The 121896-nt window shown below is 48.1% G+C and overlaps 3 protein-coding genes across 15 annotated transcripts; 2 read left to right on the top strand and 1 right to left on the bottom strand.

Moving 5' to 3' along the window:
• Nucleotides 1-448: 448 nt before the first annotated feature.
• On the bottom strand, nucleotides 449-51803 carry LOC108407303 (semaphorin-7A-like). 10 transcript variants are annotated; one of them, XR_012120797.1, is made up of 6 exons: nucleotides 50558-51803; nucleotides 46870-46992; nucleotides 23329-25249; nucleotides 11115-11310; nucleotides 9884-10032; nucleotides 1177-5369 (listed from the first exon to the last, which is right to left on the bottom strand). XR_012120797.1 is itself a non-coding variant. In XM_037010236.2 (4 exons), exons 1-4 carry the CDS (start codon nucleotides 50709-50711, stop codon nucleotides 5366-5368), a joined length of 414 nt encoding a protein of 137 aa, XP_036866131.2. In that variant the 5' UTR covers nucleotides 50712-51803; the 3' UTR covers nucleotides 1178-5365. The 10 variants fall into 10 exon arrangements, 3 of the variants coding, with proteins under 3 accessions (XP_036866131.2, XP_036866134.2, XP_036866133.2); XR_012120795.1 differs by having other exon boundaries at nucleotides 9900-10032; nucleotides 50558-51798; XR_012120794.1 differs by lacking the exon at nucleotides 9884-10032 and having other exon boundaries at nucleotides 50558-51798.
• A 9488-nt stretch (nucleotides 51804-61291) lies between these two features.
• Nucleotides 61292-74516, top strand: UBL7 (ubiquitin like 7). Of its 4 annotated transcripts, none has more exons than XM_017656516.3 (11): nucleotides 61292-61386; nucleotides 62701-62913; nucleotides 63908-64027; nucleotides 68248-68330; nucleotides 69088-69172; nucleotides 69725-69782; nucleotides 70497-70630; nucleotides 70869-70918; nucleotides 71165-71332; nucleotides 71881-72003; nucleotides 74268-74516. In XM_017656516.3, the coding sequence occupies exons 2-11, from the start codon at nucleotides 62730-62732 to the stop codon at nucleotides 74403-74405; spliced, it is 1143 nt and encodes a 380-aa protein (XP_017512005.2). In that variant the 5' UTR covers nucleotides 61292-61386; nucleotides 62701-62729; the 3' UTR covers nucleotides 74406-74516. The 4 variants fall into 4 exon arrangements, with proteins under 4 accessions (XP_017512005.2, XP_073068283.1, XP_017512007.2 ...); XM_017656518.3 differs by lacking the exon at nucleotides 61292-61386 and adding an exon at nucleotides 61417-61563; XM_017656519.3 differs by lacking the exon at nucleotides 61292-61386 and adding an exon at nucleotides 61822-61843.
• A 10326-nt stretch (nucleotides 74517-84842) lies between these two features.
• On the top strand, nucleotides 84843-108014 carry SEMA7A (semaphorin 7A (JohnMiltonHagen blood group)). Its single transcript, XM_037010144.2, has 14 exons — nucleotides 84843-85052; nucleotides 98268-98419; nucleotides 98929-98970; nucleotides 99290-99382; nucleotides 99595-99679; nucleotides 99799-99909; nucleotides 100544-100683; nucleotides 101202-101386; nucleotides 102325-102433; nucleotides 102511-102709; nucleotides 105263-105390; nucleotides 105595-105749; nucleotides 105970-106031; nucleotides 106346-108014. Exons 1-14 carry the CDS (start codon nucleotides 84890-84892, stop codon nucleotides 106705-106707), a joined length of 1986 nt encoding a protein of 661 aa, XP_036866039.2. The 5' UTR covers nucleotides 84843-84889; the 3' UTR covers nucleotides 106708-108014.
• The last annotated feature ends 13882 nt before the right edge of the window (nucleotides 108015-121896 follow it).

Here is a 121896-nt window from a genome sequence, read left to right as displayed (position 1 = left end):
ATCGGGCTTTTAGTGTTCGTGTTTTCCAACAGAGGGGGATATGTGCATTAGGCCAACTGGATCCTTTCTTTCATAGAACTGTTCATTTTTTAATCAGATAATTAATATTTGATGTCTGATGTCTTGAGTTATATGATGTGTCAGCTTTCAAAAGCCAGTCAACTCTGGGGAACTGCTAGCACCTGATTACTGAGGCCCAAAGCTGAACTTGGAGAATGTCTGCAAACTAATGAGCCATCCTGGTGTGGGTAGCCAGCATTCACCTGCAGGTAGCTGCTGTCTTGACACATACCCTTAGAGCTTGCTCTCACTGTGACGGTCCTTTCCAATCCTGTGACTGGAATTTGCCTACATTCTGATGAAATGCCTTGACTATGCTGTTCTTTCCCTCGTCTGGGAATAAAAGAGCTCAGACTTCTAAGGAGTAAGATGGGCAATCCTAAAGTGACTCACCTTTGAAAACACTGAAAGCCGTCTTAGTGAAGCTCCATCCAGATCTCTGTGGTGCCCCAGCACTCAGCAGTTCTACGGAGCAAAAGGGAGCAGAAGGCAGCTAAGGCATCTGGTTTCAGGTCTATGCCTCTGGCTGGGGCCCTTTGGGAGCCATCTGGCCCCCCATCCAACAGAGCTTTTAAATGGCAGACGCTGTCAAGTGCTGGTGAGACTATAAGCAGAGGGTGCCCACGCTGAAGTCGGCCTGGCAGTGAGCTGATTGGCTGGGAGAACTGTCAGGCCGAGCAATTGCTATAAGCTGCAGATACCTTATGCCCAGAAGCTTTACATCCATAAATCTTTTATTTCCAAGCACCCATACTGAATGTTCGGTTATCAAGGACATTATGCATTTTCTATTAAGGTTGACAAGTATTCTTGTCCTCTCTGAGTTAAAAAAGAAAAAAATCTGTCAATTTCAGGAGAAACACATAAAGAAGATATGGAGGGTCCCAGGCAAGTATTTTGGAAGCACAAGCTCAGAAGATGCAAAATATCTGGGGGAAACTTCAGTGGAAACGTTTCCCACTTGCTTTTGTTAGGTTTGAGGTGTTGGGGCCCTAGGCCCAATGTGTCTTTTGCCCCCCACCCCCCACCCCGCCACAGCAAGCACATACCATATGGCTATGTTCCTATTACAGGCTTAATGCTATTTTATCCCTGATTCTTAGCTAAAAGAAACTAGTATAGCATAACAGAAGTTCCTGGTATTTTTATTAGGGTGAAATAAATTCAATGCCAGAGAGGCTGGAAAAATTATTTGTATCCCAGACCTTCATTTACAACTTTGTAGCAAGAGCACATGTTAAATGCTTTAATTTAAACAAATCTTAATACAGGTTTTTAACCCTGCTGCAACTTCAGGGAGTAACAGATAACCTTACTTTGCTAATCTGATTCAGAAATTTTATCTTTAAAAACTGAGCTGGGTTTTCAGCCTCCCCAGTTAAAGTGAAAGTTTGATTTTGTAATGTTGAATCTGCACTGAGATTATGTTGGAAGAGAACAGAATGATTGTAAACTTAACTGATCTAATGATAATATCCCCCTGACCAATTCCCTTCTATGCCACCGCCCCACCCCCACCCCCCCAAAAAAAGGGCAAAATACTTAGCTTAACAGTGTGGTCATCAAGCAACCAGTCATTTCCTAATATGGACAGTTCAGCTCTCCAGTTTCACTTCTGGAATTCAAGTGCTAGGGGAATGGCATGTATATATACATTTTCTACAACTCCTTTCCTTCTCACTCCTCAAAGTGATGACACCTCTGTGTTGTTTGCTTTAACATTAATTATGGCATCTGCAATGACTGAATTTCCTGAACTTATATTGTAATATAGTACCAGCCCTGACCAAATTACAATCTAATCCTAATAGTTTGATATAAAATTCAAGTGAATAGTCACAAGATTTTTGGGCTCTTTCCTTATTAAAAATGGAAAATTGCCCAAAAAAGGGGGTTAAGGGGCACTATAATTTGCAATCACAATATAGGTAGGTCACGGGGAAGGCAATACAGCACAGAAGACAATTACGACTGTGTAACATCTTACTACATTGATACACAGTGACTGCATGGAGGGGGTGAGGACTTGATAATATGGGTGAATGTTGAAACCATTGTGTTGTTTATGTGAAACCATCATAAGATTGTATATCAATGATACTTTAATAAAAAATAAAATAAAAATGAATAGTTACCTAAAACATTGGTTATAGCCATTAAAAAAATGAAGTCAATATATTTCTACTGACGTGGGGAGATGTCAGTGGTAGAACTGAAAGAGACAGTAGCAAGTTACAGAAAAGTATAAAATAAATTATTTTGATAAAGAAAAAAATGATTTAACCTTCTGAAAAACAATTTCCTACCTTAATAATAAGATATTTATGATACAGGTCCTAACCTTAGGCTCAAGTTTAATTTCTGCTTTCTTTGGTAACTAGAAAATTATGTATTAAAGAAAAATCTACAGTACTTATTGACTGACAGTTATCATATGCTAAGCACTTCACTTACATTATCATTTAATCCTCACAATAACCTCCATTTTATAGGTGAGAAAACTAATGCTTATAGTATTTAAGTAATTTGCCCAAGGTTAAGTTGTATGTAATAGGATCTGAACCCAGAGTTGTCTGACTATAATTCATGCTGGTAACCACAATGCTCTATGCCTCCCATTAATGTAAATACTCGGCCTGTAACCATTTGAGTTTATTTTTCAGTACACATTTTGTTAAGAGTGGGTCAGACAGAGTCAGTGTGGTCGCATACTAGCTTTGTAATTTGGCTAGAAGAAGCTAAGTGAAGCTTATTCAGAGTAAAACTAGACCATGCTTGACACGAAGCTGACTTTGCATTTGCAGAGACCAGCTGAAAGAACTGGAACAAAGGTCACTAGCAAAAGATTAGAAATAGCCTAATGTCTGTCAGTAGGGTGGCTGGATATCTGGTAGTCCAACCAACCAAAATGTCGCTAGTTGAACATCATGTGGTACTTAAACTATCAAAAAGCAAAAAAGATAGAAAAGGAAAATGGGGACGTTTTTAATGTTCTGGTTTGGAACACTTTCCAAGACATTACATGAAAAAAGCAGGGTTCATTACAGGGCAGTTAGTATGTTACCATAATGGTAACATTATAATTATGTTTAAAAAGGATGTACACGTATAATCATTACGTTGAACAAGCATGATTCATGGGGTGTGTATCAGTTAATGTAGGCTACACGACTGCAACAAATAGATGTAAAACATGACTCAGCAACATAGCTTACTTCTTGCTCACCTAATAGTCCTGGACAGATATTCAGGTCAAAGAGGTGGCTCTCCTTCACTGCTGTAATCCAGGGCCCCAAGCTCCTTCCACCTTGTGGTCTACTACCCCCTAGGTCCAAAGTGGTACACATTCCATTGTTTGCATTCACATTACATTGGAGAAAATTTTGTCAAATGGTCACCCTCAAATTGAAAGGGAATAGGGGAAAGAGTCTCATTGTGTGCCTGAAGAGAATAATGGCTTTTGGTATACAGCAAGAGATCTCTGTTTCAGGCAGTCTCTATGGTCACCAACATATTCCCCATTCCCCCAAGGGAGATGAACAAAAAGTCCCGACCAGTTATGGCGCTCATACCAAAATCTGGATTGCAGTGGATTTCCTCATGGTCCAGCGACTATGAACTTTAAAGGCCAGTAGTTGCTGCTTCGTCACTACCCCCAGTAAGCCCACCCACTCAATATATAGGGATAGAACAGGGGCAGGAAAACTGCAGTAAATACTCCTATTTGGAAAAGGAAGAATGGGAATCATGAAATGGTCGCGTCCAAAGCAATTTCTGAAATCCTGCGAAACGTGCATTACTAAGACTCCCTTTCCTGGCAGTAAGGGAAGTTCCGAGCTTAGACCCAGTTTTGCTCTTTAGGAAAAATTCTTTCATCATTGTTCTCCTTCTACCCCGGTTCTGCCCTCTGCCATGTCCTCTCTCAGCCATGGTTCTCACTGGCTATACATGAAGTGGGGAGCACATCCTTCTTGGGGACCACACAGCTTGACAGCCTGCTTCCTGATGGTGCAAGTTTGGAGGTCCAAGTATTGTACTGTGGCTTTACTCAGTTATTCAGACGAGGCTTGTGGGCTTTTTGGCAACAACAGTTCACTCAGAAATTTCAGATCTCTTCACGTCTAAGCAGTTTCTTGTGCCAGAAACCATACCCAAAAGACTTGGATTTTCAAGATATAAATATCAACTTTCATTTACTTCTTCATTTCTTTACTCCACGTCTCTGTGTTCTGACGTATGGCTACTGCAGGGAGGTCATATGAAACAACAGGCTTAAGGGGGAAGAAAGTCTTTAAACTGTTCTTTGCAATAGTGCTGAAGTCCTCTGTTTAACTGCAATACCTTAGTGTATCATAGCTTCTCAAAGCCTCTTCAGTCTCTTTTCCTGCTGTTGGGGTTCAACAGCTTCTCCAGTCCTTCAAGGCTCCATTCTGGACTCCCTTTATTCTTTTTTCAGTTCTGCTTGCAAACCAGGATGTGTATGCCTGAGCTTACTATCTCTTACAACATCTTGTTAAACACAGCAAGGAATAACAATACCCTCCAACACTGTGACTCATGGTCCATGACTTTACAATACCATGGAAAAAATATTTTTAACCTCTTCAAGTATTCCTATTAAACAATGGATACCAAATAAATTAGTTTCTTGATGTCTTAGAAATTGCTGTCATTACATAGAGGCTCATACTAAAAAAATTAGAGAAAATGCTAACAAGCTGCTCTGTCTGAAGCCTTTAAACAGGGACTTCTTCAGAAAAAGGATGGATGAGCCTATAGAGAGGTTCAAGAATTCCATCACATATTGGCAAGACTGGTTGCAAGACCCATGAGGACAGTCTCCAATAGCACCAGACGCTGTCACAGAGGGAACAAAACTGGTCATGGTATTTGCTAAACACTGGTGGGGAAACTTCTGAGTCAGCAGAAGGTATGGCCAGTGCATGCCTCAGCTGTGAACAATATTACTTGGGAAAACTTATAAAATTGGGATATAGATTGGAAGTATGTCCTAAGGATCCTTGAAACATCTCTGAAGAGACCTCACACAATTACCTCCCTTTAAGAGTCATGAATATTTTATTGGTAATAGTGTGTTTTTTTCTGGATAAGTTGAAGCATCCTTCTGTCAAAAAGCCACAGCATTCAAATAGCTAAGAAGCTACTGGACTCTTTACTCCCTCTGTAGGATATTTTAACTTGGTGGTTTAATGATACAGAAACATAATTTACTGGGGCAATCATTCTTGAGCTATGTAAAGTATTGTCTCTAATATGGACGTCGCACTGTCCTTATCACTGTCAATCACCTAGAAAGGTAGAGAGAACAAAAGGAATATTAAAACTTAAATTAGCTAAATTATCAGACATACTTACTTCAGTTCCCATGGCCTTAAGTACTACCTTAGGTTCTTAAGATTCTGTGTTCTTCCCATTCAGGAACTCATAGGTTGTTTCCATACGAATCGGTCACTGGCAGGCAGGCCCATAAGACTAGGAATCTTTACACCTGTACTTGATTTTAACCTTTTATAGTCAGAGCTGGCTATATGTTCTAAAGGATTAACCCAGTACACTCAGTCTTATCACCAACAGGTACAGGCCACATTTCCTAGCCAGCCACGTAACTGGCTTCTAACCTTAGACCAGGTGACTGGGTGTTTTGGAAATACCTGAGAAACTTAAACCTTGTTTAAAAAGGGCCTTATCAACAGCAGTCAAACTCCAAAGGACTGATCTTTGGATTCATGTTCCTCAGCTAAAAGGACATTATCCACTACGCAACAATAAAAATTGGAAAATTGCACTTACTAAAATTTTAAACTGAGGTTTCTGGAGAGCTGCCAAAAAGCAGCTGATCTTTAGAAGCTGCTACTAAACACAAGAACCTTGCCATAGGCTGATGACTGTATGAGGCAGAAAGCCCCAATCCGAGAACCACTGACTGGACATGCCCTTCTTTTCATGCTTTCATTCTTTATTCTTCCAGCCATAATTTTTCACTCAATGTGTTCAAGATTATATAATTAAAAAGTTATATTTTATTAATTTCAGATTCATAGAAAGGTTGCAAATTTAGTACAAAGAACTCCCACAGACTCTGTCCCCAGATTCTGAGGATGTTAATATTTTACCACATTTGCTTTATCATTCTCTCTGTATCCACATTATTATAGTCTATGAACCATTTGAGAGTAATTTGCAGACACAATGTTCCTTTATGCCTAAATATTTTAGTGTGTACTTCATAAATACAAGTATATTCTCCTACATAATCATACTACAATTATCAAAATCTGGAAATTAACACTGATACAATACTATTATCTAATTTACATATCATATTTCTACTTTCCAAATGTCCCCAAATATCTTTTATATCAAAATTTTAGTTTCCTTTAAATCAATCATATACAGTCTTTGGCTTTTATGACTTTGACAGCTTTGAAAAGCACAAGGTGTTATTTTGTACAATGTCCTCCAGTTTGGGTTTAGCTGATTAGATTGAAGATAGGCATTTCTACACTACATTTCTACCACTACAGAGGAAGTGTCATTTTTTCTCAGTGCATCATATCAGGAGGCATATGATATCAGTTTTGTCACTACTGCTGATGTCAGCTTTGATCACTTCGTTAAGGTGGTATTTGCTGGTTTTCTCCACTATACAGTTATTATTTTTCTCTTTGTAATTAGCATTTTATATGGAGAGGCGCTGAAACTCTATAAATATACTGTTTCTCATCAAACTTTCCCACTGGATTTAGCATCCATTCATGATTCTTGCCTGAAACAGTCATTACTATGGTGGTTGCAAAAGGGTGATTTTTCTAATTCCGTAATTCTTTCTACATTTATTAGTTGGAATTCTACATAAGGAAGAGTCCTCCCTACCATGTATTTTTATTCATTTATTTACTTATGTAAATATAGACCCATAGATTATTTTATTCCATTATTGTAATTATTTAATTCTCAAAATGGCCCAGACTTGGTGAGCAGGAGCCTTTTCAAGTTGTCTTCCATGTTACTGTGACATGACTCCACCTCTCTTTGAGCACTTCCTTACTTTCTAGAAAAACAGATATCCTAGGCTCATCTTGTACTTTCCCTGGACTCAGCCATTTCTCCAAAAAGCCCTGGTTCCTTTAGTGAAGAATGGTATTTAGGAGAACAAGTCCTGGACGCTGGGTGTATGCATCATTAGTGGGGTGGCATTATGTTGCGGCTTGTAGATCCTCTCAACAGGCAGAGCTAGGGAATTACATGTATTATACAATTACTATAATTATACATTTAATTATTGTTAAATAGATATAAATTTATATGTATATATTCACACAAAAGTATGCCTATGCTATATATAGATATAAATTTATATATAAATTTCCCCCTCCCTATTAAAAACATGAATACAAATTGACGTCTCTACTTTTCAGTTCAACACCGCAGGGTTTATTTTCGCCTTCGGTTTTTTCGTATTTGTAACTCTCTTGCACAGTGAGAGACCTGGCTCTCATTCTTCACAATATATTTATTTATTTGCTCAGTCCTAGAATATGCAAAAAAGTTTCAGAATTGTTAACCTACCTACCACCGTGACAAACAAATCTACTAACTAGAGTTCAATATTTGCTTCCTTTTTTGTGTGGGTTTTTGGTCTTTAGCCTGAGGGTACATAGTCAACATACTGTGTTTAAGAGTCCTATGAGTTAGCTTTTCCTGTTTCCGTGTAGTTACTCATTTGAAAATGTAGGTGGGTCCATTTGGTGGGTCCCACCCCTAGTCTTGTCGAAATCTTTTTTGAGTATCTGAAATACTAACATGGGTCTAAAAGTCTGAGTTACACAAAAGGAATACTTAGAGAAGCTCCCCTGTCTCTATCCCATCTAATCTGTTTCCACCTCTCTTTCTTTCCAACCCATTATCACCACCTCCTGTAGGTCACCCATCTTACTGGGTTTATCCATCTTGTGCTTCTCTGCAAATGAGTATATGTATGTATATTTTCTTACTTCTGTCCCTTTTATTTCTCTCCCAGAATGTGGCATCCTGTAAGATCACATACTTTTAGTATGCTAAGGCTCTTGTCAACATGGGCCTTTTCATATTCCTGTTTCTGCTGTTAACACTCTTGCCTTTAGTGAACTCTGTATGCAACAAAAACTCAGCCACAGTTAGTCCACAGTCTAGCCAGATCAAGTTGATGGGTTACACTCACTTCCCTTTAGGTCACATAATTCCCTTAAATAAAATCAGTGATTCATAACCAATAAACTCTTCTATCACTGGCAATCACCATCACAAATAATGCCAAGCCTCCAGTAACATTTATGGTCATGCCTAGAATGAGACTTTTTTGCTTACACAAAAATCAAACTAAAGGGTCTAAGGTGGGGGGGCCTATTTGTCAGGTCAAGAAAGGAGTCTTTTCTGGTGGCATAATCTGTGAGAACTTAGATCATGATTGTGGTGCACTTTCCAGTCCTTCCTGGTTCTATTAGTTGTGTATTTGTTTATGTTACAATCATGCGCTGTCTAGTTGGTGTCTAGACTTTTAAACTCCACTGTGTGGTGGCTGTCTCATCGGACAATACTGATTCAAAACTAAAATGAAATCGTGATGAGTACCACCACCGCCATCTCACCCAGCAAGGAATACCATGGCTGTATCTAGTCTAGACAAACTAGATCTAGAGTTCTAGACCAGGATTCAGCAAAGTATGACTATGGGACAAAAACACCTATTTCTGCAAATAAGTTTTCTTGGAACATAGCTACACTTACTCATCTATAAATTGTCTATGATGCTTCTGGACTATGACAAGCAGAATTGAGTAACTACAACTGAGCCAGTGCGTTTAACCAAGCCTAAAATATTTACCTTCTGCCCTTGACAGACAAAAAAAAAAAAAAAAAAAAAGCCCGTCCCTGTTCTAGGTAATATTTAATGACCTCCTTCCATGACCTGTCAAAGAGGACCAAAAGGGAGATGAGAACGGAAAATTCCACTCTTGCCTGAAAATTCTACTCAGGCCTTCAGGTACTTAAACAGGAAACCGTTAAGACCAGTCTTGGGCTGAATTACCCACAGATACCGAACCCTGCTTCCACAGATGAGCTCTTGAAATCCATACAATCAATTAATAGCCTCCACTTCACTTTGAGCCAATCAAAGCCAATCTTTTATTTTTAACATAAACCCCACATTTTTAGTAGGCTGGAGGTGGGTGGTGAAGTAAAAGTGAAAACTTGGTTTTCTATAAAAATCACCACTGCAAATCCTGTGTCGGTGGATTTGCATCTTGCTTTGAATATGATCTTATAGTTCTGGGGTCCCAGCCAAACCTGAGACGAAGGGAGGTTCATTTAAACATCTCATGTATAATATATCTCTGGAAATATACATATGGAAAAGGAAATATTGGCTACTTTTGCTGGTGAATTCATTGGCTCAGGGAAGCCGTGAGAGAGATATTTTTTCACATATACTCTTTTGAACTGCCTTAATTTTAAACTACATGTATGTAGTACCTATCCAAGAAATTAAATGTACCTTATAAATATATTAAAGTACATTCATACAATAGAGTACTTTCCAACTCTTAAGAAGAATGAGCTAAATATTCTGATGCAGAAAAATCTCAAGGATGTTGTTAGTAAGAAAAAGATACAGAATATTTCAGAATATATTTATTTATATGTAATAAAATTATGCATGAATATATATTTAATATGTGAGTAACATTTCCAGAAAAAAGTTACTAGGATTGGTTAAGTCATGTTGCAGCAGCATAGAAAACTCAAAGTATCAGTTGCTTACCCCAGCAAAGGCTTACATTGCTGGGATGTGCACATGTCCAGTGTGAGACGGGCAACTCTGCAGGCAGCTATTCTCCAAGGTGTGACTCAGGGATGTAAGCTGTTTCCATCTTCTGTCTCCACCATCTAAGTGCATGGCCTCCACAACTTCTGCACAAGGGAAGGGGAATCTGCAGAGTCATACACTAGCACTAAATGTTTGGGCCCAGAAGTGCACACATCACTTATGTTCATAACTCTTGAGCCAGAACTAGTCTCATGGGCCTGGCCTCACTGAAAGGAATGGTAGGAAATATTGTCATCCTTCCAACCCGGAAGAGGAAAATGAAATGGGTTTCGGTATCATGTGACATTGTTTCTGCCACAGGACATGCAAAAAACAGGTAACAGAAGGAGGGAGTCAGGATCTGATATCAGAAGAAAACTTACTTTCTTCACTGTACTCACTATATTGTTTGGATTTGCTTGGCCATTGGGTCATGCATACTTTTTCAATTGGGAGAATTAGTAACTTTAGCATCAATAGATAGTAAAACTAGTAGATGATTAAAGTTTTAAGAGGAATAGGATATGTCTCAAAATATCTCCCCACAAGATACTTATTAATTACAAGTGGACAAAGAATAACTTTACAGTGGAAAACCTGGCAGATACCACCTTAATCAAGGGATCAAAGTTAATTAACATCATTACATCATGTGCCTCCTGATTTAGTGAACTGAGAACACCGCATCATTTTTGTAATATTCCTGCCCAAAATATGTAGTCTGAATTTAATTATGAGGAAAAACATAAATCTAAGCTGAAGGACTTTGTATGAAATAAATATCTGGCAGGTACTCTGCAAGTAACATGGTCATAGAGGGCAAAGAAAGACTGAGGAATTATTCCAGAGTGGAGAAAACTAAAGAGATTTATCAACTAAATGCAGTGTATGATCCTAGACTGAGTCCTAAAGCAGAAAGACACATTTTTCCCTCTTTGTTATAAAGGATATTAGTGAGAAAACTGATGATATCTGAATAAGATCTCTAGGTTTGATATTATTGTATTAATGCTATTTTTTAGATTTTATACTTGTGCTATTATTATATAAAAGAATGTCCTTGTGTTAGGAAAAAAAAAGGTCCTTGAAGTCATCAAAGGCCCAGGTTCTTTCAGGCAAATCTCTGTGCTCAGTGTATGGGGTTTGCCCTCAGGTCCCATAACACCTGAAGTAAGAAATGGGGTACCTCTTCCTAATCTCTTTGGCAGGAGCCTCTCACGTTTCCTTGGCCAGAATCGGGTCTCATGTCCATGGCAGCAGAAATGTGCAGCTGAGATTGCATTAGGCAGTCAGGATGCTTGTCCTGTAGCTTGGAGAGGGGTCATCTTCCCTCGAAGCACAGGGCTACGTGGAGGAGGGTGGATGTCTCCACACAATCAGGGCTTTGGTGGGAAAGAGAAGGAGTATTTGCTGTGGGTCCCATCATGCTGTTTCCAGAAGTGCTGATACAAATGCAAGGTAGTTGGTCAGCAACACCATGCAGCATGATGAGGATGCTGCACGGGTGGGAGTGATACTTGGAATAGCCGAAGACTGAAGTACAGAGAGGGGAGCACTGGGAGGACGTTGGGGGCTTGGCAGGGGTACAGTCATGTGCTTCACATTAGGCAGTTTGGGCTTTGCTCAGGAGGCCGATGAGAACCAGTGGTGTTACACAGTGTAATTTGGGTTTAGGTGAGCCACAAAAGAATATTTTTATTTCAATAGATAAATGCTTATTCTTATGTATATTTAAAAAGTAACTAGCAAGCAGAACACAAAAAGTACTAACTATAAGGAAAAGGATTGATAATTCAAATAATAAACTGAAGAACTATTGTTCATCAAAGACACCAATAAGAGAACTAAAAGGCAAGCCACAGAGAATCTATTTGCAATACATTTATCCAACAACAGACACTTATCAAAAATACACACACACATGCATGCATGGGAAGTGGGACAGGATGACCTGTGTGATTTGTGGCAAGCCCCAGAAACATCCCTGGGTTCTAGGGCAAGGCCATGCCATCTGCAGTGGAGAATTAAAGACCCTTTGGAAAATATATACACATATTACAAAACTAAGAAAAAAAACCAGACAACTCAATTAAAAAAGGGGCAAAAGACGTGAACAAGCACATGACACAGGAGGATATGCAATTGACTGATAAGCATAAAAAGCTTTTCAACCTCATTAGTCATCATGATACCAATGAGAATGGCTAAAATTAAAATGATTGATGTTATTAAGCTCTGTTGAGGTTGTGAAACAACTGGAACAGTCATTTGGGATTCCTGAGAGAGTAAATAGTACAGCCTATTGGAAAACTATGTGGCTGTACCGAGTAAGACTCAACATACATAACCTATGACTCAGCAATTTAACTCTTAGGTACAAACCCTCAGAAATGCACACGTAACTATACTAGAAGACATGAACAGGAATGCTCATAGCGGCACCATTCACAATAGCTAGAACTGGGCAATAACCTAAATGTCCATCAAGGGTAGAATGAATTAGCAAATTGGGGTGAGATCATACAAGGAATACTATATATTGGTAAGAAACAACGAACTATTATATGCAACAAAATGGATTTCACAAACATAGTGTTAAAGGAAAGAAATCAGCCACAGAAAAATACACATGGTATAATTTGTTCTATTTATATAAAGTTCAAAAGCAGGTAAATGAGCACCCTCATATTCACAGCATCAGCATCATTATTCACAATAGCCAAAGGGTTGAAGCAATCCAAGTGTCCACTGACAGAAGAATGGATAAACAAACGAACGTAAACACACGCAGTGGATTATCATCTAACCTTAAAAAGGAACAACATGGAACCTTGAGGGCATTATGCGAAGTGAAATAAACAGCCACAAAAAGACAGATACTGTATGATTCCATTTATATGAGCTACCTAGAGTAATCAAATTCATGGACAGAAAGTAGAAGGGTGATTATCAAAGAGAGGGGAGAGGGTAATGGAGAATTGTTTAATGGGTATAGAGGGTCAGTTGTTAAAAAAGAAGAGAGTTCTGGACATTGGTTTTACAATGTGAATGTGCTTAACACTACTGAACTTAACACTTAAAAATGGTTAAGAGGGTGAATTTTATGTTATGTGTCTCTTACCAGAGTTACAAAAATTTTTTAAAAGCAGATAAATGAGTCTATGGTGATAGAAAGTTACTTTGGGGGAGAGACACTGACTGAGAGGAGGGATAAATGGGACTTCTGTGGTGCTATTTTTGAGGTGGTGACAGTTACCTGGGAGAGCTCACCAACTATGCACTCAGGATTTATGCACTTTCATGTCACTGTGGGATATATGGTGATGTGTGGCCCAGACCCCCCTTCAAGGAAGGGGCTGCTGCCCATCTGCAGGGTAAGTGGTCAGTACAGTTCCTAGCCGTCAATTCCTTCGGAGCTTGCAGAGGACTGTCTTGCTAGAGGTCATGTCTTTCCTGGGGCAGCCTGCATGTGGTGGCTGAGCAAAGTAGATGGATAAAGGTCCAGCCACATAGATTTGATGTAGAGCAACTCCACTGGGACTTCTCACTCCAGTCACCTGCTCACTGGCTGGGACTGTGTTGAGCCTGCAACACGAGTTAACTTTCCCTCTGCCAACCCAGCTTTTGTGCCCTTCCCTTCACAGGTGTGGATCTCTAACGAGCATTTTACATCCCAAACTCTATCCTGACATCAACTTTTGACAGTTGGTACTAGAAGTGAATGAGAAAGCTGATGATAAGATGGGGTTTTGGAACTGGATTCACAGCCATCTAGAATGAGGGCATCAGATGCTTGAGATGTATAGAGGGAACAGTAGTTACAAGGATGATGGCTATACTGAAGCTCCATGGATGTGCAGGACAATGAACAACTTAGGGCCAGTAACAGGCAATTGAAATCCAGGTATAAAAACCAGGGGGCCTCTTTAGTTTGTACAAAGAAGCCCATATCTCCTGTAGCGGGGAAGCTGAGGACGAAGCCTAGGACTTAATAGTCTGGATAACTGATTTCAAAGACAGTTAAATGCCCAAATAGGCAGATCTCTTATATTAAAGTCAGGGTCGGGACTGGAAAAGCCTGGGATTCTGACACATGGGATGGAAATACCAGGGTGGATGCTCCTGAAGATTTTAACTCCACAAATTCCTCTGAATCTGCTGAGCCTGCAAGAGTAGCCCACTCTTCCTTAGTAAGAGCCAGCACTCCCTCTCCACCGGGAGACAAAGCAGATGCCTCCCCCTCATAAAGCTCCCTCCCCCTCAGAATCTACCCCCAGCTCTGGGTCTTGGCCAATGGGCCTATACTGGATAAGCTGCCGCATAACCCAGCTATGGGAGTGCTGGGCCTGCCAAGGGAGGAAAAGGACTATGCCCATCGGAGAGGCAAGGCTTCGCCAGCATACACTGTGGAAGCCAGAGGGGATACACAAGGGGTTGGACTCTGAGGGAGCCTGATGAAGGAAAAGGAACATAAAATTGGAAAGGGCAGCACTTACTGACTCTTGAATTACAGGATTCAGTATCCTGGCTAGGGCCAGGAGAGAGTGCAGACTCCAGACTAGGATGTATCCTAGAACTACGGAAAAACCAATGCTAAAAAAAAGCATGCCAAAGAAAGCTTAAATGTTAGAATTGCTATGGAAGATGATGGAGGTGGGATTAAAGGACTAGTAATGGATCTGCCAGAATGGACTAGTGATCACCAGAAAACCTGCCAGATGATGTTTCATGGAAAGAACACTATTCACCAAGACCATAAAGAATTTGCTGATGAGAGGCCCTCCAAGCACTCTAAAAAAGTTAGGTGGTGGCTGTCCTCTATAGACCATGGCTGACGATAGATTAGACGGTTATAGGACTTGGCTCACTGACAGCAATGGGGATGACTGGACCCTGAAACAAAAAAGACGAGGTGGCAAAGCTTAACTTCCATAAACTAGAGAATGCTAACGATCATAATGGCTGGTAAGGTTGGAGTTACAGCCAAGAGAACCTGACCCACAGTTGCAGAGACAGTTAACAGAGCAAAGCTCCTTGCCTTAGGATGTTGCTCATCCAGTCCCCTCAGTGGACAGATCTAGGGATGTTTTATATACATATGTATGTATATACTTACACACACACACTTACACATATATTGCCATCAAATTACATTAACTGAAAGTCATTCCAATTCTAATCCAACACTACAGGTTTCTTCTCCATTACTATATTTGTCCTTTCATTTTTGATAGTAAGAAATTTGGCTCCCATTATCTTCAAAATATTTACTTATTTGATCAATCCCTTGTATCTTCTGCATTTCCCCTGTCCTGCCCTCCCTGCCCCTCTCCTCACCCGGCTTGGACTCTGAGAGCTGGTGGCCTGCTGCCGCATCCCCATTCCCCTGTAGGAACCCGCTTGGGCTACAGCACCTCACTCTTGGCCGCCACCAGTGCCTCTCTGCCGCCATGGACTCCCTCCTTACTCAGCTTGAGTTTCGACACTCTGAATCCAGCCATGAAATGGGAATTTATAAGCAAAGGGATTAAGAGTGTGCACTATAAATTCTGACTGTGATGAAATCATGTCTTCATAGAGGAATGACAACAAAATGAACAATATTCTGAACTGAGGGTTCTAAAAATACCAATTACATTTCAGCACTTAATCTACAGTTGACCCTCCAACAATGTAAGGGTTAGGGGTGCTGGCCCCCTGTGCAGTCAGAAATCTGTGTATTAAGTTTTGACTCCCCAAAAACTTTACTAATAGCCTGTTAACTGGAAGCCTAACCAATAACATAAACTGTTGATTAACACATATTTTGTATGTTATGTGTATTATACACTATATTCTTATAATATAGTAAGCTAGAGAAAAGGTTTTTTCAAATTGTCTCACATCTCCAAAAAAATTTTCCAATATATTTATTGAAAAAAAGCCATGTATAAATGGACCCGCAAAGTTCAAACCCACATTGTTCAAGGGTCCAATGCATTTGGCATTTATTTTTGTAAATGGTATAAAATGGGGATCTAGTTTTTTTCTGGGTAGATAGTATCAGTACCATTTATTATGTAATCACCCTTTTGTCACTAAATTAAAGTTTCACCTTTCCTATGTTATATTCTTATAGACAGATAACTATGCCTGGATTTTCTGGCCTATTGCACTGGTTCATTTGTCTATTATACCAGTATCATATAGATTTTCTTACGGTACCTTAGTTCTGTCTTCTGATATCTGATAAACCTTAATGTACTTTTTTCTACATTTATTAGCTATTCACAGGTACTTTATTCTTTCTAAGTGAATTTTAAGATAATTTAATCCAGTTAAAAATCTATGGGGATTATTAATTACAATTTCATTAATTTAATATACATTTGTAGAGTTGACCTTTTGTGACATCAAGTCTTCATATCCAAGAATAAAACAATGAGGACCATATAATACCTTTTCATTGTTCAGATCTTGTTTCATTTATTTATCTAACAAATATTTTTTTAGTACCTGCGACAGGCTAGCACTGTTCTAGATGCTGGGGATAACAGTGAATATAACAAAGTTCCTGCCTTTTTGAAGTACACATTCTAATAGGAGAATACTCGTAATAGACAAATATATAGTACATATAACAAGTAAATACGTAACTGTCAGATGGTGTTAAATGCTATGGTGAGAAAAGAATCCAGTTGAGAGGGATATAGAATGGTGGGAGGAGGGCTGTTTTGTTAATCTGGGGTGACAAGGTGATATAGTAACATTCGAGTACAGCCTCAGAGGAGAAAAGCATGCATTCCAGCAAATGCAAGGGCGGGTGCACGCTTGGTGCGAAATACTGGTAGAGAAGGGCAAGCAGGCCCGGCATGGCTAGGATGGAGTAAGGGGTAGATGGGTAGGAGGGGTACTGAGGACTTTGGCTTTAACTGAGTGAGAAGGAAAGGTACTCCTGAATTTTGAACAGAGGAGTATTATGACCTGATGAAGATTTTAAAAGACCATTCTGGTGGACAGGAGAGGAAGGAAGGAAACTCATCAGGAATCTCTTGGGATAATTCTTGCCTGACTGAGGTCATGGCTTGCACTGGGTGGAGGTGCTAAGTGGAAGATTCTAATTGGTTTGGCTGAAGTGCCACCACAGTCCACCAGAGGGCAGTAAACACATGTCCTGGGGAGACTGAGCTGTGACCCTTTCTTTTAAAATTGAAATACTGTTGATACAAAATATATTGGCTCATGGTCCTTTCCTCAGCCTCCCATGATAGGTTGTGATATCTACCTATATAGCAGCTACCATTCCCACTTTGCAAACTAGGACTTAGATTTTGTTTGGGACTGTAGTGTGTCTAGCCTCAAGGGATGAATCACCCTGACAGAAGCAACATCTTCATCTCCATGATGGTGGAGTTATCATCAGCTAATGTTATAACCTTTCCATCCTTCTGAGACCCAGTCTCTCCATCAGCTTCTCATCCTCTACATGTGCGCACATCAACTAGTGTATTAATGTAGTCCGGGAAAACAGGTTTGAGTGTGACTAGGAACTCCTTTCTTTGCCATAATTTCTTCTGAGAATGCTGACTAATTTTTAAAGCTGTGGTGTTAAAAATAAAAAAGTGTTTTAAAAAACTTAATTCATGTACATATAAAAAAATTTTGAGATGTACAAAAGAGTTTATAGCAACATTGTCCAATAAAACTATAATAGGAGACCCATAGACCAATGGAACAGACTAGAGAGCCCAGATATAAACCCAAGCATATATGGTCAATTAATATATGATAAAGGAGCCATGGACATACAATGGGGAAATGACAGCCTCTTCAACAGCTGGTGTTGGCAAAACTGGACAGGCAAGCTACATGTAAGAGAATGAAACTGGATTCCTGTCTAACTCCATACACAACAGTAAACTCGAAATGGATCAAAGACCTGAATGTAAGTCATGAAACCATAAAAATCTTAGAAAAAAATATAGGCAAAAATCTCTTGAATATAAACATGAGCAACTTCTTCATAAACATATCTCCACAGGCAAGGTAAACAAAAGCAAAAATGAACAAGTGGGACTACATCAAGCTGAAAAGCTCCTGTACAGCAAAGGACACCATCAATAGAACAAAAAGGCATCCTACAGTATGGGAGAATATATTCATAAATGACAGATCCGATAAAGGGTTGACATCCAAAATATAGAAAGAGGTCATGCATCTCAACAAACAAAAAGCAAATAATCCAATTAAAAAATGGGCAGAGGAGCTGAACAGACACTTCTCCAAAGAAGAAATTCAGATGGCCAACAGACACATGAAAAGATGTTCCACATCGCTAATCAGAGAAATGCAAAGTAAAATCACAGTGAGATATCACCTCACACCAGTAAGGATGGCCAACATTCAAAAGACAAACAACAAATGTTGGTGAGGTTGTGGAGAAAGGGGAACCCTCCTACACTGCTGGTGGGAATGCAAATTAGTTCAACCATTGTGGAAAGCACTATGGAGGTTCCTCAAAAAGCTCAAAATAAACATACCATTTGACCCAGGAATTCCACTTCTAGGAATTTACCCTAAGAATAGAGCAGTCCAGTTTGAAAAAGACATATGCACCCCTATGTTTATCGCAGCACTATTTACAATAGCCAAGAAATGGAAGCAACCTAAGTGTCCATCAGTAGATGAATGGATAAAGAAGATGTGGTACATACACACAATGGAATATTATTCAGCCATAAGAAGAAAACAGATCCTACCATTTGCAACAACATGGATGGAGCTAGAGGGTATTATGCTCAGTGAAATAAGCCAGGCAGAGAAAGTCAAGTATCAAATGACTTCACTCATCTGCGGAGTATAAGAACAAAGCAAAAACTGAAGGAACAAAACAGCAGCAGAATCACAGAACCCAAGAATGGACTAACAGTTACCAAAGGGAAAGGGACTGGGGAGGATGGGTCAGAAGGAAGGGATAAGGGGGAAAAGGGGCATTACAATTAACACATATAATGTAGGGCAGGGGGACATGGGGAAGGCAGTATAACACAGAGAAGACAAGTAGTGATTCTATAGCATCTTACTACGCTGATGGACAGTGACTGTAATGGGGTATGTGGTGGGGACTTGATATCAGGGGGAGTCTAGTAACCACAATGTTGTTCATGTAATTGTACATTAATGATAGCAAAAAAAAAAAAACCTAAATAGAAGCCACATATATGATTTTTTTTCACATATACAATTTAAGTAACATATATAAGCAATTTTTTAAGTAAAAAGAAACAGGATAAAATTAACAATGTATTTTGTTTTATTAATATATAAAAAATATTTCAAAATGTAATCACTAAGGAGTACAATTAATGAGATATTTTTACATTCTCTTTTTTTCATACTGAGTCTTCAAAATCTTCAAAATTGTATTTTATGATTACAGCACATCTCAGTTTGGATTGGCCACACTTTCAAGTGCTCAGTATCTATGCGGTAGTGGCTGCTGTATTGGATGCTGCAGGTTTACAGTGGGGTAAGAACATCTTGTCATCCTCCCAGTACTCATTCTTCTCTTCCTTTCATTGTAGAACTCCCCAGCCCCATGGTCATGGTCAATGCACGTGAATGCCCAGCTGCAGACATCATTTCCCAACCTCCCAAAAAGGTGTGTACGGCCAGATGTGCTCCTTTACTACTTCTACTGCAATGTAACAAGCTACCACAAACCTAGCAGCTTAAAACAACAACCCCTTTTTAGCTCAAAGTTCTTCAGGTCAGAAGTCCCAGCTTGGCTACTTTGTGCTCAGGGTTTCATAAGGCCAAAATCAAGGTGCTTGCCAGGCAAGACCCTGGGGGAAGAACCTACCTCTAAACTCATTCAAGTTGTTGGCCAAGTCCAGTTCCTTTTGGCTATGGATCTGAGGTCCTGTTTCTGGGCTGGCGGCTGGGGCTGCTCTCTCTTCCTAGAGGCTGCCTGGCTTCCTTCTCATGTGGCCCCCCTCTATCTTTCAAGCAACATCAGGATAGCATGACCTTCTCATGCTTTGAGTCTCTCTGACTTACTCCATCAACTGGAAAAAAACTGTGCTTGTAAAGGGTTTGTAATTAGGCGCCCCTGGATAGTGTTCCTTTTGCCACATAACACAACAAATCACAGGAGTGAGATCATACCCACACTCACACTCAAAGGGGAAGGGATTATACAAAGGCAAGGGGCATGGGGGCATTCTTAGAATTCAGCCCACTATACCATGGGACTAAATTCTGGTCCATAGATAGTTAATGGTGTTGACAAAAAGATCAGTAAACTCTCGTTGAAATAAAGGCAGTTTTATTCGAGCCAAACTAAGGACTCAAGCCCAGAAAACATAATTCCTATGGGTAGGTAGGAGAAATGTTTCCAAAGGGCCCAAGTCATACAAAGGTTTTATAACCTCTAGAAACAGGTAAGAAAGGAGAAACTTCAAAGGGGTACATTTCACTTACATAAGATATGTGATGTAAAGAAAAGGGGGTGGGGGCAACACACATCCTGGCGCCAAAGGGAATAAAGAGCAAACATTCTTGCTTAAACATTAGCAGGAATCCAGATGCCACTGTTTAGCTTTCAACTTAATTAACAGATGATATTACAGGGTTAGAACGTTTAAAATTGTCACAGGTGGCCATTTTGAGATTCCTAGAATTAAAGAAATCTTCAACATTCAAGCCTTGGAAATTTTTTGGTGGTTGACGTTTCTTTTCTTCTTTTTTTAAGTTCACAATGGCAGCTCTATCCTTCTAGCTCCTCAGGCCAACATTTTGTGTGTCATGTTTATTCTCCTGCTTTTCCTCACACCTCACTGGTGTTACAAAACAATTGTCAAGTAGCTACTGAGTAAATTTTAAAGATCTTAATAGCTTTATGCAATGATTTATTTATGCATTTGGCAGGATCCTATCTAGCAGATGAAAAAGGGCTCCAAGGAGCTATCCAGAATGGAAGACTTTTATAGGCAGAAGGGAGTCAGAACAAGGAAGTTATACTAACAAAAAGTGGATTGGTGGTGGCAAGGTCAGTTTCCTTTAGGGATGGCAGGGATCTACCAGGCAGATGACCTCTCTAGTGTTGATCATTGGTTCCTGATTGACTAGTTTATAATTCCATTTCTGGGAGAGGCCAAAGCTATAGTTAAGGGTTGGTTTGGTGACTTGGGGGTTAGCATAAGTGACTCCATTTGGGGTCTATTTTCGTCATTTTAACACTGGTCAGTCAGCAAATTCTGTCATCCCACTTTCAAAATACATTCAGAATTCAACCACTTCTCATCACTTCCCACTGCCCTATTTGGGGCTGGCCATTATTTCTTACTGGGATTACTGCAGTAACCTTCTAACTGGCTTGGCCTTGCAATCTGATCTCAATACACCAACTGGGCAATCCTCGTCAAACTTATGCTAGACCACGACATTCCTCTGCTCAACGCCCTTCCATGGGTGCCCATCTGTGGGTAAAATTGTAATATTTTCAGAATACCTCCCCTGGCTTTAGTACATTTGCATATCCTCAGGGGTGGAGAGAAGTTCATCTCCATATCAATGGGTAATTACGGGGTAGCCGAAGGCGTGTCTGAACCTGAGAGGTTAAGGGGAGGGGCTGGCTTGCTTGCTTGCTGGCTTCTTCCAGAGCAGAGGAGAAAGATGGCCCAGGACTGCGGTTTGTGAGCAATAAATGGGTTTTAAACTTTATTTCTCCCTTTGACTGATTTCGGTTTTTAGAGGTATTTTGCCCCGGGATTTCCTCTCCCTGGATTTACACCATCTCAGAATAAAAGCAAAAACCCTTAATATGGACTGTAGTCCATATCCTAGTCCTTGTAAGGTCCTACTTTGGTCTCAGCTATGTCCTCAAACCCTACCACACACACACGCACGAAGATTTCATATTCTCCTACCTTGCTTTATTTTTTGCTCCTTAGTACTTTTTGCTACATAGTGTACTATATATTTTAAATTTGCATCTTGTTTATCTCCCCCTAAAATGTAAATCCATTAGAACAAGGATTCTACATCCCCATCCCCAGACTCTTCCTTCCTTCCTTCATTATTGTTAATCAACATGGCAAGGAGTAAGCAATCAAAATTGTTTGTGAAGGAATAACTTGAAAGGGAGATGATGGGAGTTACAACATTCCAAAGTCCTTATGTTATTTGGAAGGGAGAGAGAGTGATATTAATTTAGACTTTGCTAAGTAAAATGGACATGCTACACTTTTCAGGGTTACCACTAAGAGAAACAGAAGCATAACTTCAATGTTACTGGGAAGGGAAGGACAAAAGGGAAAATTTGATTAAGCCAATAAGAAGCAGGATGAAAGAAAAGGCAGCCAAGAAAAGCAGGTATAAACAGAAAGCACAAAGCTTCCTGATTCCTGCAAAACAATGGCAGACGACCCTCCCAGTCACGCAGACCAACAAGGAAAGCGAATCACATCAGCCCAGCTCTCAGAAGAGGAAAAGAAGAATACCTTTAAACTTTAATTTGCATGTAAATGGGGAGATAAATATCTGAAACCCACAGAGCCACCTCAGAAGCTCACAGCAAAATTGAGGGGTGGGCAGGGCAGGGGCGTGTGGAAGAGGGGACAGTGTGGCTGAGACAGAGGCCGAATTCCATCCGCCTCTGCTAGAATTCTCCCCGGAATGAGGGGAAACATTGACAGGCTGAGGCCTGGTGAATCAAGAGTACTGGCTACTGGGTAATCAAAATGAACTTTTGTGAAAATTGATGATGCATTCGGTCACAAAAGAAAATCTCAATAACATTAAAAAAAAAGCAATACTATGAGCAACGTTCTCTGATCACAATGCAATAAAATTATAAATTAGAACAAAAGCAAAAATGCCCTTCCACCTAGAAAGTTTAAAACTCTGTATTAAGCAACTCATGGGTCAATAGGGTAATGCAAACCAAAATTGTAGAATTTCATGAAATAGCAATAATGAAAACATAGCTTATCTGAATCTATGAGATACTGCAAAAGCAGTTAGAAGAAAATTTATTACATTAAATAACTATCAGTAAAATTAATCAGTTAAAAAGTTAAAAACAAAGAAAGGTAAACCAAAAGCAAGCAGAATGAAGGAACTATTAAATATAAGCAGAAATTAATGAGTTAGAACACTAAAATGAGTAAATAAATCTGACTGCTGGTTCTTAAATCAATCAGGTAACCCACTAGCTAACTTAATCAGGAATAAAAAGAATAATATGCAAGATAGGACATGAGGAAAAACTACTGAAAGAGTGAAAGAGAAAAAATTAAAATCTTGATACTACTTTTCACAAGTCTAACAAACACATATGAAAACCTAGATAAATAATTTCCTAGAAAAATATTTATCAAGGTTGAACCTAGTAAACATAAATTTAAACAAGGAATTACTCCTCAAAGGTCACAAGGTCCAGATGGATTCACAGGAGATCTGCCAAACCTTCGGTGGGGTAAGTTGCAGGATCACCAGCATCTCCCATCTGGCCTCACATTTACATATCAATAGGCATTTACTGAGGCAATGGGTAGAGAGATAATGGCCATTATTTCCTCGCCTCCATTCCTGGTATGTAATTGGTCTGACACCTGCCAGTCACCATGGACCCGCCAATAGAGCTCCTGCTGGAAGGGGCGGGCAGGAAGTAGAGAGCGCGCTGAGAGGGCAGAGCGAGAGTGGCGGTCCGAGGTGGCGCGTGGTGCACGCGTGGTCCGTGAATTCGAGCTACCCTGTGAGGAATAAAAACGGTTTCTCCCAACCTACCCTTCCCTTGACTTGTGAACTTTCTGGGGCTTGGGGTTGAAAAAAATGATAAGGATTTGCCGGCCAGGTACTTAAATTTTCATTTTTAGTGATATAATTCCCTCCAAAATAGTTAGGCTTCCAGTCTACTCGCCTGCTCTTCAATCCTAATTTTGAGTAACCCAGCCAAAGCTTCTATACCGCCATGGTCCTTCAACCTGAAAGCCCGCCTGTGCTACCTATTGACCTCTGTGCTCTGCGTGTCCCTCTGGACTTGCAACTTAATGTCCACTGATTTGAGACAATTGGAAACAAAAGGTTCTAGTGGGAAGCGAAACAATTTGCAGACCTCACTTCTGTTGGGTATGGTGATTCTTAAAGGATGCTGCTTAGGAAAGGCCCAGGACAGCAGTCTTTACCTTCTCTTAAGCCATTGCTTGGCAGCTACCACTCCTATTTAGAAAACAAGCAATGAGCTTTTGAGCCCTGAAAGCCTCCAAATTACGAGATGCTCCATCAAAGGAAATCTGCAGGCCCTAGAAAGAGTGTTTTCCTTAGTGAAGCGGTATTTCCTCCCCTTTTTCCTTCAGCCGGGATAACTCTAGTTTATTGGTTTCTTTGAGGACTTTGCTGAAAGTGAAACAAAATTACCAACATGTGACAATATTCTGAGTTATTCCAGCTATTTTTCCTAACACAACAGACTTGGTTGGCATGTATAGTATTTCCCATAGTAAACTGACCAAATGTTTCATTACTGCATAAGAAAGTCAAATTGGCATTCCAGTCCATAATGTCTGGACCCTAATGGCGCAAAGCGCCATCTCTACCATTCAGGCCATGTTTCAGATTATATTACTTGCAGCATCCTCACCTCAGTACTGAACTGTCTAAGGGATAGAATTGCATGTGGCTGCATTTGGCAGAAACCCAACAAAGTAGCTAAACCAACAAGGGGTTTATTCTCATGTTAGGGGGAGTCTGAGATAGGCAGTCTGGGAGTGGTGTAGCTGCTCAAGAAATCAGGGTTCTTCTGTCTTCTGCCATCCTTAGTGTGGGTCTTTTGGCTTCATGATCGCAAGTCACCTGTCACTCTTCTAGATAATGTGTCTGCTATGCAAGCAGGAAGAAGGAGGTGGGGGAAGGCAGAAGGCCCCTGCCACTTGAGTCTGCCCTCTTTTTCTTCAAAATCAGGAAATCAATCATCTTTCCGGAAGTACTACCTAGTGATTTTTCACTTGCATTTTATTGGCCACATTGCAACCCTTAACTCCAAGGGAGTATGGGGAGGTGAATATTTTCAAACTATGAATAAAATGGAAGTTCTGTAAGTAAGTCAACTAGGTCTGCCAAACCAATGCAAAGAGTTTACACAAGAAAAGGAGTATTTTGGCTCAAGTAACTGAAGAGTCCAGAGATTGTGCTTGCTTCATCCAACAGCTTAATGAAACCACCAGGAATCCAGTTTCTCTTCAGCTCTCCACTCTGCCTTCTTCTGAGAAGAACCTGAGGCTGAGTCACTCTGTGGTCCTCAGATGGCTTCTGGGGCTACAGCTCTCTCATTCATGCCCACTAGGAAACAGAGAATATCAGGGTCCCAGCATTTGCAGCTAACGTGCTCAACCCATCAATGGGGTCAGAGGATGGAACGTACCATTGGCTGGCCTACGTGACAAGCTCCAAACCTAGATCTAGGATGGAATATTCCAGGAACTACATGGATGAGATTCTTAAGTGGAAAATATAGTTTGTTGAAAAGGGGCCAGGGACCTCTGGGGAATGAGGTGAGTAAGTGGAGGATAGGAAGACAACTAACAAATGTCCTCCGGGATATCTAAAGAAAGAAGGAATCAATGAGAAGGGGGATTAGTTAACTGGAAACACTGAAAAAAAGGAGAGTCTCTGAAGTGACACTGGCCATGTTCACCCAAGCACTGGCAGGGGAGAGGGAGGTCTGACCCAAGGTCATCCTGTCCAGTTCCAGGAGCAGATCCATTTTTACTGTGAGGGTCTTAGAAGCACACACCTGTTATTCCTGGGCCCACTCTCCCATTTCAGTGCTCATTCCAGCTTATCAAGAAGCCTTTTGTTTATATGTGACTTTCCAAGTTGTTTTCTTATAGAGACAGAGTGTCGTCATCAAAGACTGGAATGCTTGGCAGTTCTGGTTCATAGCGTTAGGCAGGAAACTAAATATGAGCGGGCTGGAGAGAAAATAAGGCCAGTAAGCCCCACCAAAAGGGACTCAAAAAGTTAACTAGATAAAACTAGAGAGCCAGAAAAGACTCACAGAGTTAATGAGTTAATGAGTTATTCAGATGGAGCTCTTAAGGCCAGGAGTAATTTGGAATATCTGGATATTCTCCAGATAAAGAAAAGTATCTGAGCACAGCCCGTGTCTTCATTGTGTCAATTGGATCACGCCATTGTAAGATTTACTTTAGCCTGCTAAAAGGCCCAGCTAGTCTTTAACTTAACCTATATGTCTTTCCTCCTCCAGCCCCTAATCAAGTAATTTGCAACCTGGGCAGGCAACAAGCATCATGATTAATTTAGTAAACAAGCCCAGATATAAGCAGCATAGTAAAAAACAGGAAGATTCCATCTTAAAACTAAGATTGCATTTTAAAACCTAGGAAGTTAAGAAGATTTTTTTTTTTTTTGAGAGGACATCTCTCGTATTTATTGATCAGATGGTTGTTAACAACAATAAAATTCTGTATAGGGGACTCAATGCACAATCATTAATCAACCCCAAGCCTAATTCTCAACAGTCTCCAATCTTCTAAAAAACAAACAAGTTCTTACATGGTGAACAAGTTCTTACATAGTGAATAAGTTCTTACATGGTGAACAGTGCAAGGGCAGTCATATCACAGAAACTTTCGGTTTTGATCACGCATCATGAACTATAAACAATCAGGTCAAATATGATTATTCGTTTGATTTTTATACTTGATTTATATGTGAATCCCACATTTCTCCCTTATTATTATTATTATTATTTTTAATAAAATGCTGACGTGGTAGGTAGTTGCAAGATAAAGGTAGAAAACATAGTTTAGTGCTGTAAGAGGGCAAATGTAGATGATCAGGTGTGTGCCTGTAGACTAAGTATTAATCCAAGCTAGACAAGGGCAACAAAACATCCATGGATGCAGAAGATTTCTCTCAAAACAGGGGGGGTGAGGTTCTGAGCCTCACCTCTGTTGATCCCCAGTTTCTCACCTGATGGCCCCACTGCGACTGTGCCTGTCTTAGGTTGTTCCTCCCTTGAGGAATCTTACCCTTCTCTGGCTAACCAGTCATCTTCCGGGGCCATACAGGGAAATGTAAAGTTGGTAAGTGAGAGAGAAGCAATATTGTTTGAAAAGGTTAGCTTTTTACTTCTTTGCAGATTTATGCCCTGTGGCTTCTATGCCCGGCATTTGTCTTGAGGTATCTTTACCACTTGGAAGAATTATGATACTCAGTAATTTCGATATGAGGCACGAATTCTACTTAAGGGTTGTAATTAGGAAGGAGGAAGAAAAGCTATAGAAGTAGCAGATGGAAGAAAACATGGGAAGATTGAAGGAAGTAAGATTCTTAACATATTCTTTTGTAAACACAATAACTCAGCCCACCTTGCGGGCAGGGCAGGTGGTCTTGATTGATATGTTCCCAGAGGGAAGGAGCTATTCTGGGAAGGAACCCAGGATTGGTAAATTTCCTGTGTTAATTTTGCAGACTTACCTAGAGGGCTGATAATAGAAGAGAAGAGACTCAATGTCTCTCACCAAAGATAAACATCTTGAGACCACTTACCAAGTCTACACCCCCTAGCTCTTTTGTCATATCCCTGAAAAATCCTTAACCACCTATAAAATCCCAGACCCTAAACCCTTAGGGGTGCCTCTTCTCTGAGGTTGCCCACACTCCCCTTTCTCTGACTGTACACCTTTTTGCCTTAAATATACTTCTCACTGCTCAATTTATAACGTTTTGTCCTTGTGCTTTTCCAGTGGTAGGTGTCTTTGTTACTTTGCTATTTCATTCTAATCCTCCAGATTTAAGCTCAAATCTTCACTCTCTCTGTCCTATTTCAGGTAAGTAAGGAGGGACTGCTGAGAGCTCAGATCAGGGCTTGCAAAGTACTGTCTCCTGGGTGACCCAAACGGAACTGCAGTCATATGGTCCTGCTCTTCAGTGGCCTGCCTGAAGGTCTCCTTTCTTTGTCTCTAGGGAGTTCACAGAACATAATCTCACACCATCCTGTGCTCTGCGGCTCCCCCAAATCCCAGGGTGGGAGGGACCCAGTCCCCACGCCATGCAGATTCAAGCAGACACTGGATGCCAGATGACACTGGCTTAAGGAGTTAGCAGGGATGTGTCCCATGCAGAGTAGCAGTTCAGTGAGCTTCCATTATCATAGTTCTGTCATTCCCTGACACTCTCGCTTTAATGAATTCCTTCCTCACCTTGTACTCGGACTTCCTTGTGCCTCTGAACCGAATACTTCCCAACAGTTGTGTGAATTAATACACCAGCATTCTGGTTTTTACATTAATTCCTGACTTATTCTGTCTGCAAAAGCTCTTTTTGTAGCCTATGCCGCTGAGAACCAGATAATAAAATCCTGGTTTTTCCAAGATATCTGATGACTTGTGAGTCTAGGAACAACCAGCCAATGGGTTTCCCTTAAAGACCCCGCATTGCCATGTGTCTGACCCATCACCTACTTCTTGGGCATTGATTTGAGGCTTCGTAGTGTTCAGTGTCTTACACTGGAATCTTACTGTATCATTCCTGATGTCGATAAGCCTAGGTTCGAACTGATGCAAACTTCTTTTATAGCTTCAGGATTTCTTGCTGTGATTCTCATGACCTGCCTAGTTGTCCATCTCATCCTACAGTGTAAGAGTCTATGAGACACAAATTTGCATCTTACTTGAACAGACACTTCATAAAAGAAGATATTCAAGTGTTCTTATGAAAATGTACTCATGTTCATTAGTCATAAAGGATATGTAAATTAAGACCAAAATAGATATTACTATATACCCATCAGAATGACTAAAATTAAAAAGACTGATAACACCAAGTGTTGGCAAGGATTTGGAGAAAGGGGGACTCTTAAACATTTCTGCTGGGAATATAAATTAGTACAGCTACTTGGGAAGTCTTAGGCAATACGCATTAAGCTGAACATAACCTATCCTGTATCTCGGCAATTCTACTCCTGACAATGTATACAACAGAAATGCATACATATGCTCACCAAAAGACATGTAAGAATACTCGTTGCAGCATTATTTTTTTTTTTTTGAGAGGGCATCTCATATTTATTGATCAAATGGTTGTTAACAACAATAAAATTCAGTATAGGAGGGTCAACGCTCAATGTACAATCATTAATCCATCTCAAGCCTAATTCTCGTCAGTCTCCAATCTTCTGAAGCATAACGAACAAGTTCTTACATGGTGAACGAATTCTTACATAGTGAATAAATTCTTACATGGTGAACAGTACAAGGGCAGTCATCACAGAAACTTTCGGTTTTGATCACGCATTATGACCTATAAACAATCAGATCAAATATGAATATTCGTTTGATTTTTGTACTTGATTTATATGTTGATCCCACATTTCTCCTATTATTATTATTATCTTTATTTTTAATAAAATGCTGAAGTGGTAGGTAGATGCAAGATAAAGGTAGAAAACATAGTTTAGTGCTGTAAGAAGGCAAATGTAGATGATCAGATGATCAGGTGTGTGCCTGTGGACTAAGTATTAATCCAGGCTAGACAAGGGCAGCAAGACATCCACGGATGCAGAAGATTTCTCTCAAAGCAGGGGGGGTGAGGTTCTGAGCCTCACCTCTGTTGATCCCCAAATTCTCACCTGATGGCCCCCCTGCGACTGTGCCTGTCTTAGGTTGTTCCTCCCTTGAGGAATCTTACCCGTCTCTGGCTAACCAGTCATCTTCCGGGGCCATACAGGGAAATGTAAAGTTGGTAAGTGAGAGAGAAGCCATAATTGTTTGCAAAGGTTAGCTTTTTACTTCTTTGCAGATTTATGCCCTGTGGCTTCTATGCCCAGCACTTGTCTCGAGGTATCTTTACCACCTGGAGGTATTATGATACTCGGTAAATTTGATATGAGGCACGAATTCTATTTAAGGGTTGTAATTAGGAAGGAAGAAGAAAAGCTATAGATGCAGCATTATTTTTAATAGTTCTAACTAGGAAATAACCCACATATACACTAACAGAATAAACGATGTTACATCCATACTATGCTATACTATAAAGCAACAAAAATGAAGGAACTACAGCTATTCACAACAACCTGGAAGAATCTCATTAAATTAATGTTGAATGAAAGGAGCCAGACACAAAGACTGTCTATGGTATGATTCTATTTAGATGTTCAAGAGCCCACAGAAACTAATCTATGGTGTTTACATCAAGACAATGGTTATCTTTGGAGAAGGAGGAGGGTAATTATCGGGCAGGGCCATGTGAGGTGCTTCTGAAATGTAATTAAGGTTCTACTTTTTTATCTTGGTGGTGATTATACATACGTGTTCACTTTGTAAAAATTCACTGAGTTGTACAATTATAATTTGTACACTTTCTTGGCTGGGCTCACTCACATGTCTAAGGTTGTCTGACAGACAGCTAACCGAGGCTGGTTTCTGCTAGGGCAATTCAGGAGGCTCAGCTTTGCAATATGTGTGTCATTCTCCAGCAGGCTAGTCCAGACATGTTCTCAGGACGATGGCAGAGGTGCGAAGTACAGCTCTCAATGTCCAAGTCCATTTCAAGCCTCTGCTTTCATCACGTCTGCTGACATTCCACTGGTCAAAGCAATTCACATGGTAGAAGCTACACGCAAAGGCAGGTCACTATTGTGGGATTGATGGAGTTAATACATACATAATTCAAGTAAGGTAGAAATCAAATGTATAAGCACACATGACTTGATTGTTTTTCCCACACTCTGTTGATGTGTGATCAAGGACGGAGTGATGAGAACCAAAGCAATTCTCATGGACTGGAGCCACCTTCACAGTTTGGTATCCTTGAGAAGCATCACGACCTTGGACTAGACTCAAGGTCAGAGAATGATGCTTGAGCTCATTGTAAGTTCATTTGCTCAATAAATATGAAGAGTGCCTTTTCGGCATTGCTCTTGAGCTGTGACGCCTTGAGTCCCCTGGAGGGCCTTTCAGGTCTTCGAGATCTCATTGTGTCCCCTCCCTTATCTGCGGGTCAGAGGCAGGAAGGGAACCGACAAGTGGCGCCCGCACAGGGACGGTTGAAACTTAGAACCGAGACTGTTGAAGCTCAGAAGAGTGACATTTGAAACCCAGAGCGGGGGAGCTCCTTGAAGGAGCACAGCGTGCAGCTCCGAAGATCGTCGATCCGGTAAGACTCCTGAAAAATCGCGCGTAGGGATAGGATCCAGACGTCAGAGACACTATAATGGGCCAAAATGAAACCAAAGCAGCTAACCGGAGGATTATTTAAAATTGCTCTGTGCGCTCCTAAAAATATCAGGAGTGAAAACTTCTGAAAGAGATTTTGCTCAGCTTTATAAATATATTAAGAAACATTGTTATCGGTTGCCTCCACAGGAAACCCTCAGACAGATTGGGCTAATGTTATGAGAGATTTTTAAAAAAGGCTCACTGACAGGGAAACATTATCCCTGTGCCTTTTTGGGTAGATCAATAGCCCCTTAATAAAGAAAAACTGGCATCCTTACACACGTCAGTCTAAGAACAGCTTCAGCTAGATAGATTAGAACTTTCCACGAGCCCGTGGAATTTCCCTGTATTTGTTATAAAAAAAAGTCAGGAAATTGGAGACTCTTACATGACTTAAGACACATTAATGCAATTCTTAAACCTAAGGGACCTTTACAACAAGGCCTCCTTTCTCTGACTATGATTCCAAAAGACTGGAACATGGCTATAATTGATCTTAAAGATTGCTTTTTTTTACAATTCCTTTGGCCATAACACATAGGGGAAAATTTGCTTTTACTGTCCCTTCTTTAAACTTACAGGCCCTTTCAGAAGGATTTCAATGGAAACTGCTTCCTCAAGGAATGCTAAAGAACCCCACAATTTGCCAAAATTATATGCATAGGACTCTTCAGCCTATACGTGGGAAATGGCCCTCAGCTGATATCATTCATAATATGGATGATATTCTCATAACTCTACATAAACATCTATCTCTTACTACTATTCTCTGTACAATTTATTTCTAGTTTTATACCCTTGTGGTCTGAAAAGTTAGTCGGTAGAATTTCAATTGTTTGGAATTTACTGAGGCTCTTTTCGTGGCCTAGTATGTGGTCTATTCTGGAGAATGTTCCATGTGCACTTGAGAAGAATGTGTATCCTGCTGCTTTTGGGTGTAGAGTTCTGTAGATGTCTGTTAGGTCCATCTGTTCTAGTGTGTTGTTCAGTGCCTCTGTGTCCTTACTCATTTTCTGTCTGGTGGATCTGTCCTTTGGAGTGAGTGGTGTGTTGAAGTCTCCTAGAATGAATGCATTGCATTCTATTTCCTCCTTTAATTCTGTGAGTATTTGTTTCACATATGCTGGTTGCTCCTGTATTGGGTGCATATTTATTTAGAATGGTTATATCCTCTTGTTGGACTGAGCCCTTTATCATTATGTAATGTCCTTCTTTATCCCTTGTTACTTTCTTTGTTTTGAAGTCTATTTTGTCGGTTACTAGTAATGCAACACCTGCTCTTTTCTCCCTGTTGTTTGCGTGAAGTATCTTTTTCCATCCCTTGACTTTTAGTCTGTGTATGTCTTTGGGTTTGAGATGAGTCTCTTGTAAGCAGCATATAGATGGGTCTTGCTTTTTTTTGTTGTTGTTGTTATCATTAATCTACAATTACATGAAGAACATTATGTTTACTAGGCTCTCCCCTACCCCAAGTCCCCCCTACAAACCCCATTACAGTCACTGTCCATCAGCACAGTCAGATGTTGTAAAATCACTACTTGTCTTCTCTGTGCTGCACAGCCCTACCTGTGCCCCCCAACATTATACATGCTAATCGTAATATCGCCTTTTTTCTTTGCCTTATCCTTCCCTTCCCTCCCATTCTCCCCAGTCCCTTTCCCTTTGGTAACTATTAGTACATTCTTGGGTTCTGTGATTCTGCTGCTGTTTTGTTTCTTCAGTTTTTCTTTGTTCTTATACTCCACAGATGAGTGAAATCATTTGGTATTTGTCTTTCTCCACTTGGCTTATTTCACTGAGCATAATACCCTCTAGCTCCATCCATGTTGTTGCAAATGGTAGGATTTGTTTTCTTCTTATGGCTGAATAATATTCCATTGTGTGTATGTACCACATCTTCTTTATCCATTCATCTACTGATGGACACTTAGGTTGCTTCCATTTCTTGGCTATTGTAAATAGTGCTGCCATAAACATAGGGGTGCATCTGTCTTTTTCAAACTGGGCTGCTGCATTCTTAGGGTAAATTCCTAGAAGTGGAATTCCTGGGTCAAATGGTATGTCTATTTTAAGCATTTTGAGGAACTTCCAAACTGCTTTCCACAATGGTTGAACGGATTTGCATTCTCACCAGCAGTGTAGAGGGTTCCCCTTTCTCCATAACCTCGCCAACATTTGTTGTTGTTTGTCTTTTGGATGGTAGCCATCCTTACTGGTGTGAGGTGATATCTCATTGATAACTAATGATGTGGAGCATTTTTTCATGTGTCTGTTGGCCATCTGAATTTCTTCTTTGGAGAACTGTCTGCTCATCTCCTCTGCCCATTTTTTAATTGGATTATTTGCTTTTTGTTTGTTGAGGTGCGTGAGCTCTTTATATATTTTGGATGTCAAGCCTTTATCGGATCTGTCATTTATGAATATATTCTCCCATACTGTAGGATGCCTTTTTGTTCTGTTGATGGTGTCCTTTGCTGTACAGAAGCTTTTCAGCTTGATATAGTCCCACTTGTTCTTTTTTGCTTTTGTTTTCCTTGCCTGGGGAGATATGTTCAAGAAGAGGTCACTCATGTTCATGTCCAAGAGGTTTTGGCCTATGTTTTTTTCCAAGAGTTTAATGGTTTCATGACTTACATTCAGGTCTTTTGATCCATTTTGAGTTTACTTTTGTGTATGGGGTTAGACAGTGATCCAGTTTCATTCTCCTACATGTAGCTGTCCAGTTTTGCCAGCACCATCTGTTGAAGAGACTGTCATTTTGCCATTGTATGTCCATGGCTCCTTTATCAAATATTAATTGACCATATATGTTTGGGTTAATGTCTGGAGTTTCTATTCTGTTCCACTGGTCTGTGGGTCTGTTCTTGTGCCAGTACCAAATTGTCTTGATTACTGTGGCTTTGTAGTAGAGCTTGAAGTTGGGGAGCAAGATCCCCCCCCCCACTTTATTCTTCCTTCTCAGGATTGCTTTGGCTATTCGGGGTCTTTGGTGTTTCCATATGAATTTTTGAACTATTAGTTCCAGTTCATTGATGAATGTTGGTAATTTGATAGGGATTGCATCAAATCTGTATATTGCTTTTGGCAGGATGGCCATTTTGACGATATTAATTCTTCCTAGCCAAGAGCATGGGATGAGTTTCCCTTTGTAAGTGTCCTCCTTAATTTCTCTTAAGAGTGTCTTGTAGTTTTCAGGGTATAGGTCTTTCACTTCTTTGGTTAGGTTTACTCTTAGGTATTTTATTCTTTTTGATGCTATTGTGGATGGAATTGTTTTCCTGATTTCTCTTTCTATTGGTTCATTGTTAGTGTATAGTAAAGCCACAGATTTCTGTGTGTCAATTTTGTATCCTGCAACATTGCTGAATTCCGATATTAGCTCTAGTAGTTTCGGAGTGGAGTCCTTAGGGTTTTTTATGTACAATATCATGTCATCTGCAAATAGTGACAGTTTAACTTCTTCTTTACCAATCTGGATTGGTTGTATTTCTTTGTGTTGTCTAATGGCCACGGCTAGGACCTCCAGTACTATGTTGAATAACAGTGGGGAGAGTGGGAATCCCTGTCTTGTGCCTGATCTCAGAGAAAAAGCTTTCAGCTTCTTGCTGTTCTGTATGATGTTGGCTGTGGGTTTATCATATATGGCCTTTATCATGTTGAGGTACTTGCCCTCTATGCCCATTTTACTGAGAGTTTTTATCATGAATGGATGTTGAATTTTGTTGAATACTTTTTCAGCATCTATGGAGGTGATCATGTGGTTTTTGTCCTTCTTTTTGTTTATGTGGTGGATGATGATGGATTTTCGAATCTTGTACCATTCTTGCATCCCTGGGATGAATCCCACTTGGTTGTGGTGTATGATCCTTTTGATATATTTTTGAATTCAGTTTGCTTATATTTTGTTGAATATTTTTGCATCTACATTCATTAGGGATATGGGTCTGTAGTTTTCTTTTTTGGTGGGGTCTTTGCCTGGTTTTGGTCTTAGGGTGATGTTGGCTTCATAGAATGAGTTTGGGAGTATTCCCTCTTCTTCTATTTGGAAAACTTTAAGGAGAATGGGTATTATGTCTTCTCTGTATGTCTGATAAAATTTCGAGGTATATCCATCTGGCCCGGGGGTTTTGTTCTTGGGTAGTTTTTTGATTACTGCTTCAATTTCTTTGCTCATAATTGGTTTGTTTAAATTTTGTGTTTCTTCCTTGGTCAGTCTTGGAAGGTTGTATTTTTCTAGGAAGTTGTCCATTTCTTCTAGGTTTTCCAGCTTGTTGGCATATAGGTTTTCATAGTAGTCTTTAATAATTCTTTGTATTTCTGTGGAGTCTGTCATGATTTTTCCATTCTCATTTCTGATTGTGTTGATTTGTGTTGATTCTCTTTTTCTCTTAATAAGTTGGGCTAGAGGCTTATCTATTTTGTTTATTTTCTCAAAGAACCAGCTCTTGGTTTCATTGGTTTTTTTCTATTGTTTTATTCTTCTCAATTTTGTTTATTTCATCTCTGATTTTTATTATGTCCCTCCTTCTGCTGACTTTAGGCCTCATTTGTTCTTCTTTTTCCAATTTCGATAATTGTCATGTTCATTTGGGATTGTTCTTCCTTCTTTAAGTATGCCTGGATTGCTATATACTTTCCTCTTAAGACTACTTTCACTGTGTCCCACAGAAGTTGGGGCTTTGTGTTGTTGTTGTCATTTGTTTCCATATATTACTTGATCTCTATTTTAATTTGTTCATTGATCCACTGATTATTTAGGAGCTTGTTGTTAAGCCTCCATGTGTTTGTGAACCTTTTTGTTTTCTCTGTAGAATTTATTTCTAGTTTTATACCTTTGTGGTCTGAAAAGTTGGTTGGTAGAATTTCAATCTTTTGGAATTTACTGAGGCTCTTTTTGTGGCCTAGTATGTGGTCTATTCTGGAGAATGTTCCATGTGCACTTGAGAAGAATGTGTATCCTGTTGCTTTTGGATGTAGAGTTCTATAGATGTCTATTAGGTCCATCTGTTCTAGTGTGTTGTTCAGTGCCTCCGTGTCCTTACTTATTTTCTGTCTGGTGGGTCTGTCCTTTGGAGTGAGTGGTGTGTTGAAGTCTCCTAAAATAATTGCATTGCATTCTATTTCCTCCTTTAGTTCTGTTAGTGTTTGTTTCACATATGCTGGTGCTCCTGTGTTGGGTGCATATATATTTATAATGGTTATATCCTCTTGTGGACTGAGCCCTTTATCATTATGTAATGTCCTTCTTTATCTCTTGTTACTTTCTTTGTTTTCAAGTCTATTTTGTCTGATACTAGTATTGCAACACCTGCTTTTTTCTCCCTGTTGTTTGCATGGAATATCTTTTTCCATCCCTTAACTTTTAGTTTGTGTATGTCTTTGGGTTTGAGGTGAGTTTCTTGTAAGCAGCATATAGATGGTCTTGCTTTTTTATCCATTCTATTATTACTCTGTGTCTTTTGATTGGTGCATTCAGTCCATTTACATTCAGGGTGATTATTGAAAGATATGTACTTATTGCCATTGCAGGCTTTAGATTCATGGTTACCAATGGTTCAAGGTTAATTTCCTTACTATCTAAGAGTCTAACTTAACTCACTTAGTATGCTGTTATAAACACAATCTGAAGGTTCTTTTTCTTCCTCCTCCTTTTTCTTCCTCCTCTATTCTTTATATATTAGGTATCATTCTGTATTTTTTGTCTATTCCTTGATTGACTTTGGGGATAGTTATTCTAATTTTGCATTTGCTTAGTAATTAGCTGTTCTACTTTCTCTACTGTGGTTTTATTTCGTCTGGTGACAGCTATTAAACCTTAAGAACACTTCCATCTATAACAGTCCCTCCAAAATATACTGTAGAGATGGTTTGTGGGAGGTAAATTCTCTCAGCTTTTGCTTATCTGAAAATTGTTTAATCCCTCCTTCAAATTTAAATGATAATCTTGCCAGATAAAGTAATCTTGGTTCCAGGCCCTTCTGCTTCATTGCATTAAATACATCATGCCACTCCCTTCTGGCCTGTAAGGTTTCTGCTGAGAAGTCTGATGTTAGCCTGATGGGCTTTCCTTTGTATGTGATCTTTTTTCTCTCTCTGGCTGCTTTTAAAAGTCGGTTTTTATCCTTGGTCTTTGCCATTTTAATTATTATATGTCTTGGTGTTGCCTTCCTTGGGTCCCTTGTGTTAGGAGATCTGTGTACCTGCATGGCCTGAGAGACTATCTCCTTCCCCAGACTTGGGAAGTTTTCAGAAATTACATCCTCAAAGGCACTTTCTATCCCTTTCTCTCTCTCTTCTTCTTCTGGTATCCCTATAATGTGAATATTGTTCTGTTTGGATTGGTCACACAGTTCTCTCAATATTCTTTCATTCTTAGAGATCCTTTTCTCTCTCTGTGCCTCATCTTCTTTGTATCCCTCTTCTGTAGTTTCTTTTTCATTTATCATCTCCTCCACTGTATCCAACCTGCTTTTAATACCCTCCATTGTGCTCTTCAATGATTGGATCTTTGACCTGAATTCATTCCTGAGTTCTTGAATGTCTTTCCGTACCTCCATTAGCATGTTCATTATTTTTATTTTGAACTCCCTTTCAGGAAGAGTCACGAGGTCCATATCATTTAAATCTTTCTCGGGAGTTGTATTAACAATTTTACTCTGGGCCAGGTTCCTTTGGCGTTTCATGTTTGTATATGGCGCCCTCTAGTGTCCAGAAGCTCTACTCTGGAGCTGCTCAGCCCCTGAAGCAATGTCAGGGGTCGTAGGGGAGTGGTACTGGGGGTAGGAAAGAGCTCTTCCCCGCCTCCTGGCTCCTGTGCCTGTCTCCACTGCCTAAGCCAGTGGGCAAAGCACACAGATATAAGCTTTTTTCCCAGAGCAGCCGGATATGGATCCCTGCTTTCCACAAGCAGCTGGAATCTCAGTCTCTCCAGGAATTCTGCCTGTCTTAGCTTTCCAACCCCATAATCACACGAGTATCATGAAAGCACCATGAAATGTAGGTTTGTGCTCCCAGAGCAGATCTCTGGAGCTAGGTATTCAGCAGTCCCAGGCCTTCCACTCCCTCCCTTTTCCATTTCTCTTACTCCCGCAGGTGAGCTGGGTGGGGGACGGGCTTGGATCCCACCAGGCCATGGCTCTGGTACGTTACCCTGTTCTGTGAGGTCTGCTCTTTTCTCCAGATGTGTGCAGTCTGGTGCAGTCCTCTTTCCTGTTGCTCTCTCAGGATTAGTTGCACCAACTATACTTCCTAATTGTATATGGTTTTAGGAGGAAGCCTCTGTCTCTCCTCTCACGCCGCCATCTTTCTCTTACTATTATTCTCAATGAGACTGAATTAAAACAATGGGGCTTATAAATAGCTCCTGATAAAATACAAATACAATACCCAATGAATTATTTGGGGAATAAAATTCAAGAAAATTCAATAATCCCTCAGAAAATTCAGATAAGGAGAGATCATCTTAAAATTTTAAATGATTTTCAAAAACTATCAAGAGGTATCAGTTAGATTTGACCATTGCTAAATATTCCTACTTATAAACTGCAACATCTCTTCAATACTTTGAAAAGACCCTCAGATCTTAATAGTCCTAGAGATTTAACCTTAAAAGCTGAAGAAGAACTCACGGAGGTAGAAAAACACATTCAGAAAATTCAATTACCAAAAATTGACTTACACAAACCTTTACAAACTCCCCCTTTTTAGGGGCTCACCCGGAATAACCTCAGAGGTGAGTGTCAGCACCTAAGTCTGCCTTTTCCAGCACTGTCCTTATAGAAGGAAGCCGTCTATGGCACACAACTTGGGGTGCTTGTCAGCCACTTAAATGGGACTAGTCTGGCTGCCGATCTCAAAATCTCGAGCAACAGGCTCCTGTGTCTCCCTCAGTGGATCCCCGTCTCCCTTGGGAGCCGGGAATGTCAGCTGAGTGGAGGCCAGGATTCCCCTTTAGAGGCATCTCCCTGGATGCGAGGGACCAAGGAAGGCCATGGGCAACTGCGAGAGTCTAGGCTGAGGCTGCACTTCAGCAGCTTCTCAAAGGCCCGCGTGTCTGCAATCAAACCCCAACAGCCGCCTGGGTATCTGTGAGGAGCGCCTGCCTCTCTGTCTCTGTCTCCGACTTCCAGCCTGCTTCTTCAGGCCTCCCTGGCCTCTGAGTGAGGCAGGGCCATTCCTAACTCTCTTCTAACTTCATCAGTTTCACGGAACATGATGCTCATCCCCGCAAGGTAGGAGTCGACACTTCGCTCTTATTCCTGACTTAATGCTGCACTCTTTATCTCATAAAAATGTGTCTGGGCACCCATTAGCCACTTTAAAGACTACTAGCGTCAGCTACCAGACTTAAGTCTCAGGTGAGAGGTTTCCCGGTGTCTGCTGCTCCTTGATCCCCCGCCTCCAGACAGGCCGGGAATGTCAGGGAGTGGCTGAGCTGATTTCCTACTTTCCTATCCTAATCTGCGGACTCCAAGGGCGGACTGGATCAGTACACCAAGGTCCTGAGATCTCAGCTCCGGCTGATTGATCCCACGGGGCTGAGTGAACCTCCGGCTAGGCTGCTGCCTATGCGAAAGATGCAGATGATCCCCGATCTCTTATCTCACAGATCAGATTTCTTATAGTAGGTGACTAGCAGGATAATTCCCAAGCACTGAGAAAAACTGGTATTTAAGGGTATAAACCCCACCATAAATGTCCGTAGCAGCCTCTGAATTTTATCTCTGCCTTAGCAAAGGTTCCTCTGCTCGCTTTCAAAGTCCTTTTAGGCCTGCGCCACTTTTTCTTGTGTAATTTAATGTAAATGGAGTCTGTAAAGCCATCAAGCTGAAACGTCAAAACGACAGGTAAATAGCTCTATTCGATTAACTCCTTTCCTTAGAGGCAGTCGTCCTGGAGCTAAGCATTTCCTTGTCTGCAGCCCCAGGGAAACGAACAAGCCTGTGACTCAGATCAAGGCTCTAGCAGCGAAAAGTCACACAGTTCCTGCACTTATCAGACAGGCAGGGGCCTCTCAAGGAATGACTAGAGCTTGGGCAGAAAAAACTAGGAAAACTAACTGAGAGCAATTCGATCCCTAAACTCTAAAAAAGAAGTGTCTTATCTTCTGCACACAAACCTGGCCTCAATACAAACACTCTCATTAGAGAGGCTTGGCCCCTGAAAGAAGTGTGCAATATAATGTTATGCAGCTGAATACATTTTGCCACAAGGAAAGAAAATAGTCAAAAGTCCCGTGAACTACTACAATATGGAACTAGTTTTCTAAATTCTTTTAGTGAAAATCTATTCTACTTACTAAGTTCATCATTATCTTTGAAAATTTGGAAGCCTTAAACTAGACTCCCTGAGATAGAAGAAACTTATCTTTTACAATACAACCTGGCTTTAAATAACTGGTGCTAGGATTGTACTTGTATTTCATTTCCAGCCCCCTGGACACACAAAGTCCCTATCATTTCAGAGCCTTCATTGGCCCTGTTAGTCTGGGGCCATCTAAACCTTAACCCAGTTATGTAAACTGCTCGCCCTTAGAGTGTATTCTTGAAAACTGAAGTACTTTTAATCAAGTAAGCTAAAAAGAAAGAAGGCAATTGAATATTAGTAACTCAAATATTTACATCAGTTTGTCTGTGTAAATGTTTTTATATGAAAAGTGTTGCTAGCTGTAGTCATTATGTCTCAGTCTATATGTTTGTGTGTCTAAGTGTGTAAGTGAAAAATATTTCCTACCTCCGGATGGCATTAATAAAAATTGATTTAAAGACAAGCGCTTGTGAACATTGGGCATTCTAAAACTTCCAGAAAATCTGATAAAAAATATTAAGCATTAATGCTAATTTAAGTTTAAGTGAAACGGAGATGTCCTTATAGTTATCAGCTGCCAAAGTTTACTTAAAGTCATTTAAGTTAATGTTACCTGTTAAATATTTCAAGAAGATGCTTAAAGAAAAGCTTGACTTTGTCTAATGTTTGGTAAAAGTTTTATAAGTAATCTAACATGGTTGCTAAAAATAAGCAAACAAGTGTAGCAAATGAACATCTTAATAATAATACTTTATTAATGTATAACAGTGTGTATATCTGCAAACAGCCTGAGAGTTCTTGTGGTAACTAAAATTCTTGAAGTTTTGCTAAGTTACATAGACATATTTTGTACTTAATGAGAAATTGTGCTGTAAGGCACATTTCCAAAAATGATAAAATATGTTCATAAATGTATCAATCTGAAGGTTGCTGATGTAACAATTTACAATGGTCTGTTTTTCAGTGTTCACTGAAGGTTAAGGTACAAAATGGTTTTAAGTTCTAATTAAAACTACTTAATATAATAAGGAAAACATGCTAAAGAATGTATGTTTTAATAAGAGAAGGTATAAGGAATAAAAATGCATTGTGTTGAAAGTAAAAGAAGATAACTATTCAAAAGTACAGCTGTTTGTTCAAGAAAACACTGAATGTAAGAGAAAAGTTGTAAAAGGTTTATAAAAGATTGATACAGTCATGCTATGTGAAATTAAAGCAAAGAAATCTTGATATCAAGTACATAGCAAGACTAGAATTTTTGTTAAAAGAACAAGTTTATTAGTCTACCTTTAATGTTGAAAGATTGCAAAAAGTTTTCTAATTGTTTATTAAAGCAGTTTCTTATGCTTAAAGTCTTAATGAATTGTCTGAGTATTTAAGAAAATGAGATCTTAATATTAAAAAGACTAAGCTAAGTGTTGTTAACAACTATGTAACCTGCATTTGCTTTTAAACTTTCTTCCTATCATTCTGGTTAAATAATAAGTGTTATTTAATAACTATAATTCTATTTAGGCAAGTGCCTTAAAAACTTTTGACAACTTCCCAAGACCAAATTAAAAAAGTATTTTTACTTCTAATTAACTCTGATATTTTCCAGAGGGCCCCTGGAACATGTCAGAGGAATATTTTCTCCTCATCAAGGAAAATATTTGACTAATTTGGCTTATTTACCTGATATATATTTACCTGGAAAGCACTGTTAATGCTAAACTTTATTACTGAATGTTTTATATCACAGAAATATCACTCTGCCCCCTAAGACTCCTGATGCCCAATTAAATTTATCTGTTAGCACTACTATAATTACTGACCGTGTATGTATTGATTGTACTCATGTACCTTCTTACTATAATTCTACGATCAATGTAAAAATGGTCTTCTGGATATAGACTTCCAAATGGTTGGGTATTTTTGTGTAATGACAAAACATATCAAGCCCTTTCTTCACACTATCAAGGTGTTTGTGGGGGTGGGGACGCATTCTTCCTGCTCTAATAGACCATCTGGATATAAGCGAAAGAGACTTCTCCGAGCTCTGCCATCTGATTGCGACGACAACTTGAAACTCTGAGGTCCTGCCGCTGTTGCAGCTGCAGCTGCGTTTCTCCTGCCGGTTCCTGGACTTGTCGCTGGAGCGCAGAAAGCTATCCAAGCTGGCCTGCGCGTACAGTGAGGTGACAGACTTGACTGCTTCTATATTATCTTGAACTCAGCCAAGAACTGGGAGAAGTACGAGCCGCAGTGCCTCAGAATCGCGCTGCTGTAGACTATCCGCTGTTAAAAGAGCATGTAGGACGTGAACAGGTTTGTGTTGTTTCAATTTGTCTGATTTTTCTCAAACTATTCAAAATCAATTAGATGATATCCATCGTATTGTCAATAAGTTTTCACAAATGCCTGGGTTACCTGACTGATTTTCTTGGTTTCGTTAGATATGGCCAGTAATGGTAGGTCTGCTTTTACTGTGTATCTGTATTCCTGTTCTGTTAATGTGTGTAAGCAATTTAATTAGTAGCTTGTTAAAACCTATACATGTTTACGCTACTTTCCAAGAAATCATGTCAAAGAAATAATTAATCTTCTTATGTTTTCTTCCATCTGCTACTTCTATAGCCTTTTTCCTTCCTTTCAAAATACAGCTTTTTTTATTAGAATTTATGCCTTATACTCAAAATTGCTGTGCATCATAATCCTTTTTACTAGCAAAGATGTTTTAAAGCAAGTGCTGGACTTAGACCATGGGGCATAAATCTGTAAAGAAGTGGAAAACTAACCTTTTCAAAGAATATTGCTTCTCTCTCACCTACCAACTTTGTATCTCCCTGTATGGACCCGGAAGATGGCTGGTTAGTCAGAGACGGGTAAGATTCCTCAAAGAAGGAACAACCTAAGACAGGCACAGTCGCAGGGGGGCCAACAGAGGTGAGGCTTAAAACCTCACCCCCCCAATTTTGAGAGAAATCTTCTGCACCCGTGGATGTTTTGTTACCCTTGCCCAGCTCAGATCAGAACGCAGTCTATAGGCACAGACCTGCTCACCCTCACCTACCTTCTAATTGCACTACATTTATTTTCTATCTTTACTCTACTTTATGTAAGTTCAAAACATGGACTTTTATTTTATACTGTGGAATGTAAAGAACTATACTATGTCAAAAAACCTTCTATTAGAACTGGTGTACTTATTATACTCCTGTATCTATGTACTGCTTAAAAGAAAAGGGGGATATGTGGGATTGATGGGGTTAATACGTAATTCAAGTAAGGTAGAAATCAAATGTACAAGCACACACGACTTGATTGTTTTTCCCACACACTCCGTTGATGTGTGATCAAGGACGGAGTGATGAGAACCAAAGCAGTTCTCACGGCTTGGAGCCACCTTCACAGTTTGGTATCCTTGAGAAGCGTCGCGACCTTGGGCTAGACTCGAGGCCGGAGAATGATGTTTGAGTTCATTGTAAGTTCATTTACTCAATAAATATGAGGAGAGCCTTTTCGGCATTGCTCTTGAGCTGTGACACCTTGAGTCCCCTGGCGGGCCTTTCAGGTCTTCAATATCTCATTGCGTCTCCTCCCTTATCTGCGGGTCAGAGGCAGGGGAAGGGGACTGACAACTACACTCATGGTGGGCAGGTACCGCATAGTAAATGGTAAAGGCCATGGATACATGGAGGATGATGACTGGGGCCATCAACACAGTGTGAGAGAAAGGAAAATGACGTTAATAACACTGTGCAATACATACAATAGTTGAGAGGAGTACAGGGTGCTTTAAGGGCACAGAAAAGGCTACATTTCATAATTTTATCTGGTATTAAAATTGTTCATGGAAAAATTTGTGCACGGTCATATCCCCTTCAACACTATGAATTTCTTGCATATGCTTCATTTTCACATTTTCCACAGCCCCTGGCATAAAATAGGCAGTTTAACATTTGTGAAATAAATGCTCCATCATAAAGGTAGTCCATGTTTATTTCAGGTTCCAGAAGAAAGACACCCACATATGTGGCAAAATGTATCTTTACATGTTACAGTCATTTCAGTGAGCTCGTAATCTCCATTTAGAGTATAGTTTCCAGTCAGGTGAAAGTTTGGAAGAGTTCTAGCCTGTGATTAACGGCTGGATCATTTGAATTTTGATGTGTTCCTTTTTTGGGGATTGAGATGGAGTCTTACGTGTGTTTTATGAAATTGTGGTAAAATATACATAACATGAAATTTACCATCTTAGCTCATTTTAAGTGCACAGTTCAATGGCATTAAGTGAATTCCTCTTTTTGAGCAACCATCCCCGCCATCCATCTCTAGAACTTTTTACCTTTCCAAACTGAAAGTCTGTACCCATTAACCAACAACTCTCCATTCTCCAGGCCCCCTAGTCCCTGGCAACTACCAGTTTACTTTATCTCTATGAATTTCACGACTCTAGGCACCTCATGTAAGAGGAACCATACAGTCTTTCTGAGATTGGCTTAGTTCACTGCTTAGTGTCCATAAGGTTCATCCATGTTGCAGCATATGTCAGAATTTCCTTCCTTTTTAAGGCTGAACGATATTCCATTGTGCATATATATTACATTTTGCTTATCTATTTGTCTGCTGAACAATTGAGTTGCCTACCTTTTGGCTGCTGTGATGTGTTCCTTTTATGCGTAAAGCAACTTTTGCCCAGGTATGGAATTCTGGGGTGGAAAGGCCACAGCGCTCAACTTCAAAGTGAGATGAACAGCCACACAAAAACAATATAGCTAAGACTCCTGCCCTGATTACTTTCACCACAGATCATTTTTCAAACAGGAATCCTGTTAATGATACCAGAGAGAAAATAATAGTGATTTTTCTGAGGACAGCACATTTGGCTGGGAACTTAGGAACAGGAAGAGACATTGAGTCAAGCCTCATTATTAACCCCAGAAAAATAGCCAGAGAGTGGCAGGCACCATGATTTCAAAACTAGTCCTGTGGATGGAAGGTCATGGGTGGATGGACAGGTCATTTCTAAGGTTGATTTCCACCCTTGGTGTTTGTTTATATCTGGTTTCATTGATTCTGTGAGTTCTGTGGCACCATTGCAATATATTTCTTTTCTGCTGAAGTTAAGCAGAGCTACATTTCGTTGTTTGGAGACAAGAACACTGACCAGTAAACTACAGTGACATCTTTTTGCTTGTCACTATTTTAAAACAAAACATTAATTAATTCACTTTTTAAAGCTACCAAACAGGCATGGGTCAAAGAAAAATAAGACTGTTGGAAAGGGTGTGAACAATACGTGCTGATGGGTGTTGAACAAGGAACACTGTTTAAGATTGAAAGTTTGGAAAGAAGGATTCTGGGAAGATGACGGTGGTAACCCAGCTTTTCTTCCCCAATTTTTGTATTGTGATAAAATACACATAACACAAAATTCACATAATATTACAAAATAATAAAAATCTTAGAGCATTTTTAGGAGTCCGGTTAGGTAGTATTAAGTACACTCACATTACTGTACAACCATCACCACCATCCATCTCCAGAATTCTTTTCATCTTGCAAAACTGAAATTCTATGCCCATTAAACAATGATTCCCAATTCCTCTTTTCCCTTAAATACTGACAACCACAATTATACTCTATCTCTATAATTTTAACTACTCTAGAAACTTCATGTAAGTGGAATCATAAATATAATACCTATCTTTTTGTGATTGGCTTATTTCACTTAGCATAATGGTGACAGATTTTTAAATCTCTCTGGATCCCCACTTAAATTTCAAACAGAGCAAATGGGGAACAAAACCAAAATCAAAGGACAATGTTTGTAACACAACTAAGTTCTTTGGACTAAACTGTATCCCCCACAGATTCTTATGTTAAACGTAAAACACTAATAGGACTATCGTTGGACTCAGAGCTTTTAGGAGGTAATAAGGTTAATGAAGTCATGAGGGTCAGTCTCTGCTACACTGGGATAGGTCTTCAAAAGGGAGAGATTTCTCTCTTTCTCTGTCCATGAACACATGCCCTGCTGCTCCCCAGTTCAGTAACTGCCTGCTGCCCTCCATGGCAAGAACGACAACACCTCACCTCTACCTCAGGCTGGAACCAGGCCTGGTACAAATGTGCTCAATGCTCAGCCAACCTCATAGAATGAATGAATGACTCCTTGACCAAAACTGCCGTAAGTATCCCAGCCAGGCAGACAGCAGAGTCAGGCCGTGGTCACAGGGTTACAAGTGTGATAGAAGCCATGGGACACCTGCCCTTGCTGGGAGCATCCTCTCCTGTCACCCTGCCAGGCCCCAGCTGTCCGTCGAGGAAAGTGTGCCAAGTGCGAAGGCCCTTCAGAGAGCAGAAGAAAGCTCAGTATCCAACGTTAACTAGGAAGCTGCCCAACACAGGCGCGGGGAGACTGACCTGAAGGCTGGGCTGCCCGGAGGCCTGCAGGGCGTGCTGTAGGGCTTGGCTGAAGAGATCGTTGGTGATGAGCGTCCCAGACTGGACGCTGGAGGACATTGGTGAGGTCCCTGAGGAATGGCCCTAGAGACAAAGCAGTGGTCAGTGCCGCCCTCAGAGCATCGCAGTCTCCCCACACATCTGCACCCCCATCACATCACCCCATCGTGCCCCTACAGTGACCAACTTCCAACAGGGGCCTGCATGAGACAACCCCACAGAAGAGGGGCCTAAAAGCTCATGACGTGTGCAGGAGAGGTTCAGCTCTTTTCCACTCCAGGGAAATACAATCAAGCCCCTCACCTAGCCTAGGACCCCAGAGCTGGGAGAGGCGGCCCTGGAACCTGGGATGACTGCCAGCAGCAATGCTTCAGCCTGTGAGAAGGACACAGTGTGTGGGGGGAGGTGCTTCACAACTAAGAGGAGAACTCAGTCAGGACTGGCTCAATCCCAACTTCTGCACCCTAAGGCCAGTGAGGGGAAGGACGGGCTGCAGGTACAAACCCACCAGGGCTCCGGGCAGAGGTCAGCTCAAACCAGATCCAGCAGCAGGCTCAGCAAAGGGAAACCCTTCTGCTACTGGGGAGCTACTGCCTTGGGGGCCTGGCCTTGAGATTCCTGCCCTCCCTCCATACCTGGGTGCCAGGAGTTGGCTCTCTGGAGTGCTGGCCAGGACCAGGGTGGTGGCCAGCTCACTCTGGGTGACAGGCTGACCATGGGTCTCCGATTCTGCTGGGAAGAATCAGTCCTGACCCTCTCATGGCCCCGACCCTCCAACCACTGTGCCAGCAGCCAATGGGCTGGGCCAAGTCTGGACTGTGTCGGGTGGGTTTTCCAAGCAGGCATCCCTGGCAGACCACCATGCTTCCTCTCATTTTCTCTAGATGCTGTCCCCAACCGGCCCCTGTCATCTCCATATCCTCACCGCTTGTCAAAGACGAGGGCAGCCCAAGGGGAAGGTGGGGTGGAGGCCGGTATGGGCGAAGGGGTGTTGTCCCTGAAGGGAGCAACAAGGAATGGGACCCACATCTGGTCTGGGCAGGAACAGCCTTCCAAACTGACCCACTGACCCAAAAGACCTTGAATGCTAAGTAACCTCAAGGAGCCCTTTGAAAGTGGGCATTGAGGCAGGCTCTAAGCATGGCAGGAATGCAGGCACCCAGCAGGGAATGCCCGAGTCAGGCAGCCAGGGAGGCCAGGGCTTGGGGCAGCAGCCAGGCCAACCTCCAGTTGGGAACCAGCTACATCTGGCAGGAGCCTCCTTCCGTAGCTGCACCCCACCCTGCATCACGGGGCCACACACCTGGCAGAGGAAGAAGGAAGGTCCATGTGGGGCCCAGGAATTAGCCTCCAACCTCTCCACCTTTTGGAATCCACAGCCCACAGCCCACACCGCACAAGCCAAGGTGGAAGGGAAGAGATCTGAACAGTCACTGAGCTGAGCGAGCACGGAGGCCAGAGAGGCTGTACCACTGGCCCAAGGCACACAGCAAGGGAGGCAGAGGTGGGGCCAGGCTGAAGTTCAAGCTCTCTGGTACCCATCACCCCAGTCCAGCCCTCCAGGACCGCATCCTGGACTTCCTAGGCAGCCTCTGGATTGCAAACCTGTATCTCTCCTTCTCTCTACTTCCGTGTGTCACCTCGTGCTCTGCTTCCTTCCTGCCCTGGTCACTAGGTGAAGAGTCACTGACCTGCTGGCTGCAGGGAATCACCCACCCGCCTTCCAGGGCGTCCCAGATCTCCCAGGGGACTGGAGTGACCAAAGCCTTACACCCAAAGGGGTGACTAATGGTGGAACTGGGCACCGCATCGCAGGTGAAGGGAGACCTTTCCACTGGGGTGGGGGCGAAGAAACAATTGCTTCATGGATTCTGTCTCTGTGGATATGACCAGGGATGGGGCATGTCTGGCCTTATACTGAGAAGCCCAGCTTCCAGGATGGCACTCGCCCATGGTAAAGCTTTGAAAGTGGGTAAGAGGACTGAAAGCAGATTTAAATAGCCTCAGCGTGGGGACTAAGTGCCAGAGAGGGGAGGTAAGCATTAAGTGCTAAGAAGTGGGTGTGCATTAAGTATGGGGTAAGAGGTCTTGGGAAGGCTTAGGTAAGGACAAGCAGAGCCACATGGTTTGCTGCAGCGAGAGATTCCAGAACTCTCAGACATAGCCATTTGTCCCCTTCAGAGTGCCCAAATACTGTGCTCTCCAGGACAGCCAAGGGACTGAGACAAGGCTAAGGTGCTGGGAAGGCAGAGGAGGCCTGGGCTGGAGCTGGTGTGGCTGAGGGGGATGCAGGTGTCCCCCATGAGCAGAGGTCCAGCTGTCCTGCTCCACTCCCACGAGAAATACCTCTGGCTGGGTAACACAGCTGGCCTCCAGAGTCCCTCCTTCGTGGACAAAAAACTGCCTAAATCCTTCTCGCTTCCCTACCCAGAACTACCACTGGTCCTGTGCCAGATCAGAGCCCCCTGTCTGCACTGTGAGCTCACACGCTGCTGAGTGACCTTGGGCAAGTCACATTTCCTCTGCTGCAGCCGCAGTCCAGGCCACCCGTTTTGTGGGCTCCCCCGCCACCCTCCCCGCCTCTTTGCTAAGAATACCTGCCCCAGATAATGCTCAGGCCCTGGCAATCCCTGCAAACCGCCTGAGGCATTAAAAGGCTCCAGGCAGGGCCAGACCAGACAAGTCCCCCGACTCCATCTCGATCCACCACCCCACCACAGGGGGGCCGCAGCGCAGCGCCGCCAAATTTGGGGAGAGAGCATTTGTGTGCCATGCAGGCGAGGGGAACTCATTCCCTCGCGGCGGAAAGCCTCTGGGCCCACCTAGCCGGCTTTCTGACCCACTGTACAGGGGTCTAAACTGAGGCGCCCCGGGGGGAATCCGGTCTCTCAGGTTCACATATCCACCACGGCCTAAAAGCTGCACCCCCGTCCCACACCCGCCGCCTGGAGGGATCAAAACGGTCGCGCCCCGCCCAACCGGCACTGCCCCCCACGCTGGTGCCGATTCCTGGTGACAACCGCCACGTGCGGACAAGGGGGAGCGGCCGGTCCCGGCACTGCAGAGGCAGCGCCCAGGTGCCCCACGCCTCTGTGCCGCACCGCGTCCCGGCCCGCAACAGGGGGTCCACCCGTTTCCCGGCCCGCGCTCGGGGCCGGGGAGGGGGCGGGGGCAGGCAGCGGGGTCTTTGTTCCCGCAGTCTAAGCGCAGTGGCGGCGGCAAGGGGTCCGCGCCCCCCTTGCCGGCCCAGCCTGCGCCCCGCGCGACAGCGGAGCCCGCAGCTCGGGAAGGAGACCTGGGCGCGAGTCCCGGCAGGAGGGGGCGTCCTGAACAGAGCCCCGGGCGGCGGAGGACCGAGGGCGCCTCTGGGCCGAGAGAGGGACCCGTTCCCACCCCTGCGGCTCCCGGCCGCGGGCGGACTTGGGGCGACTCAGCCGGGGCTCCAGCCCCCACCGCTCGCTCGCCGCAGCGTTCCTGCCGGCTCGGCGTGCCAGCGGGCACACTCACGCTCACCCGGACCCACACGCGCCCTGCGGAGGCAGCCCGGGACCCAGCGCCGCGCGCACGCACCCCCTCGGGTACCGCACACCCCCGCCCCCGCCCCGCGCCGCGTCCCCCGCCGGGCCACGCTGGCCGCCGCTCCACCCACCTTTCCAGACAGCGGAGATGCGGGGTCCGTTCCTCGGGTGGCCTTGGCTGGCGGCAGCGGTCCAGAGCAGCAGCAGCAGCAGAGGCGCGGACCGAGCCAGCGGGCCGGGGACGCGGGCGCGCCAGGCGGCGAATCGGGGCGGAGACGCTGTCATCCCCCGAACCGCGCAACAGAGGCAGCCGCGGAGCCCGCGCTAGAAGGCGGGGTCAAAGCCTGGCCCCATCCGGCCCCGCCCCTCCCGGCGTCTGGGCTGCTGTAGGGGGAGCTCTGCCCGGGGCCGGAGGAACCACCTGCTCGCTGGCGAGTCCGCGGAGGGTAGCAGAGCCTGAAGGGCGGGACAGAATTGGGGTCATGCAGCGTTCCCTCCGTAGGCTCAGAAACACTCACCCCAACCCGTGAAAGGGGCGGCCTAGAAGTCCGGGAGAACCTCTCCGAAAGGGCCGGCAAAATCTAATACAAGGCAAACTTCCCGATGGCCATCCTAGAGGTTTGGATGGGAGGGCTGTGGTTCTCTGGGGTCGTGCTGGCTTCAGTGGCCATAGCTCCTCCCTCTGAGCCCACACGCAGAAGGTAGACGCTGCTCAGTGTAAGGGAGGTGGAGCAGAGGTTTGATGACCCTGGGGAGCACCCAGCCGCCCATCATGGCCCTGCTGTGAGTTTTCCTCTTGGCCTGGCGCTCTCCCCTCCCTTCTCCAGCAACCAGCTTTCTGGGTGGCCTTCTCCCAAGCCATCTGCTGTTTAAGCTCAGAAAACACACTCATTTCCACGTGAATGGAGGGAGATATAATTAAGAATGTTCCTTTTGTTTAGGTAATTCCTTCTAGTTTTAGTTCCTTGAGTGTTTTATCTTGAAAGGGTTATCTATATTGAAGTGCTGATGTGTTTTTTTTTCCTTCATTTTGATGTGGTATATTACGCTGATGGATTTTCATGTTAAAACCATCTTTGCTTTCCAGGAATAAATTCCACTTCTTCATGGTGTATACTCTTTTCAATATGATACTGAATTCTGTTTGCCAGTATTTTGTTGAAGATGTTTGCACTTATGTTCATAAGGTATATTGTGTGTACGGTTTTTTTTGTGTGTAATGTCTTTGTCTGACTTTGGTGTCAAAGTAAAGCTGCCCTTGTAGAATGAGTTAGGCCGTATTGCCTTCTCTTCAGTTTTTGAGAAAAGTTTGAGAAGTATTGATATTAATTATTTAAATGTCTGGTAGAATTCACCAGTGAAGCCATCAGTCAGGTCCAGGACTTTTTTTTGTTGGTATTTTTTTTTTCAAGCAAAGGTTTTGTTCAAAAGCTTCTCAGCACCATCAAGTTATCAGATATTGGTAGATGTTTGATTACTGATTCAGTTTCCTTCCTAGTTTATAGGTCTATTCATTTCTTCATGTTTTAGTCTTGGCAGGCTTTGTATTTCTAGGATTTGTTCATTTCATCTAGGTTATTCCACTTGTTGGCATATGTAGGTAAAATTGTATTTCCAGAATATCTTGCCTGGCTTTGGTGCATCTGCATATCAACAGGTGTTCAGAGTAGGAAAGAAGTATGGCTTTAGTGCATTTGCATCGTTTCTCAGGGTTGGAGAAGTTCATCTCCATACCAACCTGGGCAACTGGAGGGCTTATCAGTACCTGAGAAGTGGGGGGAAGGCCCTCTGCCAGTTTTGCTGCTGCTGGAGCAGGAGAGAGAGAAGGGCCTGACTGCAGCTTGCAAGCAGTAAATGGATTTAAACTTTATTTCTCCCTCTGATTTTGGTTTTTAGAGGTATTTTGCCCCGGGATTTCCTCTTCCTGGACTTACAACAATTTTTTATAGTACATTTTTATAACCCTTTATTTTCCTGTGGAAGTGGTAGTAATGTCCCCACTTTCATTTTTTATTTTAGTAATTTTTTTCTTAGTCCATCTACCTATAGGTTTATCAATTTTGTTGACCTTTACAAAGAAACAAATTTTGGTTTCATTGATTTTTCGGTTGTTTTTCTTTTCTCTATTTCATTTGTCTCTGTTTTAATCTTATTTATCTCCTTTCTTCTGCTAGCTTTGGGTTTAGTCTGTTCTTATCTTTCTAGGTTTTTAGATTGTAAAGTTAAGTTGCTGATTTGAGATCTTTCTTGTTTCTTAATATAAGCATTTATAGTTACAAATTTACTCTCTTAGCACTTTTGCTGTGCCTCGTAAGTTTTTGGTATGTTTTCATTTTCGTTCATCTCTATTTCCTGATTCCCCTTGTGATTTATTTGATTCATTGGTTTTTTTAAAGTGTGAGGGTTAGTTTCTGGAGTTTTGTGTATTTCCAGTTTTATATGATTCCTAAACTTCATCCTGTTGTGGTCAGAAATGATACAGTGATACAGAAGATACAGAGAAGAAAATGTGTATGTTAAACGTATGTCTATTAGATCTAGCTGATTTCATTCTGTTAAGTACTCTATTTCCTAACTTACGTTCTATCCATTAGTGAGAGTGGGGTACTGAAGTCTCCAACTATTATTGTAGAGCTATTTCTCCCTTTGATTTTGTTACTTTTTTTGCTTTATATACATTGATGGTCTGTCATTAGGTGCATAAATGTTTATAATAGTATCTTTTTGCTGTATTTAACATTGTATTACCATATAATATTCTTGTCTCTTGTAAACTTTTTAAAAATTTAATGTATATTTTGTCTGATATTAATAGACACCCCTGTTCTCTTTTGGTTACTATTTGCATTGAATGTATTTTTCCATCCTTTCACTTAAAAAGGTTTGTGTCTTTGAATCTCAAGTCAATCTCTTGTAGACAGCATATAATTGGATCATGTACTTTTTATCCATTCTGCCAATCTCTTTTGATCAGAGTTTAACATATTTAAAGTAATTAGTGATGAGAGGCTTCTGTCATTTTGCTATTTGTTTTCTATATGATGTATAGCTTTTTGTCCCTCATTTACAGTTTATTGTTTCCTTTTGTGTTAATCTTTTTGTGTGTATGTGTAGTGATGTTTAACTTTCTCATTTCTGATTTTTATATTCTGTAGCTATTTTCTTTGTGTCTACCACAGGGATTACATTTAACATCCTAAAGTTATAAAACCCTAATTTGAATATACACAGCTTAACTTCAATAATATACAAAAACTCAGCTGCTTTACAGCTGTGTATGCACTTTTTTTTCAGTTGTTGGTGTCACAAGATTACATCTTTATACAGTGTGTGCCCCAAAGCATAAACCAAGAATTTTAAATGTACCAGTCTCAATACACCACAAGCCTTCTACACTGTTGGTGGACTGAAAATTGGTGCAGCTGCTGGGGAAAGCAGTATGGAGGTTCCTCAGAAAACTAAAAAATAGAAATACTATTTGACCCAGTAATTCCACTCCTAGGAATTTACCTGAAGGAAACAAATCCCTGATCCGAAAAGATATATGTACCCCTTTGTTTATTGCTGCACTGTTTGCAATTGCCAAAATATGGAAGCAACCTAAGTGTCTTTTACTAGATGAATGCATAAGGAAGATGTGGTACATATACACAAAGGAATATTATGCAACCATAAAAAGAGAAGAAATCCTGCCATTTGCAACATGGATGGATCTAGAGGTTACTATTATCGGTGAAGTAAGCCAGGTGGAGAAAGACAAATACCATATGATTTCACTTATTTGTGGAATATAAAAACAAAGCAAAACAGAAAGAACAAAACAGCTTTAGACTCACAGACACTGAGTCTGAGAAATGACTAGTGGTTACCAAGGGGAAGGGAAGTGGGCAGGGTGATGGGGAGGAGGACTGTTGAACCACTGGGATGTATATTTGATTTAAAAAAAAGTACTAGTCTCTTAGGTAGAAAACAACAAGCATAGTTACAAACCATAGTAATTAGCAGCTTTAAGTGTAAAAATTTTTTAAATTAACTCTTATATCATATAGAAAACAAGACATAGGGTTACAAACCATTGTTACTATAATATTAGCTTCTATAGTTGCCCTTGTGTTCACCTTTATTGAGATCTTCATTTCTTCACATGGCCTCATGTTACTGCCTAGTGTCGCTTCACTCCACCCTGCAGAACTCCCCTGAGCATTTCTTGAGCGGCACGTCTAGTCATGCTGGACTCCTTAGGCTTCTTTATCTATCTGGGAATGTCTTAATTTCCCCTTCACTCTTGAGGGATAGTTTTGTTTCGACTAAATACAGGATTCCTGGTTGACAGGTTTTTTTCCTCCTTTGAGCCCTTTGAAACTATCAGCCCCCTGCCTTCTGGCCTCATAGGGTCTTTTTTCAGGGACAGTTTCTGTTGTTTTCTTCCCCTTCTGAATGGGTTTCTTTGTATATGTCATGATTTTCTTGTTGAAAACTGGACATTTGAATCTAATAATGTAGTATCTTCAAGTCAGGTTCTACCCCTTCTCCTGCATTTACTGTTTTTTGTTATTTTGATTCTTGTAGGCTACTTCTTTGCTAAGGTATAAACTGAAGGTCTTCTCAAATTTTCTCTGAGCCTGCATCTGTCCCTAAGCATGCTTGGTCATTTTCTGATTTTACCTGTATGTGCAGTTGCTTCTGAAAATCCTGGTCTTTAATGTCTGCCTCTCAAAAGGGGGGAAAAAAAAATGAAGGAAGAAGAAAAAGAGTGCTGTCCTTTTAAAACCCTGAAAGTCACTTCAGCCAGATGTGGAGCCAGATGTGTAATAATGGGAGGAAGTGCAACAATGAGGGCTATCTTCTTTGTCTGCACCTGTGCGATCAGAAGCAAAAATCAGGGATCAGTAAACAGTTCCCCAATATTTAGAGGACAAGATCCTTTCTGCCCACTCTGGTTCCTGCAGGCTATGTGTAAGCTGTTCCTGGAACACATGTGCAATTGCCTGTCAAGGTGCTGGGGGAGGAGAATGGGTAGCTGCTACTGTGCTAAGAGCTGAAATTCACTCATATTAATAGCAATTTACCATCTAAACCTTCCCCTTTAATTTGTAAGCTTTCAACAGACTCCAGAGTTCAGAATAGTCGCATCAGACACATTCTCCCTGTGCGGCTGTCTAGTTCAGGAGACAGGTTCCTGAGGCTTCCTGCTCTGTCATCTTCCCAGAATCCCCCACGTCTCCTTTTAAAAGCTCAAGGAAAGTAATTTCAAACAAAAATTGCAACAGAAAAGAAATCAAATAAAATTTCATACAAGATCATTGTAAGAAAGAAGAGAAAAAGCAGTATAATTACATCCCTATAGACAAAGAAAGCAATCCTAAGAATGAGGAAGAAACATACAAAAGCTACAATCATCTATCTCAAAATGAACTCAAAGTTCCTAAGAAAATGGTATAAAATATGAAAGCACATCAATTAGAATTAAGAAAACTCAGAAATGAGGTGAGAGAACTCAGTTAAGAAAATTACAAATTAAAGAAAAAAAACCAATGCAAAATGAAGTCTAAAATAAACCAAAAGGAGCAAAAGAGGGAATAAATACAACAGATAATACTATGTATGGTGAAAAGGAAGGATATCTTAAAAAAGAAAAGAAAAATAAAGTGATAGAAAAAGATTTGAGAAAAAGTGATAAATATTGAAGAAAGACAATGAAGATCCAACATGTGGATAACAAAACTCCCCTTAAGAAGCAAACTAAAACGAGAGAACAGAACTATTCTAAAACTTAAAATTCAAAACAGCTTTCCTGAAATAAAAAAAAATCTGAGACTACATTTTGAAACTACTCATCTAAAACAAGCAACACCAAGAGATAGGCTAGTAAAATTATTGTACTTATAGAAAAAGAAAAAAAAAATTATTTTGGTAACTGGGCAAAAAGAGCAAGTAACTTATAAGGGAAAGAAAATTAGGTTTTCATTGTCAGAAAAAAAAAAGGAAATATATCAAAGAAATCTCTCAAGAAAAGAGTCAAGGATTTTATATTTAGAAAACAGATTTTCAACTGCAAAAGTGGCAGATGAATTGCTATTAACATGAAAAAGCTCAAGGGATATTGTAGCCCTTCCTGAGAAATTTCGTAGAAAATGAGTTTCAATTGTAAAAAATGAGGGGTGAGCATTAAACATAGAATTCTTTGGAGAATTAAAAGTGTTAAAAGGAAGAAGTTGAAGTATTTAATGGGTATAGCCTCAGATAAAATATAATACATCTGTTAATATGGAGAGGAGTGAGTAGAGTAGAAAAAGAGCATATACAAAAAAATTTAAACTTTTCTCAGTAATTACACTGTTGATGATGGTAGTATAGTTATTCTGGAGACTTGTATATGTAGTGTGGTATCAAGTAAATGAGTAATTTTGGAATACCCCCTATGTTCTTGAGAACCAGAATTCTCAGGGCAGAAGAAAGGAAATAAACACGCAATACAGAAAAGGTTACACAGGCCCATGTAGTCTTGAATCTGATGTAGCAGAATAAATATCTCTGCATCCCTATGAATATAGATTTAGATATAAATATGGGTATAGATATATAGATCTCTCCCTAGCTCTGTTCACTACAGTAGCTTAGAAATAATGACTTTTCCAGTAGCAGTAAGTATCCCTAGTGCCCAGACTGTGGTCTTGAAATAAAATTTGCCACTAAAAACCATCTGAGCTTCTTGAATGGCTTATTCTTGTGTCTGGGGCAAGAAATGTACATGAGCTTCAAATTCTTGCCATGCCAGACCGTAAGGAAACTATCAAAAAACACCTATAGCTGTATGCTAAAAGGACTCAGCCTCAAGCTGAAGAGGCTCCAGTGACGGCACCATGGATTCAACATGAGCAATGCAGGCAAATACACTGTGCAAAACAGGAGCCATTTCTGAGAAGAGGTAAAATTACAGAGAAGGGGAAGACTAGAAAAGATGTGGTGTTGGATTGTAATCTGAAGTATTGGTGTGAAAACATATATAATTTATACTTACCATTCATAATATAACATGTATATGAATATATAATATATAATATGAACTGGAAATATAGATGAATGGGTTTCTATGTGTAAACATTCATATACTTCTAAGCTTATCCACTAAGAGGGCCTGGAAAGGACATCACAGTGGCAATAAACGCACTTCTAGCTTCCAGACTTGAAAATATGAAAGTTGAAACTTACACAAGAAAGCATGGGAAAGTTTCTGTATAATCAGGACAAAGTTTTCTTAAATAGGATACAAAAAGCACTATCCGTCAAAATGAAGTTGAACTTTTAAGAAATTCTTTAAAAATACCATTAAGAGAGTAAAAAAGTGAGCCATCAATTGGGAGAAGATATTCACAGTACACATTTTTGACAAAGACCTACATCTGTTGAATTCTTAATTTTAGGGACCATCCTTCTTCCCTCTAAAAGTTCTTTTTGGTTTTTCTCATGTATGCCTGTTCTTTTTTATCATGTCATAATTCTTTCTTTAGTGTCTTTAATAAATTTTATCCTTATTCTATTTGCCTCTTTTTGTTGACTTCCTAATTAGTATCTGACATTTTTGGCTTTTGTTTGTTTTTCTGCTCTTTCTTATACTGCTTATTTCCATGAACATTTGCTTTCTTTATGTGAAATTTTCAGTTTAGCTTTCTTCTATCCTGTTGGATGGCATGAGTTTTGGTAGTGTTGCTCCAAAGACGATTTGTATTTGCTTAACCATGAGCCCCAGGACCAAAATTTTAAAAAAAGTGTACATTAAAAAAAAAAAAATTGTACATTTTACTGGATGTAAATTATCTCTAATTAAAGCTGGCTTAACAAAACTCAAGGTAATAGTTAACTAAGAGGATCCTAACTTATTCTATTTTCATGCCTTTAGTCCTGAATAAACTGGATTAAAATTTTTTAATTGTAAACACTCAAGTGACACGTTATTTACCTTTTCTCCCTTATTAAGTAGCAGACCACAGCCTAGTCAATTTCACTCACACTAAGCCACTCAACTACAATATTCTCCTGCCACTGAATGTTTAATCTCTTAATGGACTGCCTCAGTTTCTGTATCTATTCATTGAACCAATTTTGGATGTTTCTGGGAAAATTTAGCCAACAAACTTGCAGAAAGTACAGGTGTAGGGTTTCAAATTCTCAGGGAAGACATTGTTTCACACAGCAGATCCCCTTTCACTGCCCTGTCCTCACAGCCAAGGAGAACTTTTCTTCTCTTAGTGCTGATACAAGGGTTTGGTGTGTTTGCTCTTATAGTCAGTCTGGCCTTTTACTTAGGGTGCAAGGCTTCAACTTCATGTAGTAGTGTCAGTTTTGATCTCTGAGGCAACCAGTGCTTTGGTGGTACAACAAAATTCTCCAAGCAAGGTTTCCAGGACTCCTACTAATCTCTCTGGAGAGGTACTCATCCACTTTCAAGTTCACTGTCTTATTTCCAGTTACCCCTTCATTTCTGGCATCTGAGGATTTTCCATTTCTCCTGGGACCATAGCTATGTGATTTTTAATTAAGTATAATTTATGCATTTGTTTGTAGCAGGAGTATATATAGATGATTTTCATTTGCTATTTGCCAGACCCAGAATCTCCATATTAATTTTGTGAACAGAAAAAAGTTATTTTAAAATCACAAATGTGCATTCTAATGTTTTGTTTTCTAACAGCTAATAATTGGGCCAAATAACCTCTTGAAGGTTTAATGAATAACTGTCTACCGCTTTCTCAGAGAGAGCTAATGAGGGTATCAATGTCTCCAAATATGGATTGGCTGAAGGACTGGGCCCGAACACTTTCCTTCTTACCACATGTCTGGTCATCCATGTTTGTCTTCTGTCCAGGCTTCTGATTTTATCTAGAAGCTGCCCCTCACTTCCAAGCACAGCACTTATTTCATAAATTAGTTGCCAAAGAACCTGTTTGGTCCTGGGTTATTCCTCCATTTGTTAACAATTTATCATTACAATTGTAATGATAAAGAGAGGCTTACCTCCTTTCCTGGGAGCAACAAGCTACACTAAGTCAACCACATTTGGTAGATAGCTTTGGCCTGAATTATTTATTCAACACATATTTATTGCTCACCTACTATGAGCCAGGCCCTGGTCAAGTGCTGAAGACAAAGTGGAGTGTAAGATGGTCATTATTCATTCCCCTATGGAGATTATAATGAAATCAAATGAAACAAGAAATTCAACACACCTGGTATATTCAGCTCCACTTTTAAGAAAAACAAAAGAAGGGGTTCCTGTCTCCTGCAGGCAGTTAAGGCACAATATTGAACAAAGTTTAATAAAACCCTGAAGTATGTGGTTCTGGTCCAAGTACTTTAGTAGATATGAGAGGAAGGAGCCTAAAGAGGGCTAGATCGTTAGAAAGGATTTGAGAGGTTTTATCTAAAAATTGGTAGGATGGGGGAGGAGGAGTTTTGGGGACAGCCATGAGGAACACGGGCTTCAGCCTTAAGTCGGATCGACATACTTTGTGAAAATCTCCCCAATAACTTAAAAACAGCAGAGGTGTGAAGCGCCTCCAACATTACGACCCCCAGACGCTGCAGTTCGTCTGCTCTCCTCAGTTCAGTATCCCTCCAGTTGCTGCCCTGGTCCCAGGCCGGACATTGGGATGTTCGAGTTGCTTTTACGTTTGTGCACTCCGTATCAGCCTTTATCTGCTATGATCAACCGATCAACCTCATTATTTTATATTCACCTGTTTTGCTTGTTTCTTGTTTTCCTTAAATTAATTCCTTGAGTAAAGTCAAAGTAGCCCCTCTTCAATATTTTAGCTAATCCTAACTTCTTTGCAAATGCAATACAATTCTAACCGTGCATCTAAAATATGCAGTTTCTCCTTGAGAGTTCAATGGAAATTCCCCTCCCCAAACCTATTCTGTGAATGACTGTTACAGAAACTGCACCAATGCATGTTGGGAAGTACCAGGAGCCTGACTCAGTACCTCCCCTCAATGAGCCAACTTCTAGGGGGATTCATCCTTGGGTTCCTGGTATACCCTTATAGCAGGTTCGCCGCGAGAAGCCGGAGGCGAGGAACACAAAAGGGGCTTATGTGGGTAGAACTGTAATATTCCCAGAATATCTCGCCTGGCTTTAGTACATCTGCATATCAACAGGCGTTTCTCAGGGGTGGAGTAGAGCTCATCTGCATATCAATAGGTAATTACCTGGGCAACCAGGGCTTATCGGAACCTGAGAGGTTAAAGGAGGTCCTGGCTTGCTTCTGCCTGAGCAGAAGAGACGGCCCCGGCCTGCAGTTTGTAAGCAATAAACGGGCTTTAAACTTTATTTCTCCCTTTGACTGATTTCGGTTTTAGAGGTACTTTGCCCCGGGATTTCCTCTCCCCGGACTTACGGCTGACTTCCCCAGAGGGCGAGCTGTTTCAAGGTGGGGGCTGAGACAACCGCTGGGCGTGCCTGAAGAGGAGGCGCTCGGGGAAAGGGCCCCCTCCGGGATGGAGGGCTCGGGGGATCGAAGCAGGAGGGGGGGCGCACGTCCGCGGGCTCGCCGAGGCCCGGCAGCGGGCGTCCCCGCCTGCGGGGCTGTAGCAACCCAGCGTGGCCGAGGCCTCCGCGTGCCTCCCGGGAAAGCGCGGGAGTCACCGGGCTGTAAGTCTTGCACCAGGCCTCCCGCTCACGACCCGCGCCCTCTGGAGCACCAGCAGGACACAGAACCCTTCCCAGCCAACTCACCGAGGGCCTCGCGCCGGAAATTTCGAATAGCCCAGAAGTCACGCCCCCGGGAACCGGAAGCTTTGCAAGTAGCGCCCCTTGCCAGCCAGCTATTTATAAGGGGGCGGGGCCGCAGCAAGAACTGCAACTCCCAGAGTGCAGCCCGAAGTTTCCGGTTTCCGGCGGAAGGACCGGAGTGAGTGTTTATACTGGCGGCTCTGCGGCCGGGTTCTTTACGCGGGACGGGTGAGCGCGCTGGGACCCGGGCCTCGCGTGCTGGACGTGTGTGGGCTGCTTAGCATGGGAGCCGTGGCATCGTCACCAAAAGAATAGTGTCCCTGCCCCGCCACTGGCTCTCTGTGACCTTGGGCAGGAGACTTTACCTTTTTGAGTCTCAGTTTGCTCGTCCTTAGTATGTGCATGGTAATGCCCGCCTCAAAGAACAATTGTGAGGATTAAATGGGATTTGACGTATAAAAAGACCTGTTCCCTTCCTGGAGACGGTACCTTGAGGGCGCCCTAGGGTCTGCTGGTCGGCCTGGAAGCCTCACAGCGTTTTCTTGACTCTTTCCTACTAGAGGCCTGTTTGGAAGCAATCATGATTATAACAAGGACTTGTCCGGCCCTACGAGATTCTTCCGCCTTTAGAGTTTCTTGTACATTTTCTGGGCACCCGTATCTGCCAGACATTCGGACAATAAAGGCAAAAAATTCTAGTCTTTGCTTTCAAGGGCCTCTGATAATGGGATGGGGGTGGAAGATTGAGAATTAAATAGAGTTTTGTAACCCTTTGCCCTGAGGGAATGTGGAAACCACAGAGGAAAGGGAGAGGAGACAGAAGAATTATATTTGTGTTGGTCTTGGTAGGAGTTTGTTAACAGGCCAAAGACAGAAGAGGAATTCAACTGGAGTTAGATAACCAGAGGTGTAAAGTGGTGGTGGTGGGAGGGAGGCTTGTTACGGATGGAGGCCTAGTGAGGGTGGGACGGGAAGTGCTGGGGAGAGTGGGACAGGTCCAGGCTCTGTTGGGGAGGAAGGTTGGCAAAGGAAACGGAATGAATATTTGTAAGCCAGGCTGCAGAGTGTATACATGGGTTTGGGGTTCTAAGACGAGTGAATTGGTCAGATCTGTGTTTTAAAATGATGAGTTGGGTGGCAGCATGGATATTTGATAGGAAGAAGCAAGAGGCAGGGAGCTTGTTACAGAGCTGTTATAATTCAAGCAAGAGTTGATGAAGAAAATTGGAAATAAGGAGTGTACATGATGGGAAGATGGTTAGATGATCTCAGTTGAACCTCACAATGTTCCTCTTAGGTGGGATGGTGTTTCTATGTTCACTTTAAAGATAAAGAAACTGAGACCTAGAGATCTAAAGTTTCTTGCTATCCATCATAGGATGAGCAGAAAGAGAGGACCCCAGATTCTAGTTCTGGTTTCCTGATGCCTCGTATGCTTTTCTGACAGTGTCGCACTGAATTCTCTCTCATTCAGCGCCTTGGTGGGGTGGGGTTGGTGTAGGGTGGTGGTCCTTTAACCACTAAGGTTTTATTCCTTTACAGGGAGAAAGAGAGAGCGTGAAAGAGAGAGGATGTCTCTCTCAGATTGGCACCTGGCAGTGAAGCTAGCTGACCAGCCACTTGCCCCAAAGTCTATTCTTCAGTTACCAGAGACAGAACTGGGAGAATACTCACTGGGGGGCTATAGTATTTCATTTCTGAAGCAGCTCATTGCTGGCAAACTCCAAGAGTCTGTTCCAGACCCTGAGCTGATTGGTGAGTCACTGTGGACTGGGGATGGGCTGCTGATCTCGTCTCTTCTGAGGGAGGATACTTACGGAGTTAGAAGGGTAAATGAAAGACTATGGGATTTGTTGCATCATAATGTTAACACGCCAGGGGAGTGTCGTTGGGTTAATAGAAACACAGTTAGTATAATAAAACTATTGGTTGCATTTCAGTCGTGCATTATACCAAACTACTTTCTCAAAAAGTATCTTAACTCTGACATTGTTGAGTCCTTTCTCCTCCTAGAGGAGGAGCCTGTCAGGAAAGGGACCCCATATGGCATGTGAGGTGGCTCTTAAGGGATGAGTAGAAGGATTTTTGGTTGGTTGGAGGGAAGGCAGTAAACGTGGAAGGAAGATGGCAAGGGCATTCTAGGTGAAGAAAAAAAGGATTTAAACAGACCATAATTAAGCTCTAAATGTAATTTGCTGGTGGATCCATGTGGCAAAAAATGTGTTAAGCCAATAAAACACTGGATCCATCCTTCCCTGTTGCTGCTTTTTCCCATTTGTTTGAACCAAGTGATCTCTGTGATGTTAAGTTCCAGAGCCTTCCTGGGCACAGATTCTGTATTTTATGAGCGTCTATTTGCTAACAGTTGTTATTAAAAATGCATTTATTACACAAGATTTTTTAAAATAAGATTTTTTTTTAATGAAAGTGTCATTAATATACAGTCTTATGTTGGCTTCAAAAGTACATTCCTGTGGTTCAGCAGTCCTGTGATCACCATTGTGATTGTGAATTATTGTGCCCCTTTATCTCCCTCCTTCACCCCCCTGCACCTGCCCCAACCCCTCCCCCTTGGTAACCACTAGTCACTTCTCAGTGTCTATGAGTCTACTGCCATTTAAACAGGATTATTTTTTAAAGCATGTATCATTCTCCAGCTGTCTGTCCAATCAAGATAAGGTTTTTAGGGAACAGAAACCATCTAAATTGTTTTGAGGAGCAATATATAAATGGGTAGTTGTTTTTTCAGATCTGATCTACTGTGGCCGGAAGCTCAAAGATGACCAGACTCTTGACTTCTACGGCATCCAGCCTGGGTCCACGGTCCATGTTCTGTGCAAGTCCTGGCCGGAGCCCGATCAGAAACCGGGTGAGGGCTGAGGGTTCTACAGGGAAGGGTCTGTGTGTGCTTGAGGCATGGGCTTGAAGAGAGCAAAGGGGCGATTTACTGAGATCCTGATAGAGGAGATCTTTATTACTTTTGGATTAGACCACATTGATAAATAGTGCAATTTTGATCCTCTTGTGGCCAACAGCACTAATGGAAGATTTATTTCTTTACCTTTTAAGTTCATTACCCACTGTTTTCTTTCTTTTTTTTGAGGTTTCAGATAATCTACTTCAAAGTTTAATGACATTTTCAAAAGAATAAATTTGATAATGTAAGCTAAGCCAAAGTGAAATTATGTACATGTATTCTTTTTTCTTTTCTTTTTTTTAAATTCATTTTATTATCATTAACCTACAATTACATGAAGAACATTATGGTTACTAGATTTCCCCCCTTCACCAAGTCGCCCCCACAAACCCCATTACAGTCACTGTTCATCAGTGTAGTAAGATGCTGTAGACTCACTACTTGTCTTCTCTGTGTTGCACAGCCCTCCCCGTGCTCCCCCCCCCAACATTATACATGCTAATCGTAATGCCCCCTTTCTTTTTCCCTGCCCTTATCCCTCCCTTCCCACCCCTCCTGCCCAGTCCCTTTCCCTTTGGTAACTGTTAGTCCATTCTTGGGTTCTGTGATTTTGCTGCTGTTTTGTTCCTTCAGTTTTGCTTTGTTCTTATACTCCACATATGAGTGAAATCATTTGGCACTTGTCTTTCTCCACCTGGCTTATGTCACTGAGCATAATACCCTCTAGCTCCATCCATGCTGTTGCAAATGGTAGGATCTGTTTTTTTCTTATGGCTGAGTAATATTCCATTGTGTATATGTACCACATCTTCTTTATCCATACATCTACTGATGGACACTTAGGTTGCTGCCATTTCTTGGCTATTGTAAATAGTGCAGTGACCCCACTGTTTTCTAATGCAGTGGGAGAGTGTGTGTCTAAACTCCTTTAGATTAGCAGTTTATTTCTCAGTGAACTTTGTGTCTTTTTGTTGCTGCTGTTCTCATTAGAAAACAGCTGGAAATTCCTTGAGCTCCTCTCATGCTGTAGTTCTCTTGTTAGCAGAGCTTCCCACAAACTGCCTCAGGTCATGCATGATTTGTTCAGTCAGCTCAGTCCTCCTGCTATCCTGGTAATTTATTTTCCTGAAGCTTGAAAATATTTGAACAGTATTAAAGTAGCGCTCGGAGAAAACATGCAAAGCCTCGAATGCCTTTTTGACTTACTAATAAAAGGTGCTGCTTGGAATTCATAGTTTAAATTTTGCACCTGTGTTTTAAAAGCTTCCCCAAGGATAATAAACCTAAGCTGCAAAAAGAGATTATCTTTGTCCAACTGGCATTTTATAATGCTCATAATTGCTATGATGGTTATCAGCTTGAAATGTCCCGTTTTTAATTCTAAACAAAAAGGACAAAAAGATCTTTTGTACACTGATGGGAACGGGAAAGAGAAAAGCAGTCTCTAACATCTGGAGGTGGGCTTGACCCTCAGCTCGGCCTTGAAACGTGAACAGTTTCACAGATCACCAACTTCTACAAGCCCACTTAGTCTGAGGCTGTTGTGGACTAAGACAAAAATAAGACCCTCCTTGAAGAGAGGCCAAAGCCTAAACATTGTCCACACCACAAAAAACCATATATTCCTTTACCTTTATCATGGCTATTATGAGTGATTGCTACTTTTTCCCCAATTATAGCTTTCACCTTGCTCTAGATTTCACTTTAATCTAATTATTAAGATACCCAACCATAAAATCACCCCCACTTCCTGAAAGCATCCAACCCAGAGTGAAATCCTGCTTCCTTAAATTTATCCAAATCCCCCAGCCGAAGATTTAAGGCCTTAAATCCTCAAAGTCCTTTCTAACATCATCTTACTGAGGTGCCTCCTGTTGCATGGACTGCATTCTCCTGTCGGTAGGAAGCAGTGAAGGTGGGCCCCTCTGGTTTTTGGCTGAAGGGCATTGACAGAAGGAAAGTAACATCTGTGGCTTCTTTAAGCCAGATTGTTTCTGTTTGATATCTCATTTAATCATTGCAATGGTCCTGCAGGGTAGGTAGTAGCTTTAGCCTTTCATAGACAAGAAAAGGAGGGCAGGAAGGTATTTCTTCAAGGTCGCCTACTTAAAAAATGAATGCAAGAGCTGGGATGTGAATCCAGGTTTTCCTGGCTTATGAGCTCATATTCTTTGCACTGGGCTGGCTGCATCCCATTTCCAGAGGGTGAGATAAGCTCAGCGGTGTGATAGAGACAGTCATAACTTTCAGCTAATTACTGGCTTAAGATACTAATATTAAGAGTCCTTTTTTCCCCCTGGACACTTATGTTTGAAACAAATGTCTTTTTATTGGGAGGTAAAAAATACTTAAATCTGAAAAGAAGTGGTTCTGTCCTGGCTTGATAGAGTTTATTTTTGAGCGCTCTTCCAGAAGGGAACGCATTTCTTGATCTTGATCTGGATTAATGCGCGTAGGAAGAGAACCTGTCAGTTCCGCCCTTCCTCCCTGGGTCCCTCTGATGGCTCTCTGTGCAGATTACAGATCCCTTCAGGATCTCACTGAGCCAGCTACTTGAGCAGGGCTGTGTACCCCACGTCCAGCCACAAAAAAACAAAAACAAAACCAACCAAACAAAGCCCAGTAACTTGCTTTTCCTTCAGTGTTCCTTGCTCTTTTAATGACTGTACACATTCTTGCTTACGTTTGGAATACTTCTTCCTCTAGTAAATCTATGCTTTACCTTAAATCCCTTCTCAGGGCCTCCCCTGGGATACAGCTGTGCGTCCTAGCTGTTGGCCTCCTGTTCCCAGCACCCTCACTGGGATCCGTATCTCTGCTGAGGTCCTCAGCATGGTATTTTTTTTATTCATCACATTACCTTTCATCTGAAGAGGGAAAACATATTATAATAATGCCATATATATATATATATTTTTTTGGTATCATTAATCTACAATTACATGAAGAACATTATGTTTACTAGGCTCCCCCCTTCACCCCCAGCATGGTATTTTGTAATTGTGTCTTTGTGTGTTTATCTAATCTTATTTCTTCTACTGTCCTAAGACTTCCTTGATGGAAAGGTCTCTTATTTTTTGCATCCCTGTGCTTTGCCCCAAACCAGACATGGAATAAATGTTTAGTACATGTTTGTTGAGTACATCAATTAGTTAATTTAGTTAAGATGAATATTTTACAGACGAGACAACCCTTATGATTAGAACTATAGGTAAAGATGTAGTTACCACACTGAACTCCAGGGGTGCCATTCACTTCTCTTTGGGAATGGTGCCCCTGGAATTGGGCAGTGCAGTCTGTATAATCACAAGTAGCTGTCCTAGCTGGGCACTTTTAAAAGTGTGACCCAGGGTGAACTTCCTACCCACTTTCCCTCCTTTTACCCACATTTCTTCACCTATAAAATGGACTGATGTTCTAAGTAGTAGTGTAACCAAGTAAAACTAAGACCAACTACTAAACTTTCCCATATATGTGAATCAGTGTCCAGTTATGAAAAAGGAGCTTTGAGTCCCAGTGAAGCACTCATAGGAGTGCAGTGTATTTTCTTGGTGCTTTTTTTTTTTTAATTCAAAATAATATTACAGAAGCCTGAAAGAAAATATCAAGGAGAAAACAATTACCCCTGACCCTGTCACCCTTCCTGAATGCTGTTCTTCCCTTTGTTCCCTTCTAGCCTTGGACCCCTTGCACACTGACACATTTTACGTAGTTTTGCTAGAGAAAGCACATACAACTTTGTGTTCCATTTCTTTCTCTTAACATACGGTGTTAGCATAGCTCCAGATTGTTCAGATGGCTTGCAGCACTTACTTTAAATCACTGCATAAAAATCTACTGAGTTGCTGATCCCTCCCTCCTTTTCAACTGTGAGAAGTCTAGGGTTCCTGCAGTGGGATATTGATCAGAGCAGTCTCTTTTATGCGGTTAAGATTCACCTCTGCTCAAACTCGAATTTGTTTTATCTACTGAAGATGCTTAAGAGAGAGTGTACTTCTCGCATCTGTGGCATAACGGTTTTTCTGAGTGGATGCTCACGTTTTCAGCGGGGTGATGAGGGAAGGGTGATGCAGACTCAGCTGCATCCGGCACGTACTGAGCTGATGTGCCGCATCCACGGTGGGGGCAGGCCCCGAGCCCACGTTGCAGGTAACTGAGTGTCTTGTCCCCAGAACCTGTGGATAAGGTGGCTGCCCTGCGGGAGTTCCGGGTGCTGCACACTGCCCTGCACAGCAGCTCCTCCTACAGGGAGGCGGTGAGTGTGCGCCGCTCCCCCGGCACAGACTTTTGCCAGGACTGCAGGAGAGGGTGTGAATGCTGTCGAGTGGGGTAGAGTGGGAGCTGCAAGCCCGTTGCCATGTCTACCAGAGTTCCTCCGGGAGTTTTTGTCATGTCTGTGGGTCTCAGTAGAGTCCTGTCTTCCCCCAAAGAGGCGCTCTGAGTTAGGCATTGTTGATTCCCTCTAGTGAATATGATTCGCCTCTCCTGGCAGAGGATCCACATACTGTTTCTGCTGGGCCTCATTCTTTGACTTTGGCTGAACTGCCTGCCCACCAGTCCTTACCTGGATTTCCTCACTGGGAAAGTGCACTGGTGTCTTTCTACAGGAGAGTCGATAAGCAAAATTAATAAAGCTGTGTGAACTTCCCAATGTATGTGAATATGAAATGATAATTGTACAGAGATTGAAAAGGACTTTTGGGACCTAGAGAAACCTTTGTTATTGGGCTTATGTCAAGAACTTTATTTTGGAAGCATTAGAACTGTAGATAAGGGAAAGGACCAGAGATTGAAGGTTTACTGTGATCTTGCTTTTTAAAATCATTTGTTTCCCCTCCAGTAAACCACTGTTGCGGAGAAAAAAAGGGGCTCTCTGTTTCCTGGGGCTGTTGTCCCGTTGTGGTGGTAGATGTGCAAGTGTGTAGAGGGAGAAGGTGCTTCAGCAGAATGTGGTGTTTGCTTAGTGGATCAAGCTGGTTGGGGTGCTCAGCCCTCCTCCATTTCTCCTGCAGGTCTTTAAGATGCTCAGCAACAAGGAGTCTCTGGATCAGATCATTGTGGCCACCCCAGGCCTCAGCAGTGACCCCATTGCTCTTGGTAAGTGCAAAACTGAGCTTGAGGAGGCGTTGTTAGAGAAGGTGCAACCTCGTAATTAACTCTAAAGGTCTTTGACCACGTTTTGAAGAATTACTGGTCTTGGGCTCGGGGGTCGGAGGGGGTAACTAAGGTGTGTTCCATATACTCAGCCCTTCAAGAGCTGTCAGCCCCACAAAGAAATCATGGCCTAACTACCATCAAAATGAGACTGTGAGGATGCCAGATGAGGGCAGCAGTTAGCCCAAACCAAAGCAATCAGGGAAGACTTCCTGTACACCTTGATGGATAAGGGAAGAACCCTGAGGTATGGGGGAAAGACACTGGCATGTTGATAGACAGTATGTGATCTAAGTGCAGGGGGAGGTAGCAGGTAGGGAACAAGATGGAGGATGCTTGGGTTGTGCTTCTGGTGCTTTGATTCCTTCACTTCTCCTGACGGTGCACTGTGGTCCTGTGTCCCTGTTGAGCTGGTCGCTCTGAGGCCTAAAGCTGGTTCTCCCTCCTGGATTTGGCTAGATTGCAGTCTCTGAGGGGAGCCCCATTCTCTTTCAGGCGTTCTGCAGGACAAGGACCTCTTCTCCGTCTTCGCTGATCCCAACATGCTAGATACGTAAGTAGACCCATCTTATTAAAGGGTAGCCTGTCACTCCTCGTATGGTTGGGCCAGAAACCTAACTGTTGCTCTGGATTCTGCTTTTGGAGCTCCTCCCGGTCTCTCCCCAAGTCTACCTTCTAAATATGTCAGGAGGTGAGAAGAGCAGGGTTTGCTGGGACACGTGGAGGTGGCGAGATGAAGCAGGGTCCTGAGGGAGGCAGCTTTTCAGGCCAGGCTCAGTTTACATCTCATTCTGTAGATTTTACTGAGCCTTTGAAATGTTTTAAACTGGGCAAATAAGCAGGTGCATTGATCCTTAAATTTTGGAGCTGAAAGGGACAGTAAAGATTTGTTCCTTATTTTGCAAGAAAACAGCCCCATTCTAGGAAGAGAAGGGACCTGTCCAAGATTGCCCAGGAAAGTAGTGGTGGAATTGAGACCCCAGACTGACCCCTGAGCCTCCTAGGCTGCATGTGTCCCATCATGTCTTGCCAGATTGCCGGAGGGGAGATAAAATACCAGCGGTGGATCCCAGAACTGAGGACCTTGCTGCCATTACTGGCAACAGGGCAGGACAGCAAAGCCAAGTGGAGGGAGGTGCTGAAGACATTCATTAAATGCTGGGGCATAGGCAGCCTGATGGTTGTGAGGGGTGCCCACAACTCCTGCCTACCCGGGATTCTCTTCCCATCTTAGTCACTCTTAGGTTTCTTCCTGCCCCTCCCCTAGGCTGGTGCCTGCCCACCCAGCGCTGGTCAATGCCATTGTCCTGGTCCTGCACTCAGTGGCAGGCAGCACCCCACTGCCAGGAGCTGACTCCTCTTCCCGGAACATACCCTCCAGCTCATACCGGGACGTGCCAGGTGAGCCCAGGAGAGCGTAACAGGCCCCCTCGGCAGCCGGCAGTGGCGCAGGGATTGGCTCTGCTCAGTGGCTATGTATAGTGCTGGCAGAGGGCGTTCCTTGGGAACTCTCACTTTGAGTCAGGCTGTGCATCTGTCCTGTAATTTTCCAAGGGGAGAGATGAAAATAGGAATTTGGAGAGTATCTGGGCTGAGATGATTTTGGAGCTGCGCCTGTGCCTTTCTGTTCTTCCTCCAGGTGGCTTCCTGTTTGAAGGGCTCTCTGATGATGAGGACGACTTTCATCCGGTAAGTGGCCTAACTGCCTGCCGTTTGGAGGAAGTCACACAGGGGGTACACCCTTCCCTGGGAACTGGCGTACCCAAGCTGGGAGGTGGTCATAGGCCCTTTGGTGGCCAATACATGTTATACTATTCCTTCCTGAACCTGGCAGCTTGGGCAGTCTCCCCAAGAAGTGTTCCTGGAGTGGGGGTGGGTTTCATCTGGGACTGTCACAGTACCACTTCTCTAATTCTGGGTACCTCCCTTCTCCAGAGCACCAGGTCCACGCCCTCTAGCAGCACACCCAGCTCCCGTCCAGCCTCCCTGGGGTACAGTGGAGCGGCTGGACCCCGGCCTATCACCCAGAGTGAGCTGGCCACCGCCCTGGCCCTGGCCAGCACTCCGGAGAGCAGCTCTCACACGCCAACTCCTGGCACCCAGGTATGGAGAGAGGGCACAAAACTCGAGGCCAGGCCCCCAAGGCAGGAGCTCCCCAGTAGCAGAAGGGTTTCCCTTTGCTGAGCCTGGTGCTAGATCTGGTTTGAGCTGACCTCTGCCCGGAGCCCTGGTGGGTTTGTACCTGTAGCCCGTCCTTCCCCTCACTGGCCTTAGGGTGCAGAAGTTGGGGTTGAGCAGAGTCCTGACTGAGTTCTCCCCTTAGTTGAGAAGCACCTCCCCCCACACACTGTCCTTCCTCACAGGCTGAAGCATTGCTGCTGGCAGCCATCCCAGGTTCCAGGGCCGCCTCTCCCAGCTCTGGGGTCCTAGGCTAGGTCAGGGGCTTGATTGCATTTCCCTGGAGTGGAAAAGAGCTGAACCTCTCCTGCACATGTCATGAGCTTTTAGGCCCTTCTGTGGGGTTGTCTCATGCAGGCCCCTGTTGGGAGTTGGGCACCGTAGAGGCACAATGGGGTGATGTGATGGGGGTGCAGATGTGTGGGGAGACTGCAATGCTCTGAGGGCAGGACTGACCACTGCTTTGTCTCTAGGGCCATTCCTCAGGGACCTCACCAATGTCCTCCAGCGTCCAGTCTGGGACGCCCATCACCAACGATCTCTTCAGCCAAGCCCTACAGCACGCCCTGCAGGCCTCCGGGCAGCCCAGCCTTCAGGTCAGTCTCCCCGCGCCTGTGTTGGGCAGCTTCCTAGTTACGTTGGATACTGAGCTTTCTTCTGCTCTCTGAAGGGCCTTCGCACTTGGCACACTTTCCTCGACGGACAGCTGGGGCCTGGCAGGGTGACAGGAGAGGATGCTCCCAGCAAGGGCAGGTGTCCCATGGCTTCTACCACACTTGTAACCCCCTGACTCTGCTGTCTGCCTGGCTGGGATACTTACGGCAGTTTTGGTCAAGGAGTCATTCATTCATTCTATGAGGTTGACTGAGCATTGAGCACATTTGTACCAGGCCTGGTTCCAGCTGCTGGGGTAGAGGTGAGGTGTTGTCGTTGTTCTTCCCTTGGAGGGGCCGCAGGCAGTTACTGAACTGGGGAGCAGCAGGGGAAGAAGCTCAGTACAGACTTGAGGTAAGGGCCTACGTCAGAAAAAACTTTTCTGAGGAAGGGGTATTTAAGTTGATTGTCAAAGAATGAGTTAGAGGTTAGGCTGGGAAGGGGGTGTTTGGTTGGGGGAATTCTGTGCGGGCAGAGGCAGCTGATTTGAGCAGATGTGTGGAGGTGTGTGTGAACATGCTGGAAAATGCAAGGCCAGAAGGTTGTGCTCTGGTGGGGAAAATCCTGAGACGGACTCCGAGGAAAGGAGAGCAGGGGGCGTGTGTGTGAGGGCCTTGAGTCCCTGGGGGAGGAGATCAGACTTGATCCTGCAGTCACCAGGGAGCCATGGAAGGTTTTATGCAAGGAGTGACACTGTCCACTCCGTGTCACGGAAAGGACATCCTAGCAATTAAGTGGAAGACCCAAGGGATCAACATGTAATTGCATGTCTCCGTGCATGGACTCTCTGCTTCACTGTTCCCTTTGCTCCTCATGGCAAGCCTGGGGGGTGAGTATTGTTTCTGGAAGTTGTCCATGGTCATAAAGCCAGCAAGTGGGAAAGACAGAGTTCAAGCCCATTGGTTTCCTCTACATGCCTGAGGCCCTGGTGGACAGTGAGGGGACCAGGAGCTGGGCCTGTGGACAGCTTGTCTTTTCCATTCCCCCATCTACAGCAGCTAGAGGCCTGTTCCCTCTGTCTACAGCTCAAGCTTTCACTGGCTCCGCCTGGTCAGTGAAGTGAGTCCCTTTTGTTTTGTGTGGTGTTTAAAAGCCCTCCCTCCACATCCTCCCCTGGCCCGCCTGCCTCTCTGAGTTGGCATTTCACCTCGGCTTCTCTGCCTTCCTCCCACGTGTGGACACAGTGTTTTCCCAAAGTCGTGCACTTCCTTCTTCATGAGATACAAATACTAATGGAGCTTCGTAAATGCTGAAAAAATGTGGGTTAGTTCCTTAAACCCTTACAGTAGAGAAGGCCTTTCCAAGCTGAAAGTCAGAATCCAGGAGCCATTATATAACTCTGGTGAGTGTGTAAAAGTAAAAATATGTGCGGATCAAACCAAACCAAAAACAAACAAACAAAATAGCAGACTGAATTCTAACAATAAGCTGGGGGAAAATCTAACATAGTATCTGACAAAGGGCAAAACCTTTCTGATGTGTAGTTCTAGTAATTTAGGACCACCAACTACATAGAAAAATGGCCGAGGATATGAACAGACTATTCATGAAAAAGGAAGTACAGGTAATCCTCAAAGCCACCTAATTCCTTGCAATCCCATTTCTTGGAATTTATCCTGGGTTTGTACATGTAAAGATGACATTTGCACAGAGTCACTCACTGCAGCACTGTTTGTAATGACAGAGGATTGGGGGAAAAAGTGGGGGAATGGATGTCGAACAGAGGTATAAGAAAAGGGTAAATACAGGAATGCTTATTTATATGTCCTCAGAGGAGACGAAATCGGTTATCTGGGGTGGAGATGGGAGTGGACGCGAGAAGGACTTTCACTGTGCGTCATGCTCAGAAATAAAACGAATTTTAAAGTTTATCCCTCCCATCCCATTTGCGTATGTGTGTGTGTATCTGTGTGTCTGTACACGTATAGAAAAAGGAAGTATTTTGAAATTTAGACTGAGAAATTTGTGCTTTCTCTTTTGATCCTTATGTTAAAACATTCCTCTTTTTATTGGAAAGAACGTTTAATTTGTTCTCTAAATCCTCAGGCCTCTTGTAGTTCTCCTAGAAGCCCTGGGTTCTGTGGAACTTCACGTCAGCAACTTTGCTGTAGGGACGCAGCTTCCTCTCTCTCCCAGGAGGGTAGACCTGTGTGAGCCTCCGGGGGACTCCGGCTAACAGTCTCTGCCTGGTCCTGTCTTTCTGCAGAGCCAGTGGCAGCCCCAGCTGCAGCAGCTGCGTGACATGGGCATCCAGGATGATGAGCTGAGCCTGCGGGCCCTGCAAGCCACGGGGGGGGACATCCAAGCGGCCCTGGAACTCATCTTTGCCGGAGGAGCCCCATGACCTCCCTGCTTCTCCTGAGCCCTCAGCGGATTGCCAGGGCAGTTGAGCGTGGGGGCACCCCTGAAGGTGCCCCATCTCTCCCCTTCCCAATACACCTGATGGTTGACCTTCTGCTTTGTCCAGTGCTTGGCCTTTCTGGCTGCTCTGAGCTGGTGGAGGCAGTGGAGCACGCGTGGCATGTGTGGATCTTGGTGTGTGACACTGGGGAGCATGGATGGCCCCTGCTTCTGGGCCCTGGGTGGAGAATTTTTTCTTTCTTTTTTTTACTTATTTTTATTAAGGTATGATTGATATATACTCTTATGAAGGTTTCACATGAAAAACAATGTGGTTACTACATTTACCCATATTATCAAGTACCCCCCATACCCCAGTGCAGTCACTGTCCATCAGTGCAGCAAGTTGCCACAGATCCACTATGCGCCTTCTCTGGGCTACGCTGTTCTCTGGGTGGAGAATTTTAGACCCACGTCATGAGATGCTATGTGATGTCCACTTGCTCTTTTGGGAGCAGGTTGCAGTCATAACTCCCAGGTTCTGGTGCTTTGGGGTGTGCCATGAGGACATGCCTAAGGCTGGAACAAGGCTGCTGCCAAATGTCCAGGGTGGCTGCTGTGTTACAGCAATGGCCAGAAGAGGCTTGTGCTTCTGAAATGACCACAGTCTGAGGAGTGCAATTCCAGGGGGAGCAGGTAGGGCTGCTTGCTTTCCACGTTGCTCCTTCTCCCAAAGACTGACAAAAGATTCCTTGTCCCTCCTCTGGCCTGATCTTACCAGGCATTCTTGATGCCAGAATCCAGACCTCACGCTAAGCCAGGAGGCAGTGCCCTCATCTCTGTGCTGAAGGCGTAAATACAGAGCAGTTAAATAACAATACTAAACACCACCACCAACACGAACAGGGCTCAGCTTTCGTGTTGAAGCGAGGGACCCAACCTTCAAGCTGCTGCTCCATCTGCCTGAGTCTCGTTCCCCTTGGCACGGTGTCCCCTGCTGCGTCACAGATATGTCCAAGTTGAGCAAGTGGGTTTCATGTGCTTTGAGTACTTTGTCAGGAAAAAATCTTTCCCCTTCAAATGGTGTTTTGGTGGGAAGGAGCTCAGGTCTGCCTCTGCCCTGGGCCTTTGGCAGATGTTCCGTCAGCATCTGCAGTCATGGTCCTTCAACTCCTGCTTGTCACCTCCAAGGACAATAGTTTCACCACTTACTAGAACTGGCTGCTCTGTCCGCTGTTCCCCAGTGTTGAGCCCTAGTCCCCCTCTGCCCCGAGGGGCCACGCAGGGCAGGTTTGCTCCCTCTGTTCTAGTAGCTTGGCTTCTACCAAGGAGAAGAGTGGCTCACTGGTCCCTCTGACCTGTCCTGGTTTGGTTCCCTAGCACATCCTGTTCTCTGGATGGCCTCTAGTTTGCCAGTTACACCCCTAAAGGCTGGTACTCAGGAGGGTCCATGACTCCAGATAGGGCCTAGCCAGTACATTGTTCTTTCCTTCCTTCAGAAAATGAAGGCTCCACATTTCCTTCTCAGTCCTAGAATTCATGTTGAGAGGTGTTTGTATTGGCTGAAAAGACTTGGAACTCACCAGGCTTCCTGGTGCCAGGCCTCTGTGCCTCAGTGGTCTGCCTGGAGCCCAGCCGTTCCCTTGTGGTTGGGAGCAGAGAACAGGAGATTTCTTTTGACTACAGTGTCTCCGGCTTACTGGTGACGGAAATAAAGGCTGGTTCCATCCTTTGGTCCAGTGGGACTGACACAGCCCTTCCTGTCCCCATGATCCAGCCTGCCTGGAGCTGGTTTCCATTCTGTGGCAACTCACAACCCTGCCCGTGCCGACTGCCTTCAAAGGAGCTGGGGCCCCTTAACTTCCCTGCCCCATTTCGCCACAGAGCATTTGGGTCACCCTGCCCTGTCACTGGAACTGACCCCCAAATACCAGTTATACCGCTTCCCAGAATTGAACCATCCCCACAGTTTCTTTCCCTTCTTTGTCAGCTATTTCCTCCAGGGTCTTGGCAAGTTGGCTTTGCTTCCTGTGGCCATGTTTTAAGTAGTATGTGTTGAGTCTGATAAGTGTCCCCACTGAGCCTGGGGCTTTCCATGGGCCAAGGACTCCTTCCTCACCATTGTTCCCTTCACCCTTTCAACAAACAGTCATTCAGCCTCTACTCTGTACCAGGGAAACTTGACAGGGTCCTTGTTCTCAGAGCCCTGTCACTGGTCAGACAGGCAGATGTTTACACTGACCCTGATGCAGACTGGGCCGGGTGGGTCCAGAGGACCTGGGGATCACAGGAAGGGGAGTTTACCTGGGTTAGGGAGGGGTGTATGTGAGGGAGAGCTTCTAGGAGAGGGCGGCATCTGCCCAAGACCTAAAGGGTGAGGGGGGAGTTTGGGCTGGAGATCAGGTGCTGAGTGGGTTGCGAGTGGAGTGCACAGTTCCCGTTGCTCTTTGCCAGGTTGGATGTAGAGATGGGCAGAAGCCATGTAAGGAGTCTGGACTTGACATTAGGCCAGTGGGGAGTCACAGGAGAATGAATTGGGAAAGTCAGGTGTGACTTCAGAAAACTGGCTGCCATGTGAATTGATGACCAGGGCAAGTTTGTGGGAGGAAGACCCGTGAGGATGCTGTGATCCAGTTAGAACTGATGGTGGGCTGACCTGGCAGCGTGGCACTGGGGTGGGCGGTGGGGATCTGGGGGTGGGAGTGGAGAGACTAGCAATTTTAACTTGAATAGCACATCTTGGGAAAGGTGAATATACTGTTCACTCCATTTATCAGATGGAGACATCGAGATTGAGAGGTGAGATCATCCATCAGCAGTCATGGCCGGGCAGTGGACAAGTTGGCCTTAGAAACTCAGGTCCGCCTCACATCAAAGCTGGTGCCCTTCCCGCTGCTGCCCATGGTTACTGAGCATTGGGAAGTGGTGCGGGGTCTGACCAGGCTGAGGAGCTTGGGAGGCTGGGTTTGTGGGAAGTGAGTTTGGCAGTGGGAGATAAGCTAGGAGGCTTGCTACATGCAGATGGGACACGGGGGCCTCAGCTAGAGCTATAGTGGAGGCCTGGGTGCAGGGGGTGGGTGTGAGATGTGGGAGGAATGAGGGATGAGGAAGAGGGAGGGGGCAGGCAGGATACAGTAGGATAGAGCAGGATGGCAGGACAGAGTAGGTAGATGGTGGCACAGCGAGAACCAGGGACAGTGGCTGGGACTGGGAATGCAAGACCAGCCTTGGCCATCTTGAGCTTGTGCCGGGACAAGTAGGTGAGGATGTCTCATAGACAGTTAGATGTTTCTAGACTGGAGATAATGATGGGGAAGTCATTAGGTTGAAGACTGGGCCTGTGTCATGTGAGAAGGGAATTCAACTTTTCAGGGAAAGGTAGAAGAAAAGGGCCACCCGCTAAGGAGTTAGACTTTATAGGAAACGGCAACTGACGGACTGGGATCTGCTGCTTCCAGGAAGGCAAGAGCAGGCATTAGCAAAGACGGTGGGGTGGGAGGAACTGGACAGAGGGTGCGGTCCGTGGTGTGAGATGCTACAGAGAGACCCAGTAACAGAGGGGCCGAACTTGGACTTGCCAGCTTGAGCTGTGGTGACCTTGCCGGGGTTGAGGCCTGAGGAGTCGGGGGCAGTGGAGGCAGGGAGAGTAGAGAACTCGAGAAACTTGCTGGTGAGAGGGTAGCTGGAGGGGAGATGGGATTGAGAGTCAGTTTCTGCAGTTCAGCAGAGGTGAAGTTGGAATTGAGCATGAAACTTTTCTAAGAAGCTGAGGGGGAAAAAAAAGGAAGAGACCCCGAAATAGAATATGCAAATATGTAAAGATGGGTGAATTTTCTGAACAGATCCCTTTGCCTGATATAACTCAAATTTGGCGGGGCTGGCATGGGCTGGGCTGGCACAGCTTGCTGGACACATGGGCCCCGATTCTGCTCCCTGCCTCAGCCCCATCTGGCCTGGGCCCCAGACCAAGCTCTCAGAGCCCTACCCTGAGGTGGCCTCTCATCGCCTCTGTCACAGGCCTTGGCAGTGAGTGAGTGGTGACAATGTGGGGAGTGTTATTTGGACCTCATTCTATTCTGCTTGCCCAGCCCCTCCACCTCTCCTCTGGTCCTTGCTGGGGTTGAGTTGGCTTGGCTATGCCACTGGCTTCCCTGGGCCCAGCCCTGGCGGCTCCTGTGGGCTCTGCAGTTGCTGGTAACATAATTCAGCTTCCTGTATGCTCGAAATGCCTTCTGCAGAGCTCCAGGCACTGCCCTACTCTACCTTGGCCAAAGTGGCTAACAGCAACGCAGTATGATCGTGCTCATTTATCAAGCACCCTCTCTGTGCCAGTCATTGAGCTAGCAGTCTCAGGTGCTATTTCACTTGATCCTCCTAACAACCCTGAAAAGTAGAACTTTATCATCCCCATTAAACAGATGAGTGCTTCCTGTTAACCGCATGTGACTGTGATGGGAAACTGGCCTTTCCAGGGCACGGGTGGATTGATTCGCGCAGTTCCATCCGTGTGCCCACATGGGCCCTTGTGCTGGGCTAGCAGGCCCGGAAGCTACTCAGAGGGCCTAAAGGTCTGGTCACAGCTCATCCTCCATGTGAGCCTTAGAGGGGAATCGGGCTTTTAAGTCAGACTGGCCACGGTTTAGATGTCTTCCACAGACAACCTAACCTCTTGGAGCCTCAGTTGTATCCTGGTTGGTGTTTTTCCCTCAGTTTACAGAAGTAGATACAATGTGTAAATCAGAGATGCCAGGGTATCCATAGCTGGACTGGTGAATGTTCTAGATGACCAATGGAGTCAGGATCCTGACAGGCAACCCTAGTAAAGGACAGGAACAGGCAGTCTAAGGTCCTGAGGCGGAGCCTAGGGGACCACTTGCTATCGTGCGGTGGAGTATTTCTTCCCCTCCTGGGCCTAGATTCAAACTCACAGTCTTAACCAGTCCCAGAAAGCCACTACTGATAGATGGGAATTGGCCCAAGAACGACCCTGGCTACGATCAGGGCTTTACAGGCTGGTGTCTCAGTCCATTAGGCAGGGCCTTCGGAGGGGCTGTAGTCAGGAGCGGAGGAGGAGGTCTTTCCGGCCCTTTACTGCTCAGCCTCTCTTCCAGGTGTGGTGTTCTGACCTGACACCCGATCTTTGAAGGATGGACACAAACCTGACTGCCTAGCACCTAGGGGCGTCTCAGAAGTTTGTTGAATGACTGATGTGTCCTAGGAATCAACCAGATGAGAGACCCAGCAATGCCCCATGGGGGGCCTAGGTGGAACCTGGGTTATTTACCCTGAAAAAAGAATAGATTTAGAAGGATATGACCTCTTGAAATCCCTGCAGGGATATATTCCAGGAAGAGGGATTAGATGTGTGGCCTTAGAGGACATATTAAGGACCCCCCGCAGGAGTCTTCCACTGATGAAGTCTTTGTCAGAACTCAACAAGATGGGCAAGGCTACCTTTGGGGCGAGCTCACTGACATTGGAGATATGTAAGCAGAGACTACATGACTGCCATAAGGGCCACTGTGAGCGGCTTCCTAGATTGGACTGAATGACCTCGGAGTTACTTTTAATCCCAAGAATTGTGATGCTTGGATCACGGTATCTATAAGAGAAAGTAAACTTTGTGGGAGACCACATAATTGCATGTGTTTCTTCTCCTCACTGGAGTGGCCCCAGCAGGCCCAAGGGTCACATCAGGGCTGGGAGGGGCCTGGCCTGGAAAACCCTCTGTAGTGTGGAGATAGTTGTAAAGCATATTTTTTTCAACCTACAAACAAAGAAAATGAGAAAGCTCCATCCATCTTTGGTCTAGATAGATGGGAAGAACTACTGCTGGCTTTGAAATGGAGGCCTGGGTTGCTGGCACAAGGAGGGCCCCAACTGGTGTCAGTGGTCAGCTGGGACTTGGTCTTTGTCCTCCCAGCCATATCTCGTCAGGAGGCCTTGTTAATCTAGATGGGTTGCACATGACTCCCACGAGATCCTGCTGTGCCTCGGGCCATGGGCACTGAGGATGGAGGCTCAGATGGGTTTGGGAAGGTGGCAGTGTGGGTAGGGTGTGGTGGAGGGAGGAGGTTTTCTTCAGAAAAACTCGGGAGTACTGTATACCATCTGTACAACTTAGTCTCTGCCCGGACTCCGCTGTGTTCCAGAGTGGCCACCAGGTGGTGCCCCTGCCACAAGCCCAGTGCCTTGTAGGCAGCGTTTGGGTTCCGATGCTGGGCTGCCCCAGGAAGCCAGGGTAGGACCTGGCATGTTTTTAGGTGAGCGAGTAGTCTGATGGAAGGAGAAAAGGTGTGCGTTTCCTCGGTCAGTCTCCTGGCCGTCACTGAATATCCCCCTGGGGATTTTTACTTTTGTGTCTCAACTTGACTGGCCAGATTATGATCTTAGCAATTTAAGGTAAAACCAGTCAAACAAAAATGTATCTGGAATGCCTAGGATAGAGAACAGAGATTCAGGAATGGGGTGCTGCTGGGAGGTGTTGACCCTCGGGGCTGAGAAGATGTGGTGGCAGCCCCAGGAAGTTCTCTATTTTGGATGGGCTGAGGAGACCTCTAGGGGTTGGTAGCTCCTAGCTGGCCTAGAACGAAGAGGCACGCTTGGACAGGTGGGGAAGGACAGCGCATGAGGGAATGTCCTGGCAGAGGTCTAAGGGTGGGCAGAGCACCAAGGGAAGAGCGAGGTGTGGTACCAGGGCCTGTGCAGGCCACAGGAGGGTCTTCTCAGCGCACCTTGCCCGCTCCAGCCCTGACGTGGTCTTCTGAGAGTTGGGCCGAGTACACTGGTACTGAGGCTGTTGTGTTCACGCCCGTGCCTGCCGTCATCCTGGACCTTCACACAGCACAGTAAGTTGGAATTCCCAGATGTGGCCTCTGTGACCGTAAACATCTTTAGAATTATTTGCCAATATTTTAAAGCAGAGTTGCAACAAAAACTCCATTTTCAGCTTCTCTTGAAAAATCAGACTGCCTGTCATACTGGGTGTGCCTTTGCATGTCCGCATTGGCTGGAGCTGAGCAGCAACTGCCCTGAAGACAAAGCGTGTGCCCTCCCTGTGTTCCTCAGTCCTACTCCGCCTGTTCGCTATTCTCAGGATCTCCCTGGTCTCTCTGCCTCTTTCAGTGGCTAGTAGGGGAGGGGAGACAGTAAGAGACGCTGTTAGCAGCCAGAAGGTCTAGGTGGGCACCAAGCTCTGAGGCTGCCTAGCAGGGATAGGTCTAGCACAAAGGGACTGTTGTGGGCTTGGGCTCCTTACACCTCTATCCTTACCCCTCCCACAGGCCTCTTTTCTTGTGGGAGGGGTATGAGAAAGTGGGGGGTCACTCCCTTGAAGAGCAAGCACAGCTATAGAATTGGGGCTGAGGAGGGGGTCAGGGGAATCTTGAAGGGTAGAGGAGTTCTCTGAGTAGGACCTTGAAAGACTGGAGAGGGCTCCCAGGGCCTCTGCTGCTCCTTCAGGGCTATGAACCACAGGTCCATCCATTTCTGATTCCCCAAGAGGGATTTTGGGGCATGGCTCTGCCTCAGCTACCCACAGGGAAGACATCTTCAAGGTATTTTAATCATAGGTGGTTGCCCCTGCATCCTTTATTTCTCCCAGCCTCTTCCCCTCCCCCATGTGTGGACTCATAGTGAAGGGGGGGGCAGGCACCTGTCAGCACTCACATCTGTTGTTTCCTCTGCTGGCCCATTTCCCGTCACTGGCTGTGGTTGGGGACTGTGCCCCTGTCCTTGGTATAGGCCCAAAAGCTAGCCTTGGTCTCCAGTAAGGCAGGCAGCTCCTGTCACCACCTACACCATTCTAATTTGACTTCCCCCTGGGGCCTGAGCAGGAAAGTCCACACCCAAAGCCTGGTTCTGTGCTTTCCCCACCCTGGGTGCTGGCTCCCCTCTATGCCCATAGTCTAGCTGCCCTCTCCCTCTATAGAGCTACTGCCCCAAATCATGGGCTTGTTTCTCACCTCCTCTGGCTGCCTGTGGCCAACCAGGAGTGGGCTGCCATCTGGCTCTGGACCTTTGCCTCTAGATTAGCTGGCTTGGAGATGCCCGTTGGTGGTGAAGCAGGTGCTGAGCTGGGCATGGAAGAGCCCAGCCAGAGGCCCACCCTTCAGCACTACCCCTCATCCTGACCCCCCTAGAAAAAAAATTCCCTGGCATCTGCTGCAGTTTCCATTTGCTGCCCTGTTGCTTGGGAGGCTGAGCCCAGACTCCTTTCTGCCCTCCTGCCTAATACCTGGTAACCTGGGATTTGTCAGGGTTTCTCTGAGGATCATTTGATCCAGACCCCAGCCATGCACAAGAGGCAGCAGGGAAAGGGCGCGTTGCATTGAAAGCCTTAGGATACAGAAGGTAAGGGTGTGGGCCCTAGACAGTCCGCCTGAGCTTCGACCCCAGCCCTTCTCTAACTAGCTGTGTGACCTTGGGCGTATCACATTCCTTCTCCGTACCTTAGCTTCCTTTGCAAAAGGAGCCAGATAATGTCATAAGGTTGTGAAGATGACATGCGTTAAAGGGAGGCTATGAAGCGTGTGTTATCATATAGTAACCTCAGCTTAAGTCATTTCTATTGAAACCAGAAAACCCAGGTTCCCATCTTGGCTCCATCAGCTGACCGTGGGCAGATCTCTCCCCCTCCATGTGCTTCAGTTTCCTTCTCTAATATGGGGCTATGTGCCCTCCCTTGGTGAGGTACTGGTGGGGATAATGTAGGTAGAAGTGGATTGTCTGTCGTGAGTTGCTGTGCACATAGGCAGTGTTATCATTAATTCTGAATTCTCAGAATTTTCGGTTCAGGACGGGTGGGCGGTTTTGAGATTTGCCTTACCTTTGCAGAGAAGGCAGGCGCTGGAGACCATACAGCTCCGTGGATGAGGCCCTGGGTTGGGAACAGCATTAGTCTTGGAGGTTAGCTTGGACCAGGACATACTGCAGTCAGCCTCAGGGCTACAGGCTTGAGTGCAGGCTCTTCATCGATTCACAGCCCCCCTCTCTTTGGGGCAGGGCGCTCCTGGGCGGCGTGAAGCTGCTGGCCTTACCCAGCAGGCCAGGAACCAAGCCTTGCGCTGTCTTTGGAGGCATTTTGGTTTCACCTTTTGGCTTGCTGCGGTATACTGGGGGCCCTTAGGAAAGAAGGAAGGGATGGCTAGAAACAAAATTCGGAATGGTAAAGCAGAATTTCCCGGTAACAAAATTTTCTTGGCCATGGAGCAGGGCAGAGGGTTAGGGCTCTGGTTAGGGTCGGGGCAGCCTGCCCCTTCCCTGTCTTTGCTGGTGTCTTGCCGCATGTGAATCAGGTCCAACTAGGTGTGTGGGTCATGGAGGCCCACATGCACCTCTGCTACCTCCCTCTTACCCTGTCTTCTCCTGTGCAGCCCACGTGGAGTAGGCATCCAGGGAGCACTGGATGAGTGGATTTCCCATCTGTGGTTGATGTGCACAAGCAGAGGGGTGGAGGGGTCTGGGCCCTCTATGGCCAGAGGGAGAGGAGAACCCCTTTATAAAGGGCGAGCCTGTGGCTCTGAGAGGAGGAGCTGATGGCAGAGCTGCCTGCTGGGCTCAGGGGACTGCAGAGGGACTGGGCCTGCACCCTGCAGGGGATCACTGCTGGGGCATCAAGTCGCCTGCGGAGCTGAGCCCTGTGCACCTCATGGGCAGAGATCCTCTGAAGCTGAGCTGACCCTGCTCCCTGGACTGAGTCCTGGGCATGCAAGATGCTCCCTCTTTCTGTTGGGGAAGGGGCCTTTTTAATTATATCCCCCTCCACTCAGATGGAAATGAGTTTGGATTTTCTGAGCATACACCAGCTGGCTGGGGGGAGGCAGCCCAGAAGGCTGCTGGCTGGGGAAAGGAGGAGAAGGGAAAAGGGGGTGGGGGGAGCCAGGCCAAGATGGAAATCCCGCATTCTCACAGCAGAGCTCTGGTGGGGCCCGGAGTGCGCCCTGCAGCTCATCCGTCCTCTGCTTTCCTCCCTCCCACCACTTGGACGGAGCATCCTGCTCCTGCTTTTTGGGCTCAGAGGGAGTGGTGTCCACTCAGGTCAGCCTGTCCTTTGAGAACCACAGCCTTCAGGGTCCAAACCACTTAGCTGGCAATTAGCGAGGTTGCTCGGTAGTAAGCAGGCTTGTCTGTGACCTCGGAAAGGTCCTTCCAGACTTCTAGGCCCCTCCTTTCACGGGATGGGAAGAGGGGGTCTGAGGCCCTGGGAGGGAACGGGGCCCGGCGCCGATCGGAGAAGACCACACGTCCGCCCGGGCACCGCAGGCCCCTGTTCTTCCAGTGGAGTTCCTCAGTGGAGCGGGAGGATAGGTTCCTCGGGCCTCGGGCAGAGAGTCCCCGGTGAGCAGCCAAGATGCGCGAAGGCTGTGAGGGCGGGGGAGGGGCGGGGTGGGGTCAGGTTTTGACTCCGCCTCCTCGCGCTGGGATCAGCCTGCGGTCGGGCGCTGGCTCAGTCTCCTCTGCGCTCCGCTGTCGTCTCGGGGCCGCGGGATGACACCGCCTCCGCCAGGATGCGCCGCCCTCGGCGCCTGGCGCGCCCGCGTCCCCGGCCCGCTGGCTCGGTCCGCGCCTCTGCTGCTGCTGCTGCTCTGGACCGCTGCCGCCAGCCAAGGCCACCCGAGGAACGGACCCCGCATCTCCGCTGTCTGGAAAGGTGGGTGGAGCGGCGGCCAGCGTGGCCCGGCGGGGGACGCGGCGCGGGGCGGGGGCGGGGGTGTGCGGTACCCGAGGGGGTGCGTGCGCGCGGCGCTGGGTCCCGGGCTGCCTCCGCAGGGCGCGTGTGGGTCCGGGTGAGCGTGAGTGTGCCCGCTGGCACGCCGAGCCGGCAGGAACGCTGCGGCGAGCGAGCGGCGGGGGCTGGAGCCCCGGCTGAGTCGCCCCAAGTCCGCCCGCGGCCGGGAGCCGCAGCGCCGGGAGCAGGGGTGGGAACGGGTCCCTCTCTCGGCCCAGAGGCGCCCTCGGTCCTCCGCCGCCCGGGGCTCTGTTCAGGACGCCCCCTCCTGCCGGGACTCGCGCCCAGGTCTCCTTCCCGAGCTGCGGGCTCCGCTGTTGCGCGGGGCGCAGGCTGGGCCGGCAAGGGGGGCGCGGACCCCTTGCCGCCGCCACTGCGCTTAGACTGCGGGAACAAAGACCCCGCTGCCTGCCCCCGCCCCCTCCCCGGCCCCGATCGCGGGCCGGGAAACGGGTGGACCCCCTGTTGCGGGCCGGGACGCGGTGCGGCACAGAGGCTTGGGGCACCTGGGCGCTGCCTCTGCAGTGCCGGGACCGGCCGCTCCCCCTTGTCCGCACGTGGCGGTTGTCACCAGGAATCGGCACCAGCGTGGGGGGCAGTGCCGGTTGGGCGGGGCGCGGCCGTTGTGATCCCTCCAGGCGGCGGGTGTGGGACGGGGGTGCAGCTTTTAGGCCGCGGTGGATATGTGAACATGGGAGACCGGATTACCCCCGGGGCGCCTCAGTTTAGACCCCTGTACAGTGGGTCAGAAAGCCGGCTAGGTGGGCCCAGAGGCTTTCCGCCGCGAGGGAATGAGTTCCCCTCGCCTGCATGGCACACAAATGCTCTCTCCCCAAATTTGGCGGCGCTGCGCTGCGGCCCCCCTGTTGTGGGGTGGTGGATCGAGATGGAGTGGGGGGACTTGTCTGGTCTGGCCCTGCCTGGAGCCTTTTAATGCCTCAGGCGGTTTGCAGGGATTGCCAGAGCCTGAGCATTATCTGGGGCAGGTATTCTTAGCAAAGAAGCGGGGAGGGTGGCGGGGGAGCCACAAAACGGTTGGCCTGGACTGCGGCTGCAGCAGAGGAAATGTGACTTGCCCAAGGTCACTCAGCAGCATGTGAGCTCACAGTGCAGACAGGGGGCTCTGATCTGGCACAGGACCAGTGGTAGTTTTGGGTAGGGAAGCGAGAAGGATTTAGGCAGTTTTTTGTCCAGAAGGAGGGACTCTGGGGGCCAGCTGTGTTACCCAGCCAGAGGTATTTCTCGTGGGAGTGGAGCAGGACAGCTGGACCTCTGCTCATGGGGGACACCTGCATCCCCCTCAGCCACACCAGCTCCAGCCCAGGCCTCCTCTGCCTTCCCAGCACCTTAGCCTTGTCTCAGTCCCTTGGCTGTCCTGGAGAGCACAGTATTTGGGCACGCTGAAGGGGACAAATGGCTATGTCTGAGAGTTCTGGAATCTCTCGCTGCACCAAACCATGTGGCTCTGCTTGCCCTTACCTAAGCCTTCCCAAGACCTCTTACCCCATACTTAATGCACACCCACTTCTTAGCACTTAATGCTTACCTCCCCTCTCTGGCACTTAGTCCCCACGCTGAGGCTATTTAAATCTGCTTTCAGTTCTCTTACCCACTTTCAAAACTCCCAACCTAGCTCTATCTCTCCCCTGAACACAGTCCTCTACTTTAGCCACACTGGCAGTGCCCTCTGCTTGATAATGCACCAGTGACTCCTGCTGGTGTCTGCTAATCCTTCCCCTGTCTTGTCCCAGGGCATTTTTCACCAATGCCAGGCACCCCACTGGCCAGACAGACCCTGCCATCCACCTGTCCCCCAGGACCGCCAGCTGGTGATGGTATGACTTGGCTGACAGCTGCCTCCTATTTCCTGTGGGGTGACACATGGCAGTCGACAGGCATGGGCTTTGGCAGGGCAAACCCAGGACTAGGGTGAGAGGAGGACCCTCCCAGCCTTGCTGTAGGTTTAGGTCCCTGTCTAGTGGTTTGGGGATTGGAGGGTGGTGGCCTCCAGAAATAATGAAGGATAATGGTGGTTCTGGAGCTTCCTCTCTATGAGTCGCAGATTGGGGTTTTAGTTTTAGGCCAGGACAGGTGTGGACACTGGACTAGGTATGGAGGGCTCCTCTGTCATTTATTTTCTGCTGCTGGGATATTTAAGTTCTAGGGAAAGATTAGCTCAGAGAGCTCGGGGAGGGTCCCAGACTGTGCCTGCTGGGGAGGCTGGTGCTTCTCCAGGCCTGATACAGGCCTGGCCTAGAGCAGGGAGAGGGATGTGCCAGCACTGACCCTCTGGGGGCCCTTGCACTCCGCACCTGTCTCTGACCCTCAGAGCTGGCCAGAACAGGAAGAGCTCTGCAGGTTGTCCCCCAGGGGCTGTCACTGATACCTGGCCCGTCAAGGATGTGAATATATGGGCCAGCTCGGCAAACGGCCTGGAGGGGAGTAGGTTGCAGGTGAGGGCAGGAGGCCGGTGCACGGAGTAAGCAGTGCACTCGTCTCCTATCCCATCCCTGATTGGAGGAGAGAGAGAAGCCCTGGAAGGTCCTGACTCTTAGGGTCAGAGATGAGCCAGGCTGTCCACAGCCAGAAGCAGAGCTGAGTCTTCCATTCCTCTTGCCCAGCTGCCCCTGCTCGCTCTCTTGTCCAGTTAAACAACAGGATGTTATTGTTGACTTGATGGCTGCTGGGGGAGCCATTATGGGGCCATTCCCCAGGGCAGGGGGTTGTTGTCACCTCCTCCAGGAGATGAGGTCACAGCTGGGGCTCTCCAAGCATCAGCATTTCCAGTGGAAATCCTTGTTCCTTTGGGGACTTAAATGTGCTCATCACCTTCAAGGTGAACTCCCCTTGCAGAAAGGGAGGGGATGGTGATTCCCGGGAGGGGAGGGAGGTTTCCTAAGCTGGGAGCAAATGGAAAGATGTTTGGTGGTGTCACCAGGAGCTTCCTGCTCTGTGGCCCCTCTGTCATGGGTAGTGAAGTTCCGAGGGCAGGCTGCGGTGGGATGGACCCTTGCATGGGTCAAGACGAGCATGGTGTGGGGCAAAGAAGTGGGAGGTTGGGAGCCTGGTTCTGGTCCCAGCTCCGACCTGATTTTCCGTATGATGCTGACAAGTGCTTGCCTTTTTCTGAGCCTCGGTTTCCTCAAATGTTCAAAGCAGGTGGAGCGATGAGCTTGTACTTGCCAGAGCACTAATACCCATCAGAGCACTTGTACTTACCAGGCGGTGGTGGCCTGTTCGAACCTCAGGGGTGAGGAGGAATTGAAACCTGGGAATCAGGGGAAATCCTTGATGTTCATGTTCTTTCCTATCTTTTTTTCTCATGAGCCAAAGCTGAATACCAGCTGAAGGAAGTGGCTCATTGGTTTGTGGCCTCAACAGTAGACATAGTAATTTAGCATTTTTGACATTTGACATTTGCTGGGGCCAACCTTGTGTTGGTCATGGGGCTTGGCTTGGGGATCCAGGGATGAGAAACCAGACAGTTCATGAACTTCTCAGTGTAGATGAGGAGACAGACAGGCAGGTCAGCCTTCAGTTACAATAGAATGTGGCAGGGCCTGTAACAGGCAGCAGCTATAGGGGTTGAGGAGGTACCTAACTCAGTTGCCCCAATCAGGAAGGGCTTCCTGGAAGAGGTGGCAAGCTGGGATGGCAGGAGGTGTAGGAGCCAGCTTGGGGAGGGACCAGAAACACCTGGCACGACTGGATTTCACACTCCGAAACTTGCAACCAGGACCAGGGAGAGGAGAAGATCTGAATGGGAGCTCCCAAGAGGGAGGCATTGAGTCAGCTGGGGTCTGGGGGCTTCAGGAAGGTTTCCGACAGCAGCAGATATCTGAGCTGGGCCACCTGATCTTCCAGAGCCAGCCAAGCAGTGGGGAGGAAGGAACCTGGCAGGTAGGGGAGGCCTCCCCAGGGTCATAGCTCCCTGATGGGAAGCTGGGGCTGGGTCAGGGGAGATCAGAGCTTTCTGCCTGACTCCTAACTGCGTGCCTTCTCCGAGTGAGGAGGCTACTCCTCAGCAGAGACTTTATAGGGGTAGGAGCTCGCCAGCCAGCCCCAGCCAGGTGGGGCAAGAGCAGATGCCCTTCCTCTGACTAGCTTCCTCTTCCAGGAACCTTCACTTCCTTAACAGGGGCAGACCTCTCCGTGGGCTGGAGATGGGATCCTGGGCCCTTGGGTGGTGGGCCCAGGGAGAACCAGGAGCCCTTCCTTAAGGAGGGCCAGACCAGGGCCCCTAATGTGTAGGGGAAGCTGAAGCTCTGTGCAGGGAAAAGGCACCAGTGTCCCACAGCAGGACTGGGTGGCCCTTGAGTTCACAACTGGGGCCCCACCTGAGGTCCTGTCCTCCACCCCCAGCCCCATGCCCTCAGCCCTCTGGCGGTGTCACAAGAGACTGACCTTACTTCCCCTGGCCTGGTTAGAAGCTCTGGGGCCAGAAAGCTTCCCTTTCTCTTTGTTGCCTTTTTTGGCCGGGTGTGGCTGCCCCAGAAGCCTCCTGTCGCCCAGAGAAGGCGGAAGAGGGAGCCCTCCTAGAGCATGGGACTGTGGTCCCTTGTTGGCCGTCCGCTTCCGAGAACACGGGCCTCCCCCTTCCCCGGTGAGCGCAAGCCGTGAGGGACCAGGAGATCTGTCCTCTCCTTGCCCCCTATGGTATGAGGGTGCTTCTCCCTCTCCGAGCCCTTTACTAGCCTTCCCCTGCCCCCTGGCCTTTGCTCCGGACCCTGCTGTGCCTCCAGGACTGCTTGGCCTCCTTGAGACCCCTCCATTCCTCTGTGTCACTGTGCTGAGCGTTCCTCTTAGAACACATAGTGACAGAGCTGCCGCCTCCCCACTCCTGCACGGTGGCTGGCCCCACTCCACCTTACCTCCCACATTCTTCCCTCAGCATCCCCAAGTTGTCCTGCCTTGGGACTGTTGCCCTGCTAGTTGTCCCTCCCTGCACCCTTTCCACCCTCCTCCTTTCTGCTAGTGTCTCACTTCCTCCAAGGAACCTTCTTGGATAACTCCAACCCACACAGCCTGATGGGACAGAGCTTAGGACATCAGAAAACTCATGTCGGAGATCAGCTAGGCCGACCACAAGTCCCACGGATGGGAAAAATGAGGCCAGAGATAACAGGGACTGGCTCAAGGTCACCCAGGGAGACAGGCAGAACTGGGACCGGTGCTGTCTCCTGCCTGCGCCTGCCCCGGACCTCCCTCCACTTTGCCTGCCTTCGTGTGCTCTCTGCAGCCTTGGGGCACCTCGAGCCCATTTCCTTCTTGGCCAGCTCAGCTGAACCCCAGCTCTTCCTCTTCTTGCCCAGCCCTGTCTGCTCCCAAGAGCCTCCCCATGCCTGGCCATGACCACCCTCCCTTCAGGACCTTAGTTTTGCACTAGCTCATCACACCCTTTCTGGTGTTTTCCTCCAGGCAGCTGGGCCTCAGGTCTTGAGGGAAGTTGACCTGTGTCACTTCCTGGGCTAATCTGGGTTTAACCGTCTCGGCGGCCTGGGATTAGGCTGATCCTGCTGTGCCTCCTGCACCCCTTGCTTCCAATCAGGGGCCGGGCTCTGGGCCAGCACCCCTGGGCAGCCCTCATGCCTAGGCCTGTGTTCAGCTCCTTTAGGGGAGAGAGGAGGAGAAGCCCCGGGTTTGCACTCGGGGAGGTCAGGAACCTGCAAGGCAGAGGTAGAGCCAAGGACTGTGGCAGGAGGTGAGTGCAAGGAAAGCCAGTGTGGAGTGGGGCAACCAGGGAAGGCTTCCTGGGGGCAGGGGAAGAGCCAGGCAGCATGCCGCACTGAGAGCCCATCATGTTACTGTCTTCTGGGTCCAGGACTCTGGTCCAGCCTCGTGAGGAAGGAAGGTCACTGTGATAAATGCTGCACCTTTATCAGTGGCCCAGGAAGCTATTCAAAGATATGTACTCCTCTGACATGGGCGTTTGTCCTGCCAGTCCTGCATACTGCCTGAGCTGCCCTCACTTACCCAGCCCTGACTTTGGCTTGGCCTGGGGACTGTGGAGTGAGAGGAGACCTGGCCTTCACCTTCAAGACCCCACAGTCCCGTGAAATCCCACCAGGTAGTGTGATTTGAGAGAAGGTGGTGTGTGCCAGATGGTATGTAGCCCAGGGTGTGAGAGAGGACAGAGCAGTGGGGACCGCAGCAGTCTGGAATACTTCCTGAAGCCGGGGGGACTGAAGCTAGATCTTCAAGGACAGGTAAGAGCTCTTGCACAGACAGAGAGGGAAAGGGCAGTCAGGAGGGGGGAGCGCAAGCAAGGGGGTGGAAGGGGACCTGGCAGAGACGAGCAGTGGTGTGCGGACCATGACTGCCAGGAGAGTAGCCATGCTGGGTTCTTTTGCTGAGGAGCCAGGGGTGGAGGCCAGTGTGGGTTGAGTGGGAGCCCAGCTGGGCAGATAGGGTTCATGAGGACGTCCTGCCCTTCACTGGTCGGCCCTGGACCACATAGTGTTTTCTGTTCTGGGCAGAGATCTTGAGAAACTTCTTCCCCAGTTAGCCAGGCTGGTCAGCACTCCGTGCTGTGCTGCAGCCCCAGATCCCTAACCCCCACCCTGCCTTGGGCCTGAACACCCACACGCACTTACACACGCTCTTTTCGGGGCCTCATGGATGGAGGCTGTGCTTTCCTTGGGCAAGAGCCTCCACCCTGTCTGAGCCTCAGTCTTCCCATCTGTGTGATCGGGGCTGGCCTGGAAGCTGCCAAGGGCCCATCTATGGAGCATAATGTTATAAGCACAGATTCCAGAGTCAGCCTGCCTGTGGGTCAACCTTCACTCCACCACTTAATAGCTGTGTGATCCTGGGCAAGTTACTCAACTCCTCTGTGTCTCCCTGCCCTCATCTATAAAATGCAGATAATAAGAGAACCTACCTCATAAGAGTTCAGGTTGATTAAATGAGCTAATATATCTAAAAATCACTTCAGATAGTGCCAGGCGCGTAGTGAATGCCCCGGAGTGGTTAGGCGGTAGGCGCATCATCACTGTCCTCCTCCTCCTCCTTCGGCATCTCTGATTTCTGAGGAAACGCAGCCCTGGCAACCTGGTGCTGCCAGCTCTCCCTAAGTGGTTATGCTGGCTGGCTGCCCTTGCTCTGTGCCGCTTCCTACTCTCCGCACTGGCTCAGGCTGGGGCTGAGCGGGGGAACCGTCTGTCTCCCAGTGGTCTTCCTACCCTGCCTGCCCCTCCACTTGGGATGGTCCAGTCATCCTCTGCCTGCTTCTCCACCCCACCCTGGCTGTGGGCCCAAGGGCAGGCCTTGCACCTCTGTCCACCCTCTTCTTTGAAGGAGCCACCAGCTGACCTTGGCCTCACTCTGAAGCTTTTAGATCCTGCTGGGCTGAAGAACGGGCGGAAGGTGGACAGGAGGTGGTGTTCGTCCTGGGCTTCCTGCCTTCCCTGGGTCTGGAGCCTCCTTCTGGTTCCAGCTGGGCCCCAGTGCCAGCCTTCCTTCCCTGAGCCCCTGAATCTGGCCTGGCTTAGGCCCCGCTCGGCCCCTCCACAGCTTGCGTTGCACACGCCCCTTCCCCCTAAGCTTTTCGCCCGGCTGGTCTCGCCAGCAGCCAAGCCTTCGGGCCCTTTGAGCACAGTGGTGCCACGGAAAGGGCACGCAGCCCTTGCTGGCTTCGAAGGGCCTTGGCTTTCCTGTCTGGCAAATGGAGATGCAGGTGCTTGTCCTACCTTCTTCGCAGGGAAGTTGGGGGGTTCGGTGGGCTAGTTGGCAGAAGCACATGAAGATGCCCGCTACTGCTGCGCCCGCCTCCACCCTGAAAGCCACCTCCGACTCTCCCAGCAACCATGACCCCACACTTTGCCAGAAGGACCCACGAACTTAACCTTGACTCTTTTGTGAGTCATTTGAAAAATCATGGTTGTTATAAAACCTAGACCTTGGCAAGCACCAGCCCCTCCAAAATGCAGAGAAGGAAACCAAACGCAGGAAGGCCAACCCCTGGTCACAGCCAGCCAGCCGCCTGGCTGCAAAGGGAGCACGAGGCTTCTTGGAACCAGGGCAGAGTGCCCGCTGAAGATACACTCCCCTCCCCTCCACGGCTGGCCTTGGCGGGCAGGAGGGCACACCCCCTCCACCTAGCTCACTGTCTCCACGGCTAGTAAAGACAGGCGGACCTCCCACTCCCCTCTGAGCTGAGTGCCATCTCAACGGCCTGCCACGGGCCCCAGCACACTGGCCCCGCCCCTGCCAGGCAGCTGTCTGGACCATTGCCCTGTTGAGTGTTACCAGCACCCCATCAGCAACCTTATCATGGGCGAGTGCCATCCTGGAAGCTGGGCTTCTCAGTATAAGGCCAGACACCTCATGCCCCATCCCTGGTCATATCCACAGGGACAGAATCCATGAAGCAGTTGTTTCTTCGCCCCCACCCCAGTGGAAAGGTCTCCCTTCACCTGCGATGCGGTGCCCAGTTCCACCATTAGTCACCCCTTTGGGTGTAAGGCTTTGGTCACTCCAGGCCCCTGGGAGATCAGGGACGCCCTGGAAGGCGGGTGGGTGATTCCCTGCAGCCAGCAGGTCAGTGACTCTTCACCTAGTGACCAGGGCAGGAAGGAAGCAGAGCACGAGGTGACACACGGAAGTAGAGAGAAGGAGAGATACAGGTTTGCAATCCAGAGGCTGCCTAGGAAGTCCAGGATGCGGTCCTGGAGGGCTGGACTGGGGTGATGGGTACCAGAGAGCTTAAACTTCGGCCTGGCCCTGCCTCTGCCTCCCTTGCTGTGTGCCTTGGGCCAGTGGTACAGCCTCTCTGGCGTCCGTGCTCGCTCAGCTCAGTGACTGTTCAGATCTCTTCCCTTCCACCTTGGCTTGTGCGGTGTGGGCTGTGGGCTGTGGATTCCAAAGGGTGGAGAGGTTGGAGGCTAATTCCTGGGCCCCACATGGACCTTCCTTCTTCCTCTGCCAGGTGTGTGGCAGGCCAGGGTGTGAGGTGGGCCCCGTAATGCAGGGTGGGGTGCAGCTACGGAAGGAGGCTCCTGCCAGATGTGGCTGGTTCCCAACTGGAGGTTGGCCTGGCTGCTGCCCCGAGCCCTGGCCTCCCTGGCTGCCTGACTCGGGCATTCCCTGCTGGGTGCCTGCATTCCTGCCATGCTCAGAGCCTGCCTCAATGCCCACTTTCAAAGGGCTCCTTGAGGTTACTTAGCATTCAAGGTCTTTTGGGTCAGTGGGTCAGTTTGGAAGGCTGTTCCTGCCCAGACCAGATGTGGGTCCCATTCCTTGTTGCTCCCTTCAGGGACAACACCCCTTCGCCCATACCGGCCTCCACCCCACCTTCCCCTTGGGCTGCCCTCGTCTTTGACAAGCGGTGAGGTTATGGAGATGACAGGGGCTGGTTGGGGACAGCATCTAGAGAAAATGAGAGGAAGCACGGTGGTCTGCCAGGGAGGCCTGCTTGGAAAACCCACCCGACACAGTCCAGACTTGGCCCAGCCCATTGGCTGCTGGCACAGTGGTGGGAGGGTTGGGCCCATGAGAGGGTCAGGGTCAGGTCTGATTCTTCCCAGCAGGATCGGAGACCCACAGTCAGCCTGGTTGTGGGGAACTACATCCCACACCAGCCATTTCTTGACATCCATCTCTGGCTGGGCCTGGGGCCGGGGCTGGGGCTGGGGCTGGGCCTGGGCCTGGGGCTGGGCCTGGGCCAGGGCCTTGCTGGTCTCCCGCTGTGAGGAAGGGGGGCTCACTGAGGAAGGGGGGCTCATGGGCCCGTGGAATCCGACGGTATGGGGCAGAGCGAGTGTGCTCTGTTTTGGTCCAGAAGGAGCAAGGATTGGCCCTAAATCACATGGAGTGGGTGTCAGGGGAATCTTGTGCCTGGCCAGCCTTTGGGCCATGCCTGTCCCACGTGCCCCTAGCCCCCTTCCCTGCCTGAACTCTTGGTTATTCTGGGAGCTTTTAGCTACCACTTAGTCAGCCACTAATGTGTCAGGCTGGGGAGCGAGAGGGGACACAGTGCCAGACGGCGCTCCTTTTAGGTATCCAGGGTGGGAAGCAGAGGGGTTGGTCAGGCAGGGGGAGCAGGGGGGTCGGGGTGCTGGAGGAGGGGAGTCCTTCCCACCCTGGCCCTGAGGTGCTGCGTGTTGGGAGGAGAGGCCGCCCGGCCCTGGAGACTGGTGGGGTGGGCCTGTGTGTCCTTGGGGCCCGGCATCTGCTCTCCCCATCACCCTGGGCCTCAGCCACCTTCCTGATTCTTCTCGCCTTAGGTCTCTACCCGCCACAGTGAGCTTCCCTACCTTTCTTGGCTGTGTCCATTGCCTGGAATTATCTTTCTGCCTGTTCCTGGCCCATCTAGCTTGGATCTGTCCCCTTCCTCACTATCCCTTTGGATTCATTAAGGAAGCAAAAAAAACATGTTTAGGAATGTGACACTTGCTCCCTAAAAAGGCTGGGCCTTTTTAGGGTAGAGGCCTTGAAGGCTGCCCCCACCCTGGCCCAGCTTTCTCTGTTGGTGCCATGGGGCCATGGATCCTGGCCCCAAGGCTTGGTGCTGCCTTCACTTCCAGGCAGCCCTCCTGCCCCTGAATCCCCAGCCCCCGCTCCTGCGACAGACCGGAACAAAGCTCCCTTTCATGTGCTCATTGCTGCTGCCGCTCAGACACTTCCCCGGCACAATTAGGCCCTTTGAGGGCCTCAGGCGGTGCAGGAGCCGGGCTGGGGCTGGAGTGGAGAAGGGGCCAAGGCCTTGTCCTGGGGCTGAGCTGGTGCCATCCCCCCAGGACACATCACCAGGCACAGAGCCAGGAGGGCGGGAGCCTAGGGGGTCAAGGGAGGCTATGCTCCTGGGCTCCTGTTTGTTCTTCTGCAAAATGGGGTGAGTGGTCTCCGCCTCCCCCAACGCCAGCAGCTGCAGCCAGGATATGAGGAAAATGGGACTCAGGCATTGAGGTCTGAACAGAACGGTCGCAGCCCTGGCACTGTAGCCCGTCCTGCTGCACCCAGTGGTGGCACCCCTCACCCAGCCTCTGTGTCCTCAGGAATCTTTTGCGAGCAGCCCTAAGTTCTACACCAAGACAGTTGTGCTTGAGTTGTGGAGGCTTGCTCTCGGGTGGCTGTCTCACCCCTCTAGCTGGACTCCAGGGCGGGGCTGAGTCTCTGCCTCAGACCCTTCTCTCTAGGGCCGGGCACGCCGGGCCTCTCCCGTGAGGCTTGACCTCGCTCAGGTGCCTCTTTGCCCGTGACTACCCTGTGTGTTGGCTGTGCAGGCCCCTCCTCGAGGCCTGGGGGTGAGGTGACTGGTGGAGGTGGCCAGCCTGCGGCCTCGGGGGCTTCGGATCTCAGGCCCCAGCCCGAACGCAGAGGCAGACACATAGTTTTTCTGTCCATGGCTCTTCCTGGCTGCTGGCTGGCTGGAGGGTGGGAGGTGAGCTGGGCTGCAGGCTGTCTGGATCTCTTGCTGGGCTGTGGGGATGGCGGCTGCTACTCAGGCTGCAGGGAGAGGGGGGCCTTGTGGGAGCTGAGTCAGGGACTCTAATTTTACCCCAGCTGGGAAGGAGGAGGAACCTGGGAGCCTGAGACCTGCCAGTCCCACCAGGGCCTTGGCCAACTCCACCCTCCCACCACCTGGCATAGAGCTGGGCTCTCAGCCCTTGCCCTGCCCAGCTGGGGTGAGGGGCAGTGATCCTCGGGGTAGGGGGGCCTGACATCCTGAACTGCTCAGGCTGTTTGTGGAACACCGGAGGGCGAGATGGACCCAGGGGTACTGAACTCAGCACTTCTCTGCCCACAGTGCTGGTGACAAGAATGCCCCTGGACAAGCCAGCCCATCCTGCCTCCTAGTGTGACCTTGGGCCAGTGTGTCCCCTGGGGCCCTCAGTTTCTGCCTCTGTGCAGTAAGCCAGGCCATAGCTGAGGTGAAGAGGGAGATAATACCACTCCCAGAGATGACTTGGTGCCCCGCAGGGGTGTATCTTAAGGAAAGGGAATGAAGTGAAGGTTGCACAATTTGCCCCCATTAAATGCAGAACAATAGGAATGGCTCAAGTGGCAGCAAGAGGGATTTGGGGGCCAACTTGAGGAAATGGCTGTTCTTTTCCATCTGGGCTGGGCACGTGTCTTGACTGGGTACCAGTGCTAAGCTAGCTGCCCCTGGAGTTGCTGCCGCTGAGTAACTGTGCTCAGGCTGAGTTCCTGGGTGAGGGCTCAGGCTAGTCAGAGGTGGGAAGATGCTAGCTGGGGCTGATTGCCAGGGGCACAGCCACAGGCCATCCCGTCCCTGTAAGTCAGTCCTGCAACCAGGACAACCTCAACAATGTCACTGGAGATGAGACATCTTTTCCCCGGAGACAGCATCTGCAGACAGTTTCCTTTTTGGGCAAAATTGTCCTGATCACCCCTTCTGCTTAAAGTCACAAGCTGTGCTCTGTGAAGGGTCCCCTGCTCCAGAGATGCTGGGAAGGGAGGGCTGATCTTTAATGGGGGTGAGCTGGCATCTCTGGGAAACCAGGCCAGAGTGGCAGCAGGAGCATGGGCTCTGGTTCAGGGCCTGACCGTGACCCTGTGACCTTGGGCTGCCTCTCTCTGGACCTCTGTTTTCCCATCTGTAAAATGAGAGGGAATGGACATTAAAGATTCCTTTCCAGCTCAAATCTAAGCTGACCTGCCTTTGCTAAAGGGCTTGGTTGGGGGCAGGGTTGGAGAGGACTTCCTGAAGGAGGAAATTGGGTTCTGAGCAAAGGAATTCCTGGGAACCTGGGTGCTAAGTTAGCAGCCTTGCTACCTGCAGGGGGTGGGGCGGGCTGCTTGCCCTGTCCTGGGCAGCAGAGAGCTCACAAAGCAGAGCCAGGGGACTTTGGTCCCTCCTGCCTGAGCTTAGCCCCTTAGGAACAACAAAGTGTGTGTGTGGGGGGGGGTCCTGTTCTTCTCCTGGGTCTCTAAATCCTGCCCCCACCCTAAGGTCGTATGTATTATAGGGCAGGGGCCATGGTTTGCGGTGAGGACAACTGGTCTCTGGATCCCGCCAGGGTGCACTCCTCCTACCAGGCACTGAGTCCTGGTGCTACTCCAGCCCAGATCCAAGCACTAGTTGCCAGGCAGATGCCCATGTGCCTGGGGGAGGGGCTCAGGTTCTTCCTGCCCGGGACCCAGCCTCAACATTTCTGCTGATTGCCTCCTTCTTAGGCCGTACAGGGCAGGACCGGGTGGACTTCGGCCTGGCCGAGCCGCACACGGTGCTTTTCCACGAGCCGGGCAGCTCCTCCGTGTGGGTGGGTGGACGAGGCAGGGTCTATCTCTTCGACTTCCCCGAGGGCAAGAACGCCTCCATGCGCACGGTGAGTCTGGAACCCTCTGCCAGCCCCAGGGACACAGTGAGTCCCTCCCTTCCCCTCACCCATCTCTCTTTTTATCTCCTCTCTGGCCTTGGTGAGAGGCCTCAGGGAATCTGGGGAGCTGGCATCTCTTCCTAAACTGGTCTATCCCCATTATATCCCAGAAGTGGTCCCTGGGGGAGGCTCCCCGAAGGTAGCCCATTTTGGCAAAGGTGTGAGGGTGGTGTGAAGAAGCCTGAGCTAATGCGCCTGGCTCGCGGGTCATGCCCATGGCTGGAGGCGCAGGCAGGAAGCTGGGCTCCAGAGACCCAAGGCCCCTGTCTTTTGGGATCTCTGGGCTTTGGCTCTGGGGTTCAGGCGGAGTAGGCTGTGTGATCTGGGGTAAATCACCCGCCCTCTCAGAGCCCCTGTTGCTTACCTGTACGGTGGGCTTGTCTAGAGAATGCATGCATGGAAGCACTTAGAGGGGCCTCTCCCCCCTGCAGTGGACTAATGTTTCTCCCTCCCCCCAGGTGACCATTGGCTCCCCGAAGGAGTCCTGCCGGGACAAGCGGGTGAGTGGGGAAAGGGGGTGCAGAGGGGAGGCACCTTGGGGAAGGGGTGGGGGTTCCTGGAAGTCTGAGAAAGGAGGCCTGGCCCCGCCTTGGGAGCTCCTGCCTGGAGAGCGGTAGCCCTGCCCTGGAGCTCCCAGTCTGAGGGGGAGACACAGTCCTTTGAGGCCTCTGTGCCCTTCCTCTGTTCTTGTGGGGTTGGAGTTAGGGCACCTGCTCTGTGCCCAGACTTCTGATACCTTTTTTCCCAAGATTGAGGGTCCTAGTGCTAGGCCTGCCTGGGCCTCCAAGCAACCTTCCCCCTTCTCCTTCTCCCCTGCAGGACTGTGAGAATTACGTCACGCTCCTAGAGAAGCAGGGTGAGGGGCTGCTGGTCTGTGGCACCAATGCCCGCTTCCCCAGCTGCTGGAGACTGGTGAGAAGGCCCTTCCCATGTGCCCATCAGCTCACCCTTGTCCGGGTGGCCTTCTGCCTCCCACGGTGGAAAGGAGGTGGGGTGACCCTGAGGCTGGCCGCACTGTGTATAGAATCCCTGGAAGGATGGGGACCCTGGCTGGGAAGCTGGCACCCATGGAGGCAGTGGCCATGGGATGATGTGGCTGTCTGACCCTCTTTGGTCTCCCCCAGGTGAATGGCACTGTGGAGTCACTTGGTGAGAAGAGAGGCTATGCCCCCTTCAGCCCGGATGAGAACTCCCTGGTTCTGTTTGATGGTAGGGCTGCTGCCCTGGGCTTGGGGAGGGTGGCCAGCTCCATGTCCAGTGGCCCAGGTGCGGGGGAGGGACTTCTAGGAGCTGTCTGCCCTTACCCGTGCCCCTCCCGCTGTGCCCAGGGGAGGAGGTGTACTCCACAATCCGGAAGCAGGAATTCAACGGGAAGATCCCTCGGTTCCGCCGCATCCAGGGCGAGATTGAGCTGTACACCAGTGATACTGTCATGCAGAGTGAGTCAGGCTGGGGCTGGGCTGGGGTGCTGAGGGGGTGGGAATGCCCAGGGCAGCAGCTGGGATCCTTGTGTTCCATGGGAGGTCCCTGAAGGTCACTGGGGCAGCAGGTAGTCAGGAAAGTGGGAGCTTGGTACAGGCCTGAACAGCCAGAGCTGAAGAAGTTGGCTTGCCAGGGAGCCGGGGCATAGCAGAGACAAAGCGGTGGAAGCAGGATGGGCCCAACACACTCTGGGAACAACACAGAGGGAGCCCCAGGCGCAGCGTGGGGTCCCCATGAGCCGTGGTATATACCTTTGCCATGTTCACGTGGGGGCACCACACCCTCTCTCCTCATTAGGGCTTTGCCAATTAGGCAGAAGTGACATAGGGGACTCAAGGGACCTCCCCCTGCTCCCCAGGCATGAAGTCATTGCTCCTGGGCCGATGACATCTTTGTAAGAGAGGCAAAACAGGTGGGGCGGGGGTATAGAGTCTCAGGCCTCTTGGGCTGTTGGGCCTGGTGTTCGGAGTTTTATTCCAAGTCTGATTTGCCCTGGGCTTGTTTGTGCTGCCTCAGGGGCTGTACAGAGTTGGGGTGGGTCCTCTGAGCCTCCCAGCCTTACGCCCATTTACCTGTGTCCCTCCCCGGCAGACCCACAGTTCATCAAGGCCACCATTGTGCACCAAGACCAGGCCTACGATGACAAGATCTACTACTTCTTCCGAGAGGACAACCCTGACAAGAATCCCGAGGCCCCTCTCAATGTGTCTCGTGTGGCCCAGCTGTGCAGGGTGAGCAGGCGGCTGAGTGGGCAAGTGTGTCTATGCCTGAATATGATGAGTGAGTTGTGTGAGTTCCTGTGTGCAAATGTATACGTATGTTTGTGTGAAGGAGTATGTATTCCTTTGAGAGTGGGTATGAGTGTGTGTCTGTATGAAAGTGTGTTTACACATGTGTGATTTACCTGTATGAAGGTGCTGGGATGTGCGCATCTGTGTCCTGTGTGTGAATGTGCATGTGTGAGAGTGGACAAGTGTGTGTCTGAGCTGGCCTGCTCTGTGGGGACCTGGCACCCTCCCCCTCCAGGTCCCTACATTTGGCCCTGTGCCCTGGGTCAGCCAGGCCTGCCAGCTGGAGCCTGACCCAGGAACCAGGCCTGAGTAGTGGGGCACCTCTGCCTTCTTCTCTGTAGAGCCTCCTTTCCTCCTCAGCACCTCTGTCCATGCTGATATTCTTGGCAGCAGATGCCCTGGGTGTGTGGGCAGCCCGGGTGGGCACTGAGGGCCTCCTCTCCCCTCCACCCTTCCAGGGGGACCAGGGAGGCGAGAGTTCTCTGTCGGCCTCCAAGTGGAACACCTTCCTGAAAGCCATGCTGGTGTGCAGTGACAGTGCCACTAACAAGAACTTCAACAGGCTGCAAGATGTCTTCCTGCTCCCCGACCCTAACGGCCAGTGGAGGGACACTAGGGTCTATGGTGTTTTCTCCAATCCCTGGTGAGTGACCCTCAGCCTGGGGCTGGGCTGATATTGGCTACGTGTCCAGTAGGGATGGGAGGGTTTGGACCCTGCTGAGGAGGTGGCTGATGCAGCTTGAGCAGGGAGCCCAGGCTCAAGGGAGGGGCCTGCTGGGCCTGGGGACAGTCAGTGCCCAGGGAGACATGTGTGCTGGGGTGCTTGTGAATCTGCACACGGGTGTGTGTGCCTGTGCCGTATGCATGCTCGTGGCTGCAGCGCTGCCTGTGCGCCCATCAGCTGGGTGTTCAGGGTGGATGCTGGTCCTGCACAAAGGCTGCTGAGGCCCTTTGGGTGCTGGGTGCGATCACACCCACTCAGGCACTGCCTGTGCTGATAATTCACACCCCTTAATCACTCTCATTGATTGAAAACAAGGCAGGCAAACGTCTTGGGTGTGTGTGGACACAGGTGGTGGGGAGCCAAGGCCCTGCTGTGTGGCTCCTACATGGATAGACCAGCTGGGCTGGGAAGGGGACGGGGCTTGAGTGGAGTCCGGCCTCCCTGGGCATCAGCCTCCTGCAGCTGTGCCCAGAGGTTGGAGAGTCACCTGACAGGTTTGCACATGTTAGGACCCCTCCTGCCTCGGGCTTGGCCTCTGAACCCGGTGATTACGGGACAGGACACAGATTGTGGTTTCGATTGCGGCAGAAAGACCTTAGGCTGAACTTCCGTCCCTCCCCACAACCCTCCGCCTTCTTCCCTCCATCCCCCCACTCCCTTCCATCCTTCAGTGGTGTTCAGGAGCACATAGGCGCTGGGCTTGGCTCACAGGACAGCCCCTTTCCTTGTGGTGTTCGCAGGCCAGGGCGCTTGGCTGGAAGGCTGTGGTTCTGTCCCATCTGGTGCTGGGCTGGTCCGGGTGAGTGCAGGTGGTAGGTCCTGGACCCCCACCGAGATGGTCTCTGTGTGTCCCCCAGGAACTACTCAGCCGTCTGCGTGTATTCCCTTGGAGACATTGACAGGGTCTTCCGCATGTCCTCACTCAAGGGCTATCACACAGGCCTTCCCAGCCCTCGTCCTGGCAAGGTGAGCTGTGACACCCACTGTGGCCCAGATCCCTCTGCCAGCCACCCCACTGACTTGGACCTGTTCTCCTCACACAGTGCCTCCCAGACCGGCAGCCAATCCCCACAGAGACCTTTCAGGTGGCCGATAGTCATCCTGAGGTGGCACAGAGGGTAGAGCCCACGGGACCTCTGAAGACGCCACTCTTCCACTCTAAGTACCACTACCAGAAAGTGGTTGTCCACCGCATGCAAGCCAGCCACGGGGAGACCTTTCATGTGCTTTACCTAACCACAGGTGAGGGGCTACCCTGGGATCCCTGGTCTCCTTTGCACAAATGGCTAAGAAAGGCATAAAGAATAGTGTAATTAACATGTGGTTGGATCTTTATACGAGGAAGGAAGAATTGAGTGACTGAGAGTTGTCAGGGGTTAGTCTGTATGGCTGTAGAAGAGTCAGGCAGGGAGGTGGGGGAGGTAGGGGCAGAGGGCAAAGGAGAGGGTATCCTAGGGTGGGAGAAGAGCAGGCGCCGAGATTCAGAGGCACAGTGTGGGGACTGAGCCCAGCCAGGTGCAGCTTTGGCCGGACGTCTGACTCAGGGAAGATGGTAGGAAGAGATGTGGGAAGTCAGGCGGAAGGACCTGCCCACTGGGTACCCGGTGGGCCTCTGCCAGGTAGAATGGGAAAGTCGGGCTCTCTTCCTCTCCTTTGGGATCCTACTGGTGAGAGGAGACACTTGACGTAGGGTGCAACGAGTTCAGTGCGATGTGGGGGGGGCTTCCAGACAGCAGGGCCTTTGCAGGGGCTTGCAGAGGGGGTAGGGAGTCCTCTTCTTCCCTGGAGGGGGCTTCCCTGAGGGAGCAGGAATTTGCTGGACGGAATGCCCTGGGAGATGCCCCTGCATTTGGGGAGCCACTGGCAATGGAGGAGCCAGCTCTGAGCTGGTTCATGGAAGCTTCCCAGTCCCCGGCTCCAGGCAAAGGGGCTCCTGGGAACAGGCGTGATCGGTGTTGGCAGGGCTGTAGGTCCTCCTGGAGACTGGGTGGTGGTGCAATCAGGAGGATGGTGCCACCTTTCCCCCCTGGTGCCTGGCACCCACCCTGAATTGTTTACCACCTCCTCCCTCCCCATGACTTCCTGCCGTTGCTCTACCTTGGGTCTTTCTCAGCTCATGGTGGGCTCATCAGTTGTTTGGCTCCTGAAAGCTTCTGGGGAGGAATTTCCCACAGGGCATGTCCTGGTTTCTGGGTCCTGAGACCCCACTTCTTTACTCACCATTTCATCCCATGGTCTCCTGCTCTTGCTCTGCTCCAGCAATAACTGGCCTCGCTGCTATGGTCAGTCGGGGGCACCACAGGGCATCGGGGTGCAGAAAAGGAGGGTTCATGCAGTGCAGGACTGGGAGCAGGCACCAGGTCAGGGAAGGCTGGGCTTGGGCAGAGGGAACTGCGGGTTCTTTCCTGCTGAACTAGCAGCACATTTGCCTCGGTTCTCCCTGAGGGCCAATGGAGAGACACCAGTTTGGAGCCTGCAGCAGGAAGTACTGGAGCCAGATAAGAAGTGGAATTTTCTGAGCCCTCTGCAGAGCATGAGAGGCTCTCTCAGCTGGGAGAAGCTGCAGGAGGCTGCTGTGGAAGGAGGCGAAAGGCAGTGTGCTCACGAAGGCAATGGCCGGGCTGGGAGCTTAGCGTGCCGCAGGAGCGGCCGGCTGCATCTCAGAGCCTGCCGAGGAGGGCACGCAGGCGTGCAGAGGGAATGCCCTACACGGGCAGTCATCCGATCATCGGAGTGCTTTTTTGGGACAAGTGATGCCCTGGGAAATTGGGAGGGAGAGAGAGGGAATAAACTATCCTAGAAACTGGGGCAGTGAGGGAGGTGGGATTAGGAGGACCCGGGGGTCAGGGTGCCCATTAGGCCTGACAGCTGTGAATGGAAAGAGCACTGGCCCGGGAGGCAGGCAACCCGGTTATGTGACCTTGGCAATGTCTAAGGTCCTTTTCAGATCTGAGATTTTATAAAAACTGAAAAATCCCCGAAGATTAAATGCAGCATAGAGTCCTGGATTGGATCCTGGAACAAAGGACATTAGTGGAAAAACCCATGAAATCTAAATAAAGCCTGCAGTTGAGTTAATAGTAATGTCCCAGTGTCAATTGCTCAGTTGTGACAAATGAACCAGTTATGTAAGATGGTAACACTGGGTAGACTGGATGAAGGGTATATGGTAAGTCTCTGTACTATCTTTGCAATTTTTCTGTAAAGTTAAAATTATTTCAGAATAGAAGGTTTATTTAAAGAAAACATTCCCAAAGAATCCAGGAGGCAGGGAAGTCATAGAAGATGCTGAGGCGTGGGATTCTGGCGCCTCTGGGTTCCAGTTACCTGTCATGTGACCTTGAGCAAGCTGCTCAGCCTTTCTGAGCTCATTTCCTTGTTTTGGAGTGGGGAAGACGGCACCCACCTTCCAGGGGTGTGGAGAATTAAGGGAGGTGATAACGCATGCGGGGGCTCCGCACAGTGCCTGGGCCCATGGGGCTGCTGGCGGGACTGCTAGTTCTGTTCCTCATGGTCCAGCCTCCCCTGTGGCCTCGGGGCACCCTGGGCCTCCTGGGATGGCCTCCCTGGGACAGCCTTGGAGACTTCCTGCGCTGCCCTTGGGACAGGCTGCTCCCCTGTCCCTCCCCAGGAATGCCCTCCTTGCCCCACGCTGGTCCTGTCCTGTGACCCTCACCTGAGCTGACTTCCCAGCCTCCCCAAACTGTGTCTTTCCTGGTCAGCGCAGCCTAGAGGGAGGCTGCTTGGCTCTGTGGTGGGATTCCTGCCTGCTGACCCTCTGCCCCTCGCCCACAGACAGGGGCACCATCCACAAGGTGGTGGAACCGGGGGAGCGGGAACACAACCGTGTCTTCAACATCATGGAGATCCAGCCCTTCCGCCGGGCGGCCGCCATCCAGGCGATATTGCTGGATGCTGACCGGGTGAGCCTTCCTACCCTCAGCCTTCATCCTATGGGGCTACCCAGTGTTGGCCAGCTGAGGACAGATTTGCATGTGATTTGCATGTAATTTTAAGAGCCTCTGGGCTGCAGGGCCTGCCAGGCAGCTGGACCCATGGCCTGGGGGCTTAGAACTCAGTGTTGGGGTGGGTGTCCTGGCCTGACCCAAGTCTTGCTTTCCTTGTAGCGGAAGCTGTATGTGAACTCCCAGTGGGAGGTGAGCCAGGTGCCCCTGGACTTGTGTGAGGTCTATGGTGGGGGCTGCCACGGCTGCCTCATGGCTAGAGACCCCTACTGCGGCTGGGACCAGGGCCACTGTTCATCCATCTACCGCTCCCAAGGGTATGTCGGCTGGGATCACTTATCCCTAGGGAGAAAGTGGACACAGGAATTAGGGTGGTGTTGATGGGCTGAAGGAGGTGGGCAGTGTTGGGCCCTCCTGGCCAGATCCTACTCCGGTGGGTACTGCCACTGATACAGGGGTCGGGGAGGAGGGCGGGAAGGGGCCAGGCCTGCAGCCCCCTGTCTGCTTACCTCTCTCCTCCTTCCCTTCCAACCCCAGGCCGCTGCTCCAGTCTGTTAATCCAGATGAGCCGCACAAAGAGTGCCCCAACCCAAAGCCAGGTACCCGGTCTGGCCCTGCTGGGGCCCCAAGCTGATAAGGGCGGTGCAGCCATGCCCCGGCTGCGCTGTCTGGTCCCGGGGGCCCCAGGCAAATGGGGCGGGAGAGCCCTGTGGCAGGAGCCTCCCGGGCAGGGGGGTGGCTGTGAGAGGGGTGTGGTGAGGGAAGCAGGGGAGAGTAAGGAGGAGACTGGCCACTGGTTTCCTTGCGTTCACTTAGAGGCCCTGGCCCTGGAGGCCCTGTCAGTGGGGAAGGACAAAGCCTGCCCTGGGAGCCCTCAGCCCCTCCTCACGCTGTCTCCCCCACCCGTCCCCAGATGAGGCCCCGCTGCAGAAGGTTTCCCTAGCCCAGAACTCTCGCTACTACCTGAGCTGCCCCATGGAATCCCGCCACGCCACCTACTCGTGGCGCCATGGAAAGAACGTGGAGCAGAGCTGCGAGCCCGGCCACCAGAGCCCCAGCTGCATCCTGTTCATTGAGAGCCTCACAGCCCGCCAGTATGGCCACTACCACTGCGAGGCCCAGGAGGGCTCGTACCTTCGGGAGGCTCAGCACTGGGAGCTGCTGCCGGACAATGGTGCCATGGCTGAGCACCTGCTGGGCCACGCCTGTGCCCTGGCTGCCTCTCTCTGGCTGGGCGTCCTGCCCACGCTCGCTCTCGGCCTGCTGGTCCACTAGGGCCTCTTGGAGCGGGGCATGGCCCCGGCTTCCGCAGCCCCGGGGGCGCAGACAAGTCTCACGCCCGGAGCTGGCGGGGTCGGACGGGCCCCTGGCCCACTGCTTCTTCCAGGGGGACTGTGTAAGCCGGTGGGGGCAACAGGCTTGGAGGGGGCCAGCCGCAGGCGGCTGCTGGGCCCTGGGGGGCTGGGGTGGTGGGGCTGGAGGATGACGGCATCGACTGTGAAGCTGGGCCATCGATCACCCAAGACGTTATCTTCTGGAGACTGGTTTTCAAAAACTCCTCACACTTGACTAAATGCAGGGAAGCTCCTGGCCTAAGAGCCCATGGGCCAGAGGGTGGGGTTTGGGACGGGCAGCTGGGACCCCATCTCTGGACCTTGGGGCTGAGGCTGAGTCCTTCTGGACTCCCTGTACCCTAGCTGCCCCCTCACCCTCCTTCCTGTGGTGGCTGGGGGTGGCTGGTGTTTCTACCCCCTGCAGCCCCCTGGACAGCCCTGGGTCCCACTAGGCGGCTGCCTTGCATGTTTATTGAAGGATGTTTGCTTTCCGGACAGAAGGACGGAAAAAGCTCTATTTTTATGTTAGGCTTATTCATGTATAGCTACTTCCGACTGCATCTGTATGAAAATACCAAAACTACATGCTGGGAGTGGGGTGGGAGGGATGGGGGGAGGGGATGGGCTGGGGGAGGGAGTCCCAGTCTGAGGCTCCCAGGGATGGGACAGGATTCGAGTCTAGGGACAGGCATGGGTTCGAGGAGTGTGGCATGAGCTGGCTCTGCCCTGGGAGCCCAGTCTGAGGGGGGCATGGTCCCAGCCCCCAGAGCAGGGGTGGTTGTAGGAGGGGGTGGGGTGAAGGAGACCGGGGAGAAGGAAGGAGACACTGAGCCCTAGGTTCACCGCATTCATTTAGAAGGAGGCGCCAGGTCCTCAGGGGGAGGTTCTAGGACTCTGCCCTTGGCATTGGGGGCTGGGGGGTGGGGCGTCTGCTCCCCTCCCCTCCGTCCCCTTCCCCAGGGGCTGTGCTTCCATGCTCCTAGTCTTCCACCTTCAGCTCAGGACATGTTATAACTTAGGCTAAACTGTGAATTCTGGTGGAGAGGGCCTGGGCCAAGCTCTCCGGGTGGGTGGCTTGCCCCCAGCCCTGCCCATGGATTTCAGCAGAGAGCTGGGCCCTTCTCCGGCTGCGTCTGGCCAGCCCAGGGCAGGGCCTGGGGCCAGTGGCCTTCCAGCTTTGGCCCCTGCATCTCTTCTCAATGCACTTTAATAATGTAACATATTACTAATAAACAAGCTATTTATTTACCTCTGCCTGCTCCTTGCCAGCAAAACTGTCCTGGTCAGGGGATGAGAGGGTGGGGGAACTCCTGTTCGTGACTCAGTACCCCCCTGCCTGTATGAGTCTTGCACACGCTCACCTCCTGGGCCTTACGGACTTAGAGCCCAGGAAGCACTCGGCAGGGCTGCGGGCTAGTGAGAGGCCAGAGCAGAGTCTGAACCTGCAGCTCATGAACGGTGCACGGCCCGCCGAGCCACTGACTGGAGCCTGCAGCTCCTGCACGCCACCTTCTTTCCTCCCCCTCAGGAGCTTTCCCCCTTGCCAGCCTCTACCTCTCACCGTCTTCCCTGGGAGGCCTGCCCTGGCCATGCGAGAAACAGCCTCAGGCCTCCATGTCTTCCAAGGGGCCATTCTGGGAGGGAAAGCTGATCAAATAAGACTTTGTGGCATAAGAAGCGATAGAAGTGTGTGCAAGAGGCTCAAGGGTCTGAGTGGGAGTGAGGCGCTTGCTCCAAGCTGCCTGCAGGCAGGGCACGGGTCTGGGTGAGGGCTGTGTGCAGAGAGGACAGGTGGGCGGGCTTTGTGTGCCTGCCCCAGAACTTGGCTCTGCCCCCCAGGATAGTGGCAAATGCTGAGGTAATACTTGTCTCTTAGAAGCTCTTGAGCCAAGGTAAGGCACAGAGGTATTAGAACTTGGAAGAGCATTTGAGAAGGGCCCCTGCGGCAGGGGGTGGGGTGGGGAGGGGAGGCAGGGTGGTGGGCAGAAGCAGGGACGGAGGGTGCAGAGCGGAGCCCTGATGTCTCCCAGAGGCCTCCTCTCCTGTCTCTTTCCCTCTGTTCCCTTCTTGCCTACCCCTTGTGGCAGGAACCCAGGGCTTTTGGGGGTGTTCTGGGAGATTTTCCTGAGCAGTCGCTGCTGGACAGGGGGATGTGGGACAGTTGCCCTCTCTGAGTTGGTCTGAGCCCCGCTTCTGGGTGGCCCTAGCAGACCGTGCTCAGGGCTGGACTCACCCCAACCCCAGCACTGCCTCCCCCAGTCTGCCCTGTGCTCTCCGGGGCCAGCCCATGCTGAACGTTCTGCCTGGGTCTTTCCTCTGCCACACCCAGCCTTCCCAGGGTGACCAGGGCGGCTGGCAGCAGGTGTTCGCGGCCAGCAGTCAGGGAGTTTGGGAGACCCAGCCGAGCTGCCATCACCCCTTGTCATTCCGGGCAGATCCTGACCTCCCTGAGACTCCTTCTTCCCATGTGTAAGAGCAAGGGCTGGCCCGGGCTCCTGTGGCACCCCCTTCTGCACACCGTGCTGGGTTTGAAGACCAATTTGCTTTGTCCTGGAGGAGCTCAGAATCTCTGTCTTGGCCTCATCTGCCTGTCTTCTCCACGCCAAGCAGCAGCAGTAGTGCAGGGGCTTCAGGGCTACCCCCCACCCCCAGCAAGCCCCTCTTTGGTGGGGGAGAGGGTGGAAGGAGTGGGTTCCAAGTGTGAATTCAAGCTCTCGACACCCCCGATTGCAGGGCAACTTCCAGTGAGGGCCCTGCCCGCTCCAGACTTCAGTGTCAGGGATGATCTTGGTGCACTGACGGCCTGGGGGTCGGGAGACGACTTGAGGGACGGAACACACTCCTTTGTCTCCAGTAGGTTCCAGGAGAGGCCCTGTGGGCGGGAGGAAGTCATGTGCATCCAGGCATGAAATGAGCCCGTGTAAATCCCATGTAAATGAGCCAGCATGGAGCGGCAGGTTGGACACAGGCTAATGGGCAGGAAGCACAGCAGGCTTTGCACAGCAGTGGGTGGAAGGACTATTAGGCTGGACCCTAGAGGCACAGAGCTCCACATGATATCATGGCGCCAGCTTTGGTTTCTTGGGTGCCAGCTTGGGGACAGGAGCCAGGCCCGTCCTTCTGCCCTGTGTCTTTTGCATCCCCCTCCCAGGGGTGAAGGAGAAGGAAGGGCAAAATAGGGAGGAGACTGTGACAGAGCAAAGCTCAGCGCTCCTGGGGAAGCCAGAGGGAATGGAGGTTCCTTTATGGCTCCCTGTGCTTCGTCAGTCTAAAGGGCCACTAAGATTCACCTCTGGTTAGCTTTTAACCTGCCATCCTGTCCCCTTGGGGGAGGGCTGCTGCCTTCTCGTCTTTCCCCTGCCTGATACCCTGACTGCCATTCACAGCCCCACACGCCCCTCTCTTCTCTGTCCTTGTCTGCCCTTGGTCTTCCACCTCCCTTGGCCGGAAACGCTCTGCACCTTGGCTCCTGTGAGTCTCTCGCCTGGAATGCCAGCATTAGGATGATCCCAGGCCGAGGTTCAAATAACCTTGAGTTCTTCAGAGGAGTCCTGAACCGTCCCTTCCATCCCCAGCACCAGTGCCTCGCCAACCCTGAGATGCAGGAGCAAGATGAAGCCTTAGGTGGGTGATCAGGAATCAGGCCCTGCCGCCGAGCCCCTTGCAGCTGGGTTGGAGAGGCACATGGGGAGGGCGGCTGGGTGGTGACCACAGGTGTGATGATCCTAGCAGGGAGGGCCCAACCCCTTTGTGGGGATCGGGGAAAGCTGTGAGTGGGCCTTAGAGGAGGAGTAGCAGGTCTCCGAGGGAGAAGTCACTGAAGATTGGAAGGGAACAGCTTTTGTAAAGACCTAGGATGTGCGAGGGCCTGGGGTGTCCGGGCTTGGCTGGAGTAATGCGAGCTCAGTTTGGGTCACAGCTGCATCACTAGCCCCCAGAACAGTGCCTGCGATGCATTCTTGTTGAACGGTGAGTGAGACAGAAGAGGGGAGAGTATCTGGAAGTGAGCCTGAGTGACTCCGTCAGGGCCAGCTCCTGGGAGCCGCTGAAGGGTTTTGAGCAGGGCTAAGGTGAATGATGATGAAAATGACGATACGGACGCTGGGGGCCTGAGATCCAGTTCTCATACTTTATCACTGCCTGCCTCACTCCAAGCTCATCTCCATCTCCATCCCAGGCATTTCCGGCTGCCTCAATGGTCCAATTTTAGCCTCTCATTGTCTGGGAAAGCGAGTGGAGAGTGGGCAGGACCAACCCAGCCAGGGTTCTGGCCAGGAGGTCTGCGGGTGTGGGCTGATGGAGAGGGGCTGAAATTGCTAACTCAGGCTCCGGAAATACTTTCATGTTGGTATTGGTTAGCTCCGGAGGAAGAGGCCTTGGGAAAAACAGAAAACAAAACCCACATCCCAACGGTCACCAATGGCTTCAGGCCAGTTCACATGAGAGGAAAGAGCACTGGACCACACCCAGTGGGTATTTGCCCTGGCCGTGTGTTTTCTGTAAGATAGGGCCCATCCAGGACTACTGGGTCCACACCTTACTAAAGTCCCAGAAATGAGAAGGGCAGTTTTATCAGGGTGGGCAAAATGAATGGGCTCAGAAAGCCATAGATGGAGGTGGACACATACTGGGGGTTGAGCCCATAGTACGTGGGCAAACATACAACCTGCAACTTTATTCTGCTCATGGTCCCTGCCGCTGCCTGTAGTAGACATCACTAATCAATTATGGCATTTCTTTCTCCTGAGCTCAGAGGAGTGATTTCCTCCAGAACTGTATTCTCCAGGTACAACTGAGCACTTGAAACGCAGTGCATTTGAGCAGCGATGTGCTGCTGTAAGTACAGAAGACATACTAGATTTCAAGGATATAATATGCAACAAAGAATTTATCTTATTAACAAACTGTTATATTGATAACACTTGGAAATGAAAATATTTTGGATGTATTGGGTTCAATAAAATATATTATGAAAGTTAATCTCAACTGTTTCTTTTAACTTCTATTTAATGTTGCTACTGTTTCCTTTAACTTCTATTTAATGTTGCTACTGTTTCCTTTAACTTCTATTTAATGTTGCTACTGTTTCCTTTAACTTCTATTTAATGTTGCTACTAGAAAATTTATCTGTGTGGCTCGCATGTATTCCTCTTGCGCAGCACTGCTGTAGAATATTTGCTTCGTGGGGGCAGAGAACTTAGTCCTTTTGTTCACAGCTGAATCTCCAGCAACCAGGTCAGTACCTGGCACACAGTAGGTGCTCAACAATTATTTGTGGATTGAATGAATGAATCCTCCTCACTATTGCCCTTCAGGTGGCCACAAGTCGACCAGATGGAATGAATTTGCTAGCGGAGCCGATGCAGGAGCTCCAGCGCGGTGCTAAAACTTCCCTGGCTGTGCTTTCTGATTTTAGAGCTTGCAGCACCTTCTGTGGACTCTCCCAGCACTCAGGAGGGGCAGCCGGAGGTGGACTCGCGTGAACGCGCTGCTTGGCCCAGGGTCCCCTGAAAGGGGACTTCCTGTCCCTTCTAGCGAGGAAGCAGCGCAGTGTGCAAATTGTATGGAAACCGCCTCTCATGGGTGTTTGCACGTCTGGGGGCCTGGGGATACTTTCAGTCCACTTCCTGGCTCTAGCCCCTGGTCCCTAGGGACAAAAGAGGAAGCTCTGGAGACCTTGAGTTCCGGGGGAAACGGGGGCCACTTTATGTTTCCCCAGCAAGCAAGGGCTGCAGCCTGGAGCATCCTTGTCTCTCCAATCCAGCAGAAGCCTAAAAATATTCCGCGGTTCCGGCCTTCCCCACAGCCACCCGCACCGCACCAGGCTCCTGCGCAGCCCAGACTCTATACGCTCTGCCCAGCCACCCCCTTCTCCTCAGCCTCCGTCCCATCCTGGGCCCCCGAGGACCCTGAGCTGAGCGTTCCCACTGCCAGACCAGCTGAGGACAGGCCTACTGCTCTGCTCTGACCCGGGCCCTGTCCCCCGGACCTCCAAACCCCATACTCTGTCCACTTTCCTGTTCCTGAGGGTATGTTAGCCAGAAGCAGAGGTGGGGTAAGGGTGTTCCTGGTAGGGGAACCAGCGTGTGCGTAACCAAGTGGTGTGAGAGACCATGCCACGTGGGAAAGGGTGAGCCATTTGGAAGGGCTGGTTGAACAAATGGAGTGGTGGGGCCAGGCACAGGCTGGAAGGCTGCCGGGCAGGCCTATGGCTTTCAACCCCCCATGCCAAGGTCCTCTCGGTGTGTCTGTGTCACCCCACATGCTGTGTCAGATCCAGAAACCTGTGACAGGGCTGTTGCTGCTCCAGCTGCCCTAAGTGGAGAGCCCAGGGGGATCTCTCAGCGCAGGGCCCATCTCCTCAGGTTGGGCCTTCCACACCTGTAATTTGTGGGAAGCCCCGGTGCCTGTCAGATCTGAACCTCTGAGGTTCCCACCTGCTTGCTCATCAAGGCTGAAGGTGGGCAGGCCTCCTCACTGAGGCCCAGAGAGAGGAGATACTCAAGGCAACCCGTAGCTGTTGGCAGCTCTGGTACCAGAACCTCCATGTCCTGATGCTCAGCTGGGACCCATCCCCTCACTCCGAGGTCAGGGGATCACTGTTGGGGGGGCCACATCTTGGTCTGGATCTGAAGAATGGGGCTTGGAGGCCCACTCTGTCGAGGGCCTTCTTGGTGGCAAGAGGCAGTGTGCAGGTGATACTTTTGGCCCACGACAGTTTCCCCACTCTGAGCTCAGCAGGGTCCCATGTGCTGGAAGTGGAGACAGGGGGAGTCACACTTTCCTCCTCTCGGGGGCAATTTAGGGGAAATGTTGAGCTCGTGGTGTGGTTCTTCCCACAGCCTGTGCCAGGAATCCTGTTACCAAAACCCCTCTTGCCCCGACATCTCCTGGCAAACTGGCCCCAGTCCCCAGAGGCAGAGTGCCATTGCTGCATTAGTGCCATTATGGCATTACAGTCCCCCAGTAACAGACAGGGGGTTAGGCCAGGGGTGGGGGGAGACTCTTGCCCAGAGCTACCTGGCCCATGAAAAGCCCAGCCTAGAACCTAGGACTCTTGCCTTTTCCCACCCCAACACAGCACCCTCCCCCAAGGAAGCAGAGGCTGCTGTGACCACATGCTTCTTGGCCAAGGTGAAGGTGTTGGGGGAAGTGTTTAGACTCTTGTGGTTTTCTCACAGCCCACTGCGGATGGAAGCCCTGTGTGCACACCGGCCACCATGAGGTGTCATTCAGTCTTAGGACATCTGTCTCTGGCTCTGGGGCCTATCAGAGGCACTCCCCTCCCTCTGCTGCCTTAAGCGCTCAGAGCCACCCGGAACTCTTCTGCAGGTGGGATAGCTTCGGGGACCCTAGGCGTATTCCTCAGCCTGAGGAAACCACAGCCCTTGGAGAAGGCCCACAGTGGTCCTCTGAGCGAGGAGGTAGGGGATGCTGACGTCCTGGCCCTGAGACACCCCTTCCTGAACCTCACCTACGGCCCCCTCGCCTCTTCTGGAGACCCACCACAGTCATGGGTGGAAGCAAGGAGAGTGCCCGTGAAATGAGAAGAGGACCTTCTGCCCTGGCAGCCCATGCCAGGGAAGATGGGATTTGGGGATTTTCTACTTCTATGCCTGTTTTCTCTGGTTTTGGTCTCATTCCTTCTCCGTTGGTCTGTTTCTCTATGTCCCTGCTGATTTTTTCTGACTTGTTCTCTTGTGTTCACTCACATGGAACAAGCATGTATATACATTCACACAGGCACACAGGACCACATGCATTACCTGCTTACACATACACCCACATACACGTGTGTACCACCCACAGAACCCTCCCTCCTCAAGTCCACATACTTAGTGGGAGGCCATGAAGCTCTCTTTTCCATGTGTGTCCACAGGCTCAGGGCAAACCCGCATCAAATTCCCAGGCTGTCCCTGCCTCCCTCATACTGGCAACTAAGAGCTTAGATGGGACCCATCCCCTCACTCCAAGGTCAGGGGATCACTGTTGGGGGGGCACATCTTGGTCTGAATCTGAACAATGGGGCTTGGGGGCCCACTCTGTCGAGGGCCTTCTTGGTGGCAAGAGTCAGTGTGCAGGTGACACTTTTGGCCCACGACAGTTTCCCCACTCTGAGCTCAGCAGGGTCCCATGTGCAGGAAGTGGAGACAGGGGAAGTCACACTTTCCTCCTCTGGGGGGTGACTTTAGGGGAAATGCTGAGCTGATAATGTGCACACATAGACACATGTGCACCACCGTGAAGACCTAGGCTGGGACCCCCACTGATATCTGGGAACTCTAGTGGGGATCACTGGGCCAGCATGAATTGCAGAGAGACAGAAAGAGACCTTCCTGGGGGTGAGCAGAGGAGAGTGGAACAAAAATGCAGTGTGGAGTTAATGATGCACTTGTCCAGTGTCAGTCCCCCTTGCCTCTGACCCACAGATTTGGAGGGAAAGCGACAGAATGCTGAAGACCTGAAAAGCCAGCCAGGGGACTCAGGCGTCACAGCACAAGAGTGAGGCCGAGAAGGCTCTCATATTTATTGAGCAAATGAACTTAAACATCCAAAGAATTCTGAGTAGGGGGTTCAACACATGATCAACACGGAATCATTATCTGACCTTGAGTCTAGCCCAAGGGCGTGATGCGCACACTCCCGAAACCATGTGAGGGCGGTCACGAGTTGTACGAACTGTTTGGGCTTTAATCATTCTGTTTTTGATCACGCATCAAGAGTTGTAGGAAAAATAATCAAGTCATATGCATTTGTACATTTGATTTCTATATTCCTTGATTTATGTATTAATCCCATTAATCCCACAGTCCAGAGGGTCTCCAGTCCTTGCCCATTTAATGCTCTTTTCTATGGTCTTGCTGAGATGCCTGTGACCCAGCTGGGAACCCAGGAGAGAAGCTGACCAGACCACAGGAAGCCCAGGAAGGCCTGCAGGGAGGAAGCCTGAGGGAATGCGCACCACGCCCACGGAGAGGCGGCTGGCCTGGTGGTCATGCTGACTAGGCCTCTGTTTCTGGCCTTTCATGACAATGGGCCAGATGAGGCCCTGCCAGGTGCTTGGGTTTCCCAGGCAGGTCAGGGCTTTCCTGGAATGCTCAACCTTCCTGGACTTTCATGGTCACAGTGATCCCATGGTGGGGAGGACGGTTACACAGGAAGCCTGGAGTCACCAAGGACCTTCCCTGCCCTTGCGTCTGTCTGGGCTCAGGCTGTCCCCAGAGCCTGTCTATCCACCCCCTCAGTACGTGAGCCTACTTTCTGTACAAAGCAACCTACTTACTAAGTCCCCATTAAGTGCAGGCTTTGTTTGAAGACTTTTGAGGGTCAGGAGAAGCCAAGACCCCTGGGAAGGGGGGCCCCTCTCAGCGCCGGAGCTGGAGCTTAAACTCCTTCAGGAACTGGGGCTGACCCAGCAGGGGCCCTGAGATCTCTCTGAAAGGTGTTACTTACCTCTGCCCTCTTTGCCAGAGGAGAATTAACCCGCTGCCTGGCTTGGCTTCACTGGGCAGGGCTATGAGGGCAATATTACAGAGCGTGACGGTGGTGGCCGTGCACCACCCATCACACATATGCCTGGGCTGCTTTAGAAGTTTTACATGAATTATTATAATGCGTTTGCTTAGTAGCCTTTTGAGGTCAATTTTGTTATTGTCTCCATTTTAGTTCACGTTATTGACAGGAGGGTAAGCTGTTTACCACACTTCGCAGCAGAAAGATGCATCTAGTCTTTGTCCTCAAGAAACTGGGGTTTTAGATGTTTTGTCTGATCTTGTTCACTCATTCCAGAGTCACTAATTAAGTTCCTCTTCTTTGTTGGGCTCATGAGCGACACGGGAGCTACATAGCAGAGGCGAGCCGACAGACGGGTCACTCTGGCAAAATGAAAAAGGGCAGGCCTGGGGCAGAATCAGCCCCAGTGGACCAGGGCCCTCATACTTCGTCCGCGCAAACCTGACGCTTGGACATTAAGGGCAGATGGTTCCTGCTCCAGGAAGCTCAGGGAATGGAGGGCCACCTGCCAATCTTCCTCCACGACCAGAGGCAGGCTGGCTGGGGGCTGCCACAGTGAGGGGGGCGGGGGGGAATCAGCCTCCTCCTGTCTCCGGCCTCCACGAGAACCATCTCAGGGAGCAGCCGTTCTGGGGGCTGGAGGGAGCCCACATCCTGCTCCATCACTGGGAAGTGAGCATCCGGGGGCGAGGACCCCCACGGGGGCCCAAAGCTGAGCAAGGCTGAATCAGGCTGACTCAGTGGAAACCACTGCCCACTGTTGTCTCCAGGCCGGATATCACAGTTAGAGCAGAGGAAGAACTTCCCACTGTCAATTCATACCCTGCTGGGAAGCATGCCGAGAAAGAGGACTTTGTGGGGGATGTCCCAGTCCTCAGGCTGTCACACTTTACCGTGCCCTGTGAGGTAGATTGCTACGAGGAACCTAAAGAAGGGGACGGGGCCCGTGCAGACCGTAGCCAGACCTCAGGTCTCCTCGTCACGGGGCCACCGTCCCAGAAGCCGGAGACACGGGAGAGGGCTTCATCCTACTGAAGGCCCACGGGGTCCCCCGGGACCTCTCCCCTCCCCCCTCCTCTTCACAGGACAGTCTGGGGGCAGGAGTAAGGTGAGGAGGTGGGGCCTTTCCAGGGCAAAGAGTTAGCTCCTGGGGGATGATGTTTTCACAGAAAAGCAAACAGCAAGCCAGACAGGTTTGTCCTACCAATGCATCCTTAGGTACATAGTTTGCTTTTATGTATTTTTTTATTGAGAGAAAAACGATCAATTAAAACGGTATAATCCAGCGGTTTTCAGTATATTCACAATGTTGTGTGACCATCACTGTTATCTACAGAACATTCCATCACCCCAAAACAAATTCTGTACGTGTAGCAGTCACTCCCCCATCCCTTGCCTCCACTCATTGACTTTCTGTCTCTTATAAAAACTGCGCAGAGCCCAGCTCAGGTCATTTACTCTAGGCCAGGTCACCAAAACTGGGCTTAATACCTCACCTAACTGCAGTTTCAGCCTCCCCCAGGAATGTAGGCAGGCATTTTCTGGTCAGCGTTGATAAGATAGTGTCACAGCGCCCTTTCCCATTCCCAAAGGATGATGAGGTAATCCGCCTAATAAGCCACTTTTGTCCCCAAATGAAGGTGACCTCACCTGAAATAATCCTTTTTTCTGTTTATAACTTTCTTGTCTTGCGTTTAAAAACCTCTCCCTTTCCGTAGACTCCAGAAGCATCTCTCTAAGAATTCATGAATCGCTTAATAAAGCTAATTAAATCTTCAAATTTACTTGGCTGAACTTTGTAAACACTATGGATTTGCCTGTTTGGGACATTTCGTATCAATGGACTCACACAAGATGTGGCTGTTGTGTCTGGTTTTCTTTCACTTATCGTGTTTCAAGATTCATCCATGTGGCAGTCCCCCAGTGCCTCACGTGGTGCCCCTGCCGGCTGATACCCCATTGTGGGGCCGGCATGTTTTGTCTACCCATTCATCACTCCATGGACACTCAGGTTGTTGTCACTTTTTGATGATTATGAATAATGCTGAACTAGAACATTGATGTCTAAGTTTCTATGTGGACATATGTTTCAATTCTTTTGGGTGTCTATATATCTGGGAGTGGAATTGTGGAATCATATGACAAATCTATGTTTAACTTTTGGGGAATGGCCGAACTGCTTTCCGCAGAGGTTATTCCACTTTAAGTTTCCACCAGCAATGTGTGGTTCCAGTTTCTGCACCTCCTCACCAACACTTATTTTCCGTGCCTTTATTCTTGCAACACATATTTTGTTGAGCACCTACTTGGTGCGAGGCCTGTGCTTGGGGGAGGGGATGCAGGGGGACTGAGAGTCAGGCTGCTTTGGTAGAGCCCAGGGGACATAGACATAAAGCAGTGGTGGTTGATGGTGGACAGAGTGAAGGAAAAATTACAGGGGGCCCTGCCTGCAAGGGACAAGCAGGACAGGTTTCAGAGCAGGCAATGTTTACTCCATGGGCCCCAGTCCCTGCCCTTGCCCCCTTCCCAGCACCCACATCCCTGGGGAGGGTGGTGGGCAAGGTACCAATGGCTTTAGTGTCACCCTCTGAAAAGTCCCAGGCTTTCCTGAAATCTGCTCATTAGAGACTGTTTTATCGTGAAACCTCATCCCCAGATTACATGCCATCAGCCTATGCCAGATGAGGAAACGAACCCAGAGTGGAAAATGATTTTTGCAAAGGTCAATCAAGAAAGCAGTGTCAGAGGGAAGGAGCAAAGAGCCCTGACCTATGGATCCTCAGCCTGGGGTCCTTCAGCTCTGGTGGAGGGAGGCCTGTGGCAGCATGAGGCTGGATGGGGGAGGGAAGGGGAGGCTGCAGGAGGCTGAAAGGGGGCACAGCTACGAGGACGCCAGCCTTCAAAGATTTTCCCAGGCTTGGGGAGTAGGTGTAGATAGGCTGGGTGTGGGGAGAGGTGAGCGAAGGAGGCCCTGGGACCTGCTCAGACCGGTTTCTCCTCTGCACAGTTTCAGTTCTGCCTCACTTACCCCCTGAGACCCCAGGGTTAGGGGGAGGATTGGGGGGACTCTCAGTCAGGCCCATCTTGATCCCATGGGGGTGGGCATGGAAGGATGGGCCCAACACCGGCCCCCCGAGCCCCCACCAGGCCTTGCTGTCTGAGGGAGGGGGCTGGAGGCCTGGCTGGACCCGCCCACAGTGGGTAGAGGTGGGCTGGTGCAGGGCCGGGCTGGCCCACAGCGTGGATGGCCGCTTCTGCTTTCATATCTCAGAGCTCGGAGCCCCCAGTGGGCAGTGGCTGACCCCAAAAGCAAGACTTGGGGAATTCTGGCTCAACAGACTCTTATGTTACAGGACTAAGTGGAGATGCACTCGCCCCCTTACTCACACACTGTCAGTGACTCACAGGGCCCCTGGGAAGTCCCTGGCCATATTAGGTATTGTATGCGGACAGGGTGGGATGCAGTTTCTGGTCCCACTGGACAGCAGGAAAGGCCGTGGTCTGCCCACCAGCATGCTCAGGGCGCTGGGGAAGAGTGGTGGTGGTGCCCCTGGGGACGCTGACAGGTGGGACCAGCTCACCTGGGTGCTCAGGTGGGTGGCTGGAGCTCGGGGGACTCTGTCTCTTCCCCCACCCCCAACACACGCCCCTTCATTGCCTCATCTCAGCACTCAGCTTGCTCAAGCTGACATTATCTTCTGATTTTGTTCCCTGGCGGCCCCCAAGGCCATCTCAGTGGCTGCTGTGAAGAAACCCAAGACGTGGGCGGGGAAGTCCAGGAGATAAGTCCCTGAAGTGCCTCTGGCCGCCCTGGCCTCCCTAAAGCCCCGCTTCCCTGTCACAGAGCCCCTGTGGGGCTTCGGGGGCAATTTTTGGATCTTCAGCAGAGGGCCTCTGAGAGACCGGCTTTTCCTTGGGGCTTGCCTTGGTGTTGTGGCACCTTAGGGTGGGGGGTTTTGGCAACACTAGGGGCTCCACATGGCTGAGACTCCCTGGGATGACTTAGCTGCCCAAGTATAGGCCTCCTTGCTGCCCCCACCATGCCTGTGCCACTGTGAGGACAGATATCAGGCTATGATTTGGGCCTTTGGGTCAAGCAGTCCAGTGGGGGCAGACCTCTGCCAGCAGTGACCCCAGGGAGAGGCCACGGAGACCCACACGGTACTGTGTCAGCACAGTAGGTGCCACCACAGGCTGGCCACAGGGATTCTTGAATCAGTCTTGGTGGAAAAGCAGCAGTTAGCTGGGCAAAGAAGAAGGTAAGGGAAACTGCATGGTCCGAGGCACAGAGGTAAGATGTGGAATGACCTATTTGGGGCACTGCAAGTGTTTCCACATGATTGACTAGAGTGGAGTGGATCCATAGGGACAGGAGGGCAGAGGGTGGGTGGGAGGCTCAGAAAGGACCCTGAGGGTTAGAAGCTTTCCCTGCAACCAGCAGTGGGGGGAGCGCTGAGACCCTCCTGCGCCCCTCACATCTGTGCAAGGAGGCCTGCGTGAAGCTGGCATGGGCAACCCCCACCCTATGGCAGGTAGCAGCTGACTCAGTGCTGCTTCTGTGAAGGCCAGCGAGCTGTGGTGGCACCTGGGCTGGCTCTTTGGCACTGTCCTTCACCCAGTGTCTCAGGGCTCTGCCATTTCCTCTTCCAGGTGTCTGACCCACAGCCAAGGCCCAGCTGGGAACCAGTGACCTGCTCCCTGGTTCCCGCCCCTGCTCTGTCTCTGAGGGGACCAATGAGGGGTACTGGTATGCACTGATGGGTAGGCCATGGGCAGTAGCCAGGAGAGCAGAGACCCAGGTGGGGAGAAGTCCACACCCCCTCCCTGGTGTGCATGAAGGCTCAAAGTGTTCTGCAAGAGGCTGGGCGCTGGCCTCTCCAACAGCTCCCACCTCGGTCCCCAGTGCCCTCATATGCAGGCTTAAGTAGGTCAACCCTGAAAGAGGCAGAAAGCAGAGCGGGCCCTGGGCCTCACCACAGGCTCAGGCCCTGCTTCTGAGGGAGGCAGGTTGGTACAGAGGGGAGGGCATGGTTGGGAGTCACCCAGCCTTGGCTCCAGATTTGGGCTATGCTGGGGTGCATGGCAGGCTGGTGAACCAGTGGAAAAGCAGCACCTCACGTCTTGCTAGTTGACTTTGACTCAGCAATACCACCTCTGGGATTTTGTCCTACAAAGACACCTGCTTGACTATGACATATGTACCAGCTTGTTAACGGCAGCACCACTGTGACAGCAATATTGGAAACACCTTCTATATTCGGTGTGGGACTGGTTTGACTACAGCATGGCCCCAGGATGGAATACCATGCAGCTGTAAAAAAAGAATGTGGAGGCTTTCTATTTATGAATGTACAAAACAGCTCTGGGATTTTTGTCGAATAAAACAGCAAGTACAAGTCATTGAAGAGCAAAGAAAGTGACTCAGGCCAGGGGGGTGCAGGGAAGCAGTATGACGTGCTCAGGAGGCCTGGGGAGTTCACAGAGGCTGGAGCAAAGGGACAATGTCATGCAAATGAGATGGAAACCAGCTTAGCAGGGCCCCTGGGCTCAGAGAAGAAACCGCAACCTACCAGAGGCCAAGGGACTGTTTTCAGCTTGTGCTGGTCTGTTTTGTCTG

Source organism: Manis javanica, chromosome 8 (genome assembly GCF_040802235.1).
Source record: "Manis javanica isolate MJ-LG chromosome 8, MJ_LKY, whole genome shotgun sequence".
NCBI classification, from domain to species: domain Eukaryota; kingdom Metazoa; phylum Chordata; class Mammalia; order Pholidota; family Manidae; genus Manis; species Manis javanica.
Note: the sequence above shows the minus strand (reverse complement) of the source record. Positions and strands in the feature narration are given on the sequence as shown.

Excerpts from the sequence above, each read along its gene's own strand:
- LOC108407303 (XM_037010236.2), bottom strand. The coding sequence starts at position 50,711 with ATGACAGCGTCTCCGCCCCGATTCGCCGCCTGGCGCGCCCGCGTCCCC. Across the intron at positions 46,993-50,557 it reads CATCTCCGCTGTCTGGAAAG|GGCCATTCCTCAGGGACCTC; the intron begins GTGGGTGGAGCG and ends CTTTGTCTCTAG. Across the intron at positions 10,033-46,869 it reads CCGGGCAGCCCAGCCTTCAG|AAGTTGTGGAGGCCATGCAC; the intron begins GTCAGTCTCCCC and ends TCCCTTGTGCAG.
- UBL7 (XM_017656516.3), top strand. The coding sequence starts at position 62,730 with ATGTCTCTCTCAGATTGGCACCTGGCAGTGAAGCTAGCTGACCAGCCA. Across the intron at positions 68,331-69,087 it reads GCTCCTCCTACAGGGAGGCG|GTCTTTAAGATGCTCAGCAA; the intron begins GTGAGTGTGCGC and ends TTTCTCCTGCAG. Across the intron at positions 71,333-71,880 it reads CGCCAACTCCTGGCACCCAG|GGCCATTCCTCAGGGACCTC; the intron begins GTATGGAGAGAG and ends CTTTGTCTCTAG.
- SEMA7A (XM_037010144.2), top strand. The coding sequence starts at position 84,890 with ATGACACCGCCTCCGCCAGGATGCGCCGCCCTCGGCGCCTGGCGCGCC. Across the intron at positions 99,383-99,594 it reads TCCCCAGCTGCTGGAGACTG|GTGAATGGCACTGTGGAGTC; the intron begins GTGAGAAGGCCC and ends GGTCTCCCCCAG. Across the intron at positions 99,910-100,543 it reads CAGTGATACTGTCATGCAGA|ACCCACAGTTCATCAAGGCC; the intron begins GTGAGTCAGGCT and ends CCTCCCCGGCAG.